Below are 144,179 nucleotides of genomic sequence, written 5' to 3'. Positions count from 1 at the left end.
TCCCAGCACTGGTGTCAGAGAACACCCTTCATGCATGGCCCAAACCAACATGGGCATTGCTGAAAAACTCAAAAAATTTCTTTTTAAGAAGTGACATTAAGGGCTGAAAATCCACTAAGGATTTTGGTGGGCATCACTCTGCAGGCCTGAAGATACAGACTGGAGGCACCAGATCTGGAGTCCCAGGGAACCTGTGTTCTTTCTACAAAAAAATGCCTGATTTTGCACCATTCCACCTGCCTGCAGAGGTTTTTGGTGCTTGCTTTCTTTACAACTCGAATCTAGGTGCTGCAAATCACTTCTGCAATGATGACAACTTGCACAAATCCTTTCAGTGTCTCTATCATCATAGCCACTGCAGAATTCTATTATATAATTTATTGTATCTCCTTTATTTTGTAGTGTTTGCTGTTATCCCAGGAATGAATACCAGACTCTCTGGAGGCAAATGGACTTTCTGTGCTACTAAGATACAGTTCCTTACCAGAATGCTCAGCTGAGTCTCAAAGCCTTTACAGAGCATAATAACTTCACTAGATGGCAGTGGAGAGAAATATTACTTCATATCTCTATATATTTTTTAATAGGAGAGGGATACATCCCAGCAAGTCCTGCAGTTTATGAGTGCTGTGTGTGTTAACACTACATCACAAGACAGCAATTCTCTCGCCCACACAAAATCCAGGGGCTCCTGCCCAGTTAAATCTCCATGTAAATGCTTGGGAAAGCACAGACACTCTTCCAGCACTAATGCAGGTTGCAAGGAGCAACATGCAGTCCTCTTTGAAGGGTTTTTCTTATAAGCTCAGCTGTACCATGGTCTTTCCTTAAATCCTAGGTAAAGACAAGTTCTGAGAAGAAAAGGTTTTCAAAAGAAAACTTTCCTGAGATGTCAGAGACATTGTCCTTCAAAGAATCTTAACACTCATGCCATAAACATGATGAAGAAAATGAGTGAAGAGTAAGAATGAGAAAGCAAATAGTTGAAGGAGCTCTACATTCAATAAAATCCTTTTCATTCATAAGAAATCCTTACAAATACATGTTTCTTGGCAGAACTCTATGGTATCTTACATGTAACTCAAGAACCAAAGCATAATTTTTCAGACTTCTGACACAACTTCAAGATGAAATACCTGAAGCTGCAAGTTCTGTAACTTCTAAGGTTCAAAACCTTCAAAAATCCAATCTTTTGAACACAGAGAACTGATGCCTGCCAGTCTTTGAAAATTGATACACCTGGCACTTTAGTAAAGAACTAAAATAGAGTGGATGATTTCAGCCAAGTGCATTACTTCAATTAAAAGTTTATCAGTAAAGTTCTCTAAAACAATGGAGTTGTCTAGCTTTATTTAGAATGCTCAGAAAATACAAACTATCATTTAGTACAATAAGGAAACAAAAAAAGATTGGTTACTTCTGGTATCAGATGTAAAAAAAAAAAAAAAATCCTAAATCTTATTTCTGGCTGTGGGGGAAATATTTAAAAAAAACAATTCACTGCCTAAATCACACTTCTCTAAGCTATTCTTGCCTTTATCTTAACGATTTCCAAGACTTTTCCCTCAGAGAGCAATACATTGTCCTCTGGCATCTCAGCTGCTCCCTCACCAAACTGTTTGCAATAGCAAGCAGAGATTCAGGATATTGAAAGTGCTGATAAAAAACAAACCCAGTTGTGTTGCAAGTGACTTCTTGACTTATGCCTGCTAAGCACAATTCAAAGGCTTGAACTTTTAAAGGCATAATTCTATCTATTTATTTTTGTGTAAATACAAGCAGATGAGAAACAATTCCTTATGGCATTTCAATCTGCGAGAGTTCTCTTACTTTTCCTCCTCACTGGCCACTGAGAAACAGAAATATCTGGAGGTACAAAGCCCCAGGGTTTTGTTAGTGACACAAGGTATTCTCTGCATCTCTGGTCAAACAAAAACACATAATACACAAGGCTGTCACATAAAAAACAACTTGTTGCCTAAATCATCTTGATAGAATAAAGAAATAAATTACTGCTCTCCAAGCATCAAGAGATGGAGATTTCTAGTAAAAAACCCCATATTTCAGATTCTCCCAGATGTAGATACCGTAAATAAACACTCTATTTTGATGAATATGTGGAACTAAATACATTTGGTAGAAATACAAAAGACCAACCTGACAGAACAGTGATGCCACTTCTGCTCACTCCAACCCCAGTAAAAGGGAAGCAATTTTATTTCATCACTAACATTAGAGAGCCTCATGTTGAATGCCCTGGATGATACCAGTATGCAATAAGACAGTCAGGTACCCTGGAAAAAAGCAAGAAGTCCTCTCTAACAGCCTAGATAATGACAAAACAGCCCTTTTAGTTTATTTATTGCATTCATTCAGCTCCTCTTTTTAAACTCTTTAATTTCACCTTACACAAAAAATCTCAATTGCAGAGTAAAGAGAACTGTTACACTGTGTCCTTCCCACTTTCTCCCCAGCACACTCATAAATCACAGTGATGTGGGTTTGCCTGGAAGCTGTGCCATCCTGTTAGGTTTAATTAAGTAGCTTTAAAGTAAGTGGCCAGTCAATATTGATTCATGTGGGTCTCACTGCAATAAGTCATCACAGTGTCTGAAGGCATTGCTGATGTGAATATAATACCTTGCCTCGGCCTGTCCACATTCATGGCAAATGAAGATTAAGAGTGAAAAGAAAACACTCGCTGAGCTATTTTCTCCTCTATAACATGCATCTGATTGATGCAGAATCTCTTCCTTTTCAAAACTATACAAATATTTCCCAGCCTATTTAGTTTGCACTTAATTCCTCTGCATAGAACTTGAGTTTTGTACTGCCACAAGCCATGTCGTGACCTTCATTTCCTGAAGTTTGGATTTGAAGCTGATAGATACTGATTAAATCTGACCATAACCTGCACAACACAGCTTGCAATGAGGCCTGGAAATTGCTGTATGATAGTTATGATAAAATATCATTACAGGAAGATCTTCCTTATCAACTCCAAAGTATAACTGTGTAGCAATCAATTAAAGGTATTATTAAGTTGACTGGCACTTGCATATCAATATCTAAATTAAATTGATCTAACTCTGAGGAACTTGCTCCGAATTCCTATCACTTCAAGCAAGTTTCTCTCTTCTCTAAAGGGAAGCAAAGCTTTAATTGTCCCATGTCTATAGGTGATTTTTTTTTGCCACAGCCTAACTAGATGACATGGGCCATGAAGACTAATCTATTTTAAAGCCTCTCAGTTATCACCTGATAGGTGCACAATCTATTTTTATTCCCCACCAGGCCACTCCAAAGATTGCTCAAGTCTGAAGCTCTACTTTCAAATTACTGCCTACTTTTACAGCAAATTACACTATACCTTGATGGGGTCCTGCAGCTTCAGTAACAGTGAAACAGAAGACAGAGTGCCAATTTACAAACTAAACTCAAGTTTTATATATCAGTAAACCATGATCAAAGTGGATTATAACAAAAACCCCTGACAAACAAGTATTTACCATGTAAGCAGTGAAATAAGGCATTTTTATTATCAATCCCAGATCAGATCTCTCCTAGAAACACATTTAATCTCACAGCCTCTGATTGTATTTGCATTACCTTTTCTAGCTAATATTTAAAAATAAATATTTGACTTAGGGATATATAGAGCTTATTTAGTTCTGCTTTCTTTCATCAGCAATGAAAATCTGCAGTGCTGTGCTGCTTGCTACAGGTTGTAGATGTGAGTTTTCAGCTTGTACAGTCACACTCATTGTGTTTACTATGCAAAACAGTTGTAACAGTATGTGAGAATGAAAAGCCCTAATTTTTGTGGAATCTAATAATTTGTATAAATTTTACTTCTGAATTGCTCTGGAAACTTGAAATTGTCACATAATTAAGAAAGCCATTCAGCTGTTTTTCCAGTTTTTCATTTTCTGGCTTTGATGCGTTTGCCACTGGGGTTTTCACAGAATATTCAGCTTTCCAGATGGTTTCGTTTACATTTCTAAGTTTGCCATCTTGTGGAGCTTGGGTCTCAATTGCAGGTCACACCTAACAAGGGGACATCTAGAAAATGAAAAATTCCTAGCACCTCTGTGGTTAGCCCTGCTGAATAATTGCTGCAGTAGCTGAATTTTGCTGTACAGATGTTGGTAATTTGCTATTGAAAACCACCAGTATCAAACTGTCAGAGTCAAGAAATGGCTTTAATTATTTCCTCCCTGGAGCAGTAAATAGCCATTGCTTGAGCACTGCCAAAGCTGGAATGTGTTTGTGTGGGTGATTTCTTAGCACATGGAGTGCAGGCAGCTTTACCTGCACTTGCCAGCCCTTTGCTCCCTCCTTGTGGAAGGAGATTGCTTCAATCAGGGCCAGATCATCTGGAGACCACCACGAGCTTTCCTCCTTTTCCCTGGCCACCAAAGACTAACATTGTTTTTATGCTTCATTGAATCCTGAAAATAGAAGATAAATCAGACAGAAAGACCTTGGAACTAAGGGTAAGAGGAAAAATCTTTTCTGGGAGGGAATAATTAAACAAAAATATCAGAAGCTATGGGAAATCTGATGAGAAATTGTACTGAGAAAGAAGGTGAAGTCAGCAGGGCTACTGCAGGAGTCTCCTCCTCACTCTGCATAAGCACAGCCTGGGGTCTCCCTTCTTGCAGCACTGGACACAAATAAAATCAGTCAAAACCACACAGCTTAAAAATATATATTAAAATTCAGGAGCAGGTCAAAATATTTTTACCATATTCCAGCAATTTCAACGTTATTCTCTCCCCTTCATCAAATAGATCCAAACCATAGAAAAATTAAAAACTGATGTTAATGTGAACATTTCCACAGGAGCCTGCAAAGGGCTTTGGCTTGTGCTTCAAAAGAACTAAAACCCCTCCAAAATAACTTTTGGGCTAGGATGTTTTATTCCTCATTCCCATGCTGTATTGGTTTGGGAAGACAATCTAACCTCTGTACCTCCAAAAGCTGTCTTGTCTCTGAAGTGGGATAAGGTTTTTGTCCCTAAATAACTTGAGGACTTTTTGTGCCTCTGACAGAGAAGTGCTGAAGCAAAATTTTCCTGAAGTCTGGAGAAGTTTGTCTCCTAGAAGAGCAGGGAACACCGAGGGTGTTCCTGGAATATCCATGTGCTTGGCCAGCAAGGAGCTGCTGTTCCTTTGAAGTGCTCACTTTGGATATTTGTGGATATTTGTGCATATGGAGACAGGGTGTGTTTTCCCACATGCAGCAACCTTTCCTTCTGCTGACTGAACAGCCCAGCCCAATGTCACAAGTGGGGCATCGATGCTCTCTGGGTTGCTCCAGAAGGGAGAAGCAAACATGGTTTATAAAAAAAGAAGGAACACGATAAGGAAAATCAGTCTAATGAAATATGCTAGAAATAATTGCTAGCTTAAAAGCTTTTAAGTTATTAAGGGCTCACCTTTAAGTTGTGAGCATGTTTGCTATTAATTTATCTAATGTTTTTAAGTACTAGCAAGGAAGAGGTCAAGAATGTTTTAGCTACATACAGATTTTCCTAGAATTTTTTTATTTCCTTCCTTTTTACATTAGCAATAAAATTTAAAAATCTGGGTGGAAGAAAAAGAGAAACAGTCCCTATTTTAAAACAAGCAGCTCAGAAGAAAGGAAAAATGGGGTTTCTTCGCATCCCAGTGAAGTCAAGACTAGCAGGGTTTGCTGAGTTTGAGAGGCATTAAGATATTTTTTCAACCCAACTTGTGCAGTGAATATTTCTCTGAGATGATCACTTGTAATTGCTGCTGCTGGTATCACAGCACAGCACAACCAACACCATCTCTCAGCAACAAAGGCCGACTGACCATCAGTGAAAGGTATTCCAATACTGCTCAATAGAGGCTGATGATCAATAACTATTAAAGTTCTGCTGTTCTCCCTCCATGACAGCAAAGAGCATAAATAATAATGAGTTCTGAAAAGCTCCCTGGTGTCTCTGCATGGGCAGGAGCTGTTCTGAGAGCAACAGGCACTTCTTGTGTGTGGCACATCTCAACCACAAAATTGATACCTACAGACAGTCTGGTGTCATCAACATCCAGCTCACAGCTGAAACTATTTTGGAGTTTTGTTAAGAATGACAAGATTTGATAAATAGAGATTAGTGATTAAAATGCTTCAGCCTAAGTCCTCACACAACATGATGGCAAATAAGTCTTCAAAGAGATTTATTTTTGTTTCTAGCAGCTGGATATCTAGAGCCTGCCGTTGCTGAGGGAGTCCCAGAGACCCACTTGATGATGGGAGTGTTTCACAGCTGTAAGAGACTCAGATTGTTAAACAATGACTCAAGCTGGAACATATTTTAGTGACTAGACTCTGCAAGGCCTCAGGTCCCTAATTGCCTGCAGGCAGCCTGCTTATCACTGCAAACCTGGAGCTCCCATCTTGTAACATGAGGCAATGAAAGTCTGTCTTGAACATGGAATTCAATTGCAAAGAAATTATTCCAGGAAAAAACCCAACAAGAACACACCTTTCCACCCCATTTTTCTGCTGTCAGAGGAACAGGTGGACTGGGGGCCCCTTGACATCAGGAAGATAGATCCTTATTTACACTTCCATAGGAAAGCTGCTGTGAAAATTAATTGTTTTCCTTACCTACAGACAACACTAACTTACTCCATTACAAACACTTCAATTTTGAATTTGAATAGAAATTAAACCTGGACAATGTCAGAGGAACATTTGGGAAGTCACAACGACAGAAGCAAAGCTTTTGTAAAGCACATTATAAGCCACATTTAAAAATCACTTCGAAACACTCATCAAAGATTTAATTATGGACTCTATAGTGATCTGTATTACCAGGCCGTGATTATTTCTGCAAAATAAGCTACATTTACTTGCACATGATGGAAATGTAGATTTAAATAGCTTTAAAGTATTATAATTAAAATTAAATCACCATAAACAAAATTAATGAATAACATTTTCTGGTTCATAGCCCTAGTTTTTAGGGAATTTGTTCACTAGCTGATTAAAATGCCAAAAATGGTCATTTTCTATCATGTAATCGAAATCTAACTATGCAAAAGTCCAGTACAGCCTTGAAATCAAAAAAATCTTACAATCTATTTTGCTTTAATAGAAGATAAATACATAAATAACAATTTTTAGGAGGCAAAAAAGAACCTTTCTAAATCTGGCATCTTTCTAAAATTTCTAAAAATAATTTAAGACTGTTTCCTAGATTTCTTGTTTAATTTGGTTTTAATTCTGTAGCAAGATATTCTGGGGGATATTGTTCACATTAAATGCATTTGCCTTAAAAAAACCCCTAATCTTATTCCTATTTCAGGCAGTGACAAAAGTACAATTAATTAACAAAAGAAATAGCTACAATTCCTCTTGAAAATTAATCTTATTTAGAATGTGACATCTAATTGCCACGTGATAAAACCTGGTGTGACACTTTGGGTCAAGGTGAAACAGCATTTTGTATGACAATAATGAATTATCATTCCTCTGTTTTGACATGTTTTAGTGCTATGCATGTTTTTTGTTAGTTATTTCCAGTGAGCATCATGGTGTCTTGCCTTAGCCCCATACAACAATTTGACACAAAACAATTCAAGTTCTACTTTGACATTTTTGCTTCCCCAGAAATAGAGATTATTTGGGATGTCTGACTATACAAAGAATAATTTGCTTGAACAGTGACCATAATTTCCAAGCACCCATCACATTTTAAAGGCAGAAATATTCAATGCTTTTGAATTAAAAAAATGCCAATAGAGACAACTTTGAAGCCATTAGGTCTGTGTCACTGTGCTAGAAATCAGACTGCTGGTAGCATGGCAGCAGTTCACAGGGCAAGAGCAGCTGAGGGAATATGAAGAAACTTCAGCCCTGAAGGCAGGTGAGGTCAATATGTTAAGAATTACCTGAGCAAAATAATAGAGAATAAAAAAGTTATTCCTATGCAAGAGGGAAGATACTTTAAATGAAATCCACTCATTAAAAATGCTACTGCTCATTTCCATGGAATAAGTGGAACACCTCAAAGCACTCTGTGCCCTTCAAACATATTTACAATAAAGGGATATGCCAGGAGAGAAAATGACTGGTCCCATTTCTCCAGGGACAATGCTGAACCAAGGTTTCTCCCTAAAAATGTCTTAAATTCCTCAGGAAAAAAAAAAAATCCCACTTATGTCATTCTGCAGTAATCTACCACAGTTCCTTCCTGTGTATTTCTTGATAGAACCATCAGGGAACCTCTCTTCCTAGCTGGGAGTAAAGTTGTTACCTTCTCAAGAGGCCGACACACAAGACTGCTCAAATTGATCCTCCCTCCACTGCAAGGCCTTGACTTCCATAAGAATGAAAACCAAGAAAAATCTCACCCATCTGGGGATGGAGAAATGAGGGAGCTTTTTTCCCCCCTATGGGTGACTCATTACTGCAAGTTCCAGCAACTGCTGGCCTTCAGGTGGCTTTTCCCTTCAAGTAGAAATAGATGTAGATAATGATGAATTTAATTACCACCTGAAGCTCTTACAGGATCAGGTCTGGAGAGAAGTAGATTTCAGTGTGTCCTCAGCTGTGGAACGAGAGACAGGTGCAGACTAGAAAAAAAAAAGGCCTGTTCTAATCACTCCTCTTCAATGCAGCTGGTTTAACAAGCACACGGAGGTTTTTTGGGACCATGCTTGGAAAATGGGAATTTTCATCTCTTTGTTCTTAACATACTGTGCAGAAAGGTCACTTGTTCTGGCAGTGGCTAATGTGTGACATCTGAGCAGCTCCTTAGCAGGGTAAATTGCTGTAGTTCAGAGGTATAAATAGCCCCAGCAGCACTCACCAGCTGAGGAGCCGCTCAAAAACACTTCTGATTAATTTCCTGTTACTGGGTTGGTCTTCCAATGCCTCTAGAGAACTTCCTGGCAGTGCAGTGAAACCCCATTTACAGAGTGGCATTTCCACAGTTTTGCCTTTGATTGCCAAGCCAACAATTGATGCTTCTTATTGATCACATTTCCCCACCTCTGCCTGTGGCATTGGCAGGGAGCTGACTCAGGAACCTTCCCAGTGCAATCTGGACTGGCCCCATGCAGATGAGCTGTGGCTTTCATGCCTCCTGTCCACCATCTGCTCATTTCTCCCCCTGTGTCTGTCCATCTGTGGAGTCCATTCCATGTGTGGAAGGACTTTGTGCCCTTCTTCCTCTGGCACCTAGGGCTGGGGGATAGAAACATCCTTCACTTACAAGTGTACATTTGTGACTCTTAACTCTTAAAGAATTTCTTGTTCAGCAGCATTTGAGTGACCAACAAACACTGATTAAAATCCCCTGTTCAAGTGGAGCATTTTCTGATAATTTGGCTTTAAATACCATTGTAGCACATGTGGCATTTACAGTCACAAGATTTATTCACTAAAAGCAGTTGCAGAAAGGGGTATTTGAGCAGCAGAACCCAAAATTCACACCACAAGCCTCAGAGTAGGGTCTTTTTCTACAAGGTTGTAATATCAAGGTTATGAGCTCCATTTTTCTGACACCCATATGAGTTCTGATGAAGTGTAACTAAACTCACTGAAGCTCCTGATGGAGAATTCCTGCTGTCCTCAGGATAGGCCAGTGCCAGCAAGTGATGTAGTTCCTGTATCCATGTATACAGCTGAGATTTGACTTCAAGCTAGGGAAAATGGAAGCAGCTGGAAGGCAGAGGGACAGAAGATTCTTTTAGGGCTTCTCTCCCGAGTCCCAGTGACCAGGCCCAGGCTGGTCAATGGAGATGGGCCAGGGGCAGGACCCTGAGTCAGTGTTTTATGTGCAGTCCTTGCCATCCCTCTGCTTCCTGGATGTTAGTTCAGCATCAGTGCCACAGAAAAGCAAGTAGCAGAGACATGGGTAAGAGGGAAAAAAGAAAAATACAGTATTTATGTCCAGTTTTGGGCCACAGAGTGATAGAGTGGAGATGGAAAAGCGTTCACGTCCCAACCTGCCTGTACTCCATCTGTTTGCAACAAGATACTCAGTCCCTGTGTAAAGCAGAGGGGAAAAGGGATGGGTTTGTTTTTTTATTACACACTCATGTAGATTTTGAAAGGAAGAAACCAAGCAAGCCAAAATTAAATATAATTTTCTCTTTTTCCCCATAGACTCAACCTGGATGAATGCCAAACCACATTTTGGAGGGGTGAGAAAGGCCCAACATCTGCTTCTGGTGTAACTGTTTGTATCTTCACTCTAAGAAAATTAGGTTTGAAATAATCTCAAATTGTCTGACACCTGTATCCTATTAGAAGTGACACATGGAAACACCTTCAGCATACTGAATTTAGCACCATGTCAACAGTTTAAAGTGAACAGGAAAAAAAACGGTAAAACTCATTGCTTCCCAGTTTCTGCTGGAGCAGACCTTGTGTCATTGCACAGGATCCTACTGCAAGCTGGATCCATAAACGTAATGGGGTTTGAAGCAGTAATTATAATATGGTTTGTATCCCTGGCTGTAGCTGGAATTAAATTCAGCAAGGCACCTCAAGGTGACTGGAGGATTTTGAGCTCAGTGCAGGCACACCTGTGGGCTGGGTACCAGCCAGCACGTAGGACACGGATACACAGCAATTTCAGGGACAGTTTTTCCTGCAGCTCAGGTTTAGCATCTTGAAGCTCATAAGACTAGCAAGCAGGGATGGATTTTTAACTCCCTTCCCAAGCCTATGTAACCTCCCACTTGCAAATTCCTCACTTTGAGGAACAGATCTGGTGACCTTTTCCCAGATAAGACGCTGACAATAAGATTCAAGCTATTCTGAGAAGGACATTTGTTAAAATTCATAAAACTTTATGACTACTATAAAATTTATACTACCTAAAAATACACTATCTATTACAAAGACAAATGTCTTCCCATTTATTTTTAAACATGTTCCTTGGAGAACTTTGAATTGATTTGTTTTGAGAGACTGTTCTTCATATTAGTCTGGGAGAAAAGGAAACTGTTTACTTTTTAAATAGTGTTGTTTTTCAGCAAATCTGCATCTTCAAGGAGCAATATCTAGAGTCAAGAACACAGGACACATTGCATTTCAACATGAATTATTGCATGCTAATAGAAAACATGTTAAAAATAGAAAAATGGCAATAATGGAAAGACAGACAAATAACACTGAACTATTTTCTAAGAGAAAAGTGTGCATGCAAGACCCTTTAACAGAAAAAAGTGTCAAGTACAATTTAGGCTCATTTTTTGTCCCAGGACAAGCCAAATACACTTTCTGGATGGTGTGGAACTATGACACTAAACAGAAGATAATATGCAATATTTTACATGCACCCATAGTTGAAAAAGACCAGAGAAAACCTGGAGAGGTTAAATTTATTCTAAGGGCACTTCACAGAAATTTCAAGCCTTCTTAGATTTGTTAATAATAGCAGCTGAGTCACTTCTAATTTATTGCTGTAACATGACATACACTGCTAAGGTCAAAGTCTCCTAAAATGTTTTAAGATCTGCTATTGGCCATTTTCTTACCTCATTCATGAAAGCTGCCTTATAGCTTCCTTCATAGATGGCCCCAACGCATGGCAACACAACCATCAACACTTTCTGATTTATGTAAATGTTATGCAGTTCATCTTCCTAAAAATTTATTGGCCTGGAAAAATTAAAGGGTTGTTCACTTAATATTTTCAGTGGAAAATGTTTATGACAATATGATTATGGAGAAAAATGCAAGCAGACCAAAGTATAATAATATATAAATGGACATTTTCAATGCTATTGGTCTGGTTTTTTTCCTTCTAATTTGCATTCAGGAAGGCTAAAATGAAAGCAACCAATCCTATTCACTAACTGAGTAAACTTGTGGTGTCACTCAGAGCAATATGAGATTGAATTCCAATTTAGCTGGAATTTCAAGAGTGGTTCCTGGAGTTCCTTTGGAGAATAAGCATGTCTGAGTAGGGCTGTGTTCTGCCAGCCAAGCTCGTGCTTGGTTTCCACAGAATAAATTCAGTGTACATTTATCTGGCAGAAGTTACTCAGCCATTGTGAGCAACTCGACCGCAATGTGTTATCACCAGCAGATATTTTTCTCCACTGAACATGCAAATGCAAATTTTTTTTCTGAGAAAATGTGGTTTTGTTGCTCTCAGACACAATTTGAGGAAGGATCACTCATATGCTGACAATATGGCTAAACATTGATGTTGGTGTTATTTGGATAGGAGATCCATAACATACTGCATCGATCAAACAATTACCTTGTCACTAGCTCTTTAAAGTCCAGAAATATGGAAGTGCACAAGCATGATCCATGCCATTCCCCACACCGATAACTTGCAGCTGGAAACCAACAGCTTAATTTCTACCTTGTTGAGCCACAAGACATTCTGAGAATTCACTACACACAGGAAATCCAGACTTCTAAAAATGCTTCTTGGCTGATTCTTTGGGCTTCCAGTAGATTTTTATTACACTCTTAACACAGGGATTGCATCCCTAAACCTATAATGCTGAAGTTTTTCTGAATTTGGTTATTGGTGTCTGCTGAAATAGGACTGAACTGCTGCATATAATTTTCCTGACATAGAATGGCTGGTTTTATACTATGATTACATACAAAGTCTTCATCATTCTCACCACAATAAATTAATTAAAGAAATGAGAAAGAGAAATCCATTGATGACATGAAATTTATTCCTTTACTTCTATTCTTTCCTTTTTTAAATGACATTTGTTTGGTACAAGGATCCTGTTCCTCAGTAACCTAAAAGCAGCCAGCGTTAACTTGTCATTCTAGCAGGAACAGTTATAGCAAACATATTAGGAACCACATAATGTCATTTGCTCTATTATGGTGTGTTTGGATAGGAGCTGTGAAGTTGCCATTTTTCACAGCTTTTCAGGATTTATGAAGAAAAACCCCACAATTTTACTGTTTTCATTACCACGCCATTTTCCTAGTGACTTGCCCAGATTTGCTAATAGAAATAACAACACCCCCTAAGTCTGCCATCTTACTTCTCCAAGAGTGCAAAGGAGCACAGACAGGGGGCTGTGTCAGCCCTAACAACACCAGGAGTTTCAAACATTGCAGTGGTGTCACTAAATTGAATTTAGACATGCTCTCAAATGCCATCAGTTACAAACTGCTCCAGAGCCATCCCTGCCTGCAGCAGCCTGTTGGATTGTACCTGGAGATAAGGGATGGACATTACCAGTGGCCTGGCCAAGTGCTGCTGGTGCAGTGCTCAAGGTCACTCCCAAGCCCACCTCTGCACATGCTGGGTGATGAACAGCTGTGCTCAGCCGTGCTGATGGGCCCATCCTTCTCACAGGCAGTGACCAACACTGAGCAGCTGGCAGCAAGGCTGCTCCATCTTCCCACTGCTCAGGGGAGGAAAAGAAAAAGGCCACTATTAGAAAAAGATTTATCAGCAAACATAGCAGAGCCATGCTTGACCTCCATATCTTCTCTTGTTTCCCAAAGGCAGCACATGTAAGATATTTCCTGTCTTTCATGTTACTGGCTGGAATGCATCATGAAGTCCAAATTTGCAACCTGCTGTCTGTTTTAGTCATTAGGCATGACTTTCTTTGTCTCTTGATATGAACTGCAGCCAACTGTTCACTGTTGTAATAATGCACAATGTCTTCAGTATTCCCCCTTCTCCTGGACAAATAAACAAAAACCCAGCCAGGCTAAAAGCTGCAGTTCAGTCATTGGCCGAAGCTGCTGTGTCTTACAGTATCTTATTCCCACATCAGCACACTACACTCAGCTCTAGCTCACCAAAACACTAGTCACAGTAGCCTCCACCTGTTATTCAGGGGCCAAAATTCAAGGGTTAATAAACAACAATTAAAAGTAGCTATTAGACTTCAAACAAGCTTATTTGATGACATGAAAGATGGAGTTTACTGCCTGCAGCTTGGTTCTACATTCACTCATCTGTCTATAACATCCACGAATTGTGAACTTCGTATTATTTTTTTAAATTATATCCACTCTGCAGAGACATACCCCAGCTTATTAAACTACTGTATTATCTTTGCCAGCTGTGTATCTTGGAATAATGTTCTCAAAACACTTATTCAGTATTTCAACCTCTGACCACCTTCAAAAGCAACTGAAGACAATTCTTAAGGACATTAAAATACACATTGTCTGTAAAAGGCGGGTCTGGTTATGCTTTGATGGCCACAAGTGGGACACAAGTACTGGTTATGTCTTTGCTCCACTAATTTTATATATACACATATTTAGCAAATGTGTTCAAAACGAAAGAAACTCCTAGAATTTGTGACTGTATCTATAACAAGCAGGAGAGAAAAGAGGAACTAAAACCTGATTTGAAAACTGAGAGGGATCTCACCCTCACAAAATTGACTTGTGGGGCTGCTCTGCCACTCCAAAAATAAAAGTTTATTCCATGAGAAGCAAAATCAGTAGAAGTTGACTTCCCACTCATTTTCATCCCCTAAGTCTCCTTCCAGTGCCCTAAGCCATCTGCTCTCCATGGGAATGAGTGGATACCTGCAATGGTCAGTGTGGAGCTGGAGCTATGGGCTGGCCCAGCAGCTGCTGTCACACCCATAAGGTAACTGATGGGTTCTGCTGGTGTGTCAGCATGGGCACCAACAGGAATCCTTTCCTTCCATCCAGCTCCTAGTGCTCCCAGCCATCACAGGCAATTAAGGTGATTAAATCCCATCTCAATTAAAATTGCTGAGCCCTTTCCAAGGTTATGAAGGGGAGACTGCCTGGCAGAGTGAGGTCAGACCACAGCAGGCTGCCCTGGTAGGTTACGAGCAACCCATTCCTCTCATTCAGCACAAATACCTAAACCCTCACAATGAAAAAGAAATAAACCAGCCTTTGACTGTGTCTCACAAACAGTTCTGTACCTGCTTTTTAAATTATAAGACAATTAGGTTTTTTCTGTATAATAATTTCATATCAATAAGCTGCAAGCAAGTTGAAAAGACCTGAAGTCTCATACAGTCATCTCCAAATGCAATCATGTTATTTATCTCTGTCCCTCCTCTGAGTGAAAACTCAGGAACAGGCTTTGTTGTTTTCAATGGCTTGGAATTTCAGGACAGAAAACTGATAGACTCTCTGCCAGTTTTCTCCTTGTTCAGTTAAAAATGTTGGTCTGAAGGAAGGGAAAACACTGAATTCAGTTCTTCTACAACAGCAAATTCACTCTTTCCCTTTTAGGAAAAGCTGCAGGATCCCAGACGTGGGACGTTGGAAGAAAGGAACAGAATATTACAAATATTTTTGCCAAGGGACTTTACCAAGAGGTGGGTAACTCTAATGAAAAGTGTCTGTATGGCCATGCCATGCATCTCCCAGGCACACTATTTCCAACCTTTGCCTGACCATACCCATTTACTTTGGAAGCTGTGAGCTCTGGTGGAGTAGGGATGCTCAGGCAATTTGTACCTTTGTGTTCCCAGATGCAGACCACAGTGTGCAGTTCTCAGTTCTAGACTGTGGGCTGATAGCCTAAATCATGAATTACTTTCCTTATAGCTTGAAGTAATTAGTTGACTCTCATAACCTGTTTTAGTTCTGGATTTTCTCATTAAACAGATCCTAAAAAGATCACTTTGGGTAAGCTTTCATAGAATTACAAACAGCTTTCAAGCAAGAAGATCCTTGCTAGGAGGCATTTTCCTTTAGTTCAGTCCATTAAATATGTCTGAAAGCAGACAGCAGAAGAATAAGATCTGCCTGACTGACAGACAAGGCAGGCTATCTTATTACCAAAAACTATTTACCTACTTAATGGCTCATGGAAACTTGTGTTCCTACCAGTCACAGGAGTTAGTTTTACAGCTTTATGTGTGGTTAATAAAACCCAAAGAACCCCCATATCTTTAGACTATATGACAAATCATTGTCATAGACAGAGATGCAACTACAGACGTGTATTTTGGAGCCAAAGTAATGCCATCTTCCATAAATTGCATAACTCATACCAATTACTCAGTGCCCACAGATTACAGCCAGTTTGATAAAGGAAAAAGCACTTTTATCTTTTTCATCCCTGAGAGAAATACAACTGGGCTGATGGGCAAACCAGACTGGCACACAAGAAATCCCTGTTAGGAAAAGCACTGCTGGCCTGACTGCACCTCCCATGGGATTCAGTCAACTGCCTGTAACCATGAGATTGGCACTGCTTAAATTCACAGCTTTCCAAAAGGATGAAGCTTGCTCCCTATTGATCTTTGCCACCATCTAAAGAATTAAGAGAGTGGCTGGTGATGAAGAGCACATCAATCATGTTTATTGTGACAACCATGACTGTTATAAAACAGACTCTCTTACAGCACATGCTAACCTCCCCCATGCTTTTTCTTTCTTTATTAAAAACTTGTTGAACATTCAGTTCAGGTTTCCTGGGACAGATGCCTAGAAAAGTGCTGACTGTAGGAACAAACCCATTTCAGGAGTTGTCCACAACCCACTATTTGCAGGTATGGGTCTAGGTGTAGTGCTGTTCTCACTGCTGCACTCATGCAGTTATTTCTTAAAGAATGGCTTTGAATAGTCTTCAGGAGCAACCAGCTGTGTAGAAACACAGCTAACAGAAAGATATATCTTTGATTTAACTCAAATATTTGGTTCATCTGAATCTTTATCCTTTATGATGGAATGGCTGAAAAGAGGGAGCAATTGGGAAATTTCTGAACCAAGGTCAGCTCAAAAACAGTCAATATGAAATTATTGTCAAAGCTTACATTCAAAGTTTTCAAATGGCTAAGGAAAGAACACAGAAGAAATGCCTGTGGGCTGAAAAAAAATGAGAAGGCTTCAAACTAGGTAGTTTGAATTGACACTCTAACTCTTGTCCTGAAAACAACTTCTTCCTGGACACTATGAGGTCTTGACAACCTTTGTTCAAGCAGACAACAGTGGAAGAATGGCTGTAGCTGCCCCTTACCTTCCCTGGCTAAAAATGTACCCTGGCTTGATTTGTTCCCTATGCTCAAAAGCCGCACTGGGAAAGAACAGGACAATCTTGCTAAAAAATGCAAGTGAAAATGTGGCTTTCATGAAGTCTTAATGAAAAAAAGTTTTCATGAAACAAGGACTCTTTTAAGAAGTAAACATTTTACATGTACCTTACCACTGAGGAAAGTGGAGAGGACTCTGTTTGACAGACCATGGGGAAGAAACGAAATTTCTAGGCAAGACAACCCAAGAAAAATGAGTCTCTAGACATTACACCCAAGTTATTCTCCCTTGTATAGAGACAGAGAATCAGAGGCCTAAAGTAAATATTTGAGTCATCTGATCCACATGCTATAGCCACAACTCATTAGATATCTGCTAATTACAGCTTTGAAAGATGCCATGGAGTGACACAAGGCAGCCCTAGATGTATTTAGTTAGTTTTACAGCTGAGGAGCATAAGAAACCCTTAGGTTTTTTCCTACAGTCAACAGCTCCAACAAAGCTCTCCATTAATTGCAACCACATCTTGTCTATTTTTATGTATGAGAAACACTACAGTCCTTGTAAAAACCATAAAACAGCCATTGTCATTAAGAGATGCTATTAATCAAGGCCTTCTTGAGTGCTTCCCCTTCTCAGCTCCCTTGCCTAGCTCTCAGCCCTTTGGTTTTTAACTAAAAGCAGTGTAGCCATGTGCAGCCCTTGCGGAAAGCTCAGGATTTTGATTTCAGTGCAGGAAACACTCAGCTGGGATCCCTCTTGCAAAGGGGAGGCCATGAAGTGTTTGCAGGCATTCCCAGCAATGTTAATGACAAAAAGAATCAATCTGACAAAAAGGATTGAAAATACCCACTTTGTTCTGAAAGTACTTTTCATACTTTGCTTACCTCCTCCACTTCTGGAAAATCAGTGCAGCAAGCAGAAGAGAAGAGAATTATTTTGGCACTATCCCAAATAGGTTATTTCTGGGATCCAGGAATATTTAGACTCAAGATTAAGAAAAGCTTTCCAAGAGTTAAGGTTAAGGTTGCCTAATGAAGCTGAAGGGCTGTCATTATGTAAGGACAATTTAGACAAGCCTCTGTTAGGAATATTAGTGTAAAGATTCTTCTTTGGGGCAGAAGCATAGATTAAATGATATCCTAAAATATTCTGGTTGTTTCTGAACACTCAACAACTCAGAAGCACGCCCCTCCCAAGCTGCCACCCTGTATTTTAGCAGCCTTCTGTATACATTTTTAAGTTACTTTACCATTCTCCCAGGGGCTCTGCACAGACATACTTGCAAGCTCTGACAAAGACTGAAAACTCAGTTACTTAGTTATAACTAAAGCAAAAAAAAAAACCCAACCCAAACCCCAAATGGTATTGTTATCTCATCATCATCAAGAAGTAAAAAATGAGGCAGAAGATACACATGATAAAAGAAGATACCAGAGCCCCAGCAGTAAAAATTACGAGTTACAAGAGCGATATAAATCCTGTTAGCAGGTTGGCAGAAACCTGACATTTCCAATTCTCAATAAAGCTGTTATACATATCTACTGAACTACAAAATTAAGACTATTTCTGCCAGTTTGAGTCATGGCCAATTCAGGCAAGCTGCAAAGCTGACCTCTTTTTAAGTCTATGTTAGACACTTTCACATTGCAGCAGCTAATTTAGTGCTGCAATAGATAAGCTTTGAAGAATTACTCTGAAACATTTCTCAAGGTGTCTAAGAAACAGTTAAGCATTGGAGGATAGCTTTGGAGTGCCTTAACTTCTTTTTTTCCCCCTCCTGACAAATAAAATAGGAACTTCTTAGATTCACTGCTTCAGGCTCCTAGTTTGAGATGTGCTTCTGAGAACTGTAAATGGCAGCCCGTAGCCAGGTCACCAGTTAGCAGAAACACAGAGAAGAGATCCACAAGGGACCCTGGCTAGTCCTTTCCCCTGCCCTAAAGCTCCAGCACACAGGAAAAAGATGGCTGAGTAGGGCAAGCCAGCAATAGCACGGTTCATCCATGTGGTTTTATGGGGCAGTTAACTTTTATTACCTGGTAATTACTGTGGAAGGCTTCAGACAAGCTGACTCTACAGCCCACATGGCAGCAGACTTGTGTGGGCAGTCAGCTCACCAAAATCATGCTGCCAGACTAGTGTTTCAGAGGGGAAAGTCAGTCCATTAGGAAATCCAAGTTCAAGAAGACAAGTTTAGACAAATTTCAATAGTACCAGAAAAGAAATATGAATACCAACTCTTAAGTTAAAACAAAAAAAAGAAGGAATTGGAAAAGGCAGCTGAAAGAATAGGAACAAGTTACAAGGTACAACAACAAAAAGTATGAAATATCTTAAAAATAAAAAAGGCTGGAGGGCATGGATCAGATAATAAAAAAGTGTTTGTGAACAGAAAGGCAAAGAGTTTTAAAGTTGAAGTGGGCAGGCTAAGCTCCATGCTGCAGAACAGACATTTGTTTATGGCATCACCCCTGAAGTGGGTACAACAGGGAGGAGTGAAGAAGAGGGAAGAGAAGGCCTTAGGAGACACAAAAAAGAATAAATAGTGAACACGATCATTTTTCAAAGGATAAGCACCACAATCCAGGAGTACAATGGCTATTGCGTTAAAGCAGTGGGTATCATTACCAAAGAAGTCACTTGATATTTCCTCCTCGACTGTTCCCTGCTGTGGTACCATTTCTTCACACACAGTACGTGTGAGCAGAGCACATCAGTACTTGTAAAATCAGTGCATTATTCTCTGTAGATGCACTGAATGTTTGTGAAATGAGCACTTTCGTGAACCTCAGGCTGCTTTCTCTGAGCTAATACCAGTTAACAGGTTTTGATCCTCTGTACCTGTTTTAAACTTTATTTAAATCTTAAACCCAAAAAGATATAAAAAAATCCCAAGCCACGTGATAAACATATGTCAAAGTCATATAATTTCCAATCTCTTCTGTTCATTCTTTGCAATAAAAAGCAAAAATTACAGTTGATTTACTGTGCAGTCAAACATTGTGAGAATACAGGAACATGTGGGATCAGTTTAGGTCAGGATCAAAACCCCATAATTTAGCTGAGAGCAGCTTCCAAACTAAGCTCATATTTTTTCAGACTATATTTATAGTGCAGTTACTATGTGCCAGTACATCATTAAATGTCCTAAGAACTAATCCCACCCTATTCTTTATGGGGAGGGTTTTTCCCCTTAAGTCAGAAATACCCATTCCAGTGGAATTCTGAAGGAACCAGCAGCACTTACAGCATTCTGCCCCCATCCATCTCCAGTCCTGATGGCTGCTAAGCTGTCTGCAGCCTTTTCTTATTGCTGGTAAGAGCTCACAGTCTCCTGTTCTCACTTCCTAACATGCACCTTGGCCTGGTTAGAAGCACTGCTTCCCTGGCCAGTTTGAATCGGGAAGTAGAGCTGGCAAAAAAGCAAAAGAGATTTGGGATGAATACGAGTGTCTGGTTCTACCAGCAGCACATCAGCATCACAGATGCTGTAGAGAAGAGGGAGGGATAAGTTACAGAGGCAGACAAAAATAAAAAAGAAAACCTAAAAACAAAACAAACAAACAAACAAACTCAGAAGCTGAACAATGAACATTCATGCTGCTATGCAGCCCACTGCCCAGAATTCTGGATGGGGAGAGAGAGGACTGACTCCCATTTCCACCACTACATTTGGGATACAGAGCTCTCTGGTGGGCTGCTCTGTCTGCATGGCACAGATAATCATGCAATTGTCAAACATTCTGCTTCCTGCTCTGTGTGTTCAGCCACACAGTCCCGGTTCAAAGCCTGATTATTTCCAACCCTGTTGCATTAAAGTTGCAAACTGAGAGGAACATTGTGCAGGAGACAAACCAGCCATGCATCAGAGATCTCAGTTTAATGCTCTTACTAGAGGAATGGTGTGTTTTGATGAATGTTCAATGCTGAAAACTTAGCCTTATCACACAGAAGTAGCTGTCTGCAGGGAGAGGCATGGGGAGAGTAATGCTGCCTGGAAAAGCAGCCAGCTGACTCCATATCTCTCCCAAACAACACTGGGACATGCTGAGACCAGGAAGCAGTGGGAGAATGAGAAAAATTGTGTCCCAGACTAAATCAAGAGTCACTCCACTTTGCGAGTCCATAGCTGCTGCAACACCCACAAACACAAAACACTAGCTGAAAATGAACTACTCTAAGATTTTATTTTCTTTTTTTCTCCCTTTTTTCTTTCTTTTCTTTTCCCACTTAAATGTGTGCAGAAGATACAGTCTGAGTATTAAATGCTTTTCTAAGAAGAAAATGACAGCCCCAGCAATAAATACCTGGGATTTATAGAGCCAATGCACATACAGTGGCAGGAAATTTTGATGGGTTGCTGTAAGCATTCATGAAATGGTCTCTAACATCTGACTGGAAAGCACTGCAACATTCAGTGGGATGGATTAAAAGGCAGCCAACATGGCAAGCATCTTGGGTGATTCTATGCCAATAATTACCTTTTATCAAACTTTAACTAGTGATGTCAAAATATTTTTGGCTTGCAGTCATGGAATGGGCAACAAAGACACAAGTTTGCTACTTCACACTAATGTATGTTTGGTCTCAAGAGGTTAAGCACTCATCTGTTTCCAAATTGTATTTAATATTTAAAAAAACCCCAAAACTCCAAACCCCAACCCCAAACAACAACAAATAAAATTAAAAAAAATCCCACAACCTTTTCATCCTTGTCCATGCCGTTGAAACATGTCAGCTTGCACACAAATTATGGTTTTCCAGGATTTCTTATCCCTGATATTTCTCATGACATAATGCCTCCATAATGCAAGGTAAAACACAGTTTTAAGCCTGAATATCAAAACTGAGCCTTCCATCAACATGAATTTGTTGACAGGAGAAAGAAGGCTTAGACACACAGCTAATATTTGGGCTGAAAACAAGTTCAGATTGGTGCGACACAGCAAGGGGACAGCAATATTTTGGTTTCACAGAAACAAAAAAGAAAACAGGACTAGATTTTTAGCTTTGCTTTCAAACTCTGACATCAGAGCCAATTAAAAAAATGATTAAAATTATTTTATGAAGACAACCAAACCTGTAGTCAAGCACAATCCTCACTGATTAAAAGGGGTTGTACAGCTCTTCTGATAGCCCAGTCTTAGTGACATTCATGATATCAGCAGGTACTTTTGTGATTGTGGCTTTTCAACCTAAGCGCTGAGAACACCAATAAATTAAATAAACTAAGTTTGCCAGTGATCCTATAGCACCTCTTTTTTCTTTTTATTAAAGCAGTCGGAAAGGTAAAAAAAGTCAAACCCACAAATCTTCTACCATCTCACTACTGAGCTATAATACATTAAATCACATGTATGAGTCAACAACGTCATGCTGCTGGGAAAAATGGAAAACCATTGTGGGAAGAATAACCAAGTGTCATCTGCAGAACACATGGAGCAACGCTCGCGCTCGGCTTGGTGGGAGGAAGAGGACAGCTCAGCTGTGGGCACCACCATCCCAGGAGGATGCGGGCAGAACACAAAGAACCTGGAGAACAGGGACACAGACAATGAGGGGCCTATTAGAGAAGTCTTAGGCTACTTGTGTTGAGGAGCAGAACCCTAACCCAAATCCCCTTTGTGGCAGTCCTGGGACATGTGAGGAGCAGCTGGGAGGAAGGAAGTGTTTCCTTCACATCTCCAGTCCCTGGACAGCATTAAGCTCTCTGAAGAGCAGAAGTGTCAGAGACAAGACTGAGACACGCACCCCTGCTGTGACATTCAGTGTAGCAGGGATTGTAAATTTATGCAATACAACTTGGCTAATTTCTGAGAAGTTCATCATGATCTTGCTGTGTGCGCTTACTCTAAGTTTTCTTACCCCACTGCCAGAGTGAGAGTGCTCAACTCTCTCTCCTGGTGTCCACCTAGGCCTTCCTTCCAAGCTGCTCCACTTTGCTCTTCCTGCTGTTTACTGTTACTGGCTCATCAGTGGTTTGCATTTCTCCTGAGCCATCCCTCCTGGAAGCTGGAAAATGTGCTGGGTTCCCTTTGCTGACTCAGAAACACTTCCCTTGGAGAAGATAAAGAAACAGAATTAACCCAGCAGCTTCTACAGACTGATCAGATTGCACATAAGATGTGCTACAAATTTAAAAAACAATTCAGTTAAAATAAGTGGTAGTATTGAAAGTGTCTGAAAGGACAGAGTGCTATTTCTAAATAATTATTTCTTTAATTTTTTAAATAACAACTTTGTATAGTAACATTCAAATGCAAAGTTAAAATGCTTGCAAGCACCACTATTCATTTGAGGCAGCAGCATTTCCATTTGAAATTTTAGGCAAACAGAGGGAGTGGGTATGGAGAGAAAGACAAAAGTCTTTTTCAGAATTATGTGTTGAAAAATCCAAAAATAGAAACATTTTCCAAACAAATTTTCTATGTGCAAGTATCCCAGTTTCCCAGCAACCCTGTTGGTGACTTAACATTGACCTTGTGGAAAAGCAGCTCTGGACAAGAAGCTAAGAGCTTTTTGGAGTCTATTCATAACTCTGCATTTGCATTTGATAAATCACTTCATTGTTATAACAACTCCCCTTCAACATGATGATTAATTCTTCTTGTTTTACACAAAAAACATTTGGTTTAAAATGCTAATCTTTGAGCATTTTCTCTATCATTACACCAGAACTTCTGTCAAAATGTTTCAAAACTTCCAGAAAGTTAAGGTATTTTCCTCAACTAAAAACCATTTTACATGGGCTAGGTTTCTTTACATGTTATATAAAACTGGCACTAATTTTTATACCATTGTTTTAATAGGTTTAAAACAAAATGCATAATTATCTAGATAATTATTTAAAGCTAAAACAAAGAGTTGTAACACTGTGGTAGCCATAACAAGAAATACAAAATTTTGTCTGATGCTTTCAATTAATATTCCAAATATTTGTCAATTCCCCAACTGCATTCACAATTTCTTGAAAGAATGGCACAGGGTCCAAGTTTCTTCTAATTTATGCAGTCATAATTTTTTTTTACATAAAGGAGTTATTCATAGCAACATGAACAGGACCACACTCTGAGCAAGCTGGATCTCAAAAGTATTTCAACCCAGCTAATGCCAAGGTGAGGGTTTCTTTAGAACTATTGAACAGAAATTCATCCAGGAAATTCCTCTGCCACAGTCTCAGCAGCAGGAAAGAGCTCCCCCAGCGCACTCTGAGCTACCCAGGCAAGCAAGGTGAGCAATCAAGTGCAAATCTGGTTTCTGCCAGCATCCAACAAAGTTTTTATCATGGCACTCCTCATGATGGGCACAACAGAGCCCAGCCCTAGGCTATTTAATGAAGAGTGGCCTCCTGCTCCCTCCTGGGCAGACCCACTCCAGCAGCTCCTTGGGAATGGATACACAGCAAGGACCCTCCACCTGCAGCTTGATACACACCCAGCCCACATGTGCTTCAGATCCTCCACATTCATTTCTACTTAAAATTCAGCTTTTCCCCAAGTAGTCTGTAAAATTTTTCTCCACTTAACCTCAAATTGCCTTTCTCCCCTGCTCATAACTTGAGCTGAAATGAGGGAAAAAAAAAAAAAAAAAAAAAAAAAAAAAAAAAAAAAAAAGCAAGCTTGGTTTGTCTTGGAGCATCGAGAAGTAAAATCAACTTTGAAACAACTGCAAGACAGCAGAAGTGGGTTTCAGTGGGACTTCTAATGTCCTGTGAATTACACTGGTGCTTAATTAAATTACCTTGCTGAGCCTGGGCCTAAATTAATGTGAGACACACTCCTCAGTGTTTATTTGGCTTGAATAATTAAAGGAAGTAACAAAATGAGGGTTTAGAGCTAATGTAAATTAAAGTTTCAGTAATTAAGTATTTCTTCACTCAAGCACCTGGCATAGCCTATTTGGTGTATATAGTGAAACAGGAATAGCTGAACAAAATTCTTCTGCTGCAATCCTCTACTACAGAAACCAAATGGGGCAATTCTTAAGAACCAATCCTACCTCGTCCTCATCCATTTGTAAACTATTGCCTTTCAAGCCATTAAATGACTTTCTATATCTCTTTTGAACTCCCTTGTTCTGGGTTCCATTGGAAACCAGCAAATGGGAGCATGAGCTATTTACTTATTTATTTTAAGCCTGAAAAAATGGATTAGACTTTGAAAAGGCTGATGTCTTCTTGAGAAGAGGATGAAATTTCACACTGGCTCTTATTGAAACCAATTCACATATCCCAGGCCTTTCCTCTCCCTACCCCATCTCTCCCCCACCAACATAATTTGCCCATTTATGCTTTAAATCTGGTATAATAACTCAAACTCCCTAAAGACCCTGAACCCATTTCCACTCTGTAACATGAGGGCAACTCCACCTGGGGCTGTGAAATGGCATTAGAGTAGTGGAGAATATGCTTTGCAGTATTAACATGAATTAAACTGGAATTGAAAATAAAGACCCCTGAACAGAGTTTCTTTTTGCAGCACTAATAAAATCTGCATTCTTGGCAGCAGCACCCAAAATCTGGCTGGTGCACTGAAAACAGAAACCCTTCCTCTGGCTGGTGTCGCCCCTTTTCTTGCCAGGGCTGCCAAGACCCACAGGTTGCTGCTGGAGAGGAACACCCATCAAGGTCTCTCTTAGTTTGGGGTCCCACCAGAATGAATATTAGCTCAGGGGTACCAGTTCATCTGTCGATGTCCTCAGCTGATGGAAGAAATGGATTTGAACAGGAATAAGAAAATGGGGGGGAAAAGCCCTCTTAAAGTTTTGAAGTTGTTTTTATATGGAGTTCAAGGCTCCAATAAACCTTTCTGCAAGTTTAAATGAAACTGAAAATGTTATAAGCTAGACTCTATGCTTTGCTGGAATAACCAAAATCTATGGACCACACTCTTTTACTGAAGGAGACAGTGTCAGTGTAGTAGCTTTCCTACACTGAATTCCTTATTGATGTTTCTTTGTTGTCACCTGCATTTATCATCCACTGTATACATGTAATTCTGAAATCCATCTTTTTGCAATAGCATCTCTTATGTTATTCTAGTGAGACATCTGTGAGGATTCCCATAATGATCAGCTACATACAGCTCTCTGTCTCCCACAGGACACAAAGAGGAACGATAAACCATTCAAAGGGAGTCTTGAAACTCTGCAGCAGCACGTCCTGAGAGAAGAAAAAGTACCTGATGATTTGAAGGGCTTCTCTTAAGTTTCCTGCAACATGGCATCAGCCTTCAGATGATCTTCTGGGAGCTCATCAGGTCCCCATGTGCATCATTACTCACAGTACTACACTGTTATGGTCTTCCTACAGCCAGCACGGGCAATGCCAGTAAATAAACTGTGGAAACCAAATCAGTATTCCTTCAAAGTCTAGCAGAAATATTGCCTCAGAGGGATCGTTGTCTACTGTACCTCACCATTACAAAAGTTTCACTGGAAAAAATACATATGTTGAAAAGAAAGTTAAAAACAAAAAAAAAAAAAAAGGGGACTCCAGGACTGTTTCATCTGAATTGCTGTTTCTGGTATTCAGAAACAAGTCTCCTGTCACTATCTGGAAACTTTCAAATCGTTACAGTGGTCTAATATCTTCTGCTAGACTTGAACTCTCTTCAGCCTGCAAACAACTCTGTATGGCCAGGTCTGCCTTGTTTCTTCCTGTCCTGAGGAAAACTTAATACCTGGCCTTTCAATCTCATGGATATCCCAAGTGTCCAAAGCCCTACCATGCATTATCCCCTAGTCTCCCAAACCAGCAAGTGGATCCACTCAAGAATAAATCCACCCAGCTGAGCAGTCCATTTTTAACTCCTTTGTTCAGGTAACATAACCAGGTTAGCAATCAGCCACCTTTCTAAATGACAAATATCCTGTGCTACAGACAGGAAAAGTGCATCATCTCTTACACCACTGGATTTTAACCCCAGCCTTCTCAATTTCCCTCTTTAGGACATCAGCCTATTAACTGACACAGAACACTTCAGAACAACCTCCTGTCAGAAGAGTGCTTCTTTTGCAAATAATGAATCAGGCTACTTTTTTACCCAGTGCTTTATCAGTGTCTGTCCAGATCCCTCCCAAGTGCTCCAGCTATTGCCATTCTCAACTGCACATTGAGAAATAAGGGCAGGAAATGGACTTAGCTGAGGCCACAAAACATTTATCTTAATACTTGTCTGCTAGATTACCATGTTTATTTAAAGTGGCATAATAGTCTGCAGTTGAAAAAAAAAAAAACAACTGCAGGGATTTCCCAATGCTTTTCAGCTTTCACTGCTTTCCCCTGGTGATTTTGATTTCTTATCAGTAAATAAAAAGATGAAACACTGTTCCATGTGGTACTCTCTTCACTGCCAAAATGTACACATGGTACTGGAGGATTAACTCACATCACCTACTTCCCTTGGAAAATTAGTAGGCTGATCAATAATCCTTACTCTTTGGAGGCTTTAGGAACATATAAATGGCATTATTTGCAAATGTCTTTTTAGCTCATGCTGCTGTTGAGATATTTTTATATTTGTTACCCACTTCAGACATGTGAGTTATTCTCATACTTTAATCAGGAAATAGCTGGTCTGATCAATATATAAGCTTTTGTCCCACACCTACTAGACAAAACATTCTTGTCCAAGAAAATATGCTGTTTGAGGTCAGGATCACAGAACTGCATCCAGGAATCATTACCTGAACCCAAAAACACTAAACTTGACTACTTGCTATGAGACGCTGAGTTTTACAAATTAACGTGGGTCGTGATCTGCCAAAGCCTTAATAAACTCAATTTATATACATTATAAATTTCTTTCAGAGTCTTGTGGAAAAAATTACTTTTCCTGCAAAAAAAAAAAAATAATCTCTAAAATACAAACGTTTAGGGAATCATACTTCCCAACTGCATGGAAGCCCACCACAGAAATCACACTTTTGAAGATCAATACCCTAACAAATCTCACATCAGAAAAATAAATCAATCCACCTAAAAGTTGTGAATTTTGCTTTGAAATCCATTCCCCTAATCTGCCAAGTTCATTTCTCTGAATCAGCTTCAGTGTGAACACAGCTTTTTTGCAAGTCATGGAAAAATGGCAGTCATACAGAAAAACATTCCCTAAAGACTTGCTTGTTGTGTGTAGAAGCATTAATAATGAGTTATCTCTATCGGTGGCATTTCAACATGACACACCCCAGTGTCATTCTTTGGTTTGCTGGGGATTTTTGCTTTGTTTTTATAGCCACTTAACCTCTCTGTATCACCATGACATCGGTCAATCACATGCAGAAATAAAAGAAAAATTTTTTTTTTCTCCAGTGTTACAGCATGCAGCACAGTGGAGGAATAATTAACTCACAACTCTCCCTATTTCCCTTGGAAAATTATTATGCTGGCTAATAAACCTTACAGTTATGAGGCTTTTATGAACTTACAAACCCTGCAGTAATTTCAAGTGCATGTGTGGTTTGTTCAGCTGTTTGAACACTTCTCACCTCAGTCACCCTTTCTCCCTGTGAACTCACACCCCAGAAATGCTTTGCATCAATGAAAAAGAACTGTGTGATTGAAAGTGTATGGAGATTCCTGCACATTCACTCCTTCCATGACTAATTAGAGGGTTTGGGGATATTTTTCCTTTTCTAAGTGGAGCTATGCTGCCAGAGGCTAAGAACTGGGGAGTTTGGTGCTTAACACACTCTGGATTTATTATCTGATCTTCAGGTGAACCACTTAAACCTCTAGTGGTCTAATTTTACCAACTGTAAAACACAAGTGACAGTCATCACTTACCTTTAGGTGCCTTCAGACATTCCAGGGAAAACACCATCCCAAGGCCATGGGGATGTGTCAAACTTGTACTGTGGGATCAACTTCTTCCTCCAACCTTCCACAGAAATTCTTGCCCTTAGGAAAGCAGAGAATGCAGAACATGCAGAAAACCCTACCTTATTTCTTCCCATTAAAAAGGCTTAAAATATAAATAAACTACATACAGTATTTTTCAAAACACTGCAAAAAACCACTGTATCAATTTCAGTAAAGATCATGTAGAACGGTAAAAAATGAATAAGTTTGAATAAATATTTCTAAATAAAGAAAGAACTGTTCCATACAACAGCTTGTGCCAATTTATCCCTCTCCACCTGAAAATAACTGGGAAAACTGGAAATCATGGCCATCCTCAGAACAAGTGAGAGCTGCAAGGCATCATCCTGTGATTTTTCTGAACAGCATTTCCCTCTTGGGCTGCTAATGGGACCCCCTTGGACACACAGTCAATAAATGTCCTAGAAAATATGTTTTCATTTCATGAATGATTTTCTTAACCAGGGTGAATGTGATACTTGGCCCTTTCAGTACTGTGAACAGCTGAGAAAAATGTGTCTTCAACAAAGGAAGAATGACATGAAATTCATTCTCACTGACACAAGGACATTACTGAATGTCAGAACACACACCAGTCACCAGTACATTTGGGGACTTGAAAACTTCTGTCATGCCAGCTGAACAAGTCCAGCTGCATCATTTACCTGGTATTCAATGCAAAGAAACACACTGTGCTATGTCTCTTCCTTGGCATTCACTGCAGGCAAGAGATTTTTGTTCTTTATTTTTCATATCAGAATTAAAAAAAAAAAAAAACAAAAAACAAAACAAAACAAAAAACCCAAACAAAACAAAAAAAACAAACAAAGAAGAACCTTTAAAAACTACCTCTCCAGTAGATACCATCATTATTCCTTTTTGAACAGGGAGATGCGCTTTACTTTGGACACAACATTTTAAGAGATTCTAAATCATTGCAAACACCAATCACAGGAAGGAAATGAAGTTCTGTTCAGCTTTGCACATCTATATTCCAGTGCATATAAAAATCACAGAGCACACCTCAATATATTTTCAGAATACTTGGCAACAATATGCATTGCATATAATCATGGCTGCATGTTGGCTCTTTGTTCCTATACTCAGAGGTGGAAGATTATGAAGTGCTGTCTTTCATCTTCTGAAGTTTGTAGACTTTTCTTCCTTTAAGTATACACATTACAAGGTTTGCAGAGGGTAAAGTCAACAAACTGTGCCCAGCAGCTGGAACCCAGAGCACAGTAACCAGTTCCTGTTGGGGCTGAGTCTCCAGCTCCATCCAGATTAGTCACCAAGAACGCTGAGCCCTCAGACAGAGGTGCTTTGTTCTCATCCCAGAAAATCCCAGCGCACCCAGGGAAGCTCCGCTCGCAGAGGCCTCATTGCAGAGTTTTGCAGTTGTGTTTAGGGCTCAGTTTAAAGCTGGGAAATTCACAATGACCTGAAGTGCTACATGCCAGCATTATGCTCTCAGTGCTCAGCTGGGCTGTCTCTCAATGCTCAGAGCAGTCCAGGCTGCTGAGATTTAGAGGCCTGGGACACAACTTAATTTACAGCGCATATCAGACAAGAACTTGTGTTGATGATCATCCCTATAAAAGCTTTTTATATGCATATAAAATAGATTAACACCCCACACTGTGGGTTGCCTTGAACATTTCCTGATCTATATTTACATTTCTTTGGCCTGGTGAAGAGAAAGCACAACACAGAAAGGTCCTTATTTATACCCCACAAAACATGTACCTATGGGAGAAGGGATACTAAAGTTCATATATCTACTCAAGGAGAGCAGTGTTGGGTGACAAGTTGGTATTGCTGCTACCAGGTCTGCTTTTTAAATGGTTTTCCATTAGAGCAAGATTTTATCACATCAGCTTAAAACGTTATGGTGAAAATCATCCCCTTCACTAGAAGAAAAAAAAGACATCTAAATTAAATTAATTAAGGAGACAAAAGAAAAAATTTATATCAGACTATCTAGAAATTCACACCATGAGAAGCAGTTTAATTTACTGCTCTCAAATGTGAGTAAAACTGGAGGATCTGACCTGAAAAAAAAAAGTTCATGCATTCTTCATGCTGCACAAGTGTGGCTGAATTTGACACTTTATCTGACACTTACAGAAAGGATGGTAACATTCTCTTCTCCACACAGACAGCTGTCATCTTCATAGCAGACTAACTCTGTATCCTCACACCTGAAGATCTCTAGTCCATGACTGGGACTCAGTCCTGATCAAGAAGTTAACTTAAGCAAACGTGTCACCCTTGGAAGGGCCATAGCACAGTGCAGTCCCTTGCACACAAAATGCCTTTTCTCCAGCTCCTTGCCTCATTTGAAGTCCAACCTGAACACCATATGAACGCTGAGCTTTCAGAGTCAGGAGGAAGCAATTACAAGATGTATCGAGCACATGAATGCTTCCAGTGAAAAAATGAATGCTCTGTAGCAATTCCTCACCTCTTTAAGAACAAGAATGTAGGGTTTGCCCAACAATAAAAGTTTAATGTCAGTTATTTTACACGGTGTCAGAGTGAGCCCCACACTGATCATCTGCTGAACTGAAATTCAAGACATTTAGATGCTCACCACTGACCTGGCAAGACACAGGCCAGAGTCATACCTGGAACAACACCTTGCTATTAGGTTTTTATAAGGGCTATGCAGCAGAGTATGCACAGAGTATGCTTTTCAGGGAGGCAGGGAAGCTTTGCAACCCAAAATCTCCTTATGACCCTAAATGGGATCAGCTTACAACACTACAGACCCCACAGTCAGCAGAAGCTGTGCGTGTCCTACAAGAGAGCTCAAGGCGATTTCAGTGCTTGCTACAGACCATCCTCTCTGTACCAGCACAACACAAACACACCAAAGCAGAGCTGGGTGTCCCCAGAATAGCACTTGGGCAAGATCTTATGATGCCAGTGGACATGTTGCTCCTGCAGTCCCAGCAGAAGGGTGTGCCAGGTACAGTGTGTGGGAAGCAATGCCTGCAGCAAAGGGGCTTCCAACCAGAACACCTTGGCTATGCTGCAACAGAATAATTTGGTACTTTCCCACATGGTCAGCCAGCTCTCCTGGCCAGCAGGACAGAGATGCAGCAGAATGATCTTCCTTTCAAAGGATTACTCCTGGCTCTGGAGAGGTTTGTAATTTTTGGCAGTCTCAGGATGTGCTGTGTAAAGGGAAAAGGAACTTCTCTGCTCCCTCTCCCACACTGCAGCCACACAAGGCCCAGCCATCTCTTAATAAAAAGAGCACAGATGCGCCCTGTAGGCACTTAAAAGACTAAAAGAAAAAAAAAAGATACAAAATGTTCCTGTGTGTTTCATAAATCGTTATATAAGCATAATGCAACCTACTATCCTAGATAGAAAATGAAATATCTTAAAAAGTATTGAATCCTTGGTGAATTTTCTCAGTGGATCGGCATGAAGCTATTTAGCCCAGATGTTTCCATAATTCTGATGCATTAGGAGCTGCACAGCACCGTAGCCAAGTGTTAACACAGTGAACTGTAATGTAAAACATGTAAAGATCCTGGCTTCCAGAGTTATTGGAAGTTTTCACTCTAACCACTCTGCTTCCTTAAGCAGCTATATTTTCTTTACAATATGCACTTATATTTCAATGCACATGGAAGAAGAACTAAAGCATTCCCCTCTCTTCCATCAAAACCTAATTCTGTGTGTTCTCTGGAAGAACACAGAGTCCAACGAAGAGATTGACATGGAGTCTTTCAGAAATGGGAATCTCACCTCTGAACAGCAAATCTCACACTCCAGGCAAAAGCAGGGCCAGCAAGGCACAGCTGGGTACCACATGAGCAGGTGAAGAAGTGATGGTGAGATTTCTGATGACAACCTGGTGTCCAAAAGACAGACTGTCTCACAGCGAGGCTCTCATTCGCATCTGTAATGGATTTAGGGATTTGTAGAGGTAGTTTCAAAGATATTCAAGCAGGTGCAATGTGTATGTCGGAATGGCCTGACTGAGTGTAGGAGCAATAATGGGAATATGAAGCAGCTCAAAGAAAGGTAACAGCATGTGCTTAGCAGAATGTGACATAAAGAGTGCAAGAAATAAACTGTCAGTCTCTACAGATGAACAATGCAATGGAATGACTTGCATTGAGAGTTCATTTGGAAAAATCTTTGTCACTATACTTAATTATACAGAAGAGTTTAAAATAGTTCAGATTATTTCTTCATGATCTACCTGCCAGGGTCGGAATTGAGAGTTTTGCAATTCTTCAAGTCCTTGTTATCTTAAAAGCACAAAACATAATCCTAAATTAATGAAAATTAGCTCCTGCTACAGCCCCAAGCCTGCAGTCACAACTCTTTTCTTTTGAGTACTTGCTGGAATAGACCTCACACTCAGACAGAAAACCAGGTGTGAGGGGTGGATTAACTTCCATTTCTTGGAACAAAAAATTCCAAAATTTAGTTTGGAACAATTAAAATTCCAAAATAAAAATAAAAATTCCAAAATTCCAAAACTTAATTTAACTTTAACTTTTTAAGGCAAACAAATGTTACTTGGGTTTAGGCTCCACAGAGGACTCTGGAGCAATCCACCATGGAATATCACCCTGACCACTCACACACGAATTATCCTCCAGAGCAAAGTAGGTCATGGAGACCTTTTGTCTCACTCCTACACAGTAAAAGTTTAGTAACCAAATTTTCTGTGTGCTACTGTCAGCTATTCTGCCTTTTCTCCCCCACCCCATGGCTGTACAGCAACTTGTCCTTCAACTGTATTTCCCAGTATAACCACTTCAAGTCACATTACTGGCTGCTATGTTTATTTAAAAATATTATAAGACTTCCAATTAGTGAGAAGAGAAACCTGTATTTCAAAAACAGAGTTTGTAAAGCCATGGCAGGTGGCAGAATTTGTCCTCCTATGTAACAGAGCTTAATCTCAAACCATCTCTTATTCCTGCCTGATTTAGACCATTTCGTTCTTTTCAGTTGGATACAGTCCTTGGTAGCTGTTGGACAAAAGCTGATGACATCCATAACTGCCAGATAGCTCTTCTCTCTTTAAATAGACACAGAATTATCATCTAGGCATAGAAAAAGTCAAACATCAGCTTGTACGAGATCGTTCTACATTGTTTCTCAATTAGTGCTCTGCAATTTAAAAGCTAATTCTCCTATCATCTATTTCATCCTTTTTTGTTTGCCAGCTCTGAGGTTAAATGAAGCAAATATAATGCTGCATTCCTTTAAATTTGGAAAAGGAAATGGGGTAGTGAAAAAAAGAGATGTAGTCCTTAGGTATGTTAAACTATGAAAATACTGTAAAATAACCATTATTGTCATGTTAAAATAAATATTTGAACACAAAACTCCCAGATAACTAATGCCCAGAATATTGTAACAATTATTTCTTTTCCAAAACATTTTTTGAGAACTGTGACAAATAGTTCAGCCTAAAGAAAGTACTAATAATCATTTGCACATTTGCCTTGGGTTTAACTCACTTCCTTCTGTATCACTCTTCCTGTCTGAGCTTTAAGATAGAAAAGCATTTTTTTTTTCTCCATTTCAAGTATAATCCTGAATAGTGAAGTAACAGCTTAGACTGCAAATATTACTCACTGAAATTCTGCAAATGCTGGTATCTCAATTCTCTTTTCCATGGAATTACTAACAAGACCATTACTTGTCTCCAAATAACAGACAATAAGGACCCCAAAAAAATGATCACTTGGATTACCCAGTTTTGACACTTCATTTTGTAGAATTACTCCCTTCCTGTATAATTTTCAGAGATGTTTAACTAGCTCCCAAACGGCTCACAGTGTCCACTTCACTTAACTAGCTTCAATTTTTTCCCAAAATCTAATTGTTCCAGCAAAATTTTCCTGACATACAACTCGAACTTCTCTTTTTCTGGGTGTTTCTATGTGAAATGGGAGGCCAGCAGAAATACTGCATTTCTGAGTAAATACAGTGACAAAAACACAGCAAAACACCTGCAGAGGAGAGACAGGAGCTCCAACAGCTGAGCTGAGAGATGCTATTTCATTAGTATTTAATAGAATGTGTCACTCAAAAGCACTGGGAAAGAAATAAGTAATTACAACTCCTATACTCAGTCCATAATCAGGACCAAAACCTTCAATATTCTTTCATAAAAATGAACAAAAGTTAGTGTGACTGAAACATATCTACATTATCTGTAGGCTTTAAAGCTCCTGTTTAGTTGATCATCAAGCCTGTAGATTGGCTAGTCTATAAATTCTTATATTTATTTTTACTCTTTAAACACAGCATATACCTGGGTTTAGTGCTTTCAGAAAGAAATTTTCTCTTTACTTGGTTGTAAGAGCAGAAATGTTCTACTGAGTTGTTGTCCATTTTTGTCTATGGCATTTCTTGCTCTGTTCATGAAAAATAAAGTAAGGAGTAATTTTTTTATGAAGACTCCCCAGGCATGGGAATGTAATTTATTACTGTAAAAACACAGGGAACAAGAACAACTACAGGTCCCCAGTTTCAGTGCCTGTGCAGTTAGGTACAGTTGGTCCTGTCTCAAGTGGGATCAGCTCTGGTTCTATTTTAATAATTCCATTATACTTCTTTAACAACATTTACCTTTTGGCTCTGTTTGCCAGGGTTTGGCATGGGGGAGTGTAGCACTGATATCCAGAGATGAAGACTGGTGCCAATCAGATGTTGCTGGGGATATCTTTCCACAAATGTATCGATCTGTTTTTGCCACTATGAGAACTTAGAGTATAATTTCCTATTTCGCAAGACAACACTAGCATTCATTATATCCATTGACACTAGCAACAGCCATTTTTGAGAGACTTCAGGATCAGTTTTTGATGGATTAGCTGTAATATTAGATCAGATGCAGACTGTTTTAAGTTTAAAAGCATTATTCCAATTTGGTCTTGCAATACATTGTTAAGTATACACTGTTAAGAATACATTGTTGTAATAATTCCTCCTAAGTTCCATTAGGGCTGTGGGTTATAAAATATTTGTAATTAGAAGTGGGGCTGTATGTCAGGGGTGCTCTCTTTCTCTCAGACAGAGCAGCAGAGAAGGCTGATTCCATACACCTGGCTCTACTCCTGACAAATCCATGCCTGTCACAAAGGTTTTGTACAGTGATGGACGGACTCACACAACGATGCAGCCAAACACCAAGTTATGATTCTTCATATTTGACATGTCTTCATTTCCTCCTCCTTAGCCCTGCACCCTCAGGGATTCTGCAGATCCACCAGGAGATTTCTCACCTGGAATACAAAACCCAGGGCCTCCACCTAAGAACTATTTATTGGCTGCACTTCTGTAAAACTTCTGGGGGTGGCTGCTTGCATTCCATCCCATGCCTAATCTCTTCTTCATACCCTTACTCAGTCCTAGCTACCGTGTCACTGCTTTTCCCAGCTTTCCAAACTGCCTTTCTTGCCATCCCACAAAAATATGTAAGATGTAACAAGAACAAGCTGCTCTCCTTGCTCAGCATTTGAATGTCCCTTCCCCATTCAAATTGACCTGCCAGATGCTCATCTGCTACCACATAAAATTTGTCCCGTGTCAAAACTTCTTTCCCCTGCCATTTAGCTCAACTGTCAAGCTTTGCACTGGCCTATCCCTCCCAATCCATCACCCTGTCCATCTGTTTGTCACAACACTCTACAACCACCCCATGTGTCTTTCCCCACACAGAGCTCATGCCAGACACACACACACAAGTGCTTTTTAAAGACACTTTCAAAGCCCTTTGACAAGCAATGACTAAAATGGGCTTGTACCCCTCCTAGAAGGCTCTTTTTATTAATTAAGAGACAGAATATACTTCAAGATGTGCAACTGCTCTCCATGTGGAAGCCATTCCTTTAGATACCACCCTCCTGACAGGAAAGCACTGAAACCCAGACGCTTTGCAACTTTTCCAGGCAGCACTTAAGGCACTGAAAGGATGCACAAGGCAGAGGGAAAGCTCCAGAACAGACACAAACCAGCTCATTTCCCATTCAATAAATGCCAATATTATACTTCTTAAATAGGAGCAGCCTCTCATACCTTCTGAAAAGAAAATCTAAACCAAACAAAACCCCAAACACTGCACTTACTAATATGAAAATATCTGCTATAAAGCACTCCTTTGTTCTTGATTAGGGATTCTTGAGATACAAACTGTGCTACCCCTCCAAAGCCCCTCCTCATGCTGTTTGTTCATTGTGTGCTCTAAAAAGTGACCACACTTAGTTCCTCATGCAAAATAAAGCAACAAGACAATTATGACCTCGCATACCCCAGGACATAAAATGTGAAGACTGGAGTATGGGCTTTCTATCTCTCTGGCCTCCAAGACTTGAAAAATTTTACTCTGTGACCTCCAGGTTTTCACCCTATCAAAGCATGTGCTTGAATTCCCTAGAACACAGCAGATCTGAAACAACAATAAAACATTTTTTCTCCTTGTTGCAAACATGCCTGAAGTAATAAGCAGCGAAAGTCAACTATCCCTACTGAATCATTTTTGAATGCACATACCTCAAAAGTAGCCTTTAGCACACTGAGAATTACACAACTGAAAATTCTAAGTCAGCTTTTAAATGAATAAATGATGTGGAATTAGTAACAGTCAGCAAACAAAACAGAAAATACAGAACACACTACTGTACGGAAGCTGTTGCTTTCATAGTACATAAAAGAACATTTTTTTTCTAATGTAAACACTACCAGTACAAAACATCTCTGCTGTAGTGCCAGAGGAAAACAAAACTCAGCAGCCTATCTACGAAACCAACCTTGTCATTAAAGTTGTCCTTAACTGTGGGGTCAAACAAAGAAGTAGTTCTTCAGTTCATTGTGAGGACCAAGGCAGCAAAGGTGGAAAAAGTTCCTTTGTATTATGCAAGAAGTGCTGCCTGTGGTTAAGGAGGCGAGACTGAGCCAGATGAATAGCTGCTACAGGCTGAGACCAAGACTGCAAATCCCAGAAACCAGTGGAGGTTGCACGTGTGCAGCATCATGAACAAAAACTGTGTTTTTCAAGCCATCAAGTACAAGGAAGTTTCCAAAGCATCCCAATAGTTCCAAGTACATAAAAGCAACCATGTTTTACTCTGCAGGAAAACTTGTATTTGAAACAATGGACTCTTGGGGATCCCTTGTAAGAGCTTTCCAAGGGGAGATCCACAGTCTGCTACATGACTAAAACCAACACAATCAACTGTTCCCAAGGTTTGTATAGCACTGGTCATCTCTTTTCACTCAAGTGCTCGTATCTTACAAATATATGCAGATTATGATCATATATAACTGTATGGGAAACAGTTTGTAATAACAAACTGTTTTCATAAATCAGTTTTCTAAGTCTCTACATGATTTTGTTTTGTCCCCAAAATTGCAGAACTGCAGAAAATTTCAAACCAATTCTGAAAAATGTGACATGCTTAAGAAATAGACATTATCTTTCATCTAGAGGAAGCCAATACACAGAGTAGTTATCCTTTTGTGGCATAAAACATCACTTGCAGCTCCTCTACAGCAATTACACCTGAAAAGCGCAACACGGGATGTGGAACAGCTATAATCAAAAGGGTTAATTCCATCTGCAAGTCATTAGGTACTTTGGTTTTCAAACAAAATGAACTTTATCAAGAAACTAGCCATTACATTGCAAGAGCCACCAAACACCCATTATTAATTGCACACAATTATATTATCAAGGCCTTGTTTAAAGCTGACCCCAGTCCAGTCAGTGCAATGTTCTGCTTTGCCTACACCATGTCTGCAAATCTGCTCTAAGCCTCATCTCACAAGCTCCATGAGTCTGTGCCCAAAGCAAACAATAAATTTTGTATCTGTTCATAAAGCATAATAAAGAATCCAGAAAAGCATTTGCTAATTACTCCTTAATAAACAATAACTCTTTCTGTCCTTAGCATGCTGATACAACTTTATAAACACCCCTTTTTCTTTTTGAGGGTGACCAAAACCAATGCCCTGACAGCTCAGAGGTAATGCCAAAGAAAAGAGGTGGATAAGGGGAAAACTTTTTTCTTTACAATTTCTACCACATTATTTGTGAGGCTTTTTGGAATTAATGAGATTCGTTTGACTAGAGTAACAAGATATTAACTAAGCTAATGATAAGTCCTTAGTTCAACTCATTTGATATGTTTCTTTTTGCCCATAAGAAGATTTTAATGTAACACCATTCAGGTTAATTTCTAAGATACCTCTTTTCTTGCTTCATTCAGTATCTTCTGGCAGAACAATTTCTGATCATATCATAGTAGGGGTAAGAAAGTTCATTTGGCATAATTTTTCACCTGAAAACATGAAAATAGGTCACATCAACAAGAAAGTGAGATCCTTAGCATGTGTTCTGTGAAGCCCTATAAGCACAACATGAGTACAGACAGCCAAAGAAGCATGGGCAGTATAAGTGTAGCTATCAATTATTTAAGGAAAATCTGCCTGGAGACAGCCATGCCAAGCACCTGAATCCACTTTAATGGTGGAAGTGAACACATATGCTTGGGGACTTCACATCCTTTCTGAGTAACACTCACTTATGAACAGGAACAGAGAGCAAACTCTGAGCAAGACTGCAGTAAGTTCTGGGGTGTGGGAGAGCTCAGCCTGCTGTGGGTTAGCATTGCACAAGTCCTATATTCACTCATATTCTGTATTTATTGATGTACATATGAAAAGGCAGGAGGTTCAAGTGATCTGGCATAAATGAAGGTTTCCATATCACAGCTGCTTGCTTTGGTAGTACTTACATGAAAAGGCTTAATGAAAAGTTAAGTGAATAATGTTGCACACTGGAAAAAGGACTCCTTTTGACAAAGTGATTAACTAGAGAGCCTCCACCAGCACTCTTTGGATGCATTCCCAGGAAAGCCTCTCGTGTTCCTGCTATTCCTCATCCTAGATAAATAAATGAATAGAAAACATTACTCAAACATGGAGAAAGTTGTTTTCAGCAATTAATAGGATGCATTTTGATAATAGTGTACTCGATTTTAAAAACACACATATCAGCATTTACAGAGAGAGCACTATTTCTCATGCTGTATTTACTCTCAGCTTAACAGAGCATTTAAAAGTCATTCAGTTGTGAAAAGCAGATGAATATATGATACGGCAGAAAACCTTACTTTTAAAGTACTTTTTTTTCCTCTATCCAATATTCTTTCATAATAACTTGTGAGGTTTAGGAAAAATAATTTAATTATAAGCAACCATAGTTTGAAAATATTCAAATCAACTCACACTTCAGTGCTTTTATAGGATATAAACCCTTCTTTTCCATGAGGTATTACATGTGTTACCTGGAAGCACAAGCTGTGTCAACATTTGATCCAAAAGGCAATCAACATCAGTCAAAAGAAAAGGAAACCACACAGCACCCCCACCTCAAGAAATTGCAATTACAAAAACTTGTAGGCTGTAAAAGCTGCACAAGATGAAAGTGGGGGATTGAGTGAAACACAGAAAATGATTCAATGGGAAAAGAAGGAGAAAATATTATAGAAAAGAAGAAGAAAGGAGTAAACACTTAGAAGAAAGGAGAGCTCTGGCAGTTTACAAGTAGAATAACTTCCAGGAGAGATATAGAAAATTTGGCACCAGAACTTGAAACAAAAGCCCCAGTGGGACTGAGACTGGGAGGAAAGGCAAAAAGAGAGGGAGAGATGAGCTGTAGTGTTGGCTGGAAACAAAACAAAGACCTTCCCAGCCACATGTGTTATCATGGCTAGCAGGCAATGCAGATAAATACAGCTCCCAGTTTGTGTTGTGAAAGCATCTGCAGTTCTTAGAGAAGAACCTAAATTAAGTTAGGAGGTTTTAATTCTGATCACATCTCTAATTTTAGAGTTGGAACAATGGTCTAATTTTTTTGATGCTCTTATTGTGGTGCAATTGTTGTGCTGTCTCACCACTTCTTGCTCCTGTGTGCATCACTGGCATGGCCAGGCAGATGCAGATTCTCCACTTGCGCCATTAACACGTTTGGCACACTGGAACTGAAGATGCCTGCCTACACTGAATGAACTAGTGGGTACCCTGGCATGCCAAAATGCTCAACAAATTAGTATGCAATGGGTTCTCAGAAGTGGCAAGGGAAAAGGTGGACAGAGCTGGGATTTGGTTCCTTTACCTGAAAATTCAAACATTCGAACCCCAAGAGCTCGTAAAGTTCCTAAGAGTGATGAAGCTGAATGGCCAAGGATAAATCTGTGGGGTTGTGGTACTAGCTAGCTTCATATGGTCCTGCACAGGTATGCTGAGCTATCTAAGTTGTACAGAGCTGCAGGCAGCCAGTCTTCCCTAAACACAGATGCCAGATTTGCTCCTGTTACCCCTCCTCCTCTCACTGGCATTTCTGTTCTGCTGCTGACAGTGTGCTCAAAGCAACATCACTGAAATGGGCTTTTCCTGCACAGTTTTATGGGCTGTGCTGAGGGTGTTTCTGATGAGCATTTTGCTCTGTGGCTCAGACAATGATGCCACATGTGGATGCCTTGGAGGATTTGACTCTCGTGTAGTTCAGAAGTCTTTCCCTTCCATGATCTCAGGACACACTGTTTCTCCCTGCCACAGCAAAATGGTGGCAATTACATTTTCCCCTTGTGTTTAGGTTGCTGAAGCTCATAAAACCATGGCTGTGTTAGGAATAGAACATTCCTGTAACTTCACCAGAAAGAATTGTTTTCTTCCTGGCTCCTCTTCAGAGCTCAGTGGTTAACAGGGCCAGGCTGCCTCTTCTGAACACAGGAGATATTACCAGAGCTCTTGGCCACGCAGCACAAGAACTTCTGCCCAATCTGAATCAAGAAACATACTGTCTTTTGCAAAGGAGAGGGAAAGAAACATAATGGTAAAGTCTTATTTGGCTCTTTTCAGTTGAGCTGAATGACTGTAGGCTGAACAAGTTGGCAGGAAAGGAACAGTGTTTTCCAACCTGGACTGTGTAGCCAGGGCTGATGGGTAGCATAACAGACTGTATAGCCTCCAGGCAGAATAAAATCCATAAAATGAAAAAAACCACAACAAACCACAGCATGCAGTCATCAAATCTATTCATATGTTGAGGACTGGCTGTATAATCAAAGGAAAATTACTTCATTGGGCTCACAGCCCAATAACAAGCTGGAAAGGGTGAGACTTTATTTCTTGGATTTAATTGAAGGCAATCGGGATGACATCTCTAACGCCATAAAATTGATATTCCTTGAACAGTTCATGATGACTTTTTTGTTTACTGTAATCCTGAAAATGTCACAACACAAAGGAAATCCAGAAAACAAATGATGCTGCCATCATATAGAACCTACACATTTAAACAGGAAAAGTTTCCCTAACTTCAAACATAGCCAACACTTTTTTTTGGTGTAATTATTTTCCAGTCCACAATGTTTATCCTGTTCAACGGGCATCTGTGTTTTAAACTACATAACCCTTTCATCTCATGACTGTTATTTAAGTTTTAATGAATTTGGATGTTTAGACCACACTTTTGACTCCTTGGCTGAGGCAATACCATTAAGCAAGTGCACTCCTTATGAATGCCTACTGCCTTTCTCCATACTTGGCTCACCCTTGGAAGAACAAAGGCATAAAGGCAGAGAGAAGATGTCAAGTAGTTTCTCCAGGAAGTACATTCCACCACTCCACAAAGAGGAGTCTGTCTGCCTTGTTCTTGAGAACAAGAATCTTGAGAAGGAAGGCATGCCACTTTGAACAGCTGGCTGTTTTGGGAGATCAGCTCTTTCTAACATCCAAATGTCTTCTTCCTGCAAATTAGTTCTTGCCCTATCCCTGTGTGCAGATTCCCTATGGAGAATCAATCTGCACCATCCTTCTGACATCCAGCTTTATCAAAAGAGAAATGTCAGACCAGCCTTTATAAAACAACTCAAAAGCCTCCAGTTTTTCTAAACCTCTTACTGCCCTGACCATACTTCTTTGAGAATGTCTCTTTGTTTGCCTCAAATCTTCCAAAATGGTATCAGACCTGACTCAGTTGTTGGATACAATCATTAGCTGACTGCTTCAGCTCCTCTTTCAAGTGTTACACATGTCATCAAACTCTGATGTATGCCTAAATTAGCTATCTATTCTTAAAGCTCTTTTTCAGTATTTAGTTAGAAGCCTAAATTATTGGTTGTCAAATGAAGTTTAAGGATTTCATTATTTGCATGGTGCCAGATCAAATGTATTAAAATTAATGTTCACAACATGTAAAAGTTCTTAACATTTGATGCTGGGACCAAAACCAAACTGCACAACAGCACAAAAAATCTTGTTATTATCTCTTAATGAGAACCACTGATTATTTTTTACATTTCATTTGACAGTCTTCATCCTAATTAATTCTACATGGCAAAGTGAAATTACTCTGGTTAATGAGGATCATTCTGGCTCTGAAATACACTTATTAAGTGAAATTAAAGCATGGTGCTAATCAGGAGAACGAGCATGTGTTGCCAACCAAACATACAAACCCCAACAATGAGATAATGACAGGTACAGTGACAGACACAAAGCACTGCTATTTAAAGACAGCAAAAGGCTTTGAGCTTCTCTAAGAGAAAGAGCAAGCTAGATGTCAATCTCTGCAATCTTCAGGAAGAACATATTTTGCTTTTTAAATTGTGCTTGGTTTCTATCTCAAAAATAAAGCAACACCTGTATTGCAAAGGGACTAAAGATGGGTAAAGTAGTGAACTGCCAAGCTGTACCAGAGTAAGACAGTGAAAGCATTTTTCCAGTAATGCCCACTAATGTTTCCCAAGTTCTGGCACATTCACCCAGCAAGTTATTTCAAAACAAGTAAAAAAAGTCTGGATTCAACATCGCCTTCCAAGTGACTTTCACTACATCAGGATGTATTTGTCAGATCTTGAGTCAAGGCAGTCCTGTGTATGTGTATTATGGGAATAACCTGGCACAGGTAAGTGGAGCCAGCAAAGCTTGCTTGTTGATGTGATGATAATTTCTGAATTAGCTTCAAAAGCTTTGTTTTGCTCAATGACAAGTGAGATGATTAACAGCAGAACTATTTGCTTTCATTTGCATAGAACACATGGTTCCCTGGCTGAAACGATAATTTTTCCTGGCAAAAGTTCCTCTGACACAAGAAAGGGCTGAAGACAAGACCTGGCAGTGTGAATGTGTATAAGGATGCAGGCTGACAGAGGAACTTTGCTCTGAGCAACAGAGACTTCTGGCCATGGCAGAGATCTCTTCTGTGGGTCTGAGGACAGGGGAAGATTTAGTGCTGTGTTTGCCTGTCCTGGGTGGCTTGGAGCTGAGCCATTTCTGGGGTCATTATGCAGCCTGTCTGCAGTCACTGTCCTCTGTCATTTTGGAAAACACATTTTTAGATACAGGGATGATACAGGGAGAGATACAGGGATGTTCAAGAACTCTAATGGCTTCAATTAATTTCTCACACAGCTTTTCAAAGATGAGACAGCAGCACAAGTAAAGTGCCATGAAATGCTGTGGATTAAACTCCTGAATATATTATTTACTACTTCTGCATAGCAATTACTCCCAGGTTTTCCAGGGAGAGGAAGAAAAGTCTGCTTATGTTTCAGAGAAATTAAGTCCTATGCTTCTCCAAATATACAAGAGGAAGTTCACCCAAATGTTTTACTCCCTGAAGTATCCCCATTCCTGACACTTCTTTTGTTGGGCTGTCCCAGGGCATAATTAAGCCCAGATCTTATCTTCCAGGGACAATCACAGGCTATATGTTAGAAAATAAAGTAGCTGAGGAACTAGATTAGTTGTTTGCAACATATTATTGTCTAGATTCTTGAAGCTTTACTACTGGTCTTTTGAGAAATGCACTGAAGTATGGAATAATAAAGTGTATTAATTTGTTTTTATTTTAGACTCCCATCTATTCCTACTCTGAAAAGATGGGAGTCTAAAATAAGCCGCATACAAGAAGAAAAAAGATGGAGGCAAACTCTTCTATTATTTAAATTTGTATTCAGCTCAGCAGTTTCTTTTGCAGAATAAGTTACACCTGTATTTTGCACCACTGTGAGCCAGCACTCGTGAAATTCAGAGAGGAGGTGTAAATACAGACACATGAACTACTTGTTTATGATGTTCAGATACTTGACTAATAGCGCTGGTATCTACACTAGCGGGTCTGCACAGGAATAAATCACGTCTTGTAATTCTACGAGTGTATTTTTATTTGTAGGAGCCACTTGGCTGTAAAAGTATAAATTTAATTACCTTTTTTTCTTTTTGTACCATGGTATATAACCTAAAAAGAATATATTCTAACATAGGTATAAATTTCAATTAGTTTTCAATTAGTTTTACCCTATCTCTTGAACAATGAACACTGAATTGCATTTGCCATTTCCCAGAATGGAATCACTTTATACAGATAAGCACTGAAAAACTTGATATTTTAAATAGATGATTTTTGGTGTATGACTGACTTGACTCAAATTAAAGAGGCATTTTAATTACTTTTTCCACATTTATTTTCAAAACTAAAATTTTAGCATCCAGTTTTTAGAAAGCTCATCTGTTTTCATCTAAGAGTGGTGCAGGCACATTTTGTCACACTGTGATGTACATTTCAGGAGCTCACACCCATCCTGTTATCATTCAATGATAAGAATGATTCATTCTGCCATTTCTGAATACAATTAATGCATTTGGAACCGAGGGAGCACCAACATAGCTTAAGAGCAGACTTCTCTGACTTCTTATCTGTACATACATTGATTTTAATGGCTGTCTCAACTCTCCGTTCCCCTCCAGTTTCTAAATACAACAACTAAGAGAGATGATTGTAACATTCAAGATAAAAAGAGGGTGTAGAGATGCAACATATCATCTTGGTATTTAGTGCAACATGTACTTTACAAGAGTTGCATTTTTACCCAGCACTGATTTACTCTGCCACTCTGCTAAGTTGTTCAATAAATAGTGTTCCACACAACCAGCACTCTCTAGAGACATATTATTGGGGCATATTCTTTTCTAGTGCCTTACAAAACTAAATATAGATGCCTAAAATGAAACCTAGTCATGAAGTGAAAGTGTAACACAAACCAGCATTAAAGCCAGTGAGAGTTCTGGGCAATCAAGAATGAAGGATACTTTATATAAACCATCACAGACAAGAATCAAATTATTAATTAGCAACTTACCAAAATAAACAGGCATCAAGGATATTGTGGAGTTAAAATAAGAATCCCTACTCAAAATGCATGCCTAACTTTTTCCTGAATTCTTCAAGTCCAGGTGACCAATAATTTCTATGCTCATTTTGATTTCCGTTTCTTGCAGGATTAGTAAATGTGAGGTATTTTCCAAGCTTCTAGGTAAATGGGTCTGCTTGTCTTTTTCAGAGAAAGAGAGAGAGAAGAGTTGTATATCAGCTGGGAGAAGGTCTGCAGTGACTTTGCATGGTGGCCTGTCCCAAAACTCCCCTAAGCTGCCTTCCTCTACCACTTCCACTTGCAGATCAGCGAGACAACCTGCCAGAAGGACTTCTGTTCAACAGCAGGATTAACTTTCATTTCACAAGGTCCCAACAGTAATTTTTTTATTACTTTTTTTTTCAATGTCACCTCTTCTATATTCACCTCTGCCTTGTATTCTTAAGGGCAGAAGACCCTTGCCTATCAAAAAAGGGAGGCTGAAATTGCAAATTCTTAATTCACGGCTATGTTAAACCTTAAGACCTCTCCAACAGTTTACTTCCACCTTTTCACGATGCTTTTCACACCATTCCTTGAAACACAAATCCATGATTCTCTTGACTTCACTTATCCCTGGGAATCTTTCAGGAGATGGAGTAGGTGCCAAAACATTGCAACCCACATGCCTTTCTCTCAGGAGCAGGGAAACAATGATGCTCTGGAGTTAGGGCTAAACATGCAAGGACACAAAGACAGGACTCCTGCACTGCTGTCACTGGTGGGGGCAGCTCTGGCAGCACAGTCTGGATGAGCTGCAATGCCAAGAAGCCTCTTTTATACCTTTTAAAGGCCATTATGAGACTGCCTAAGGTGCAGGAGACCAGCAAAAGACCCGGAGTACCTTTCACATGCAAATGCAAGAATAGGAAAAGCTACAGCTGGAGGCAAAGAGTCAGACTGAAATGTAAGTGCCAAACCCTGGCAAACAGAGCCAAAAGCAGTGTGTGCCTGGCTCCAAGCACCCAAACTGAAGCTTTCTTGGCCCAAGAGATAATCCGTCCTGGGAAGACAACATGGAACTGTTTCAATGTCAGAAAAAAAGTCCTTTTTGCAACATTGCTATCTTGTCAAGAAAACTGCTGTGGTATGGAAATGGATCATATGATAGATGTGCAACAGTGTATGGACTTCCAAGATTTCACCGTAACACACTGGTCATTGCCAAGTGGAGGAGGAAACATGCCAGCAAAAATCGTTTTTCCTCTCAAGATGAGACCAATTACACTCACTTTGTTCCAGGCCAAAAGCTCCTGGTTTTCCCTAGGTTCTGACTCAAGGCTGGGGAGGTCACGATCTCTTACAGACACTTTTCCTCAGAGTCTGCTCATCCAAGTTTCTGGCCAGAAGAGCACTGTGGCAGATTATTCCAGGTCTGACCCTGAGTGGGTTTTAGCATGCAATCCATTAATCCAGCGATGCTTTTGTCCTGGTAAGCAAACCCTATAAAGCTGTGGGCCTTCACTTCTGGCAGTTTGCATCTTCTTTTGCACCAGTGCCACGGTCAGATTCAGTGTCACAGCCTTGATTTCAACCCACTTGTTTATTATACACATCCTGTCGTTTCTCCAGATAAGGCACATGTAATCCTTCCTCAAAACAGGAGCTGCACTAAACATTATAGTATTTAGAACATAATTATGAAGGAAGTATGTCTTAGGATTACTGTTTATACAGTATATGGCTCAATGAGACACATACATTCTTTTAAACTCCTAATATTTTTTTAAAATTTATTTTCAGGATATTTCAGTTACCTAAACAAGCTAGCTAAAGAACTGACTTGAAAACATTTGGATCTGGACATCTACTACACACATTACATTGCACTCTCTTCTAGTTAAGAATATGCAACAGCTGATATAAATCTACAAAGCTTCCTTGATTTCAGTGCAGCGGTGCCAATTCATAATGTACAAGGATTTAGCTGTACTGTTCCAGCTCAAAACCAAAATTTTATTCAAGCTGTCCAAATACACTTTTGACTCACATTTAAGAAAGAAGAGACAGACATGCTTTGGTGAGATTAATCAAAAAGAGGTGCCTCCTCCTTTCCCACAAATGCACATTTCTACAGCACTGACAACCCTCCAAGTCCTACCTTTGTCTCAAAGGAGTAACATGGAATAACCTCATCTGTACTTGCAGAACAGTCCTGCCTTTCTTCAGCTCATTCTCTCACCTCAAATATTTCCTTTTGATGACTCAGGACACACAAGAACATCAGCTTAGGAAAGGGGTCTGTCACCTGTGACCTTTAAAATGAACTTACTCAGAAAGATGGAAAAAAAACCAGCTGGCAGAAAAAACCTTGTAGGGAATTTGGTGTAGGAAGCAAAACAGGTACTTACCAGTGTTCAGTGTCCTTGCTTCACAGGCAGAGCTGTGTGCAGGTGCAATGAATTCTGCTTCCAAGTCATATGGGAGGTCTCAGTCTTCCCTGCCTGGTGGGATCCTGTAACAAAAACTTCTGTCACCCTGAAACACATTTCTGACTGCTGCCTTCTCTTACAATACTGTAAGAGCTGGACTGCTGAGGATGGAGAAGACAAGCTCCTTCTAAAACACAGTATTTGTGCATTTGACACATACATACAATTTTTTTTTTTCTGAATAAGGTGCTACTTCTGTCATTTTGTCAACACAAAAACCAAAAACGTGATTCAGTCTGTGCTCAGTTGTAATCTCAACACAAGTCTTAGCGCTGGGTTGAGCACCTGTTAATGTTTTCTCTGGGCTACCAAGCAGAGAAATCAGAGATCACATATCTAAGAGCTATTTACTGGTTTCTTTCTTTAAAGAAAGAAGCATGGAAGAAAATGAACTTGCAAAACAATACTTATTTTCTCTTGCTTCACTTTAATTAGATTACACTATTTGGGTTTAAAGTACTTAGCTAAACTATAATCTGTATCCACCAGCTACAGATTTTTGCTATAGAATGTAAATGGCACATTTAAATGTTATTAGCATACAAACGAAACTACTTTTAGAAAGAAGTGACTCTACAGATGTTGTGTTTTCATTTTAATATATAGATACCAATACACACAATTTTTCTTGTAGCTAGTAAACAACTTTCTGATGTTTCTTTTCCTTCATCTTGTTGGGAGAAAAACAAAAAAGCTCAACAACACAAACCATCAAACATTCCAAACTGTTATGTTACTTCCACACTTCAAGCCCAGGCTATTAAATTAACAATAATTATTATCTAATTACCACTGCCATTAATGGGAATCTTACCACTGGTTTCAATGAACTATGAATTGGGCAATGAAGCCAGTTTCCACATTTGTTATGAAGTTTGAATTAATAAAAAGTTGATTAATGCTGCATAGAAAGATGTTCAAACCAGATCCTAATACTTACACTGAACACAAAAGATGGGAAATATGATACACACACTAGTTTAACTTTTAATTTGCCAACTGAATCCTGTATTATGAAAAAATATTATTATTCAACATCTAAAACAACTGAAGTGAGATCAGAGTCAAATCCAGAATTTGCTGGGGAAAATGGAGAAGACTTGAGGGAAAACCCCAGAGTCTTTAGACTTGTTTTCCCTCGAAAACACTGTCAGACAAGACCGTCTCATCAATCCTGCAACACAGCCTGACATGTGAATTAACAATTATGAGGACAAGAAGTATTAATTTATTGTCCCTGCACTTTCAGTGCTAACAGAAAAATTTTATCTGTAATTTCCCTAGAAACTGAGAGCCTGCTTTCCATATGTGCTCTGGAACAAGTGAAAAGGATATTAGCAAGAAAACAACGCACTAAATACAAAAAATATACTCCATTCAAGTGACTTGAGCAATTTCACTGTCTACAGTCATTTGAAGATTGAATCCTGAGCTGCACTGGAAGGGAGGAAAAAGAAAGATCTTGAAAAGTAACATAGCCTTACCAAATTCTGCCTCAAGATCTGTAAACACACAGCTGTCCCTGACTTCAAGTCAATGCTGTACATAAACTCGCCACCGTTCTCTGCCCCGAACCACAAAAATAGGAATTCCTCCAAAGACAAAGATGACTTACTTCGCAAAAAAGCTATTTCAACAGCACACATACACTTAACTCACCTGCTGAATCATGCCAATCCTTAATCTGAAGAAAACCAACATGACCTGATTTCTGTTCTCATTCAGAAGCAAGATTTAAAAAAACATCACTTTGTTGGCTTATCAGGGCTCTTTGCACTGACTACACTTCTTTTTAGCTAACTTCAAACCATATGAGCAAAAGAGAAAACAATGGCTGACAACCAAAGCACAGAAAGGCTTTTTTTAATTTTATGAATAAACTTATATTTGGAGTTTCGGGCAGATCATTTTGCCAGAGATTCCGTTTTCCATGATATTTTCAGTCAATTTCTCCAGCTTCCCACCACATATACATAAATCATACACACACTTTCTTAATTATTGCAGGGAGTGGTATTATAAATCTCTGCTTTTCTCAAGATCTACAACCTCATAAAACTAGAATAATGTGCATCATCTCTCTTGCATAGCTTCTGGCATATCATTTTCACCCTCCTTCCAACATAATTGAATACTCCGTGGGATATTTGTAGTAATAGTCATCAGTCTCTCTAATGAAAGAAGTCTGGAAAAAATATGGCAGTTTAACTATCAGATGCCATTTCATAAAAATAAATGTTAATGTTTTCCAAGTACATATGATGTTCTTAATATTATTAAACTTGGGATCTGTTGGTGAAAGCATTTGTATATGGAGCCATCAGGACTAGAGCTAAAACTATTTGGAGAAAATAGGAGTAATTTACAGTGAATTTTGTGACATGTCCCTTTCACCAACATACCCACAGAAGGAACAGCATGGACAAGGGCTGCTCTCAAGTGAGTTACCCCTGCCCCTTTTTATTGCCTAATAAACCTACACTGTAACTCTGTAAGCATAACCTCTGAATACCAGGTGGTATTTAATTACACAAGCAACCCCACTGATTTTACTCATATTTAACAAGGGTAAGAGTATTTCTCACAGACAAAATTTAGAAATCTGGAAGTTAACTCGCCTTCCTGTTTTAGTTCCTGGTTACCAAACATTTTACTATTTGTTAAGTGCCTTCCCACAACAAATGCAGATGGCATTCTGTTCAAATTTCTATCTTAGAGCTGCTATCAGCTGAGTTTAAGTTACTATTTGAGTACAAGCTACAATTTATATAGAGTTGCTTCTATTACAGAAACCATAGAAAAAAGGCTGCTTACCAAATGTGGTAATAAGCACTGAAGATAAACCTTGGGCCTTAAGATAAACACAGTGTAGTATAAGTTTGATTGAAATTGATTGGAGATGCTACCACTCAGAATTACTCTAAATTCAGCAGAGTAATTCAATCTTACCAAAAGAACAAAGAAACAAAAGAAACTCTTTGCATAGTAGTTACTGACTTCTGTGGGGTTAGTTCTAATGAATGTGCTCCCTGGGAGATTAAAGCACCACAACATACACAGCTCTGAAATTTCCAAAACCCAGATTCAAGCCATGATTTAGAAATACACTGCCAGCAAAACTGTTCCTTTGAAGAACTCAGCTTTGATTTTCACCAAAATTCTTATTACTCTAGAAGCCTCTCTTTTAACCTCCCTGCATTGAGTTCTATGTTCACTTCCCAGTGTATTTATCAGCAAATTGCCAAGCTCAGCAGAGATGCAGTACAAATTAAGGTAAGAGGGCACTAATTTTTCAAAGAGCTTCACCATGAAAAATATGATATTTAATAAAATTATTCGACTGCCCAGCCTGGAATTTTATGCTCCCTCTGAGCATGACATATCTTGCACCTATGAAGTCAATCAAATGCCAATGTTATTTTTGCTTTTATTACCCAGGGCCAGTAGAGCACTTTCAGTAAAAATAATTTATACCAACTGTTTCCAGTTAATGGAAATTCAAAGTCTTCAGACAGTGTTTTTTATTTCTGGTGCTTGAATTCTCAAAGAAATACTGAAGTATAATTGATACCATATGCTTTTTATTGTTTTCCACATGAAAGAATCACGATTTCCAGTGGATCATCGAATTCTGCTGGGGCACTGTGCCAAATCATCAAACACCAAGGTCACATGTGATGAAGGTACAGTGTTCAAAGCAGGAATAGCATGTATCATATCTTGGAATTGAAGGTTTATTTTAGTTTGTCTGAGTATACCCAGGAAAGAAATTTTCTGGTATTTTCTGCAGTCTACAAAGCATCTCCTTGTAAATTATGGGCACAAGCCCAAGAAAATGTGCAAATATTCTTCACCAAACAACAGGATTACAAAACACTATCCGTTCAAAAAGTACATGACAGTAGAGTCAAGCCTGTGTTTCAGACACTTTAGAAATATTAATAACCATCAAATCTGAAATTAACTGCACTCACCATATTTCAGGAATATCACTGACACAGAAAAATAGTTTCTTTGTCCCACAGTTGTGCCCACAAGAAGCATCATGTTTGCTGATTGTTTTGAGTATTAATTTAATCTGCTTTACTAGTCTGCTTCAAAAATCACAGTTAAAGGGCTATTTTTAGAAAATCCTACAAATCTTTCTGCTTTGGGAAAAAAAAAAACCACTTTTCACTTTGCCTGCAAGTCCACAGCAGCCTGAGTAACTGGATCTTTTTATAATTTTCAACTGACTTTGTGATACTACTTCCCACCTTTACTTCTGCTGTATCATTTCAAGCTGAGAACTTCTGGAAGGAGAAGATCACTTTCATGATATGTGTCTTACACAAGGGAGAAATTAGACACACATCCAGGAACTACAATTCCAGCAGCACAGGACAATCAAAAACCAAGGTGTGAGACCACCCACAAAGTCATAGCAGTCACTTTTAACTTGGATAAGGCTTCAAAAAAGAGGACAGCTTCTTTTCTCTCAAAGTTTGTTCTTCACATCATTAAAGGAACGACGTAATTCAGGGAATGACCAAGCATCAGGAAAAATATCTGGAATTATAAAGTCTGAACTGCTTACAGGGGTATTGCACATGCACTCGCCATCAGCACAGCAAACTCCCTTTTTTGTGTCATACACAAAATAATTTCTAAAATAATGGACACATCACCAAAAGAATTCACCAAAGGCTGAAGAACCAGAAGTTCCACGTAACAATTCATGATGCCAATAATACCAAAAGAAGTTAAATTGGCATATTTTATCCAATGGTAGTACTTTTGTAGAGAAACAGGAACCCAGACAGATTTTATCTCTCTACTTCTCAGGCAGGAAATTTAATTTTTTATGTTCTGGAAAGATTTCAGTTGCAAAGACTTTTGAAGGAACATAATGACAGTACAACCTAAATTGATGGTTTTAAAGAGAGGAAATACTAAATTTATGGCAAGGACTATGCTATAATCCAGTATCGTGGCCTTTGTTAGAGGCAGAACAAACATCACCCCAGGGCTTGAATGACTCTGGGGACAATCTGAGAATTTGTCACCATGGCTCCTTCAGGTCACAGATGAATTGATGGAAAAAGCAACTCTCCCTACAAACATGAGCAGGCAAAGAACTCTGAGATAGAGTTGCCTTAGTTCTTTCTGCAAAAAAACACAAAGTGGCAATCTTGCTGTTTTAAAATTTTCCTTATTTTTTGCCTTTCTGCACACTCTCTTGTTCATATATAACTTAGCCATGAAGTTAATTTCTGAGAACATCGCAGAGAGTTTCTGGAATCTGCTGGCAGAATAGAGGTAGCTCAGGATAGAACAAGGCCCCCAACAGTACTGACAACAAAATGAAAACTTAAACACCTTAGAAACATTACTTTTTCCTTTCCCATGATCATCAAGGCAGAAATGAGGATGCTTCATTTTTTCTTGAAGGAGGAGAAAAACTTCCAGACACTTTTCATTCTGATGAAAGACTCGGAGATTTATCCACCTGTCATCTCTATAGAGCGGTACCTGTTGTAAGATGCGATGCAAAAAATAGCAGTAGTATGCATATGAGATGCAAATCAAATTTTTACCTATCAAATATGCATGAATATAAATCGAGTGCTAATACCTACCTGCTAAGGTTTTACACTCAAGAGGACATTTTGTACTTGTCTATTTATTTAATTGGTTATGAGTGCAGTATTACCCTTGCAGCTATTGTATTTTTCTTCTCGTTTATTTCCTTTTTTTGTTATTGTTTTTAAATTACACATTCCTGGGTGTCTGCCTAAGGGAATTTGGACATTCTCAAAGAATGGGGGATGCTTAGGTCTGTCTAAAAAAGGGGAAAAAAAGACATGGTTTTGCTGGAAATTGCTTTAGAGAAAATAAAAGGATTGGGGAGGAATTTGGAGTATTAAAACCCCATGTAAGTCCAGCTCCCTGTTGTGAACTCAGCAGCAGTTTAAAGGCAGTTTTGGTCTGTGTCTTGCCCTCATTTTCTAAAATAATTTGTATTTATGTTAAACACATACCAACTTCACACTGTAAAAATAATTAAACCTCTCACAAATGAGCATCTGTGTAAATACTGTCGCATAAACAATAATCAAAGAAGTCGAGACACTGTAACAAATAATTTGAGTTGATGGCTGCAGCCATGAAATGCTTTTGCCAGGGGCTAATAAATTAATAACCTTGCTGTTGTACTGTACCATCTCTAATGCAAAATGCTTGTCTTTACTATTTATTTAGACATGTGAAATGAGACATGAAGCTATGGTTTCTGTAAAATCCCCTGGAGGAAGCTTATAGAGCCAACACGTCAGGGTTTGGAGTTTGGTTCTGATATTTGTGTTCCTGCATGCATTTCCAGCTCTACATATGTAACATAAGAAGTAAAACAGCTCAATTCTCCAGCAGAAATTTTGTTACTTGGCTTGAGAGATAGCAAGGCATTCATTAGTTTATTGTCACTCTTATATCCTGCCTCCTGGAAAATTTTATTTGAGGGAGGCACTAGCAGCAAAATGTGCTGATGATGAGAGCATTCCACTCCTTCAGGTGTACTCTGATGATTCACTATGCTAAATGTACTCTCAAGCCATAGGTGTATAGCCTTTGTTTCCATATATTCTTATGTATGTCCCACAGATTGTATTCCCTCTTGTAGCACAGAACCCATCTGGAAATGCTTCCAGTTGTACACAGTTCCTATTTCTTTGTTGAATATATTCAACAGAATGGCCAAGACAAATGGGAGGAAGCACAAACTTAAAAATAAACAAATGGAGTACAAGACATTTCTCAGCTTTGCACCACTTTTTCAACCCCAGCTACATAACTGAATTAACAACATTTTTGCCAGACATCTGAGGAATCTCTGCCTCTTCCTTCACTCCTGTTTACAGCAGAATATTTAACAGGCTATCAGTTCTGTGGAAAGAGCAACGCAATTTCACCTCGTTATTGCTGCATGTCCATCATCCAACTATTTTCTTTGAGCTCCTTCACAGCCTGTAACAGCTCTGGACTTCAGGGCCAACAGCACGAATGCAATTATCCAATCTCTCCAGTTACTTCACAATCTCCTGTGAGAATATTCTGAGCCATCTGCTGTCAGCACCAGCAGGCCTGCAGTCCCTGGAAGCATGTAAATTAGCCCAGGGTCAAAGAACACAAAAATCCCTTTTCCTAAATGTTGGTCACAACATGGCCTTGCAAGTCACAGCTCACAGTCCCATCCCAAACCCAGTCCATGTGTGGATGGCAATCCACAAAGAGATAAAAATCTCTTTTCCCAAATGTTGTTCACAATGTGGCCTTGCAAGTCACAGCTCTTGCAGTTCCATCCCAAACACATTCCACGTCCACACCTCCTCATGAGAGCCAGGAGCTGCACGGTTCTAATATTTTTTACTTTAACTTATTTTCACCATGGATCAGTGCAGATAATGAGTGAATTTGCTGTCCATTTTTAAAAGGTGTGTGTGTTTCCCTGCTGAACTCTGCTTTAGTACTTGAACACAATTAAGCAGAGGGAAGAGACAGCCTGTATGAGCATGAAGGACTGATTCCCTGAGAGTGTCACCATTGTTAACAGATGGAGCAGAGCTGTCACCAAAGCAAGTGAGACTTAAATCCCAGCTGGGAGCCCAGGAATTCCTCAAACTCCCTCATCCAGGAGACAGATGATGAACTAGTTGCCCACTTGCCATCTTAGCCACACTGTGGGGAAGATAATCCTGACAGTTTTTGGATTAAACAGCTCCAAGCTTCAGATACATACAACTGGCTTAGTAAGTCTCATCAAGGACCTATAGCTGGGACTAGAGGTGGTCAGAGGTGGATTTAGGATTTATTTCATTTATTTGTTCCTGAAAAAGGTAGTATTTCACTGCCATAGAGGCTAATGAAAAAAGACCCAGGTGCCAGAGCATGCCTTGTTCACTTTAGTAAGCAGAGCACCCGTTTGGGACTTTGGAACACTGACCTGTGACAAGGGTCTTACGTTCTTCTCCAGAAACCCCCTGCTTAGCTTAGGGCAATGTAGATTTTAGAGGAAAAATAAATCAAAATGCCACAGCTCTCTCTGGAATAAGAAAGGATTAGAAAATTACACTAGAATACCAACAGAGATGATCAAATTCAATTTTGGCATCCAGAACCAAACTCTGCAACACTAGCAGAGTTTTTGGCTCTCTTTCAGCTTATTTAGACAGTAGCACTGACTCTGTAATTATTTTTTTCAGCATGGAAAAGTAGTTATTATCTCTCTCTCTTTTATTCACATTTGTCACAGCAACTTCCAATCAAGCACAGACACATTATACAAGATAGATGTGACTGAGCAAATCTGAAATTCAGTATCACTTTTTCTTCTCTTTCAAAACAGAAGATAAAGACAAAAAATGTTCCTGGAAGATTAACTTGATTAATAAAAACATCTGCAGGCTCAATGCTGAAAAAAGCAAAAAGCAAAACTCCTCCTTTGATCCTTTTACTAGGAACTGTATCACTATAGACTGATAAATGTCCAATTTTTCTAACAAAGTAACATGAAGGAAACAGATCAGATGTGCATTGTTATGTATGCAGAGAACCTAGTAAAAAACTCAGATAATCTAGAAATGTAATATTGTGTTAATGAGGAACTATGGTTGATAAGTATTGATGATACTGGAAAGCTGTAGGAGAAATAGTTCAACAGCAGCACTATCCAAGCCAGTTAGAAAACTCATCTGATTGCACTAATAGGAAACCATATCAAGGATATCCAGCTAATAGCTTTCCTAACTGAAACTGAAAAGGCTGTCAGACTGCACCATGGATTTCCACCCAAGTATAGGAAGGTCAAATGGGTTTTGTAAGTTTGGTGCTAAAAGCATTGTTCAAGGAATAATGCAGTTAATGCCTAAGCTCTGATCATCTGAGTACTCTTCATAATCCTCTCACAGGTTTGTACAAAAGCACTGAACAGTCCTTGTAACATCACAGTAGTTCTCCAACAAATACTGCCTGGCACTGACAGCATCCATAACGCTTGAAATACAGTGCCCTGTAGAAGAAGGGACATAAATCCTGTCCCTTTGAGCAAAACTACAAGTGCCTCAAGGATGTCTGCTTCTTCTTCTTTTAACTTCTCCATGGAGAAGGCACTACTTATGCATATTAAGTCCATATTATATTTTATGCTACAGATAAAATATTGCTAGTATACTTTTCAGGTAAGCAGAACAGCTACAACCAATGTCATAGTCAACATGACACGATTGAGAAGAATCATAAATATGCTTTCAGGGCTTTTCTGTACTTTATCTGTTCTAGTTAACTTTGGTAAACATTCTTCATTCATATATTGTATAAACTATACCAATATTTTTCAATCAAGCACGATGCCGATTAAGCATCCTGTGGACTAAATCATAGCAAAAGATGTGGGGTTATAATAGGATAATGATAAGAGAGTACTGACATCAAGAATACCTGCAGACAGGTAACAAAACAGTAACTTTCATCTGTTTTTTAAAGATCAGGATCTATGTGCTCACCATATATTTTACATTTTACCCTTATTTTCTCTTTTTCCTCCATTCTTGCAAAACTAATTGTCAAGCAATGCTTTTGGTCAGCACACATCAGTAACTACATTTCTTCATGTGGAATTCCTGCACACACATTTCTTTAGCAGTTCCTGACAGGCTGCCTGTGTACCAAGTATTTAATTTCAACTGTTCCACCTGCTGTCTACAAAATCACCACCAACAAAAATTTCTAAAAAAACCCATTATTATTATTATTGCCCAATCTCAACCTCCATGACACCGAGGAGAGTCTCCCTGATGTCTTTCATATGAACAGGCTCTGGCCAACAGAGCACTTTAGAAAATCCCCTCCTCAGCAACAGGAGGGAAGCACAAGCCACCATAATCAAATTAAGAAAGATCAGAAACATATAAGCAGTCTGTTAGCTAGGTCTTTTCCAAATTAAGACCCCCACCCAGGAGAAATCATAGAGAGACCAACTTCTGCCCCATATGGAGATGATTACAGGAATGAGGGCAGCATCTCTAAATAAATCCTTACGCACCCTCCACAAAGACTGCACAAGGCAGTGCACAGAACAGAAAGGAACTACAATACCACTTTGTTTCATATTCTTCCAGGAATATATTCTCTTTGGTTTGAAAACATTCAAGTCTTCTTTACCATTTCATTACTTGCTCTCAGATAACCAAGCAAGACAATTATTACATCTACAGATTTCATATTATAAGAATTTAGTGTTATGACAGAAAGACAAACATTCCTGCTATTGCCTGTTTTTCTGCTAATTGTTCTTATTTTCATTTTTTTTTCTGGCAAAAAAACCACTCACACAAACAGTATGAGTAAGGGATTGTAAAAAAAAAAGGATTCACACAAACAGTGGAAACGATCCTCCAAACAGCACAATATTCCATTAGAAAAGTAAGGCTTCCTAAGTGGTGATAATGTACAACAGAGCAGGGGAGTCACTGGTGTAAGCTGCTGCTGTGGAATTGCTTGGAAAACATTTCTTTCCCCTCTGGCAGGCTGCAGTCATGCTGTGAGCTGAACAACCAAGTTTGAATTGGGAATTGTGCCGGCAGCAAAGGCACGTATCACACAAAGGAAAAATAAAACCTCAATTTTCTGTCCAAAACCAAACCTCATCAGGAAACTTTCTCTCAACCTTTGCACAGAGTGCAAGGGCTCACTGTGGGCAGCACTCAGTTGTGTAAACAGAGGGGTGCAGTGACATTTTGGCTGCCCTGGGCCGTGTCTCTTGTTTCCATGAGGCTGACAAATGAGCCAGGATCTCGTGCCCTTCTGGGCAAATGCAGGCCCAAGTGAGTTGTCCTGGGGCATCTTCCAGAGCACAGCAGGGATAAATGCTCAGGAAACCAAATCCCACCCACAGTGCACGAATCAGCAGTATCAAGGCCTGCAGTATCGGGTCTCTCACAAGCAATTCATCTTATTTGCTGGCTGTTTTTTGTTATGGGAGCAACCTGACCAGAGCAGGTACAAAAAGATGAAGGAGGAAAACAGACAGAAAATACAGACTGAAGTGTAGAGTCCTGAAATATCCAGACAGGGATCCCGAGGCAAAAGCAATCCTGCTGGCAAAGCTCTCCTTCCCAGGCATGTGCTCCTCCTATTGTCATTCACATTTGCATTTAGTTTCTGTCTCACCTTGCAGCATGGAGCAGTATCTGAGTGCTGCACAGTGGTAACAGGTGGTGATAATCCCACAGATTTCCTTCAAGATATTATGGGAAATGAAGTTTTCACTGCCTGGTCCATGCTACTCATGGAAGAATGTGCAAGAGTAAGGAGGACAGCTGGGTGGGGAAGATCTGCTTCTAATTAAGACGAGAAGAATATTGTGCACTTTGCATGAAGGCTCCAAGACCAGAAATCATCCTATGCCAATGCTGGCATCTGCCTCTGAATTTTAATCTTACTGACTCCACAGCCACCTAATTCCAGCTGATGTACTTAGGGGAGACTGATGCTCTGCTCTCCTAACACACGTTCTATTCCAGCAATGCTCAGCCACTTTGGAGGCACTGTGCTCTCCCTGCACTTGGAAAAAAGTCATTCCAGTGAACACAAAAAACTTCTCTCTTTGCTCTTTCCAAGAACAGAAAGCAACACTAACGTCTTGAAGCTAACAAAAGACACAGCTCCTGAGTTCATGAATGATTTTCTAAGAGCTCACCATGGCTGATAGTCAAAATAAATCAAACTGCAAACAATCCTGTATAAAGGTCCTCAGTGAAACTACCAGTTGCATCTAAGAAAACAGGTATTACACATCTATATGCCATAAATGTCCCGAAGTTTTCCATTGCTGCTTTGCAGTGGAAGCTCCACTAAACTCAGGAACCTAGACAGGGTCATAAATACAGCAGTGAGGTGCAATTAAACACCTCCCAGTGTAAGCCATGAGTTTTACACTCATTTTGCAGCAGTATAAAACAGTTACATCCAGCACAGGCAAGCAATGAATCAGTCGTTCCGTGCTGCACTGGCGCTCAGACAACAGGAGCTATCCAACAGTCAATGGAATCTCATTTCATTTTGAGGAGAGGATAATGTTTTGTCCCCCCTCCAAGGATTTATGTTCCAGAATGGACTCCAAAGCATACACCCAAAGTGATGATGCACTGAATTACCTTCAAACCTGAAAACCACAGCAGTTTAAACTGCACAGCCCGTTCCCAGTTTAAGGTCTGAGCAGTGGGATTGCTAATTAAGGCCAAGAGGGGCTTTGATGCTCCAGGGATCAGTGCTAGTTTACACAGTACTGAGTTGCACATTATGGCTGTTCCAAGCCAGAGCAAACTCAAAGGTCTTTGCACTCTTTTTCCACTTAGTTTTGTCCTAACTTTTGAGTGCAGGCCTATAAAGAAATCAAAGCAGCAAATGTAGAGGGGCAAATGTCATCAAGCAGCAAGGCTCAATGGGTAGGCAGTCTGCTTTCTTCAAACTCAGAGCATGCTGATTTCTAGTAGTTTTACTTAATGTAGAATGACTTTGCACATTTTAATATAACTGCAAATGGCATCAGAATTTTTGTATGCAACCCCTGATACTGTTCAGAAGGTAAAAACCAGAAAAAAATTCTGAATGGCATTCCAAACATGATTTCATTAAATGTCTACCACCACATGCACAAATGTAACAAATTTGATAAAGGAAGTAAACCAGAAAGTGCCAATTAATGCTAAATCTCCTCAAGTTTGGACCCACTTTCAGAGGCTCAAGTTGAGTACGTTGATTCCAAGAGCCTGATGTTTGAGGCTACAGATAGAAAAAAAGAGACATTACCAGTGCCACGTCCTTGTCTGGGCAGAAGGCATGTGAGAGCTTTGATGTGGATACAGACTACACGCTGCTCTATCTCATGTCAGGGTTCCAGCTCTCTTTGCTTCTGGCTTTACATGCAACACATGTTCAGTTGTTAGAGGTTTTCTGTGTATTACCTCACTGTTACAAATGACCTCATGAACTTGCACCACTAATTCAAAAGGATTAGCGACATTTGCTCAACATTTCTTTGAACTTGCTTCTGCTAAAGGATGGGCTTTTGAACAGAAGTACATCCTCCTGTAAAAATAATAGAAAATAGGCTTTGGTATCTGTTAAAAACATGTGTATCAGCAGGAAGCCTCCTGCTACAAGAGGGAATTACTTCTGATAGCACACAGAACTTTGATCAAACCCTTTTTCTCTGTTGAAATACATTGACCCCTATTGTCTTATGCAGTTCCAGTGGCTGAGCAGCTTCAGCTTCAATTACTGCAGCGTGGCTTTGACAGATCACAGAATCAAGTAGCCACAGTAAATTATTCAGAGTTCTAGATCATAACTGCTTCTAAAGTATTCCCACTGAACTTCAGGATTTAGGGTATTTAGCAGTCTACAAACAAGATTTTTTTGTATTTTAAAGAAAAATCTACCTTTAATTAGAGGATAAACAAACCGTGCTGCCTTTTTTGTTTTAGATTTCTGATGTGTTACTTGCCACTGTAGCAATCATTTACTATTTTGTTTTATTGTCCAGATTTAGAAACAGAAAACTAAGGAGAATGAACTGAAGAACAGATAAAAACCAAACAAAACAGAAGGTGCACCACAAACCAATGTCTCTTTTTAACCCAAAAATTCTCCTTTTTGTTAAGACAGTCTTTGCTGTAATGTCAAAAACAAAGGTTCATAAAGAAACCCAGGGGTTCTTCCTTTTCCACTTTGGGATTCAGAGCCTTGGCTTATAAAATCAGCTTTTCAAGGGATAGATAACCACAAAACACACTTCAGAGGAAGTGATGCACCTGCCTCCCTTTTTGTCTCTCCTAAGAGAGGCACATCTCAAACTATAACCAACCTTCTTATTCCAGGCCATTGCTCTGCCAAATAGGACAACCAGAAGGCAAAGCTCAGTCCATATAATGTGTATGCTATAAAAGTTTAAAAAAACCACTAGAAAATGTATCTTCACCAAGCACATGCTGTGCTTTATACAATTGTTCTTGGTTTCCAGCTCTTGCTTCTCTCTTCTTGAACTGCAGAGAAGGACACTTGTTTTATTATGCGTGTACAGCCCTTAGCTCAGCTGCCAGAGACCTCCAGGCTTTACTTAAATGCAGAAGACAAATAAGATAATGGAACACACACACTCAGGGTCAATCTCAGCAAATCTCTAGATCAAGTATCTTCCCTGAAACAATCAGGCCTTTAAAAGAAGCATGCAGCTTTCACCTATTCACTGAGTTTTGTAACATTTGTTTTATATATAGAAAGATGGGTGGTGGTGGTGTGAAAATTAACTAAGTGTCATGTCACTCCAAGAATCTGACAGAAAACAATACAATATACTGTTATCCTATAAATCTAATCCAGGCTGGAAACTGGCCAGTGCTGCACCATTTGAAATACAGTTTGCATATTGTCACATATTTTAAATCTAAGGGTAACAATATATATCAAAAACAGATTATTCTCATATGGGGAAAATAAAATAAAGGAAAAAATAATTACAAAAACATCACCAGAGCCTAAGTTAAACCAAATCCAAATAATAACCTCCAGGCAACCATTAATTATGTGGTGTCCTCAGTCAATTGAAAAGCCACTGCTTCATCTGTGGCTTGGGGAACAGGGATAGAAGACATGGGAGAGCTCTACTGATCTAATAAGCCACAATACTTGCTGCAAATTTAATACTACATAGTTTATTTGAGCAGATAGTACAGGCTGAGAGCGTTACTTTAGCCTTGTGGTATACAACAGTTCTATCCATAGTCAAGTGCTTTCTCACCATCTACCCTGAGGTTCTGCTGACACAAAATACCCCAAGGCCAAGCTGTGTCTGAAAGGATTCAGATCCTCTGGAGCTCTCACTCACTGAAGGGTCACAAAGAACATCTCCACTGAAGATGATAGGGCCATTAATTTTAATGATAACACAAAAAACTGTAATGAGTCTGTGCCCTGCAATTCTGTTCAGTTCATAAGAAATTTAAAGTTTCCATCTGCACAGTATTTACTAAAACAAGCCAGCACAGCACCCTCCCTTCCTCTTCAGCTAATAACAAAAAATACAAATTATAGTTTGGCTGTTCCATCCATAAATAATTCACATGTAAGGCAATATCAATCTGATGGGTGATGCTGAGCAATGTTTTTTGGGTCGGCAATGTCTGTGCCCCTTTTGCTGGGTCACAGAAACAGATCTCCTGCTAACAAAAAGTTAATATAAGTCTCTTGAATCCATGCATATGTTAGTTTGCACACTATCCATAGCAAGAGCTGAGAGTTTCATTTTTCAGTTTAGTTTTCTAAATTCAATTTTTACCTGGATGCAATTTCAAAAACTTTCTAACAAGATAAACTTCAAGAAATCTCAGTTTTAAGAGAGCAGAGGAGGACTTTTAAAACAGTTAACAAACATTTCAGACTTTGATCAAATCACTCACAATCCTCAGGGTAATTTAACACTTGAAAATGGCAGAACTTACAAGAAAAAGCTGCAGAGTTTCCTGACTGGCTGCATGATCCTGATATCTTGCCGAGTTTTGCAACTTTTGCCTTTCTACAGTGAGATAAAAACTGAACTATACAACCAAAGGGAAAGAAGTTTTTCATGAATGTATTGGCACTGAAACTATAGTTTGATAAAAAATAACAAGTAAGTTCTGCAAATGATTATGTTCCCATTTGTTTACTGGAATATGAGTTTGCGTATCACAATTTGTGACCTACTGCTTTGATCTTTCCAGATACCAACTGGTAAGCAAATTTCCAACTTCCATGCCTGTCTGCACAGGGAAGATGGATTTTGAATCACCCACAAACCCCAGAGCAGAGCACTCATCCCCTTCTCCACTCAGAAACACAAATGGTGCCATATGACTTATGTGGAACTCAGTGTTTGGATTTCTAACATCAGATTAACACACTGAGAAATGCAACCACAAATACCAGCCCTGAACAGAATACATTCAGCCTCACAGATACTCATTCAGAGGACACAGAAGTCAAATGACTCAAAAAGCTACTTACTCAGTGTAGACTTTTCACTGGGATCTAGTTAAAATATAAACAACCATTGGAAATTTAGTTTGTTTTTCCTCTTCTTGTATTATGCAATGTATTCAAGTTACACAAGGCTATTTTTTCAGCTGGATCACAACATGGTAGCACATTTGCAGACTAGTGCTGATGTTTCATTAATGATGTCCGTAACAAGAAGATCATTGTTATTTTTTATGTAAATCTGGCTAAGTTACAATCACATTAAAATTTACTACATTCTTTTGGATGGCCCAGTATCAGAGAACAGGTCATGCTTCCTACCACTATGGACATTCTAACAATGTACAGGCTATTTTGGGTGAGTGCCTGGTGATTAAAAAGCCACATAGTTAACAAAGTCTGCCAGCAAAAGAGGAAATCTCAGTTGCTCATGTCAAAACAAGAAGAGAACTTGGTTTGTTAGGTAACATTCAAACTACTCCATATAAAAAAATCCCATTTTATGCAGCTGAAACTCTTCCCAAAAAGTCCGATCTAACAGCTGACTCAGAAGAGTTTCAAATTCTAACTTTGCCACAGACTTCAGAGCATGGCCAGGACAATTCATTATTTCATTCATCATTTATCAACCATGAACCAGAAATAGTATTTGCCTTCATTTCTCTTAACTATTTATTTAAACTGTAAGCTTGCTAGTTAGGAATAACTAACTAGTTACACTAGAAAGTGACATAGCATCTCAGGGTGTGAGAAACAACAAGCAGAAGACCACAGTTCACACATAAAATAAAACTGCAATTCTTACAGTAACATTTTCAATTGGCTAGTGAGATTTCATTTCTCAAATCTCTCAGCAATTGTGTTTTCTCAAAAGAAAATCTTTTAGCATAGTAAAAAAACTATTACTGCATTAAGAAAAAAAAAATTCACATCTTATGCAGAGTCACAGTTTTAGGTACAAACTGGCAAGAAAATGCTGACAACACATGTAATACCCAAACACTCTTCCAAGCTGAAAACAGGGTTTTAAGACCAATTTTTTTATTACAGCTTATGTACTAACTTTACTAAATCTAAAAATCCACTCCATGCCCCCTGTCACATGCAGACTCTGACACTCAGACACCATTTATGCAAACTGGAGATGCTTTAAGGGAAAATCCAGCACAAGACACAATCAATAAAGTAACAGTAATAAGCAATTAAGTTTGGGTGGCTTTTGGGGTTTTTTTGGTTTTTTGTTTGTTTTTTTGAGGAAAACAACTACAAAGAAACCACAACCTTACTAACCTCCAATAAATTTTCTGTGTGCTCCTCTTGGCTGGGTAAAGTGGCCAGCAGGGAAGCAATTCCAGAGGGATATGACACCTTCTCATTCAACACAATGCCTGCTTCTCTCACCAACACTTGTGGGTCTCATTTGCCTCCTTCTTTTGGAAATACTGAAATACTGGATAACTACAAGTGTGGTAAGGAACCAAGTATCCTGGTATTGAACTTCCCAGTTCCTGCTTGGACACATAATCACAAGCAGACACTCTCAAGTGCTCTTCTGAAAGAACCTATGGCTGTCCTCTATTCAGGCAGCTCTGAAAAGGTTAGAAAAACGTGACTGAAACACCTCCTAATTGAGCAGCTCAGTCAAATAGGTATATTTTACTGCAGGTGATAGGAACAGATACATTGCATCAAAGTTAAAAACACATTGCAGGTTGTGTCAAACATACCAGTACACAGTTTTTCTAGGCATCTTGAACTCTGCATAATTACTTATGTTAGAAAAAAAAATCCATTCTTGCTTCTGCCACTTGCAGATGAATTTTACGAGGTCCCATTTTATCCTAGAAATCCACAGCAGTGCATAGCCACTGCAGTGAGAGTTTGAGCAGGGATCAAGATCTGGCAGGTGCCTATGGACAAATGCTGAGGAAACACTAGGAATAGTATTGGTTCAAGTTGTGAAATCAGCAGGGTATACACCATTAATTTTGCACATTTGCTGTTCTGCAAGAAGATGCACGCATCTTTCCAGATTTCTTGGAAAAAGATCTAAACACACAGGAAGATGAACAGGAAAGGAAGGGTGGAGAAGGTGACATGGAACAGCAACAATAACCTGCAGGGAAAAGGCAAAGAAGGAAAAAAAGCTACGAGGGAAATCAGATATTGTATCAGACCTAATGTACTCCAAGAATTCTACTAAAATAAAAGATTCAGTGGAATTCAGAATACAATTGAAAAATATTCCAAGGAAACACTTCTGACATTTGCCAGGACTTTTGCAATGGCTAAAATTCCATTTTTCTCTATTTCACATGAAAAAACACCTCAACTTAGATGAAAGTATAGCTCATTCTGCATTTCATTTGCCATAGACTTAGACTCTGAGATACTCTCTCCTCAGTTTACACACCCTACCTGGCAAAGCCCCACATTTTACCTATTTCCACTAGAAAACAATAACATTCTTGCAGTCTGCTGCTAGCACACTCTCACCAGTTATTCCAGCAACACCACAGCAACAAGAGTGCTGTGAGGAAACAATTCAGCCTCCTCAAAAGAGGAAAATTTGTGTTGAGAAAACAAATATGGCTAAACAGAAGTAGGAAAAAAAATCTGCCATTTGTGGCCACAGAGGAAGTGCAGTTCTTGGCTAGGAAGATCTAAATTGTCAGAGCCACTGCAAGGGATTCTCATGAAAGGAAACACATGATCAATTAGCAGCTCTTCTCTTTTCCCCTCCTCACTTAGTTATCTATTCTGTTCTGACACTGAATCACGACAGAGGTTTGGTCAAATCAGATATAACCAGCTTGGCTCACGGAGACCCTAAGTTTTTGCAGCTCCTGTTTCACTCAGTGCAAGATGCCAGTTTGGATTATTGGGCAATTAACTGCCTTGTGCTTTAGTTCCCCAGTCCAGGAAGTGGGAGCAATTTACCTCCTCCTTTTTTCAGATGGAGACACCAGTTCTTCTGCAGTAGTGGAGAGGTGAGAAAGCACAACAAGAATACAGTCAGAGGACTTCTTCAGGAGTAACAGGGATGTCAAACTATCTGAGCCAGCCTGATAATTACAAGGAAATGGCAGCAGATCTAAATCACAACTGGGTGGGAAGTGGCCCTACCCACAAATGTGACAGTCCTAGCAGGTTCTGCTCAGCAGATCTTTTTGCTATAACGATATTATTGCACCAAAATGAAATATTTTGGCCTCACTCCAGTATTAACCAAGGCAGGCAATTGTTCTGGAAGAAAAGTTTGCTCAATGTGATGGAAGCAGCCACTGCCTACTGGAGAGAAAATTAAGTAGAAATCTCTCTTTGTGATGTTATTCTGGACTGAGCCTGGACTTCCTGCCCTGCTGTCAAGAAAAGGAATACTCTGTGAGCAGGACCTTAGCAGCAGACAGTGGTTTGAATATATGTTGCCTTGGTCTGGCACATGGCCTGTTAAAACAGTTACACATTTTCTTACAGCTGTAAGACTTTCTGGCTTTCCTCTAAGTCAGATAAATTCACCTAAAACGAAACACAGAGGGCAAATTAGATCTAGTCAGAGTGCACAGATTTTATTACTGGAATCTATTGGGCATCTTAGAAATCCTGACACTCCAGCCTAGGAGTGTTAACATAAATAATGAAAACATTTTAACAGCGAGACTGTCAAGCAGAAAATCTAACAGAACACCTCTAAGTACTCAAATGCACTTTAGGTTTATGTGCATAAGCCCTTTGGCAGCCAATACAGTGAAAAGAAAACATCAATAGTTGCAGAAGCAGAACACAGACAAGAGTTAGCCAGATAATGCTCCAATGAGACTCTGACTTCCTGGCTTGTCATTGACACTGTCACCCTATAAAGCAAAGCTGGGCAGCAATTAAGGAAGGGCAGTTATTCACCACTAACTCAGGAAAGGAAAAGAAATGAATGAGCTTTCCCAGGCTGCAGTAGTTCCAGATTGTCTCTCAAAGGGCTGCATCAATTACTGTCACTTATTTGTCAGCAGCATGCAGTGATTAATTGGTGAGATCCACATTTTTGTGTGCCTTACGTCAGACACGGCTCTGCTCCCCCATCTGTTCTTACGGGTGCTAGAGACCAAAACGTTCCACACCACGGACCTTGTCAAGGCTGTATTAATGTCTCACAATGGACCCAAGCTAAAACAACTTAAAACCCTACAGATTACCTAAATGTGCTGAAAACAGAGATGTAAAGAGAAGTGACTGAAAGATTTAATAGAACTGAAAGCTGAGATGCAAAAAACAGCAACAGGCTATGCTTCTTCAGCAAAATGAGAATGTCATGTTGGCAGAATAAAGGAATTTGTTGTCAGTATTAAAATATGTGGAACAGTTTTTATCACTAATATGGAATAAATAGCACTTTACAAAAAACCCCAAGATATTTACAAAGTAAGTTGTTACTTTGGAAGGACATCAAAAACAGCCTTAAACTCCTCACATCCTTGCTTTCCTATTTATCAAGGCATTTGAATGCTTGTGCCTTGTTTTCTAAAAAACATGCACATTCTGTGGACTTCCACAGAAGTCTAATATGCATTTAAATGTTTCCTTGGAGTCTGAGCAAACACAAACACACACACATGTGCTAGGTAGGGAATAAATAATTCCATACACATACTAGAGCACAGAACAGCAGGACAGTATTGGGTAACACACAAACTTATGGTTATAACTATAACAAAGGATTAATTATCAAAATACCATTTACCATTTATGTGATCATTTTCATGTGTAGAGATGGATGTGCTTTGAAATTTTATTTCAATACATGTCACAGTATGACAACAGCATCTTCCTGGGTCCAGGAGCTGTGGTCTATGTGATCTCTACCAAAGCAACTGCATAAATTTACTTCAATACCTTTATCTCTCTCAGCTTCTATCTGTTGTTGCACCATTTGTAACAGCACCACCTTCACCAAAGTGACCTCTAAAGCCTCTACTGCAATTCTGCAACACCAAAGTAAACACAGAGAAAACAACAAAATCACAGATTACAAACCAGATCTACATGAAGTAGCATATGGCACATTAAAGCTCAGTAACCATCCAGAAATAAATTTTCAAACACTTTGAATATTTTTATTACTTTCTCAAAATTAAATGGGAAAAGAAATATGGAAATATCATGCAAAATATTCAAATGTAAGCACAGAGGACTAATGTTAATACAAGGGCACATTCATGCCAAAATGCAGCTGGCCATGCTTCTGTGATGGCTCTAACTATGACTCCATGGTGGCTATCACAGTATCAGCACTGTCAGTAGGACAGGCTCTGACAGCTCCTCATCCCATGCATTGTGCAGAACAGAACAAAACCTGCCTGTAAGATCTGCCCTTGATCTGGGATTTACAGGTCCCAGAAGACAGATCCTCACCTTTGTGGTGCAGAGCCTGTCTCTCAGGTGCCATCAGCACCTTGGACAGTGAGAAAACAGCAAATATTTCCAATTTCTGCTCAAGAACTCATTTTTCATACGTATTTTTCAACTCCTGACTTTGACCCCATAGTGTACATTTCTCCTTTCTTGTCCTTTGGCTGTTATCCTTTATAAGATATCATCTAAGAGCCTCTCTAAGTAATTTTGTGTTGATACAATAATACTGCCTGATAGGTCATTCATTTTACATTAGCTGATTTTTTCTGTTGCACATTGTGAACATCAAACACTGCTTCCTTCTATTTCTGTAGCAAAATTCAAAGCGGCATTGGTTTAAAAACATTAACAACATGATGCATTATTTATTATATTCTACCTTGCAGGTAGAATACACTAATCCTCTCAGATGCATTCAGCACAGAAGTGATCCCTGGCCTCAAACTTTAAAGCAATTTACTACTACTGCACACACAGCAATATTTTTGACAGAAATTATAGGTGGGATTGGAGAAGTGTTATGCTGTAGAAGGCTCTTGCCTGTCTACCTTTTGACACTAAAGGAAGTTCCCAAAGCTTTGACAGTATCAGTGGTATTTTGTATGCCTTGTCATTACCTTTCAATTCATGGTTCCCTGAGACAGATTTGAAGAGCAATTGTGTGACAGTAGGGGGTGAGAAATGACAATTAATGCTTGATAAATATGGTTCAAAAACAGAGCAAAAGAACTTCCCAAACCAGAGAGTAGGCAGAACAATTCTTTTAGTCAAATAATGCATTCAGAAGAAATGCAGAAGAATCTTAGAACCACACCCCTTTCTATTCTAGATAATGCAAATTAGTCACCAGATCACCACAAAGACCTGTTGCCTTAAAACCTGGATAATTTACATCTACAGTACCTACTGCATATAAATCCACAAGAGGGCAGACACAGAGGTAAACTGAAGACACATAAAGACAGCAGATCAAAAGAAGCCTCAAAACCCTGCATGGTGTTCTGAAGTACGTGTCATTGGGTTGGTCTTGGTTCTGTGGTTTAAGAAGAATTTGACCACTTGATAGGGGGAATTTTATTAATAATGCATTTAGACTCCTGATTGCCTTTACTTAAAAACGTAACCTTGCCATATGCTGAAAATGTGAATCCTATTAACCAGTTTCTTTTTTTCTTCATTTGTTCTGAAACTGGCTTGGGTTACACAGATAATTATAATGACCACATAATTTGTCTTGTTCAGTCATTATTAAAAATTAATTCACATTCCCTAGAGTGTACCTGGTTTGATCTGTGTATGTGCATGCATGCTACATATATAAACTTTTTAACTTTAAGACACTGCTTGTGTTTACTGTAAACAGTGAACTCCATAACCATACTCTGGCACATGTACTTTCTGTAATAATTTCTTCTTCTTACATGAACATAAATCAACTTCCCAAAGAAAAGTTAAGCAAGTACAAGATGAGAACAAGAAAACATTCTTCATTTTCTCAGAGGATGTATTTCCAAAATTTACAGCAGCTGTGGATTCACCTAAGGTAAGTCTGAAGTGAAACACAGACCCAAGGATTCATCTGTGACCTATTTTGCTTGGTTTCTAGAAAATATTGTTCTTTATGTCTGGGGCTTCTCAAAACATGGCCTAAGAAACACCAAGCAGAAAAAGAGATGGTGAAAGCAGTTTATCCATCCAGAATCTGCTTTCAGAAAAAGCAAATGCAAATGCCACAGCCACTTTGAATGCACAGCAAATATGCAGCTCCAGATTCTTTCAGACTAAGCACATTTAGAAGTTGTTTTTATATTTCTCAAAATACCTTTTGAAGCAAAACATTTACATGTTTATCTTCTACTGACAGAGAGGTGAACTGTGGCTAACATAGACAACATGACAGTCGCCCATATCCTGAGCAGACCTTGCCAGACTCTAATTTAGGAAACAGCACAGCTAATCATAGGAAATTTGTAATTACAGGATTAGCTACTGACTGGGTTTTTATATTCACAAGGGAAGTTACCAGCTATTATGAAATAAGTCTGCTAGGGAACACACATATGGTTGGGTTTTCTTAGGTTCAATAAATTTATTCACCTGACTAAAAACTTGATACTAGATCAGTAGTATGCTCAAGAGTAGCAATTTACAATCACAACTAAGGGCTCCAAAACTGACTATTCATTTCCTGTTTCTGGAAAAAAACTTGCCTTGTAACATTTAATACAACCCAGAAAATATAACTTCCACACTGAGCAATCACATGGCTGGTAGCTGTTATTCTGAAATCTAAGTAGGATGATTCTTTGTAAGACTTGTCAATTCAAAAAAAGATTAATTAGACAACTGGAGCTGAAGGGATAAATAATTCGTAGTGCCAATGAAATATACAGCAGGAAGGTACCATTCTGGTACAAAGCAAGTGTACTAATTTATACCAGGGAAAACCATTTTTTTTTTTCCCTTTACTTCTAATAGGCTATTAATTGCCTAAGTTTAAAAAGGAATTTAACTTGCATACCAATCAGCAATTTGTCTCTCTGACTGAGAACAGCTAAATTTTAACCCCTTTGCCACCCCTACAGTGATTGGCTGAGTCATGTCCAGTTTTGTAGTGGCTTTCTACACACTGATGTTTAGAACAGGAAAAACAAACAAACAAGCAAGCAAAGTTCAAATCATTGATTTCACAGCTTTTTCTACTCCAATTCTCATCTGAATTCTATGGCCACATTTAACCCTTCCCATAATTGCTAGGCTAAGGACAAGTATCAAAGCAAGGAGAAGAATCACTGCTTCCAGCCCCCTTTGCTGCACTGTAAAGGTATGGGCAGAAGAATTTACAGGTTTGGTTTGAAGGTTTAGTATACGTGGCCTCATTTGTAGCTCCAACAGAACTGATATCAGAGTCTTTTTCTACATTGAAGAGCTAAGCCCAGCCCTGTCATCCCACACAAGTATTTTGGACATGGCTGAGGAAATGGTTTAGAAAGGGATAAAATCTCACCTGCTTGGCTTACCAACAACTGCCCTTAATGCAGAGGAAATTCTCCACAAATTGCATACAGCTGTAGAAGGTAATGCAGTGACCAAACCCACAGGGTTTTAGCACAGTATATAGGTCACCTGTGTTAAAAAGCCAGAACATGCCAGACCAAAGGACTCTAACACTTCAAAACTTTTAGAACAAAATGTCATTTTGTGAAACAACTTTGATGATTCTTGTCCTGCTAAGTGGATTTATGACCTACCTTGTATTTGGCAGATCAAGTTAGTTAAATAATATTTTCAAGTCTGATGCATGACACAGAGAATGATCACAACATTAGTACCAAAGAGTAAGCCTGGCTAATGCTGTAGTGGAGTTTTGTCCTCCAGCAGCAACCTTACCTGTTGTAGCACTTTCTCCCAGTTATGTTTCAACAGCTGGTAAATTGGAAATGAACTTGTGGGTTTAAGGGCTTATAGTCTTTTCCCTGTAGGAGGATAGCCAAAACAACCCAAATCCACAAACCCAAAACAACTTTTATTATTGGTTCCTTTTTGCTGAATGCCCTTCTCAGAGAAAAACAGAAATGAAAACAACTTCTCTTCAATTATTGCTCACCCAAGAACATGTTGCTTCACCATGCAACAAATGGCATTAGAAAATTGACAACTAGTTATTCCCAGTTCGCTACGTGCTACATCTACCTGATGCTGCTACTGTACAAACATGCTGAGACACTTCCCATTGCTACAGAGATTTGAAAGATAAAAGCTATGAACCCATGACCAATGATCTTTGAAGTACAGCTGATCGTATCTGTTTGTGATGCAAGATGTTTTATGGGAAATTTATATACAAGAAGCATAATAACAAAAGGTTGCAATTTTGTCTCATTGATGCTCTAAATTTTTTTGAGCAAAATATCAAATTTAAACTGGGACATTTTCTGGTTGTATTTATATAGAACCAAGTTCTTGTTTATCAGGACACCCTGCTAGTGAAAACCTAGACAATGGAGTCAAATGCCAAAACTTAGTTAGACTACTAATTTCCAGGAGCACACACACAGTCAAGACTTCCAGAGCCCTATGAAACTGTGATCTCGCCTTCCCATTCTAGCCTTTTATATATCTGACCTATATAACACTTCTGGTGAAAGCCTTGTGGGATCACACCATTTCAAAAACCTAGGTGGCAACTCTTAATATTTTTCTCTTTCTTAAATTGAACAATAATTCTTAAATCCAAGTTTCCTTGGGATAGTTGTTGGAAAGACCTCATGGCTTTACACAGTAACACCAGGAGTCAAACACTAAGTGGCTTTGTTTTAGTTTCTCTATCTCACTTACCTAGATTTTTCTGATGTACCAAGCCTAGGACGTGTGCAGTGATGGAGATCCAGGAAAATTTTCCTGCTGCCTACCTCAGCTGGAGTCCATGGAGACAAATGGACCATCAAGTCTCTCCTAAACTTGTGGCACGGGTGGGTGTTTCCCCCTCATTTCCCTTGTCACTGGAGGGTGATGACAGCTTGGGTGTCATGGCCAGCTCTGATCCCTCTGCTGCTGTAATATGAGAGGCAGCTATGTTAGCAAACTAACTTGCTGCAGACATTGCTGCTACTTGAGCATAACAAATGGGGCTCAGGGCAAGTGTGCAGCAAACACTTTGCAAACACTGAGCTCTGCCAGTTCACTGTCTGCCCCTGCCCACAGCACTGCACAGTCAGGAACAGCTTACAAAGAGAAGGGGACAGACGATAAAAGGGACTAAAGAGGCAATAACTAAAAGACTGGCTATCCCACGTTGAAATGTTCAATTAATAATTTTCCAAGTCAAGGAAACTTGATCTATGACAACTCTTCACCTGAGACTTAAATTACTTAAATTTCTCCCATTTTTTTGATGTACCACAGAATGTACAGCTGTCAGAATGTATGTTGAAGAACACAACATTACAGCTGTAACTGCTCTTGTATTCTGAGCTTATTCCTTGCCTAAAAAATTCAAATAAACATATTTTGAATCTCACTGTGAAGAAAATCCCAACACTTCAGTGTACTAAGTATGTAACTGAACTGAAAACATTTTACTGTACCCTGACCACACCCTGAGCTCCTCCGCTTAGAGTGGTGCTTTAGAAGGACTGTTATGCTACCTTTTAAACCGAAAAATTAAAAGAGTCAGATGTCTTGGAAGAATAGAAGCAGTGCTACTTATTGACACAAATGCAGAGCACTAAAGGCTGCAACCTAAAGCAACATAAAATGCCCAGCAGATTTTAACTTATACTATCCCCTCCTTTATCTGATTTCTACTTAGGACTTGATAGTTTAAAGAACATGTGAAATCCTTCACAGTCATACAGACAGATCAGAAATTTAACATTAGGAAATAAAAGGATATTTAATGATTTGTATCACCTTTCAGCCATACAGATGATCAGAATAAAAAGCAAAAGGAACTAGTGAGAGTGCTACTGTTCCTAACATCAGATATTGAGCTTTTTCCAAGAGGGGCCAATGGTAATGGAAAAATTAGGAGAATAAATGGAATGGAATCTGCAGAAAATTGCAGAACAAGGGGGAAAAAGTCACAACTTTCTAAAATTGAAGTGACTACATACTCTTACGGAAATACCTCAGGATTTTCATATTACTCTAAAAGGCACTACTTACTGTGAAAAAGTCAGTATTTTAACAATTATGATTAAAGAACAAATATACAAACACGACACTAAAAAATTTACAATTACCTTTAGAGCAACAGATTTCACTTCATCACTTCTCAAAATCAAGTGAAGGAAACCTTATTTATTTTTTCCAGGTAATACCAAGTGGGACACTGTCAATGGAAATTTCTACTCAAAGGAGAAGTATTTGCTCATTTGCTTTCTTTTCCTTTCTCTTTGTTTTGGTTTTCTCTTTTTTTTTTTTTCCTTTAGGAAAGCTATAATCAAATAAAAATATGTAGCATACTGGTAAGTCTGTCTTGTATATAAAATCAATTACACAGTTCATGAATCCAGTAATGGGAAACATATTACCTCTGACTTGGAGAAATTCAGGCCCCCATGGAAACAACAGGGCAGCTCTTGCTGTGGCAAGACCTGGTGCTGCCAAGCCAGGCACTGGCTCTGCAGCAGCTCAGGTCTACAGCCATTTTAACCCAAAGGGAAAGTTCCTAGAGGACAAGATAGAAAAGATGCTCACCTGGAGATGGGCTTCAACGTCCTGCACCTGATTCTTGTCTTTGCCAGGAAGGTTTGAATTCCCTCACTGATCCTGTCAATCCCTTCTCTGTTGACACCATTAACAAGATCAAAGCTTCAGCTGCTTAACTGCTGTTGCTGATTACATACAGCAAGATTAATCCTTATATATTGTATCTTACCTAGAAATAATTTTACAAAAACAGGACATTCTCCTCTCTTTGTGACTTTCACAACTAGGTAGTCTTCTCAAAAGCAGGTATTAACCCTTAACATGTAGCAACTTTGCAGTACAGATTTCTTGCAAAAATCGTATGCAAAACATGAAAATATGTTAAATTAGCCCCCTTTTTTTCCCCCAAAAAGGATTTTCTTCTTTGTATTTTAACAGACTTGTTCCTCAAGAATTCCTTAGAAAACCTTCACTTTTGTTTTTTTGTTTTGGTTTTTTTTAAGTTTTTATTTTCCTTCTATTCTTTTTGCCTGAGTTTGTACTGACCAAATTGAAGAAGGAAAAGGCTGAAAAAGAAAATCTTGGTTTTCCTATGACTTAATTCTTTTTACTTATGTCAAAAAGGCAAACAACAGCAACAAAAAGTAACCCATCTCACACATGCTAAAAAGTGACCAATCTAATTCTTCTTGGAGATACTTAAGAACATCTTGCTAAAGAACCATCACACAACTCAGTATATGATACTAATTGTTTTTGCAATCTAACACTTAAAATTATAATATTTTTATAGTAGCTACCAGCAAATTAAAGTTCTTTGGACCTAGAAATAAACTGTTTCAATAAATTGTAACAAAATCTCTACAAATGAGGAGAGGAAATATTCTTTACTCAGCTTTACAATGCTTATTTCAACAACATTTGTCTTAGAATATACTTGATTTGTATGAAAAAATGATTTGTGGAATGCAACTGGCAAAGTCTCCAAGTTTCTCCTACCTCTCAGGAAGCAAAGAGTGCATGAAGGCTTAGGATGCTTTTACACATAGCAGATTGCCACAAACAAGAGAATTATTCAGAATTATTCATAATTACACTTCTCCAAAATCTGCAGGAACTCTATAAAGATGTCCCAGTTCATTTTACAAAACACTGACAGGTCCAAAATGAATCTGAAGAGATTGCTAATGCCAGAGCCTTAATATTAACTGCTGATAACCCAGGAATTCCACATGCATTCAGCCTCTGAAGTTACAGTTCTACTGTCCTTGTAGATAAGAATTTCTTGGTTATCTGGCTGTACAAGAGGGCCTGTGGGAACTCTTTTGAAGAGTCTTCTGCAGCAAACAACTCACTCTGCTAACATGAAGAATTTGTTACTTGGTTTTAAAGCACTATTTTTCCCAGTACTTGTGAACAGTATTAAGAAAAAAAAAAAAAAAAAAAAAAAAAAAAAAAAAAAAAAAGGTATTCAAGTGATACGAAGAAACCCAGGGCATCTGATTCAGCAGGAAGACAGAAGACACACTGTGGGAACCAGCTATTCACCAGGAAATCAAACACATGTAAATTCAACAATTCTAGCTGCTCAAGCCACCCTGTTCAGATGTCTTTCCACTTGCCTTGCCAGCCACAGTGATGAGTATGGATACAGTACTTAAAACTAAATTGCTCAAAATTTTCGCTTCAGCGTTGTTTCGTGCAACCAGATGAAATAAATCCTCCTCAGTCTCATACAGGAATACTGAGTGCTGACAGATTTCCACAGTTCTCTACCCACACACTTTGGCATCTCAAGAATCAATTCAAGTTAATGAGTTTCATACAGTAATGAAAAAGCTGCAAATAAAATGAGACAAAATTGTGTTACAACAAAATGCGGAATTACGATACGAATGAAGCAAGCCTGGATACAATCAGCAGTCAATTAGAATGACAAATTCTGTGCGGTTTCAAATTAAATAATTTTAATGGAGCCTTGTAGGTTAGATACAGAAATACAGTTGCAGACAGCCAAGAGTTTGATTGCAAGTGTCCAGGACTTCCAGCCACTGCTACTAATATCTAAGGATGTCATTAACAAAGAAAAGTTTGCTTAAAGCTTCTTTGTTTAAATGAGGTTAAAATTTTTCCAAAGTTCTTGTGTCTTCATTTTTTTTTTATTTTCAAGCTGTTTTACATCAGAATGTCTTTGAGATTTTTTTTTTTCCTACTAACATATTTTCAACAAAATTGGGAAAACAACACATGAAGACATTAAAGTTGTTTTTCCTGATTTTGCTTACTGGCCAGGTGCAAAGTCTGGAGTTTGTACACGTACAAACTCAGCACTTTGGATCCACCCTTCTCACTGAGGCCCTATTTAGCTGTCAGTTTCTCCATGGACATTTTCCATGTGGACTTTGAGGTAGTCATTCCTTGTAAACTTCTTGTGGCAGAGCTGGCACTCTGCCATGGGGCGGTTGGGGTTGTGAGTCAGCTTGTGTCGGATCAGCATCTTCTTCAGGCTGAAGGACAGGTCACAAACCTGAGGCAGTGAAGACAAGACAAAGTCAAACCAAGTATTAAAATCTCAAGCATGTATAACACTCCTAAGGTTACATCACTGAGGCCACAGCCACACATACCTGCAGTACTTAATAAATGAGCCGGTCTTTGGAAGAAAAATTCCTTCAGAGAGTACCTGAAAGATTTTTACTCTGCCTGGCATCTTTTTATATTGTATATTAGGAGTGGTACCACATGCACAAGGATGCTGTCTGTCTAAAAAATACTTAATCTTCAAAATACCCACACACTGAAGTGTCCTGGTAACATTGTGGTGCTTTGTTCAGGTTTTTTTAAAGCTATTGTTCCATCTGGGATGCAGCAAAAATTGTGACAAAACATCATGAGCATCCATCAGTTCAAATGAAGTATTTCCTTCCTGACCTCCAGAATGACAACTGCAGCTTCCAAAATAATCAGTTCCAATTGCTCAGTTACAAAGAGGGAGAAGTGAGAATGAAGGGGTTCTGAAGACTGCAAGAAAGGTTAATTACTAATGTAAATGAAACCTCGTTGTTCCAGCCTTTCTCTGCCTGGCCAAGAAAACGGCAGACATCTGGTAAATGAAGGTGGAATTCCTTTGCATTATTATCTGCTGTGCTGCTTTCCTCCATTGTACTCCAAGCAGTCCAATTCATTCTGCCACGGGAATAGATGGATAGAGGCACAAGGGACTCTTGCCCATACTAAAGCCACTCCTTTATAAAAACCCCTGTACTGAAGTTAAAAATGAAAAACACAGAAGGTTAAAAGAACAAGTTCAGAAAAGAAAAGTTAGAATTAAAAGTTAAGGCAAGACACCAACTCAACTGAAACTGTGCCATTATACTGTCACACTCACCTACCATGCAAGGAAACATTGTAACGTGAATTTGACAGGGAAGTAAAGAAAAAAAAAAGGAAGCAGCTACTGATTTGACAAATGAAATAGATAAGAGTCATATAATTAAACAAGAATGAACATCTATGGGCTTGCACTCTTAAAATTCCATGTTCATTCCAGACAATATCTATTTCATGCAGAAAAAAACTCAAAGGACAATCCCTCTGGAGAAAAACAAAGCTTTAAATTTATATTGGCACCAAACTACTGCAAATGCTGAATGATGACTTGTTCCTTTTGAAACCACAAGAGCTCACTATACAAGTAGATCATCTTGAACACCAGATGGATTTTATGCCAATCAAGGCTAAACCATTAAATGACCATAAAATGGCAATGGCCAGAGGCAGGTTTTGTACCCAAAATAATTTCTCCCCACACTGTGTGTGCTGCTGCACGAAAACATTTTGTGACTTTACGACATGACGTAATGCTGAAGACCTCCATACAGCAACTGCAGCTCTCCAGCTTTTCCCCCAGCGAATAATCTCTGAATAAACCTCTTTGAGGCCCAAGCAACAGCCACCCTCTTTGTTACTGACAGTGAACCTCAATTCCAGCACCCACTGGTCAGCTCTGAGCACTGCCTTTGTCAAACCCAGGTTTCTGCTTCCCCTCCACAGAGCACACAAAGGGAACCCATAACATTTATCTAATCACAGCCACAAATCCCAGTGTGTCAAAAGTGTCACACACTCGTAAATACTCCATGTTTCTTGAGAGTCAGGAAGCCAATCGGGGATATACACATATGCAAGATGTGTGTGTGTTCTGTGTATCTTACACACATCTCCTCATTTCTAAAATAAACAGCTTATAACACAGCCTCAAGGTACATTTTTTCATTTATTCTGATCATGTGACCAATGAAATGTTTCTTTCTGTCCCTCTAAGGCTCTAAGACATTGTGCTACCTTCCTTCTTAAAAAAAACACATGGAATGCACAGGATTATTAAAAGTATGGCACATCCTGTGCTGTTCTCATGCAGAAAAGTTTGCGGGATTTTTTTTTAAGAGTTTGCTTCGTATATCAATTTCATAAGCAAGACTGCTATTTTACAGATTTACAACCATTCTTGCTTGTGTGCACTTGAGCTCTTATCAATCTCTTCAAAATTATCAAAGTTTAGGCCAGGTAGGGAGGATGGAAAGACTGACATTTGAAAGAAAGTATAAGGTCAACTAGAGGCAGAGTGGAAGGAAATACTGTACTGGAAAGAAACCAGGACCAGCAGTACTTGACCTTTCTGCCCCCCAAAAATAATCTATTGTCTCTGAGAAACTGAAGTTCAATTGGCCTTCCAGTAGAAAAACCAGGCTGGTCTGAAGAGGACAGACATCTAATTTTCTATGAAGAACTGCATTTCTATTTCCATATTTCAGTTATTTTCACTTTCCTAGGTGACATATATTAGAATTGTCATCTTAAAATGGGACTATTCAATTTCCACTATGATCTGTGGGATGTGAGAGCTTTGAGATATTAAGGTCTGAAAATGCTTTTGCTGACTGATAAGACACAGGAATAGACACATATATAAACTGTAGCACCTTCTTCAAACAGAGTACAAGGATTAGTTTCACATGTAACTCAATACTGCAATGTAATGACTGTTCCATCTGCCTGAGAAAGAGGAGAGTGAGACAGGAAGAGAAGATATGATTTTTATTTCTGACTTTGGAAAAAAAAAAAATCTATTTAAAGCAAAAATATAGACTAAAAGAATTCGTATGCGGTATTCCAGAGATAAGAACTCGTGGAAGTCGTGGTCATTGTAGGTGAAAATTTTGTTGTCGGTGAACTTACTCAAATGTAAAAAGGAAATTTAGTATTGGGTAGCCCACAACAGATGTCCCCCATAGGGACATTTTCCTGTAATTGTCCACTACTGGCTTTCCTGCAAATTCTACATAAACATCTGGAATCATGCAATGTGCAAGACAGCTCTGGAGGAATGGGCTGCCCTGGGTGACATTTACTGTGTCCCCAGCATGTGCAGAACAGAAGCCCAGGTAAAATAAGGAGAAATTACTGAAAACATCAATTTTAACCCTCTTGAAGTGTGCATTAAGCAACAGACCATGGTGGGCACCTGGGTGAGTGGAACATGCAGGAATGAACAGTGAAGGCAAATGTTGTTATGTCCAAACCCCAACAGATCAGCAGCCTCTGGCAGTGTGTAGTCAGCAAAAGGCTCCTTCTGAAGAGTGATTTTGGTGTAACAAGGCAGAAACTTGAAGTACAAAAAAATATGACCAGTAAGTGAAAGCACACTTGGAAAAATTCTCAAGCAGTTCTCAATTCTCAAGAACTAGGACTAGACACAGATTACAGCTGTTTAAGTACAGCTCTAATTGATTCATGAGGAAAATTGAAGGAAAAGCTGAAACGGGGAAGTATGCTTTCATACTGCTCCTATTTCTAATTAAAGCAAGGAAAAAGAATAAAATAGAACCACCATACCAAGTTAGTCTGCAAAAGCACACTCTGAATCCAAGATCAGCAAATCTTGGATCCACAGTGTGGGAAAAACAGCATTTACACTGCAAGCTGGCCAAGAGCTGATAAACAGTATAACAATCTGAAAGCTGAAAAAGTTATTGACAATATTTGGAGTTAGAGAAATCCTCAAGGTACTATCCAGAGCCAGGCTGAGATTATCCCAAAAGAATACAGCAAATCTCCTAACTTGTAGTCATCAGCAAAATATCTTGGTTGACCTTCTTAATGAAATTAATATATTTTATTCTCAATGAAATTACATCAGATCATTCATTAAAAACCACAACAGTTAACAGACCCCTGAAACTTTCCTGCCAAGATGTTATTCTAATTTTGCATCTAAATATATAAATTTCTGAGCAAATTTACAGCTGCTCAGAATGAGCCATAATTGAGAGCTGGCATTTCCCTGTGACTGCCTCATGAAGAGTCAGTATCACAAAACAAAACACCTACACTAATTCTACATCCATTCTGATGCCTTCCTTTGGATCATTGAGCAACAATTTTGACATTTGATAGCTCTAAAAGACATTATTCCTCAATAGTTTCTGCACATTCAGCCTTCCCACCTAGCTCCCAAAAGCTAAGAGATGTTGCACATACAAGAGGGGCAGGCTGCATGAAGGGTACCTGACAGTGATCTATGAACTGTCACAGGATATGCTGCATTTTAGCCTTGCAAGCATGCACAGCATCCCAGACTTCCTCACTGAGCAACAAGAGGCTGTAAGCAGATGTTGAAAATATCAGACCAGATTTCACCAGAAACAGTCAATTCTGAATTCATATTCATGTCATTCAACATCAAAAGCATTAAGATTCCATGTAATAAATGAAATCCCTTTTCCCACACAAGCTAATCTCTGACTATTAACCTGTCATACAATTCATACAGGAACCCAACCAGTATGAATTTGTAAAAAGCAACATCCAAATTGCATTATTAATGGTGCAAATAACTCTTATGGGGTCCAAAACCATAAAATGAATGGGTGTGCTTGGCTCTTGGCAAGCAAAGAGGGTACATGAAATTCCCTCAACAGTGTTTCATTCCCTGGGCAATCTAAGCCCATCTGAAGTGTAACTATGCCACAAGCAGGAAGTGTAAGGCCACAGTATCCCTGCAATTAAATCCTGCTGCTGCACTGAGGCTGAGAAGACAAAGGGAAAGGAGAGGAACTCACATCACATTGGAAGGGCTTCTCCCCGGTGTGGGTCCTCATGTGCTCATCCAGGCCTCTCTTCTGACTGAAAGCCTTGTTGCACTCCGAGCACTGGTACGGCTTTTCCTGCATGCAGTGACAACAGAGAGTGAAAGTGAGTCAACACAGAGCCCAGGTCATTAAAGGAGTGGAATTCCATGCTGGATGGTGCAAGTTTTATATTCTCTCTAAGGTATTACAGTCAGTGAAAACAACAGAAAATGACTTTCAAATGATTAAGTGAAAGCTGGGAAAGCTGCGGCCTGACAGTTTCCACTTCAGCACCCACTTATGAATTAATTATCTGTTCCAGTCTTTCAAACCCAGCCATTTGGGGAGTCTGCTTTTTGTCACCTGAAAGGTACAGAAACATAAAATTCCAATGTTCTTTCCTTTATCCTCCACAAATGCTTAAAACATACAGACAAGTAAGATTATCCACAAAAACTTCGAGTTTGTTTGGAGTTTTCCAAGCAGGGGTAGAGATATAGGGAGGAAGAGGAGGTACAAGAAAAGCTTGTGGTAGCAGAAAAACTTACTTTGAAAAGTGGTGACAGAAGGTTAATCACATATTCATTGCAGAATCTCAAAAGAAGTACAGATGGCAACCAAACCATCTGTATTTTTATTAGAACTATTGGTTAGCAGCTACTGTAAAACATGATGTTAGAAAAGTTGCAATCTCACTGACCTGAAACAAGTAATTAGAGATAAATAAGGAAACCCACTTATGTAAAGATCCTTTCTCTGATGTTTTTCCTTCATATAGAAATTTATAGAGGTGGAATTCTGCCTTAATTCCACTGAAGTTACAAAAGAACTGTATAGAAATCAATTAAAATGCAAGACCAAAAAAAAACAATAAAAACAACCAATCAATTAAATGCAAGAATTAGCATTATGGCACTACACATGGCCTCATTAAAATTTTCACCTTCTAGAGGCACCCTTATTTTTGCACCAATAGACTTTCTTCACTCTCATTCTACTTTTTACTGTGGTCTCTAATTCTGTACTGCTTAAGTTCTGAAGAAAAGTATTTTAAGAAAAGTAAATACTTTTTACTAAATTAAATTGAAAGCAATGACTATAAATCAATAGGCAAAAAAAAAAAAGGCAGCTAGATCTATGAATTAACAAATAATAGGCAGTAATTAAGTTCTTTGGAGAGATGATGTAGGATCCAAGGATAAGCGAGATGGAACAGCCCAGGCATTGAAGCAACAAAGAGAATAAACTGTCTGGTTATTGAATCCCTACTCTCAGCTGCTGAAAACCACCAGGTCTCCATATATTGCTGAATCCTGCCAGGATTCACCAGCATTCACCATATACCTAACACAGTGCACTATCAATTAGTGCTGGGTATGTCCCAGTCTCTCTCCTTAGGGCATGTCCAGAGACCTCAGTGGGGCAAAGACGGGTTCTTTCATTTTGCAGACTCCTCCCATCAAGATTCCTAGAAAAGGCACTGTTATTTCCATGATTCTTCAGTAGACAGGAAAACTTAACAAATTGCCTAAAAGAGATCTTAATATATCTGTGAAAGAAAAAAACCAATTAACATCTATAAGTTCATGTCACAGGGAGTTTTGCTGACCTGACTAAAGGCTTCATGGAGCAAAGTCTGCATTTTTAAGGGAAAAGTACAAATAAGCCATGTGAAAAGCAGGTTTCTGCAACAACCCCTTAATTGGTTTTGCATTGTGGTTAACACAAACCACATTTCTGTGAGTTCTCCAAAAGCAGCCTTTCTCTGTGGAGATCCCCAGAAAGTGCAAAGTGAACTATACGATGTGCACATCTTAAACACCTACAAAAGCATTCACTACTGCAAACTGCACCAGGTGGTCTCACTCCCTTTTTATTATCTTGGTCTTCAGCTATCTGAAGAATTGACTTGATAATGACCAGGTCAATCATTCCAGTGCTAAATGGATTTCAGGATTCCATTTTGAACAAAGAACCATTTTAAACTCTGAGAAGCTGGAGTCAAAAACCTGGGCTGTATTATCTTCCCCCAGGTTAAGTTTGGCTGTTCTATATTTTATATTTGTATTATTCTCTGTGGCAAAAATGGTGAATCTAACATCCCCTTGGCATTTGTATTGCAATTCACATCTGTAGTGCATGAAACACATCCAAAGCTGTCTTTGATCTAATTTTAGATCCCTTCCATCTGTATATTCCAGTGACTTCAGCAGACATGACTGATTCACACCAGCTTCCTCTCTCCTGTGTGAAGCTGCCCTCCATTCACTGCTGAAAAGCTGCCCTGTTTCAGGAAAACCAGTAGTGCTGCCCAGAGCAAAACCTGGCCCTCAGTTAATCTCCAGAGAAAAAAACTTTTTTTGTTGTTGATTTTGTGGAAGACATCATCATCACAGATCAATTTCTTCAAAACAAAACATTCTGCGCTTTTCCTTTTCTCTCTGCTTCTTCTCCCCCTTGTGTCAAATTTCCATTGCACAATGCTTGGAGAAAGCAACACTTGTAACATGGAAAATGTGATGTTTGCTTGGCATAATCATCACTGCATTAAATGTGAGCAGAGTGAAAAAAAAAAAAAAAAAAAGGATAAAAACCATGCTAAGAGGCCTGAAAAAGTTAATGCCACCACAAAAAGACAAAGGGGGCCAAGGCTGAGATGGGAATAAAGCTGGACAAATTTAAAAGATCAAAAAAAGGAGAAAACCTGCTAACTATCAGCAAAACAGGAGCTCATTGGGAAGAGGATCCAAACCTGACTTCAGTGGAGTTAGCAAGTGCTGATACTATAAATTTGCCCTCTGTTGAAGAAGCATCTGCCAGGCCATGGCTATGGTGGTAGCCAAACTGACGGATTCCATGCGTTTTCTTTTATTGACCATCTAAATGAGGAAGGGAGCAGGTAGAGTGAGAGAGACAGGACGTGGCTGATACTCCAGTGATTTAATATCACAGTTTTAAGCATGCCAGGTATGAATAGAAATATGTAGATCAGGATTTACAACCTTCCTGCCTCTGAACAAGGAAAGGCCAAGCAGAGCCCAATGGTACTCTGGAAGGTGCTTTGCTGTAAGACCGACACACGCTGACCTAAAAGCTCCCATCTCTGGTGGGTTTCACCATTAAAACTGAGAGAAATTAAACATTAAAAAAAAAAAAAAATCAAATAAAGCAGTGCCTGCAGTATACACTCCTGTGTCTGTGGATGGCTGAATCACAAATCCCACCGTGAATTCTAAGCAAGTTGTGCTTTGCACTAGAAAGACCTCACTCAGAACATGACAAATCTCAAGGACACTTGATGCACCTTCAACAGCTTGATACAAAATGTGCACAGAGTGTCCAGCAAGCACAGCAGATGAAAATACCCAAATACAGAATATTTGAACTGCTAGCTGCTGCTGCAGTTGCCTGTATGTCCCTTAAGAAATATAAACGCATTATGTACATTAAGTCAGCACTTATGCACTACAAACCTGGTAATACTGGCTGTTTCTGTAAACCTGGTAATATTGGTTACACAGGTGAAACACGAATGACTTTGGTAGGAGTCTCTCCAACTTACTTTCTAAATATGAATTTAGAACTATTCCATCAGCTCAACTGTTACAGCAAGACGAACATAATTTAAACACTATTATTACCAAATAAACGTATCTCAAGATTGAAATAAGAGTTAAAAACAAAACTACCAACTCTATTTTCAACATGCTGAAAACTGAAGCTTGAGAGAAGTTCAGAGAAAAAAGGAAAAGCTTATCAGGTTTTGTATTACATGTAAATATTTACACTTGTGACATGAACGTGAAAACTGACAGCCAGGAATAATGGTGATACTACAGAACACCAAAAAAATTAAAATAAAGCCTCCTTTTCTTTCCATTATTCTAAAACAAAGTCTTCCTTTGCTCACAGAAAAATCTTAAAATGTCTTTTCATGAGATACTGATACAGTAACACTATATGCTTTCAAAAGGAGTTTTATGTGAAAATCTTGGAAATATCAGTATTACTGTTACTAAATATGATTGATATGCCTGCATTATCACCTGGACAGAGGGTTAATAAAAAGAATGTTTTGAAAAAAATCAGGCAAATGGAAAAATGTGGCCTAGAATTAACAAACATGACCAGGCAGATAACATTAAAATACACCAGTCGTGTCTGCAGCAACCAGGAGTTCACTACTCTCAAAGAGAAACCTGGAAACCCTTCAGCTGTGCCAACCTGAAAATGAAGGAAATCCGCTTACACTTATAAATCACAGATAGCCCAAGTTAACAGACTCCAATTTTGTATCTAAATCTGAAAAAAATTCAAGAACTAACAAGACGCTCTCTTAGAACCTGAAGGTTTCTGCTGGTTACAGCAAATGGCTGACCCAGAGACAGAGGCCTACTTAAATTACAAATATAACATTGACATTGGAAGACAAAGGGTGATGAGAATTTACAACTCTACAGAAATAGTAGGGATTTGCAACTTATAATATTAAGCCTCAATTAAAAATCACTTTACAAGAACACGTTGAAAAGTAAAATCCTTTAAAAAAATATTTCCAACATTTATAGCAGGCCAAAAAATTCTCCTGTTAAAACAACTGTGAAATAATTCTGGCAGATTTAAACAAAATGTGACTTTTACTCTAAATGACTAATGTTTTTTTTAGAACGGGTCTCAATTACTTCAGTTTTAGGAGTAATTAAAAAAAAATCTTTTTTGCAATAAAATTTATAATTAAAACAAAAGCATGCATCTTCTCTGAAATGTCTGCCAGAAAAAAAAAGTGCATGTCTTAAAAAGATCCAGTATATGCAATTCATTGGGCCTTACCATATCATTAACTTCCCATTTTTCATGACAGTCCTGCCTATCTGCTGCCCATAAACTGAAAAGTTCTCAATTCTTTGCAATTTTTTGAACTGCTGAGGTAATTTCTGGCCCTAAAATTTAGTGAAGGAGCGTTTATTTAATCAGCATTGATGAAAATTCAATAAATGTTCACCTACTCCTGGAAAATAACAGTATCAATACAGAAAAAGTACATTTTCACTTTACAAGGAAAGGATGATCATCAGTCAACATCACATAAAAAAGTGTGAAAATATAGGTGCAGTGGGATTCAAACCTTCCACATTATGTGTAAACACATATTCCAGAAGCAAGGAAAAACATCATCCTCAGGCAGATGTTTGGGAACTCACCCCTATCTTACCAACAGGGAAATATAGATAAAATCCAAGCTGGAAAACCCCTTCCAAATTCAATCATCACATCATATTATTTCATTACTCACTGTCATGTGCACGGAAATCTATATTTAGTACACAAAGAAATCATTTTTTGACAGTAGCATTCTGTGGTGCTTCTAAAACACATAACACTCTCTCAAACTTTAAGCTCAAATATTTCCTGAGAAACACAGGAGAAGTGAAATTATGTCAATATTGTCCTTGCATTATTTCTCATTTACTACTATTTTAATACTCCTCTGAATTAAAAAAGAGGGGGCAGTGTAAAGTTCCAAATGAGTGCCTTGGAAAGCCTGTTTAAGTCAGGACCTCTTCTTGTTCTGAGAACAAAGACACTGTATGCAAGAGTCCTCTACAGGAGACTGCCTCACTTCCATACTCACCATGATTTATCCCTATTCCCATGAAATTCATAAATAAAACTTAAAATTATTTCAAGGTAGGTTAGCTTCCATACATATTGTGGTTTAAAATTATTTAAATATTAATGTGATTTAAAATAGTAGGCATTTATGCATGAAGCAAAAATTATACACTGAAATGTCTCTAATTTTTAAATTACCTCAGAAATGTACCTTATTTAAGCACAGGCTGGCAGCTTCCACCCACTGGAACTCAGATTCTTAAAGAAGTTATAAAAATTAAATATAGCTGTTATATGTAAATATGAAATATTCAAATCAAGTGATGAAAAGTCATTTTCAAATAGCTTCGACTCTGTTTTCCATCACTGAATCCAACTGTAATAAAATCACCATTCTCAGAAGTAACGAAAACATCAATTCAACATGACAACAACTCTGGGCACCTATCAATGGCCATATTTCCAAGTACTATCAATTCTATTGCTGCAACAAAGAATAATTTTTCAACACGTTTAAGCTTAAACATTGCAATGTTAGGCACTGAATAAAGCCTTAGGAAAGAGCTGAAGCTTCCTGCAGTGTGAGGGTTTGAAATGTGCATGGAACTCCATCAAAGCTGATATGCTCTGTAAACTCATTTCATCAACAACTTCAATAAGTTCCTCATTTATGTTTTCCTAGGCTGTTATATTTCTCCTTAAGGAAAAAAACCCAAACCCATCAAACCATAAAGCAAACACATTTACTTTCATAGAAACAAATCAGTACTCAGGTGACATTTTAATATCAGGTGGGTGGTGTTTTCTCCCCTGCCCTGGCCAGCAGGGGTTTGGCCTTACTTTCTCTGTTTACTCCAGAGCTGGAGCTAACACCTGTGGCCACCCAGGCTGTGCTCACTTTAGCAGCTGCCAGACCTTAATCAACTTTCTACAATGATTTTTCCAGCAGCCTTTCCTGATCCCCAGCATCAAGTCCAGCATTTAAGCCCACTGGTAAAATACACTGACATTTAATCTCCACTGTCTTTGGTGAATGCCATGGTATTACTTTTAAGCTACTTCACAAACTTTCTGGTCAAAAGACCAGATTATTTTTTGCAAGATATTTATGAATAAAAAAGCTTTTATCACTGCAGAAGCATAATATAGTTGTGTTAATTTCCACATTGCTAGGCTCAGCTGACACAAAAATACCTCCAGGATTTATAAATATTGGTCTTTATTCTTTCAATAACAATGTTGTATGCAAGAATAAATTTCAAGTAAAATGTATGCGTAGGAAAGAGTGAAAAAGGAAAAGCCTATAACCTTACACCATTTTGAAAAGTCAAACCAGGGGATGACTGACAAGAGAAATTTCAAGTGTAACTTCCTGGTTTTTCTTATTCTCAGAACTGACAGAAGGACCCAAACCTTTGACAAACACAGTGCATTTTTTGTTTCCTAATCTTTAGTTCATCTTTGTTTAAACAGCCTAGGAACACAGAACAAGTCTTAGTACATTAGCATTGTGCTCAGGAGTCTCAAACTCTTTCTGCACAGGTTTCTCCCATGGAGAAGTCTTTATATAGAGCAGTTCAAACACATCTTCAGAGTCAGGATTCAGATCATGAGCCCTCACCTCAAGAAAGACACATTTGAACAGCTCAGCAGCTGCTTTCTCTGCTGAAGAAGAGTTGGTTTGGTTCCTGTACCCTGCTACTAAGATTAAATATATCTGCACATTTTTGCCAAGACACAAATAGTGTCTTTCCCATGTACCTCTCAGTATTGTTGCTCTCCCACTTCCCTTTCCCTTCCTTTCCAATTCCCTTCACCATGCTGTTCTTCCTCATCAGCTAAAATACATATTTATTCCTTAGTACCTGTACTAATATTTACTCACCTGAAAAATAAAATAACAATAGCTTATTATCCTGTAGTACTTCAAGGATCAGTACTTCTGTTCTGCAGAACAGATTCAGGCATAATTCCTTCCTCTGGCTTGAAAATCCATTGGAGTCAGTAATAAACTGTGTTTTCTTTTCTCTTTTTTTTATTAATAATTTCAACTCATTATTTTCCTCCTCCTCCTAAGATGACCGTTGATTTTTTAGCTGTCCAGTTCTACCTAAATATTAAATAAGGTGAACTGTGAAGAAGAGGGGAAGTTGGGACATGCAAAATTATAGCAACAATTATAGGCTTCAATTTAGAAATTACTATTAATGTAAATTAATAGTACTGATTCTTGTAACTTCAAAGTTAAAAAAATATTTACCTGAAGATAAATGAACATGTAATGGCAATCAAATATGAATGAGCCTCACTGTCAAGTTTTGCGATGGGAGCAGCATCACCACAAAAAGCACATCTAAAAAAACATGTTTGGCCTGCACATTTTAATCCTACAGCATAGCTGTGGGGATGGCCAGCAGTCTTCTTAACACCCCCACACACCAAAATAAAAAAATCTGAAATGTGACCTTTCAAATGTAGATGATCAACACATCTCAAGTGTTAGAAGCACTTGGATCACATTTGGTGTGAACTGAGATCTTTGTATCTCTATGGATGGTATTTGGCCTCCATGGTACAGTAGAGACATTTTAAAACAAATTTTATTGTGTTCTTAGTGCAACACAAAGCTTGTCTAATTACAGTGTCCACATATATTAAAAAGAAATATCCACTCCTTAAAATTTATCTTCCTAAATCCTCCCCTTCCTAGCAGCTAAAAAGTGCTTAGAAGAAAACATCACTTGGTGTAAATCACTGTAGGCTTTAAAAGCCTAGTATTATTTTTTTTCCTCTATTTTTCTTCTACAGAGGCTGGGGAGTGTTTGTTGTTTTTACTCAAACTGTATGAAAAATCAGGGAAAAAAATTGAATTTGGCACTGTTTCAGAGCTTGTTTACCCCTCACAGTCATGCAGAACTTAGATGGGTCATGAAATTTCTCCAAGTGCAAACACAGTTAAGAGGAGACAGTAACAGCAGAAAAGAATTTATAGCACTTCTTAAAGTGATTTAACAGCTGCAAAAAAGAGGGAGAAACAACTAACAACATGGGACTAGCCTGCTCCCAATGAACTACCAAAAGTATTGCATAAACTACTCATTACTTGTATAGTCTGGGGTACAAAAGCAACAACATTATCTAGGACCTCCTAGTTAATATGCTCAAGACCCACACAAAACAGTAGAAATTTAAACAGTTTATAATTTTACTTATATAGAAAGCAATTCTGTGTGCTTATTTGCATATGGAGACTACTAAGTTAAATGTCACCTTCCCTATTTCCCAGTAGATGCAGAATTTTCTTGGTTTGGCCTTAAGGCTGCACTGATCTCTGTGAGCTGCAACAGGACCCAGTTAAAGTTATATAAAAAATTGTCACCTGTTAATAAAGTACTAGAAAAGCTCACAGTAACTGGACTGTATAGGCACAGTAAGAATCAAAGCACTGGATATTGAAGTTTCACTCTCAGTGAAGCCTTTACAGAACTGTTTACTCAGTAAACAACATTAATTTATATCTATAAACCATGGGTTAAATGAAGAGGTTAGTACAGCTATTATTTCAACATAAAAGAACTCAAACACATAAAAAATAGAAGGTAGTGGAGTTCTAATTAGAATTTGTAAGTTAATGACTTTAATCTTTGCTTCGTATTTTGATAGGCATAAAATACCTCGGTTGGCAGAGCCTAATCTCTACACAAACAGGAATTAATTACTTTTCACCACATAAGTCACAGACAATCCTCAAGCAACCATAAAAACTCCTCCTTGTGTGGGACTTACCCTGGTGTGGGTGCGAATGTGCATCTTCAAGCCATCGTTCTTGCTGAAAGCTTTGTCACAGTAAGGACACTGGTAAGGACGCTCACCTGAGAACAAGAGAAGCATCAGGACGAAGCAATGTGCCCTCAGAGGATGAAAGCCTTGCAGCACAGCTCTTTTTCAAACTGAACCACTTTTCTCTTCAAAGAACAGATTTAAACTTTAGAAATATTACAAATAATCCTGCCTGAGTGGTATGGAGTGCTGGATCAAAATATTTCTCTTTGCTGACTGATTTTGTACTACAATATATGAATACACACAGACAGCCTTGGGGGAAATAAAACCAAAAGGAAAACACCTAATGCCCTTGCTCAAACCACATTCTACAGTGATTTACACATGGTCACTTTTATGGTTAGGCATTAACTGCTCCCAAATATTTTTTCTATTTCACATCTGGTCGTTATTAGAGGCCTCTGGGTGTCAGAATCCAAATGGAATATAAAATCCACTCTTTTATAATGCTGGATCTGTGTTAGAAGCTGGTTAATCAAAAGTTTCTGCAATATTTGTGTCCCAATTCATGACTGAAGTAGAAGCAGAACAATCTTAGCATCACCCTTGCAGCATCCCATATCTGAAAGGTATTTGTTTAATGCTCCATTACACCGGTGTCATTTGGCATCGATTTTCCCAAACTCACATTAGTGTAATGTGGATACTGAGCTGTTCAGAGACAAACAGTAAAGAGTTTCTGAGCACCATCATTAGGAAGAAATGTACTTGAATTTTTAACTCTTTCAGCAATGCACCAGAATCTGAGTGTACTGCCTCCTGTTCCTGTACACAACACTTTAAAAGCAAAGATCAGGCTGTTTCCATTACAAAACACAGTAGAAAAAATTATGATAGAAAATTTTCTGTTAGCGAAATGGATTTTGTTCTACACAACCATAACGCTGAAGGTGTCTTCTCAAATAAAGGTTTGTCACAAGTTAAGCAAAGCCTGTTTTATAAAGTCAATGCAAAGCTTTCTGCTCACAACAGGTATTTCTGCACATATAGATTTAATAAAGACCAAATATCAAACACTTTATTAACACTCATACTCAATCTTCTAAAATAGGCAAGCAAGATTAACTACATTTCACAGTTAAAAAAAAAAAAAAAAAACCAGACTGATATTCCAAATATATTGACAAAGAGGCACTGCTGAACATGAAATCTCCATTGCCACATGTTGTGTAGAGACTCAGGGGCACCTGAGGTGAGATGATTATTTAGGGAAGAGGATGGCCACCCTCCCCTACTTTGTAGACAGATTATTTTGTTCTTTTGTCTTTTATTTCTGTATAGGTAACTGTGAATGATAGAAGCACAAGACTGGCCAGCAAGGCACTTGTAAACACAAATATTTTTCTCTCTTGTGTTGTCATCTCTCAGAAAGCTCAACTGTGTGAACTGGGGTTTTGGGACTCTTTTTAGGATGATGACAACAACCTCTGTGTTAGAGTTGAGTTTTCACTGAGCAGTTTGATATATGATCCTCTCTCCCCTGACCCTTGATGCCTTTAATTCATGCCCCCAAAATTCAAACACTCCAACAGTTGTCACTACTCAAAATATTGAATTAATTCAGCTGACATTTTTATGTCTGGGGGCTTTTGAATAGGGAATTTAAAGCTTTCAACAGTTTGTAAGCAGATGAAAGATGACAGGTAGGAGTTCTACCCTCCTCCCTCTCTCCCCCACCCTCATGTCTCTTTAAAGAGAAAGACTTTTGCCTTCAAAGGATGAGCTTGAATGTGTCTGAAACATATTAACAGTGTCCCTCTGAAATCAACCACGGACACCGCGGTGCTTGATGAGGAAAGCCTTAGGAGCTTTCAGCAGATGCCAGCAGAGGGCAACAATGACTCCACATCAACGTGTCACACCTGAAAAAGTCGGGCTTGCGGCTGCCTTTATAAACTGTCCAGTGTCAGTAATCTTCACTGCTCCAAAAATTAAGTTTACTATCTCACACATTCTCCCAGCTCAGACTTGACATTCAAACTAAGAACTATCTTGTTTTTCTAAATTATATAAATTTCTCATGCACTTATGTCAATAATTTTCAGTAAAACTACTTAAAAGATGTGCCTAAGAAATTTTATTGTTGCTCTTATTTTTTGTTATTTTCTTTGGCCTTTGGAGCCTGCATGCTTAGAATTTTTTCAAGTGTCCTGGTTCTTACACAAGCATTTACCCTGTGCATACACAACATTTAAACTTGTAACTTATCTTCTACCTCAAAATGTTTTATGATTTTACAAAAATAACAATGGGCCACTTATAATACATCTGTGCTAGCAACAACCAAGTTTCTTAGTATAAACTTCTGACTAATTCCTCTCTGGAAAGGACCTCTCTTGTCTGTCTCAGAAGTGAATAAACTGCCCTCTGACAATGCCTTTTTTGCTATTTACTGTCTCAGGAGCCCAGGTAAATAACTCAGATTAACTATCTGATCTTGTGGACAGCAGATCTGACAAGATCATTACAACTCTACGTATTACCTTCTCTATCTCTAGTAAAAATTAACTTACTTCCTTGCTTCTGAGCCAGCCTGGGCAAACATTATTCATGCTACCAGTCAGTTTCTCATCAGAACGATTCCACATTCAAGGAGACTATTGGGAAGCAGATGTTCCCCAAGAGAAGTCTTACACACTCTGTCCCACTCTACGTCCTGTAAGATAAACTGGAACAGTTTAAATTTCTCTCATCCTGTGATAAGCAAATGGAATAAGATGACAACAAAGGAAAAGACAGATTTGAAAGAATGAATGCTAGAAATATTCCTCCCACATGTGAAGGCTTACTGAAGTGCAACATTTCATAGAAAACTACTGCCAGTGTCCACAAAGGAGAGGAGTTTGTGCTTGCACAAAGTTTAGAATTGTCACTGAGACAAACTGGAGAGCAAGGGCCATGTGATACAAGCTCCTGGGAAAGTGACATTATCCAGCAGGGCTCCCTTATCCATCTACAGCCAGACAAGGACTACGAAAACCCTATTATAAACACTGCAGTAATAAACTTCAGGTTGTTCAGAAGAAGTTGTGGAGATTTCCAGATGCAAAACTCCTCTGATCAGAAAATGAATGCATCCCTAACAAGTTACTAAGAAAAGAAATTAAATACCTGGGAAGTCATGAACCTCCATTTCTCTTGTCTGTACAAGAACAAGTTACTAAGAATCAAAGTGAAAGAAAGTGGTTTCCCCTAGATAAACTACAATTTCTTCTTGGATTTGCTGCTAGAAGAACATTCATGAGATGGTGTCAATTTGTGGTAACACCATAGTAAGAGGGGGTGCACTTTAGGTAAAGTAAATGTCAATTAACAACTATGCCATTTGCACCCTACATTTTTATATAAACACATTTTTATATAAACACATTTTTATGTATATTTATATAAAATATAGAAGCATTTTTATGGTTGAGTGTTTCTAAAATCTGTTTTCTAAATAAAACTATTGTTTTTATTAAAATAACAGAACAGTCAAGCGAGTCAAAGGTAACAATTGTTAAGTTCACCCCAAAGTTACAGCTGACTGTCATGTCCCTGCTGTTCCAGAACAAACTGCTCAACACATTAATGGCACTTCTGTACAAATAACCCCAAATAAATAATCCTGGGATAAATTGCAGTGGATTTAGCATAATTCAAAGTCTAGACATTCTACTTCCAGATTTTGCATGAACAAAAAATCAGAGCTTTTAACATAATAAAAATAAATTTAACCTTAATACAAGGATTATGAAAAACAATTCCATGATTAAAAAACATATGAGATTTTGATCTGAAACCACATCATGACAGAAATGACATATTTTTTTCTCCCCTCCATCTCTAGCTTGAGATCACAATACCTAATGGACCTTAATGTGGCTTAAAAAGTTAAATACCAGAGTCTTCCATTCCAGTTTTGAAGATTTCAAGATTTCAGCGGCTACAGCTAGACTTTTAATAAGGACTTTGAGACAGTTAAGCAAACTGGTCATATGCATTGCTATTTTCACACTGTATTTTGCATTCCCTGGAGTCAGCTGAGCCACAAAAATGAACCTGTTTCTCAAGTTAGGTGGAAACCTGATTAGAACAACCAATGTTAGTGATTACTTCAGAACAATGACCTCAAAAAAGATTAAGCAAACATGTATTTTACAGGTGAGAAATGCATTCCCATCCAAAGAAAAAAACAAAAAAGGAAACATCCAGCTGAGATATAGTCCTAATCTGAAGAGCCCAGCAAACCAAAGAAACAGTCTCACTGTTCTTTCAAGCCATACCCAGGCATTAATTCTATTTCATCTGTGAAATTTCCAGTCCTGTTTACTGTCCCTGTTCTCTGCAGCTTGCTTAGACATCCAAATACAATTCTCAGATAATCATGTTAGCAGGATTCCCTGGCTTGCTGTCTTTACTGGAACTCAACTGCTCAGTTAAGTAATGAAGAATTTGAATTATGCAGTGAAATTATCAAGGTGGGGTTTTTTTAATACACTTTTTAATATATCTCTGCTAAGTTGGGGTATTCAGCATCAATGGTTTTGGTCAACACCCAGAACATCAGAAAAAAGACCTATAACAAACTGCAGTGAAGATCAGATCAGATGTAGCATATGCAGCCTCAAGGAATTTCTCTCTTCAGTTTTCTTTATTAAAATGAACAAATATAATTATGGCAATGTGGTCCCGCAGACTCTTCCACAGACCATTTCCCATATCTCCCTTTCAGATGCTGAACTATTAATTATTGGGATTAAAATATTGTTTCTTAAATAAAAATTATTATGTTTTTCTGCATAAACATGTATATATGTGCATTATTTCAAAATATCAGCTTTCAGAACAGTTTCAGCAAACTATAATCCTTTTTAAAGTCCTAACTCAAGCCTGGGGTAGGGGAGAAGGTTAGAAGGGAGCCTCCACTATTGCCCAACTGCAGTGGAATGAGCACAGTTCACCTGGGGAGGAATTTGGAGGCCATCTGGATCACACATTTAACACTCCTTACCAGATGATCCACAGGTCAGCCCAGAATGGGAATTGCAAGGGGGCTTTTTTAGTCAGAGATAATCTGGGGTGATGACAGCATTCAACAGCAAGTAAGGATGGGCAAAAGGTTAACGGATGTAACAAAATTATAATCTGTGACATCTGCTTTAGAACACTGCTCAGAGAGGGCATCTGACAGCTTCACACATTTATCCTCAGCTGCTCTTGCCCTTAAACAGTGTTCCCATTCAATTGAAAATTTTGTGTCCTTAACTGAACATTATTCAGTTAATGCACTATGCAAATATGTACACACAAACATATATAAACCTAAAATGCACAGATCTGAATTTCTCCCACATGGAAGGGGACTTCATTAGGAATCAAAATTAAATTAAACAGGAATTCAGTGAACCTAGTGATTCCAACAGAACTTCAATTAGAAAATGCCAGGAAACCAATCACTGAGGAAAGATTAAAAATTCACAGGTCAAGAAAATATTCAGTACATTTCACCACTTTGGTGTTGCAGTCCTGTGAGAAAACTAGCACCTCTTTAAAATAATGAACTTCCTCTCATGTAGAGGTGGCAATTTTCTACATCCTGAGGAGCATCTTCAAAAGCATTTAACACCCTGCATCTCTCAGGCATTTCTGTAATTTTGACCAGGGATTCCAGGGAAGGAAAAGAACGGAAGAGTAATCAAGAAATTTGGGCAACTGCAGCAGTGAGTTGATTTCCATATGACATCTGGACTAGTCTTAATCCGGACTAGACAATAAAAAGTGATCTGGCCTGTGCAACATCCTGGCCTGCCTCCTTTTTAGCCACTAAACACTCAAAATTTAGCACTTGAGAAGGTACAGAAGTCCCCACACAGAAACAGTTCTCTCATGCCAAGAGCTAAGTAACTTTGTGATCTGAAAGATAAAATACTTGAGGACATCAACTGAGACAAGACCCAGAAACGCCAAAAACACAAGTAATTTTATACTCATTGTGGGCCAGATAAGGAAAGGGATAGGTCTGACTGCTCTGAGAAGAATCCTGTGCTCTGAGAAACACTCCTCAGATACAGGGCAATTAAAGACATTTTTTACTTCATTTTAACCAACATTCAAATCTGGCAGACTCTGAAGATAAGAGATTAAATGTCTCTGTTTTTTCAGGTGGTTTGTTTCTCCACTGATGATTATTAACTCTAAGTTTGTGTATTTGTGAATAACCAAACTCCAACACTCATTTTCCAGGCACTAGGGAGAACTAGAATTGGTTTCATGTAAATCAACAATGTGCATTTCCCATCCACTAAAAACAGTCAAATCCTATTCTTTCAAAATAGGGATGCAGTCAAATCCTTTTCTTTCAAAAGGGGAAAACCAGAAGGCTTGAAACATGCTTTTTTCTATTACTTATCTTTTTCTAAGTACTTAGCCATGCTTTAATTTTTGATGTATAGAAGTGGTATTTTCATGGCTGAGGTGGTTTGTTTTCTGCAAAGTTTAGGGTTTATTCAACGAATTCAGAATATTTCTAGTTAAGACCAATAAAATGTTTGCCCTATCTGGTCCATCAAAATTATGATAATATAATTGAGATATTGGCTATTTGCCACTAAAATGAATCATAAAGACTAGTAAAAAACCCTACAAAATAAGAAGACTATCTGAATCCATGCAGTTGAGCATGAACCACCATTTTTACTTACAGGCTCTTATCAGTTCTACAGTGATATCAAGATTTAAGTAATTTTAAGGAATAAATAAAAAACAGACACAACTTTAAAGAACAAACCAGTTCTATTCTTTGCAACTATCAGTGGAATTAAACAATCTGATTTCTCCATGAATGGAAAATGTAACATTCGGTGAACCCAGTGGTCAACCAAGTCTTTTAGAGAACATTTATTAATCCATCAGTAACTCATTTGATCTAAAGATGTCTCATTCAAATAATCTACCCCTCAAAAGAACATTTCCTCATTCATGGGCACAGACAACAAGAAGCTGACAGCTGCATGAAACTTTACAGGTTATTTTTAAAGATTTAGCTGTTGTCTAGAGACGAACAAGACAATGATGTATAAACTGAAAGGTTTAAAAATGCAGAATCCTTACCTTTGAGGCCTTCTGCAAGCTCTTTTTTAAACTGGGTAGATAAAAGGGGGATCACTTATAAGTTATTAATAGAAAGAACCTATCTGTAGACATTTGCAAGCTGTTCACTGACTAGACACAGATACATTCTTTCACATATTTCATTGGCATATGAGAGGAAGTTCCTTCAAGCTTGCCTTTTATCCTTTTTCCTATGTAAGAAAATATCAATTACTTGTAAGGTAATTTAGCAGAAGATCTGCTGGAATGAGGATCCTGGCTGTACATTATTATGTACATGAACAAACAGTTGCTCATTTAGCTATTAAACCTTTGGTGATATATTTTACACCATAATAAATAAAAGTTATCCTGTACTTGAACTCGTTACTTCCTTCAACTACTTTGAAGTCTTGTGTGTTCAGAGATGACTGAACTACTGTTAAAAACCAAAGATCTTTATTATTAGAACTCCACCACTAATATTTTGCTTGCCCAGGAATTTTGTCTTAGAAGTGCAAAATTTGAACTTAGACATTTATCTAGTTGGGACTTAGGTAGGATTGTAAATATGCTCAAAAGCTTAGTTAAGTTGTAGAAATGGGACCACAATGGCAAAATTAGGCACATAACGTCAGGTTCTCAGTGCAGGAGGCATTTCAAGAAGGCAATCAACAGCTGAAGTTAAGTATTTCTGAAAGCTTATAAAGCAATCTCTTCTTACATAAATTGAAAATTATCGTGTTAGCACAAAGGATATAAAAGTCTGTGGTCCAAATGCTTTTTGCTATTTTAATGTAATTTCTTGGTATTATCTTTTACTCATCCACATGAAAGTAAATTTGCAAAGAACCTTCTCAATTCATGCTTAAAAAACAAACCTGCTTTTTGCACCTAGCAGAGCATGTAACATGTAAGAAAGATACAATAACTCATGGCTTTCAAATGACATAAAATTGAAAAACTCATCTTTTCAGAGAACATTTAGGACAGATATAAGTTATCTTACCGGCTTATTATCAGGACTTGGACTAACTGTGATGGTAAAAGCAAAATAAGGTTATATTTCAATCAATATTTGCACATAATTTTCTGGAAGACGTTTGTAGTCATTCATTGGTCCTCATCAGTCTTTAAGTATCAGTAGGGAAAGGACAGAGTAGAAAGGACAGAATTACAGTTAAATCCCTTAATTCTCCTAACTCTAAAACAAATTTACCTGCAAATATGAACCACTTCAGAACAACTTTCACTGTTGCACAGCTTGATGTGCTACATCCCAAGGATAGAAGGGATTAGGACACAACTAATTAGGAAGGTGACAGTATAAACAGCAGACAAATATGTGTGTGTTTATACCCAGATCACACAGGCACACACAAATCCATACACACACCCTACAGCAATTAACACTTTTAAACAGATATGCATAAGGTAACTGAGAAGCTGCACAAACTGGAGCCAGAAACTGCTAACATTGAAAGTTGCTTAAAACTTCAGGGAAGCAATTAACCTCCCAGCCCCCGGATTTCAAGCCCATGGAGCAGACCATAGGATCTTTTACAATTTATGAACAAGCCAAGGAATTTATATCACAGTCAAAAGATTCTTTTGCTGAATTAACCCCAGCTCCCTGTGACCCTAAGAAGTCATAAACCAACAGGATACAGGAGAGGGAGAATGTGCTCTAGTGTTTCAGCTGACCTGCAGAGTGCTGTCTGTGTCATGCCAAGGCTGAAACCCAGATGATGAATTACAGAGCAACACCCCAGGTTCAGAGGCAAAGATCACCCCCTTCGCTCTGTACATGCACATGCAGACATGTTCACTCACCCCAAAAGGCCAAGTACTGTTTGGGCTCATTTACAGAGTCTTATTCTAACACAGAAGAGGGAAGAAAATTGCTTATCCAGAAAGCATGCATGACTGTGTGGAACAACATTCAAGAGCACATGCTGCATATTAAATAAAAGACAAAACCCCACTGAGGTTCTCTTTCTGTATATGGATTATTAAGCATATCAAAAATACAAATTCAATTCAGAACCAGACATGTACCCTAGAACTGCAGCTTTTGTAAAGAATAACTTCATAAATATAAGGAGGACAAAAAGTGAAGTACAACTCTCTTTAAAATAACCTCTACCTGAATCTGTCTTGTAAATACAGAACAAAACCTCTCACACAAAGTAGATAATAAAACAAAGTCTAGCTGACCACAAAAAGAAAATGGCATAATGCAAATGTCTGGACACAGACCTCAAACCTCATCACTTGTAATCACTAAGACAAGAAGTCTTTTCAATATTTACACTTGTAGTGTACTGCTGAGTTGCACCAAAAGCTCAAAGCTTATTCAGAAGGATGAATCATCTACTGAAAACAGACAGTGGCTGCTTGTTTCACTTCTAGCTCAGAATGAAAAGCGATACTTTGAAGTCTGACTGAAGAGAAAACGGATAGCATAGTTTTGAAATGATTAATTCAAATCCAAAGAATTTAACAGACACCAATACCATGAAGTATTAATCACTGCAACATTTAGAAACCAAACATTCATCTCTGAATAAAGCAAGCTCATGGCTCCACTATTTGATGAACTGAAAATTTCTTACTGGTCAGAAATTCCCTGAAAAGTTGTCAAGGATTTTCACATAGTAGGGAACTTAAGAGTGCTCAACTTTTTTTTTTACCCTGTTTGCAGATGACCTGGATTTCCTTCAGCAGCTCCTATTACGTTCTTTGGGAATGATGCAAGCTATTCCTCAGAAAGTCATGTTTCCTGAGGCTCACTGAACACTGGACAACAACTTCCTCTCGTGATCAGCAGGCTTGTGTTATGTCCAAGAACAACATGGCTGAAGCCTTCAGGTACAGCACCAAACAAAACCACCTCTCCAGATTTGCAACAAGAATCCAACTATGGCAATTTCTCACTCAGCCCTACATTATGCATTTTGCCATATAATACAAATATTCCTTTTAAACCCAAAGTCACAACTTAGAAGCAATCTCCCCCATTACTCATCAGGATCATCAAAAATTGGTCAGGAATCATAACAGAGTGACAAAAGTAACCATAAACATCTATTTTGGTTAATTCTCATAGTAACGGATGCAAACCAACAAAAATGTAGTTGACACTGGACTAGCAGCAAGACTGGAAGAGGAAAGAATCAGTTTATTTATCGCAGGTCATTATAAATTAATTTAACAAGGCATTTTTCCTGAATTAGTCACTGTACAATGACTGGTTATAGCTTCTTAGGTAAGAAAGAGACCTTGAGACTTTCCTTCCTGCAGCATTATTTGTTCATAAATTGTTTCCACAGTCCATATTGCTGTAATTCCAACCTGTATCATCTCCTGGCAAGGCAGTTTCTCCTCCGGCATTTAATTTACAAAGGTACTAGAAATCTTCCGTGCCTTTCTGCTTCAAGTAAGTTCAAAACATCACAGCCTCCGATAATAGAGGCTACAAATTTTGCAGGGCTCTATACTCAGGGTATGTCCCTGGTGTCTGGATTCACAAAACTCATGTAAGTCCAACTCCTAAATTTAGGAAAGCCTGCTTGAGAGAGTTGAAATTTAACTGGTAGCAGCACACATGTGAAAAGCATTTTTACTTGGACACCTCCAGAGCATCTTCCCAGGAGCCATCTACAGTATGAGCTTGAAAAATTGGGGCTCTCTGCTCCATGCAAACTGATGGGTAATATCAGCAATCAGCACACAGAAATTACTGACATCTCCCTGCAAGCTAAACTTGGTTATGCAGAGGGAAGAAAATGCCATGCCAAAGGCAAATTGACACCATTTTATGTTGTAAACAAATCATCACAAAGAAACCTCTTTCAGCCATCTGACACTACTTATTTGAATCAAAGTGTAAACTTGCAAAATGAAACCCGACAACAGCTTTTACACATTAAGCAGGTAAAATGTCTGACAAAGCTGCTGTGTTAAGCCTACCTGTAGATTTGCCTGTTTGTAGATAGATAAACTGTGGACATAGAGATACCCTGTTACAAATTCAGAAAGTCTTCTCTGTTCATCATAATAAATACCTGTATGGCTTCGGATATGAACTCTCAGTGTTCCGTTGCTTGCAAACTTCTGTCCACAATATGGGCAAATTTTCTCTTTTTCTCCTGTGTGAGTCTACATAGGGAGTGGAAAGTCAAGAATGACTGTTCAGCATTACATAAAGAAGTGAACTATGGAATATTTAATTGTATTTGCATTGACTGCTATTACCTCTATTACGTATTTTACCATCACACCAGGCAAAGATTCTAATTAGCTCTAGGTGTTAAAGAATTGATCACAAAAAGAACATTGTAACTATCACCAGCACTAAATCACTGAGTTTGTCTTTTGAAATCAAGCTTTTTGGGCTGGAGACCTCACCGCTATAAGAATTATTTCAAAACAGAAAAAAAAGTATTACAAACTCTCCCAGCCAACCTGTGTGTCAACAGTAAGATCACCCTGGTTATCAATTACACATAAGGTCACCATCATTTTTCACACTGTACTTTCAAAACACAAGTCTGAACTAAAGATTTATCAGTCTATCAAATTATTTTTCCTTATCACTGTGGCTGTTCTATTAGTGGAGAACTACTGACGACTTCATTTAGAAGTGTTAATTTAAATGAGATAGGAAAGATAACACATTCAATTATATGAGCAGCTGATTATTTCAGTTTCCAGTTTCCTCTTCAGATAGTGAAATGAATTCTTATGTTGATGAAAACACACAGTAATGACAAAAACTCTTCATTACATCATAACAAAACATTTCTCACATAGTACATTTTATGCTGCAGCTGAAGCAAGAGTAAATGAGATCTCATTTCAATACTGGATGGACTTGCACTGTTTTCATTCCCTGACATGAAAGATATAAATGCTAAACTCCTCTTGATTAGGATACAGTCATTTGGAGATCATTTGTATCTCTAGCAGCAACATTGGGATATACCAGACAGACAGCTACTAATTCATTCCAAACTCCCAAATACCAAAAGGATTTCTGGGAACAATACAGTAAAACTACAACATGGCCAGTCCTAGTCTGACAGGAACACAAAGCAAAAGCAACTCCCATTTTACATGTATGTATGAAGCACACACTATATGGCAAGCAATACATGCAGGATGTTTTAAAATAAATTCTCACAATCAGAATTAGGTGGCAGCACCTAAACTGACCTTTCCTAGCTGATTTTTCTTGATTCAATTATTTTCTTTGCATTTCTACTCTGTAACATCAATCTTACCTCAGGCCAAAATAGTGAGCAAGCCTCCTCCTCAGGTTTACCCCAAACCCATGGCAGAGTTCGGTGCAAAGGAGGGCAGTCAGGTGCATCCTGCCATACACCTGAAGCTGGAGCACCTCCACTGAATTTATACACAAGCACCAACTGTAATTCAGCTGGGCACCAATAACCCTACCACTGCAATCAGCATTTTAGGGTAAGGAAAATCTACTGAAAAGCCAGAAAGGCAGAAGTAGCTTTGGGGATTCTACACTTAAGACAACCTTAAGGACACACAAGAAATTATCAGTTGATTCTACTTACTTTCTTATGGCTCTTCAGAACTGAGGGAGTCACAAAAGCTTTGTCACACAGGTCACACTTGTATTTCTTATGTCCATCATGTACAACTTGAATATGAACATTTAATGTGTCCTTTCTTTTGAAAGTGGCATCACAGTGATCACACTTGAAGGTCCTCTCACCTAACAAAGAGAAAAATAGGTTTTCCTGAGCTACCACCCTCTTAAAAAAGGTCACAGTGTGTGTTTTTAGAGAGCTCTTCACAAAAACCTACAATTCTATACACTGTGAATTATATATTTTGAATATTCTGCAAATGCTTGTTCATTAGAAGACACATTACTGAATGGGTTTTTAACATTTTCCCCATCGTTTTTAACACTAGGAAAAAAACTTTATGACATCTAATGCTTTAAAAAATTGCAGAAGCTTTGGAAGTTGATTGTAAAAGAAGAAACTGAACACGCCAACCCAATAATTCATCTAACAGAAACACTGTTATGCAGGATTAAAAAAGGAAAAACTTGTGGTTTTCTTAGTTATGTCAGTGTGAATATTCCCCAAAACCAAGTACTGTCTTCTAAGTTAAGGATTTTAGATCATGAGCATTTTCTAAAATTTAAACTGCTGATTTTCAAGGGGTTGAATGATAGTCTAGGGCTCTGCAAGTATTAAAGATGGAGAAAATTCCACCAAAAATAAATCATAATACAGTCAACAAAAAAAAAAGGACAGAATGCCAAGGGAAGTTACTCATGAGCAAAAATGGCCACAGCATTTCTCTGAGCTGCTCCAGTTCTGTGCCAGAAGCAGTAAACATGAGCCTGAGCTGGCACAGAAGAGACAATCTCAGTGTCAAGCTCTAAACCTGATTATCTACAAAAGCAGAGCAAGTCACCAACTTATCTCTGTTTCCATTTGTCCATTCTTAAAATGAGGGTAACACTATCACACTTAATGAAGAAATAAATTTCTTGCCATCAGACCTCAAACCATTGCTGGATTTTCTATAGCATACTTGGATTTGCATTTAAGTGCATCTGAAGGCAGAGTTTGAATTTGGCTCTGAATTTTTAACACCCTGGATACGGAGTTGAGTCCTAGTACCAATTTAACACAGCAAGTTGTATATTGGAGCAAGGTGCCACATGTTTGCTTTTGTTAGTCACATATGAGAATGGAGAAAGCTGTTTTTCCTCTGACTTTGCACTTACTGTTATGGATTAACAGATGTCTTTGTAGAGAGAAGGGGGTTCGGAACAAGGCTTTGCATTCCTCACACTGGAACGGCCTCTCTTCAGAATGGGTCTGTGGATGAAAGACAAAATGTCAGAGGAAAGGCTCATGGAAATCCATCAGTTGTCATTGCAGTAACTACAGTTCATTTTCTAGATGTGACTCAGGAGAGGATATCACAACTGGAAGCATCAGGGGACGATGATTAAAATAATCATCCTGCCATTATTCAGGATCCTGAAAGTCAGCACAGCAGTTACTCAGTAATTGCACTGTCCCCATCCTCACAAATGTCACATGAGGTGTGCACATAAACAGAAACAAAAATACAGAATAACCAGAGAAAAAAACTACGAGCTCAGCTGCATTGCTTCAGCTGCACTAACACTGGCCTGGAATACTTATTAATATGAATAAATACTTTCAAGTTGAATGCACACAAACCCATTTCTTTTCATTAAAATTTTAAGGTAAAATCAATCTGATTTGCACAATAGCACCTAAAATGTAGCAAAGAAAATTCCTCAAATCCTGAGACTACTTTTATATATAGCTTCTTTTATTTTAAAATATACCAAACAACAAAAAACACCAGAAAAAAAAACCAAGCCATGGAAGCAACAGTATCGAGTTTTTTGTTGGCTGTAGAAAAAATCATTGTAGCTGAAAAACAGCCTCAAAGCTGTGAATAAAATAAAGGTTAAGCTTGGATGAATCTCCCACACCACAGAGTTGAAGCAATTTCTTTTCTGAAGCTTGAGAAACATCCAGCTTTATTTTACTTTTATATATTACAAAGCACTTTCCCTGCTTCCTAGTGTTTTTAACAGCTGTCCCACTGTAGATAATAAGTTGTACTGATTAATTTACTATCTACCCAATTTCCTCCTATTTTTGCAAAGGAAATCAGGTTTTTAAAGCATCAGCATCCAAATACTTTATTAGCTCACAAGGACCTTATTACAAGCTGGAGTGCCCAGAGGAAAAGCGGATGAACGGTAAGTGTTTTATAGTATGCAGGAAGTTAGGTAAATGAGTTAATCTGGTAGACTGAGGGCAAATATTAGCATAGTACATATTTATATAATCTATTTCTGCTATCCAGAATCCACACAACTGTTATTCTACCCCTTCATCTGGGGGGAAAAAGAGGGCTTTGGGGAGACAGTGAAATTCTTGAGAGGTTGGCTGAGGGCCTTGAAACCAACTTTGATTTTAACATCAATGATCTCTCACATACACACAGCACCAAAACCTGAATGTCCTGCAGTGGGCTCAAAATCAATTATTTGACCTCAGCTTAAGTCACTGAAAGCAAAAAGGTTGCTGGAAGACCCTCACAGGCATGGATATATCTCATGTTCCTTGAAATCTGCTGTGCGTTCTGGTCCAGACTCTACAAATTCCCAGTGCAGCTGGCATTAGCTGACACCCTGCTCAGCCCCCCTGGCAGTGAGGCCAAGGATTGACAGGACATGAAGAGACTGAACTGCCTTCTCACCTCAACAGGGGGTTCCTCCAGAACAGGCTTGGGACACATGGACGAGACACTGTGGGGAAGCTCGCAGTGCTGCTGCCTGTGCTGTACCTGTTCTGTAGATAAATAGAAGGGTTCAGTCTCCAGAGCTGTCAATCTGGCACCTTTCACGAGCGCAAAAGTCATGCTGCTTTTTAAAAAAAATGCCCTGGTTTGGAACAATCACCACGTGAGTGACAGTTCTGAAGAGCAAAGTGATTTGTACAGAACTCCTCCTTAGCATCTCCTTTATACTCTCCTCACCTTTTGATCAAAATACACAGATGGATCTGCACGTCTTAACTTCCCTACAAAGAAAATCACCTAACTAGGTATACCCACATGCAAGGGTACTCAGATCATCCCAGCAGCTGAGGATGGGCTCTTATGCAGCATTTCATGGCAGCCTTTCCTACCACAGCATCTGTGGAGGCTTAAGCCCAGCCCAAGGCTACTTATTCCCAACAGATAAACTGATGAAATACAGTTGTTTCAAATCATTATGCTCCCCAGGACCAAACAACCCTGGATTAGCCATAAACCCTTTAAAATCCTGCGTCTGATGACCTATTTCTGCTGACTGTCATGTCTTCACATTTTGTTATCTGAACTCATCCTCTTGTACACAGCAACAAAGGAGCAGATGGAGCAAAAACATCTGCATGGAAGTAATCTGCATTACATGGCTCAGAACATGAACCCTCTTCCAGTCTAACCTGCATGAAAGGTGACTACTTCTGTCTGCAGCACAATCCCTTTTTGCTTCCTCATTTCAGCTACTGCTCTCTTGCCTTGTCACAAAAATGGAAATGTATTTAAGTCACACCATTTAAGATGATTCAAGTCATAGCCCAAGCTCTCACAGAGGTTCCATATCCCAGAACACTTCCAAGCCTTGACATCTCAAAGCAAGTGGCAAAGCCAGCTTGCACATGCACCTATGCAGAGCAGTGCAGCACCTGTTTGCAGGAGCAGCAGATCACAGAGGTACCACAGTTCCTGCCTCAGATGTGCAGCTCTAAGAGCATAACAAGTGCTAAGTTAAGGTTCACATCCCAGTGCTCCACTGAACAGAGCAGACATCTTGGCAACTCCACTGTATCTCCCAATGAAATCCTGTGAAATCTGAGGAACTAATCTCCTTCTGCACTTTTGAAATGACCCAACAGACACCCACATCTGAAAGACGTTTAAAAACACATGCTGTGGGAGCCATTTTTATTCTGAGACTTCCAACATGAAATCAGGTTAAAAAAAAAAAACCCACACAGGAATTACAGAAACAAAAGCAAAAAGTTTCCATCTAAAACACAAGTCAAGAATTCAAAGGCAGAAAACGTATTTGTTCTGTCTTACATATAAAAAGAATGTAAGCCTGCTGTAAAATCCAGAGGTTCTTTAAGCATGTTGCTATTAAACTTAAACGTATGTTTTCTGTTAAATGCTGTTGATTTAAGTAGTTTTCACTCCTATGCCCATCATTCCTACTGCAGGTATCTATGCTTCCCGCTACTAGCCCAGTAATCTAATCCTGGAACTCAGAAAAGTACCCTGAAATTATTTACAGTTCAACTCTCTTCCTGGGAAGACATCTCACAGGAAACACACATCTAAAAAAACCATAAGCTGAAGAAATACACAGAAGTATAATACACAATTTTCCTGTAGGATCAGCATTCCTGTGAACAAGCAAGAGAACCACTGTCCTCTTTCTCTAGGCATAGCCTTCCCAAAATTATGGCACTCAAAACCATTTTGGCCTCCCAAACCACCAGATCCTTGAGTTGTATGGTACAACTGGCTTTTGTGCACACACATCCAGACTCCGCGGTGCTGCCTTCTCCCTTTCCTCCTGTTGTTTCCTCAGTGGAGAGAGGTGTCTAAAAAAGCAACTCAAGTTATCCATGTCAGTCTCCTGTCTCTCCTGTTCGCCTCCTCACTCAGTAAGTGAATTTAGAGACCTACATGTGGATGGGTGAACAGTCACAGCTGTTTGGGTAATCTTTATGCAAACACAGGAACAAGTTTCTCTCAATATAGAGCAGTGCTGATTTACAGCCAGTATTAGGTGCAAACAGGTCCAGGAAACTAGCATTCCAGCATGCTTTAAGGAATTCCATCAAAATTTGGTACCCACTAAAGCTGTCTAAATTTTAATATTTTTCCCATTAAGTGGAACCTCTAATCCTTGTTTATGCTGGTGGTACTGCTGCTTTAAACACAGAATTGGGTCAAAGTGCTTACTCCTTCATACTTAATCCTGAAGTACATTTTCAACCCAAACTCCCTACCAGTCATCAATGGCTAGCTAACATCAGCAAACAAGTAAAAAGTATTCATTAAAAAAATGGAGATATCTTTCCAGATAATATTTTATACATTTTTCTTAGAATATATCCAATCTGCAAAGTTCTGTCCAATTTTCTTAAAGTCTAGACCATAAAACATAATGTATGGGAGATAATCTTGTCATTCAGCAGGCTGCTGCATGCTTTCTTGTTTTAGACAGTCATCACCACTTCATCCAGTGAGAGGCATTATTATTGCTCTTACATGATTTATGGCTTCAAGTGCAAGAGATGGTGCAAAGATCCTGTGCCAAATTCCCAGATGGAATATAACATGAGCCACACTGTGAAAGACTTGGAGGTATGGCTATATCAGGGTTACGTTTTTTTTGATTGGTTTTTTGTTTTGTTTTTTTTTGGGGTTTTTTTGTTTGTTTTTTTTACAGTCTTGTAATTCTGAAACGGCAGTCCTGGATACAGCCTTACCATTAGAAATGTAAGCCCAGGTTAAAACTAATGACAGGCATTACAGAAATTAGGCCAAACATATTTGAGCTTCAACACAGGCAGAACATCCTTTTGTGAGTCTAGTTTTCAGGTAAATGTTTCTTCTGATGTTGTTTTAATATGTGAACACTGCACCAAGTTCAAATTTAGTGTAGTTTGAAAGCATCTGCTGCTAAGTCCAACAAGGACTGAAAGAGGACTACACACAGTTTTATACAATTACACTATAAAAAAAAGTATTTGAAGGTATCTTTAAATTAGTGACATTAACTTGATAACCTAATACTTAAAAAAACCAAAAAACACAACCAAAACAAAGCAAAAAAAATAAAAACAAAACAAAAAAGTCAAAATGGGATTTATTTGATGCTTTTAACCAAGAAACTGTGCTTTACTTCTTATTTAACTTTTTTGTTTACTAGAATTGGCTCAGCCTTCTGAAATTTTGGATATAACAAAGAACACTAAAACTACATTCTCCAATACTTTAATCCCATGTTTATAAGCACGGCAGAGCTTAACAATGAACCACTTAAAAAAATCTGCAAATCTGAGGCTGGCAGACCTGTAAACAACAACAGCAGAGTGCTTTACCTTCTTGTGATTCTTGTAAACATTTCTGTGGGCAAATCCCTTTCCACAAAGCTTGCATTTATAAGGTTTATCTTCACTGTGTATTATTTTGTGTGCAGTCACTTGATCAAGTCGTTTGAAGGACTTATTGCAAACCTCGCAGGTGTAGGGGCGTTTTTCTGCAGAAAATGAGTGGGGGACATTTAATCTCCTGTTTATACAGGGGGAGAAGATGAAAGGCAGAGACAGTCATCTCCTCAGAGAGATTTCTGCAATTAAGTCAACCCAATTAAGATTAAACCAATTAGAAAGACACCTAATGCCCTTTATGTTAGACAGTTAAGTCACTTCACAAAAGATGAGCCATGGTGTATCTCAAGAAATTGGCACATTCTTTGCAATACTCATTGCTAAAACTAAACTCTGATTAATTAGCTTAAATCAAAAAAGAATTACTTCAAAGAGGAAAACCGTGTTTCCAGATTACAAATGTGAAAGAGGCCATGACAGTTGAAATATTTTAAAACTTAATTAACAATATACATATTAGCTTCCAAACCCAAAAGTTCCTATGTAAAAAGCCTTTATGCTTCAACTGGTGATTGCAACTTAACTGTGCTAATGCTCATCCAAAAGCGTCAAAAGAAAGCCAGGAGCCTCTGAGATACAGATTACGTTACAAGAAATGAGCTTTTGCTGTGGACTGATACCAAGAAAACAGTTCAACTCTAAGCCTCTGCAGCTGTAAAAATCTGCATTTGTTTAAATGCTAATGCATTTGACAGAACAATGTTTGTGTTTCCATTGTGTTGCTTGATGTTTCTAATCACTGGTGAGGGACACAGAAAATGCTGGATTTGCAGTGACCAGAAATCCTGGCAGAGCCACCTGGTGCCACACTGCCAAACCCAAGGATGGGACACCGTGCTCACAGTGGACTTGTGCTGGCACAAAGTGGTGCTCTTGTGGATGGCATGGCCCATGAGCTGCTCTCCTCTGTCCAGAAGCTATGAGCCCACTAACACAAACACAGATAAATAGGAAAACGCAGTGTGTAGCACAGATCACTGACAGCACACCCTGCTCACAGCCTCTTCTCCTCAGCAGAAAGCCTCAGGCACTGGTTTTTCACCTCCTCTCTAAGCCATAGAGCAACCTTTTGGCCCATCCCAGCTCGCTGACCTCATCTAGCCCAGCTAGCACAACAAAACAGTTTGACAAAGCAGCAGTAGGAAGAAGACTACACCACTTCACTTGGAATTTTGGAAGGCTGCCTTAGACAATTTCCTTGGAACTTGAGTCTGGCTTGCTCAACTCAGTACAATACAGGTTTCGTTAAGAAACTAATCCAGGTAAAACTCCACATACATGAAATACATATGCACACACAGAGAGCTCTGTGTCATTTCTGTACATTACCTGAATGAGTTATCATATGGCGCTTCAGCTGGTTTGCCGAAATGAATTTCTTATCACATTCTTGACATTCAAAAATCTCATGGACCTGCAAAATATTTGATGATAATTAAATGTATGTCTAAAACAAGACAGTATCTCTTATACAGACAAAAATTCTCTAACGGAATGTAGCTACTTATTAGCCAGTAGTTATACTAATACTCCAGAATATTCTGTGATTTCACCCTTGCTTGTCCCTTGCTGAAAAACATCGTCTCCCAAAAAGTAAAACTCATAACTGCCAACAAAAAAACATCAATACAACTATACAGCAAGTTTGTATAGCCTGTGCTTCTATCTACCAGATCCATTTAAAATATCATTATTAGGAAAGCATTAAAAAACCAAATGCAGACTAACTTGTAAGGACATTTTCTTCTAGTCAAGACACATGTAAAAATAACACAGAAACCACTTCATAGCTTCTGTCCGAATTTTAAAAAAACAAGTACTATCACACTCTTGCAGGATTGTTTATCTTAAAAGCTTTTAGAGGCCAGACAGGGGAGGGGCAGCATTGTTTCAAACTACAAATACAGCTTATTCAAGATTACAGCATTTAGAACTAAATGCTGGAAAAACAGGAGGCAGCTGAGAGCAACTTATGGTAAATAAAAAACAATGCTTGCCCAATAGAATAAAACATTGTTCAGTATTAAACAAAAAGGGCAGAAATTAACCCAAAAGAGATGCTTCAAACTGACAGGTGAAAAAAAGAGGGTCAGGGATTGGGAAGCTAAGAAGATTTTTAAGTGTGACTCTACTCACGCCAATTTTGCAGGAAGTCCAGCTCTATAAAGTTTAAAAAGTTCAGAAGGACTCAAGGGCTCTTCATACACACCCTCAAACTCTGATCAAAGCAGGATCTTGATGGTGGGGGTACAACTGACACCAAAGAAAGCTTCAACAATCAGCACCTTACTGTTCTTCAGTACAACCTTTTATACCCTGATGTTGATGCATTGCACCTGTGTGCTCTCTGTTCCCTTTGGTGACTGGTCAGTGCACCTGAGCACTCCATGGCTCTTTATCTTCAATACTGGTCACCTGTCACACACAGCTGTAGTCCATTAGGAATGAGGCTGGGCTCCAGCCCCATTTCCAATCACCACAAACTTTGTACCTACAGGATCTACTTTGGTTCGGTCCCTTGGCAGACATCACTACAGCTGAAAGGAACTGTACAGGTCCATGTAAGAAATCTGCTGAGAAATCCAGAAAGGCACCAGCACAAACCAGTCCTACCAGTAACACACAAAACCTGCATTTCCAAAGCCAAAAAGGCCCAACTGTCCTACACTTTAAAGGATCCTTAATCTTCTTTCTCAAAATAAGAATGAGCTGCTTTACCATGGAAACTTGTGCTTACAGTAAGAGTCAGAAGCTCAGTCCACAGCTATACAGCCAGGAGGAGAGAGACTTCCCCAGCCCACCGACCAACACTGGAAGTGCAGCACTATCAGCTCTAACTGGGAAAAGAAACCAGCAAAAAACCCTGGGATTTGTTGGAATGTTTCTTCCCTTTCCATTACAAAACAGTGGAGCATCAGTGAAGAGGCCTGGCAGCCTGTGCTACTCCCACCGTACCTGCTCACTTTGAAATTTGAGTTCCTGCAAACAATTCAAATCCAAAACATGAGATCCTTATATTGAAAGGAATCATTTAGCAGGAATCTGCATCAATGAAGATGAACAGTCCCCTCACTTTCCTCCTCATTATCACTGTTGATTAACTGAACTTTGCATTTTACTTGAACTTCAGAACTCAGTATCAGAATATGCTTAAGGCACAAGACATAAGCTAAAAATGAGTTTAAATGTGACATGAAAGCTCAGATATGAATGAACATGTCTTCAGAAAGTAAACATCTATCAGCCCCCTACAGCCACCCTCTTTACCTCCTTTCTCTGTATTTGTCCAACTTTTTCTGTTGTTTGGGCTTCTTTTCTGTTATATTTTACCTTTTTATTCTCCACTTTTATTTCTTTACATTGAAATGGGTGGGGGAAAAAAAAATCTGCCTTTTTTTACTGGTTTTGCCTATTATTTTCATACTGGTTTTATTGCCTGTATAAATGTTTTTGCCAATGCTGATGATCCTGCCCCACTTCCTACAAAATGAAATTAATTCAAGCAAACAAACAGCATGAGTACTACTATGTGCAATCTCCTTCACTATCTGATATAAGTGTATAAGTCTGGAATACCCATTTTCTGGATGTTTTAAAATAAAATCCTATCAGGAAGAGCAAAGAAAGTTTTATGCACAAAGTCATCATGGTGATTCTTAAGGTAAGTGCTCAACTGACATGATAAATCATATTTGAGAAACTTGTGTGTCACAATGTCTGCCCAGAATTACAACTACTGAAACAGAATAATCATTTAATAAAATGGACACACTAATCAGAACATTTTGCATTTTAAAGTCATGATGTGCAAGACCTGTGCCAATGTGTAAAACTTGTAACAACATGTGGCAAGGAACACCATGATAACAAAATAAAGCCCTGTTAGACAAAAGTGCAGGGCATACTAACACAAACAAGGAGAAAAATAAAAAGCAGGGAGGGGCCCCACGATTTTCTTTGCAACAACATATTTTAATTTATATCATTTATATCCTCAATAGATTCAGGTTATAACCAGGGTATTATTAAAGACTTACAGTTAATCTGATAAACAGTACAATGCAGCTTTTTGCAAAAACAGATTCTCTCGGGTTTTAGTGATTTATCAAATTAATCTTGCAGGGACTTCCTTTGGGTATAATGGATTTAGAATCTCATATTTGTGGTCCATCTGTATTTCTATTGAACACCCTTATTTCCAATAGATGCTTTTCCAACTGTTAACCCCTCCAATTCTGGATATAAAAGATTATGTGCATTAAAAAAAGGACATTAAAATTTGGGTTTGAGGAAGAATTTTTTTTTACTAATGCATAACTACAATAGAAGTAACTCCCCTAAGTGGTATTTCAAAAAGCAGTAAGAAAATTACTGTGTTTTGTACAAAACCTGAATGCTCGTGAACCTATTTTATGGTCTGTGTATATGCTACAATTACATAACACAGTGTTTAAGAATGCTGAAGAACAGCAGGCAACTCTGACTTAATGCTGGAGTGCAAAAACACATTTGCATTTGTTAAGAAATACGTGAAAACTTTAGAGAGATATCTGGCTTGAGCAAGCGTGACTACAGAATACCCACACTAAACCACGTTAGCTTTGTAACCATGAAAGAGATCACCCGAAGGCTGGCGTTACAGCAGCTTTCAAGTGACGTGAGCAGCACAGCCTCACATCTCAGGGAAGCCAGTGCCTGCTGTGAGTCAGCCTTCATCTCACTGACCTTTCGATGCTCCTGGAGATTTGCTGCTGAGGAACATTTCTTATTGCACACTGAACACATCAGCTTCTTCCTAGAATTTCCTGAAACAGAAACAAAATACCACCAACATCTTAAAGAGGAAGTGCTAAGAAAGAATCTAAATATTTCCACTGAGCCTGTGACATTTCACAGGTCATTTGACTGACATAAGATTTTTACATTTGTACCCCATCTTCAAAGTGTTCCAAATCAGGAGCTCACTGTGGGTGTCCAACCAACCAGACAGTGGTGGAATGTAAATTAAGAAAACCAGAACAATAAAGAAAAAAACCTTTCAAATAGATGTTATCATACACTACCAATCCCACATGAAGAGCACAGTTCACAACTGAGAACAGCTCACTTGGCAACTGAACAGTTCATTTAATCCAGAAATCAATACAGGAGTTAGTGCAGCAGTGACAAAAAAATCTCAAATTTAAGTGAAAACCATTTCCCATTTTTGTTTATTTGGAAAGCATTAAACATCCTACTATATAAAATATCAATAATGGTCTTTAACTGAATGAAACAGGAAAATCATATTAGCACCAGATCGTGAATTGAAATCTTGTCTAAAATGCAAATTACAAAGCAAGCTATAGGTCAGCTATCCGACATTTTCCTTCACTTTCCACTGCTGCTTTAAAAAGTCACACCACTTAACTGAGTTTATCTATTACTTACCTTTAGAGACTCTTTTTAGTACACCACAAAGCCACCATAAACCTAATTCTTTGTTTATAATTTAAGATGCCCATGTAATGTAGTTCCTAGCTTAGGTAAAACACATCCATGCTACACTGAACAGCAGAAACATTATAAAAGTAAAAACGTACAAAATTTATGACAAGTATTTATATTAGATAGAAATAGATATATAATACAGGAATACACTTAGTCCTTCAATGTGGAATTCATCTACCACTACATAACTAACAAAAACTAAGCCTAAACGTAACAGTGCTCATAGATGAAAAAAATTATTACTGATACCAAAAAAATGAGATAATTTTTATAAGAAATATTACAGAAAAGTTATTTCTCTACACTGCAAGAGTTTGGCAGCAGAATAAGATTGAAAATCTTTAAAAGCATCTCAGTGCTGTCACCATCAACTGAAGACGGTTTTCTGCACATTCTGGAATTCTGCTGCCCCCACACAATGATATTCCTTTGACACTGAGAGGGGACACACAGAAAGAATGTAGAATGCCAGAACTGAGATCTGTGTTGTGGACCTGAGAGCAAAGTTTGAGTGAAAACTACTCACAGCACACAGATATGAAAACATTAGGGCTTAAGAGTACCAGAAGATGGTTTGGTCTGGCTTCCGGCACAACAGATGCTACAGGATTTTATGCAACCCTCATCAAGCTTAATTGTTTGATTAGGAAAAGAAAAAATATCCCATTGTCTCCTGAAAATACCAAAAAATCAAGAACTCGCCATTTCTTGTAGCAGTTTGTGCCAGTGGTTGATTTTCCTCACTTCTGAAACATTTTGCTTCATCTACTCTTTGCCTAGTTTAAACTTCTCAAGATTCCTATTACATTTTATGCAAGAGACTAATGATTCATGTGGCCTACAGTAATTTCTCCTGGGGGGGAGGAGGAATAGTAACTCTTGCAATTAAGTTACTTCTTAATTTTCTATTTGATACAAATGAACCCATTAAAAAAGAAATCAAAGTCTGATTTGGAAATTTAAGCCCAGGAACATGTCAGAGGGGATTTTTTCTGAAGGAACATTAAACTCTTTCTTACCACTGTGAACATTTTCTTTGTGTTTTTTCAGGGCATCCTTGCTCTTGAACCTCTTCCCACAGCTATCTGCCTTGCATATAAACCTGGCATCCCCTCTGCACGCCTCCTTGTGCTGCTCATAACTACGTGGGATAACAAAGAGAGGGAAAAAAAACACATCAGGCAGTGTCTCCAGAAGCCAGAGCTGTAGCAAGTACTCAGAGCTGAACACATGCTGCACTGCAGAGCTCCAAGGCCACCTCATGCATTACTTACAGCAGAGAGGAATGAAAGCATTTGAGTCCTTGCCCTGTTAGGATTCCCAAACACTACCAAGCTTTTGGAAAGCTAACATGCAAAGGAAGGCCAGCAAGGACATGACAGCAGTCCTGTAACTCGGACACAAAACCTCGATTCTGAGCTGAAGGCAGTATTGCAAAGAGAGCACTGGAAACTTCTTGAGGAGTCTCCTGGAATGATATTCTCTGTGCACTGAAGGACACTAAGAGACAAAAAAAGGAAAAAAAACGAAGTAAGGGCAACATTCTATAACTCACACAGGCTTGCAGTAGCTATAAACTATATATAGCTTTGCAAAAAGTATGTTAACAATCTGTAATTAAATGTATAATAAAAAGCAATATATCTAATTGTAAGAAAATACATATATAAACAACAAAAGAAAACCAGTTATGTTTCTGTGCAGAACCATAATTCTAAGATATATGACTTTTAGTATCAAAACTTCATATTTATACTCTCAAGGACAATAAAGCCATGTTCTTAAATTCACATTTTTCATGTTTCTATTTTGCTTTTCCACCACCCAAATATTTAATTAAGCGAACATAAAGCACTGGTTTTCCTTTTTTTTTTTCCTTAAATCTTATTTTACTTCTGTACCAGCATCCACAGCTTGAAAATTACACCTCCTAAACTACTGGAGACCTGTAATGATGCACCAAACTGCTACTCTGGTCTGGTCTCCAGTGTATGATTTTAACACATAAAAAATTGTCAATATTTTTCCAAATCCCATTGAATTCTACAACAAATATGAGAAAATAAGACATTAAAAGATTAAAGCAGAGAGTAAGGGTATAAATACAGATGCATAAAAATTAAAACTTAGCTTGTGATTAGGCCAAGAGAAAAAAAGGATTGAATGAAATTGATTTAAATGATCCCTGAAAAACACTCCTGTTTCTACTCACTGTCTTTGTAGAGCTTGTTTAACAGGGAATTTCTTTCCACAATTTCGGCACTTAAATTCCTTTTCCTCACTGGGTTTTTGGTGCAAAGTCTGCAGATGCTCAGCTAGGATCTCCTGGCTGGCAAAACTGGATTCACAGTTTGGGCATGCATGGTCCTGTTTACAGGTGAGGGGATCTGCATGATTGGAAGCAAAACCAGTGTCAAGGAGTAGCTTTCAGTTACATTAAGGAAGACACTCTGCCAGAAACAGACTATGCAAAATGGTGGCATGAAACTCAAAAAAACAATGCCTCTGAAGGGATTACAGGCAGCCTATCTTAAGTGGATTACTATCAGCATTACTGAAAATGGATGGAAAGTATTAAGATGGGTGTGACTTAGACTGTTGGCCCAAATTAGTCATTGAACTCAATTAGAACCTCAATGCAATTGGTTGTTCATAAATTCATCTTCACCTTTGATAGAGATGCTGAGAATTCCCCACACAGCTCAGCTCACCTTCCTTCTCCTACACACCTTACCTTAGGATTGGCTGAATAGCTTTATGGGAAAGTTTATTTCTCTCCCACATAAGTAAGAAGGACATTACCCCTCTTAGAGCAAAAGCTCAGTGTTCATAAGCTTGTGTTTCAGGTGAAACAAATTCTGTCTTTAATTCAAAAATGAATGGTTACTACTTAAGAAACCCAGGCTCACTCATTCACTCAGTAATTCACAAGACTTGCTGCTCCTTATAAGGCAAAGAAGCTCAACTGAAACCCCAAAAAGAGATAAAAATAATGCAAGAACTCAGAGTCAACCCCTGGGACCTTCCAGTTCCCCAGTCCTATACTGTTAGTGTTTTCTTTTTCATCGCCTCTTTTAAGCTCTCAAGTTACCCTATATTTTAGATATTGCTCACCTGCAATTTTTTCACCAGATGGCTGCACTTCTTTATTGCTGCCACTGTCTACATCTTCCTGGATAACAGTTACTTCTTCCTCCTCCTCCTCCTCTTCTTCCATGTCACTGTCCAAGTACCCAATCAGAAGCTCTGTGTCTGTTTCAATATCTTCTACAGCCAGATAGAAAATATTTTCCCCCTCCTGTTGCAAACAGGAAGTAGAAGCAATAAATAATTACATCAGAAAGACAAGAATCTAGCCAAGTATGAGACCCTAAACTAATATTATCCCTCAACCATAGAAGGGTTGGGCTCCATTCCTCAGGAAGCACAATGCTACAACAGCCTTACTAAAGACTTCTTTTCCAGTGTGGCTGCATGGATAGAGTGCATTTGTGTTCTGCTATTTTGGGAATACTCCCCTGCCTCACCTGTGAGGCTTTTCCACTATTCCCTGCAGCTTAGACCAAGGTGGAGATGGCATTGAAGTCCTCTCCTGCCACACTCTACTTGACAAGAACATCAGGGTTTGAAAAGAAAATATTTGAGGATTAGAAAAACTGCAAAATTTAGATAACCAACACAGCTTTATCTCTCTCCCCAGCTGACTTCAGGAATTCTAACACAGCTTCCAACAGAATGTTTACACAGCGTAATTTTCTCTTTCTCTCTCTCTCCTTAAGATTCCCGGTCTTCTCCAACAGGCTTTCACCCCTGGTCAGTTATCTTTACTATCAGATTGGCAGGCACATCTCGAAAACTTTAAACCCTGTGCTTAAATCAGTGATTTAAACTCTGTGATTTAAATCAGTGTAGATCCACAAAAGGCCAAAGGATGCAGCCCCGATTCTGCAGGACAGCACAAACTACATCACAATGAGTTGCAAAAGCTTCTTGATATTGCCTGGACAAGCTTCCAAATAGCTAAATCAGCTAAAAACTTTGGGCCTTGACAATACTTAATAAAGTTACCAAGGCCAGCACTATGCGTGTGTGGGGAGCAATCTGTACATCTGTTCCCTAAACTGATATTCTGTAACACAGAGATACCTTTTTTCTTTCTATATATGAACCAACTGCTTTAGGTACTGCCCAAAGCACTGAAGGAGACTAATTTCTATGCAATGAAGACTCCCAGCTCTATCATAAATCTTAAAGCTTATCTGATTAACACCCAGAAAAGTTAACCGAAGCTTCTTTGCCCTGCATCTAGTGATACATTTTGCAATAAGCTTCCTTGAGCAAGGACAAGATAATGATTTTTAATTTCCGTAATACACTAAGATTAATTTAAACTGTCAACAGGAATGCAGCATTCCCTGAGCTGCAGAAGGTCTGTTATATTTTACACAAGATACTGTCACACAGGAGTGAAACCTACTTAATTCAGTAGACTTGATAGAGTTGCTACCTTCAAGGATGCACCACTTTTCCGTCCTTATCTCAACAGCAGCATTGGAAAACAAAACTTTTTTTTTTTCTCAAGATCTATTCTGCAATCCAGATATATCTATCAGCGCACCAACCTAACCTCTGTACACATCTACAAGTTACTGGGTTTCATATGACTCTGTCAAGTTGCAGAAACCTTTAATTTAGTACAGTCTAAAGTCAAAACAAATCCTCTTGACATGAAGAAAAGTAGAAGGTCTTTCTACACTCAGTCTCCACACAGACCGGATAAAACCACTGGGGGAAAATCTCTAATACATCACTGTTTAGGACAACCTTATTCTAAAAGCAAGATAAGCTCATGAAGGGAAGCATATCTCTATTACTAGATTACCAAAAGTAATAATTGAAAGAATTGAAAAATTAAAGATTTTGAAAATTTGGAAATAAAAAGAAAAAAGATAAAGTCATGTATCCCAGGCAAAAATAAAGCCCCAGGTACTAGGAGCTGTCAATGTTTGAGTGCTCTGGGTTACATTTGCATTAGAAAGAAATTAGCTTTGGTGCCAGCCCAATGTAAACTCATTTCTCCTCCAAGGTTAATTTGTTTGGCTTTTCCATCCAAACAAATGCTAATAGCCAGGTATTCAGAGCACTAATTAATCAAGATATACCCACTAGCTGTAGTAGCTCCTCAAGGCAGCATTTTGAGGGAAAGCAATGGAAGCTCTCCAGAAACCACAAAACAATTAACATCTCTCCCCGCACCAGCAGCACCTGTATGAATCACATTAATCTACATGCATGCAGACACAGTAAACAGTCTTTTAAATTATTTTAACAACCCCTCTGTTTCTAAGAACACATCTGCAGCCATTCCATCTGCTCACGTGCTTAGACCATGCTGGCTGTTTTCCTAACACTCATCTGCAGCAGATCACAATGGTCCTTGGGAGAAGATTCAAAGCGCAAGTTCATCATGGTGGCACCACAACCTTCCTTCATGTTATTCCAGGTTTATTATTCAATTATGTTTTTCTCACCTCTGCCTTCACTGTCACCCTTTACACTATAGGCCACACAGACATGCTCAGCAAATACAGTTTTCCAGTTCCAACAGCCCTGCTATCTCCTTTTTGGTCCACTACAGGTACCTCTTCCATGAAGATTCTTGGCTTTTCCATACAGTTACACACCTTCATATCTGCTTTGTAAGGGGGAACATAGGACCACTGACAGCCCATCACACTTTCATGCAAAAGCATAGAACACTACTGTCATCACTCCTGAAAGTTTAAAACACAGGAGGAGGAAGCAGCAGAGTCTTGTGTTACCTGAGGTAGTGTAGGGCTTTTCCACCCTTCAGAGCCTGAACAGCTGGCTCCAACCCAGCCTTCCTAATCCTTACCCACTTTGTGCCCACAGTGTTACCGGATTACCCTCTGTATCTGATTCCCTGGCAGAAAACCATCTCTTCAGCCTACCTGCTCTGCCAGTTCTCCCTGGCTACCTCTCTAAACAAGCACACTGCCTTCCCCAGTCTTTCCCTGCAGCTCCAGGATGTCAAGTTTGGCAGAGGTAAAACCAACACAGGCAGTGTCTGAGGGAAGAAACTGCAGTCCAGGAAATGCATGGAGATGATTTCACACACCCCCACACACAGCCCAGAATTCAGACTCTACCTCATCTAACATACAGCACCTGAACCACACACACACAAGATCCAGAAGCCTAAGCTCTCTCTCCTGATCTATTCCTATGGTGCTACATTGAATGGCAAGGCAGCAAACCTCTGAGACACAAATGTGAGACTAAACAGAACACAAGGCTAAACTACTACAGCAATTCTGGCATTTCTCCATACTCCAGTTTTCAGTAATAGCTCCCAATGAAGGCTAAAATATTTTTCCATCTGAATACTGTGTGAGGATACGCTCTAAGGTCTTAAAAAACCCTTTGAGATAATTTAGCAAATTTTTATTTGTTTCTATCATTTTCCTTATAAAGAAACCCACTGGTATGCACTGGATATTCCATTAAAACTTCTATTCAGAAGTTCAGGTCGTTTACTGGAAAGATAATGAACATTAATTGTTCCCACTGCTCTCTCTTGTGAGCTTTACTTTGCCTTTGCTAACAATGACTGTGCACTGATGAGGTGCTAATCAAACTTCCTGTATGAGAGCCGTTCACAACTACTACCATAAGGAGGACGACAAATTTCATCAGAAATAAACATTTGTTCTCCTGGCACAGAAAAAGCAAATTTTTTTTCTTCTAGTCTCAAAATAAACTATAATTCTTTTGTCAGGGACACACAGACTAATCCTTGGGAAAGAAAGTCATCTCATGATGAAAAAACAGAACAGTCATTTTAAGAAATGCTGATATATTATTCTCCTCTTCCTGATTGTTTTCCAATTTGGATTACATCAGCAAATACCTTAAGTTAGCCTGAAACAACATTTTGTAAAGTATACATTTAGAGGAAAAAAAATTCAGAGTCATGTAATACTTATTTATGTGGGAGTGGAAATTAATTTACTGTGAAACTGAGCTGTTAAAAAAAAAAAAAAAAAAAAAAAAAAAGCAGATAGCTAATTTCTTTAATAACCTCCAAAAGAGCAACAGCTGGAACTGGAAAAGTATCCCTGTCTCTGTTGTATCCTGTAAAGTCACAGAACACTTCCAAAAATGAGCAATTAAACAGAATAAGACTCTTCAGCTTGAGAGAAGAGCTGTCAAATAAGAGTGAATGGATAGAACAGAATTCCATAAAATCCAAGACGGCATAGCAAAATAAAGTAACTATGCACTGTTATACTAGAAGTAGAAAATCAAGTGAAATTAAGGAGTGTCTAGAAGAAAAACAGAAGCATATTTCAACATAATTAAAGCAGTGGAAATCATTACTGCAGAGTGCTGCAAATGACAACTATAAAAATGAAAAAATAAGCTGGATAAATTCAGATCAACAGCAAATACAGAAAATTATCTTTTTTTATTAATTTATCCTCAGGCACTATTATCAGATAATTAGATTGTTCAATTTTCTGTTTTCTACTTAAATATTTTCAGCACCATGTCTCTTTTCATGCTTGTCACACTTTCATAATTAATTATATGTTATTTATATTATATGATATTATTAATTTTATTGAACAATAATGTAAATGCATGCTTTTCATACAAGTAAGCCCATACCCAAGTTTGGCATGAAACACACAAAGGTCTCTAAATAATTAGTCCTTAAACCTTCCAAATAGCATCAGATTCCAAGGACTTTCCTAGTCTTTCAACGTACCACTCTTATTATTTGTGGTATCACCTTAAGCAGAAGAGTTCTCTTCTAAAAAGAAAGGCAGAAAAAGAAAAGCAGTTTGCTTCTTTCCTCAGATCTTGCAATTTTGTTACAAGACAGGAAGGCCAAAAAGGAAATCAAATTAAAAAATCAGTAACAGGAAGCAAATGGTAAGAATCCACCAAATCTACCTGGATGGCTGCCAGGTTCTTCTGTTCCTGGGATGGAGCCTCATGGACAAAGCGCAGCCAGTTAGAATGGCGTGGGTTGCTGGCATCCAGGATATAAAGGACTTCACCTTTGCTCCCACGAACCTGAAACATTCAAAAAAATCCCCAAGCAAAATATAAATTACAAAACCAACTATGTCCAGGTTTTGTCCACTCAGTGGAAAAAAAAAACACCTTTAAAAAAGCATTGTGCACACAAGATACATCCATCTCCATATCTAGACCTCTACCATACAGACCCATATAATTAATATTTCTACAATTTGGATAGAATTCCAGCTTACTTTGACAAAAGGAAGATAATAGAAATAAAAACTTAATATTAAATATGTCATTCTTCCCTCTCAAAACTGAAAGACATACTGCTGTAAAAATACATCTGTCACTGCTAAAAAAAACTCTGTTTGTTTCATTTTAAACAATAGATCACTTGAATCTCCACTGATCCAGACAACACAGAGCCATGCAAAAAGGTCATACAGCCACAGTATTATTCCACTTGATTTATTTATATAATGAATGGATTTTATTTTCCATCTGTCAACAAGAAGTATCCAGGGCAGGTATTTCCTAAGAGCTTGGGAATTTGGCTATGTAAGATCAAAACTGGATTGTCTTCATGGCTTTGTATATAAATTGCTCACATTCTTGCTATATTTGTTTCTAATAGAATGCAATATCATATTTCTTCAGTATGACTGCTTCAATTACCTAAACATTTAGGGTATCATTAAAAAGACAAAAACTGTATTCCATTACAATAATAGCTGGTGACAGCATGTTGTTCTCAGATAAAGCAAAAAAATAATTACTGTAGTTCTGCAAACAAATAAGGATCTTCAAAACTCATTACCATTCTTCTGAAGGAAAAAAGACACATGAAAAGGTGCCAACATTCAAACTTTAAAAGCTCTTACTTTCCAACCCATGGATTAACCACAGTGAAAAGTGTCAAACCTACACACTGAAATGCATCTGGAAACAATATTATCTGACGCTAAGCACTAATGGCTTCCCAGTGAGGCCCTGGATGTCCCAACCCTGAGAGTGTTCAAGGCCAGATGGGATGGGGCCCTGAGCAACCTGATCTAATGAGTGGCATCCCTGTCCCTGGCAGGGGGGCTGGAACTGGATGGTCTTTATGGTGCTTTCCAACCCAAACTATTCTGTGATACTGTGATAATCACCCAGTTCTACAGAGGCTTTGTACTTTACCTACCAAAGCACAAGTTACAGGAGCCCACCATGTAGATCCTATAAAGGCTTCCATCAGGTCTTGAGTTGGAATGACAAGCAATCCAGGTTCTATTATAAAAACTATACATTACACTAACTTTTCACCAATTTTTCTTTACTGGCTTTCTTAAATTCTGTAATTTATATTTGCTTCAGTGATACAGTCATCTCAGTTATGCTTTCAGAGTCTCTGCCAATCCACAGAGAGATGCCAAACACGAAGCAGAGCTTTAACACATAAGGAAGCTATCGATAAAGGAATACGATAAATCCCTTCAAAACATTCTGTATTTTCCACTGCTTTTTTCACCTCATAAAGAAATAATGCTGCATTGAATATACAGATGTGAGCATGAAAAGTCAAGAAAAACTGCAAAAACACCACACTGTGCATGGACTAGACTGGTGATATGAACCAGTCCTTCCCTGGTTGCATGAATAGGAAGGTTCCTAAATGAACTGATGGCAGGGGATCCTAAACCTAGCACTTTAAACCAACACCTAAAACGCATACACATATCCACATTATGTACATCAAACTGTGGAACTATCTTCCTGAGAATCCACACAAAAGGTGTCACTGAACTAATTCAGTCAAGTGCCTTCAGCGTAAGATGAAACACGTGACATTCACTGTCACCACACAGGGTGAGGTTCCACCTCAAAGCCAATCAGGACAATCTGACATGATTACCAAGCACCAGAAGAATTCAGGAACAGAAGAGTTCAGGACAAGATGTGTCTCTGGTTAACATATAAGCTCCCCATATGAAACCCTACACAACCCTAAATAACACCTAAGCTGCTTTCTGGAAATAATTTCCTAAAACATTTCTAAATCAAAAAATCTACGTTCATCAAACAATCCTGTAGAGAAAAGTACTGGTTTCTCCACTGCTTCTTTTTTGATTAGGTGAAAATATGATCTTTATTGCTGTAGCATAAAACAGCTAGATGCAATACTTCTGCATCCTGAGTTCAGACCATCACAGAGCTCACTGCAGAGTAGAAATTCACTTTTTAACATTGCCGGAGATATTTAAAATAACTCCAGCAAAAGAAACCTGAGGCAGCAACTGCTGATTTGCTTGCTCAGTAAGAAGTCTGGGACAGAGACAGCATGTGACATTTTCCTTCAGCCAAAACACACAGCAAGTTTTCCATGGTAATAAAGCTCCTTCTGGTGCATGACGTTACCTGACCCTGCCAGGGATAGAAGGGTACAGGAAGCTCACTCCTAGACTCCTGCAAACATTCTGTGGAGCTTTCAGGAGCAGGGCTGCACTTCCCTTTCTCTGGAATGATACCCAAATCTCCCTAAGCAAACTGTGTGTGATCTTCTACAGTAAGTTCAGACTGGAGTACCTCAGCCTAGTAGCATGTGCTTTCCAGCATCTTAAATATATCCCGTAACTGAAGATGGGAGTTTAACACTCTCAGCTACATTCAGGAGTAGTTCCTTCTCACCACCAAAACCAAAATATCATAAATGGGCCTGCTCCAAAAGTTACTAAAATGAATACAAAGTCATACATTTAACATGGAAAAAGATGACTGAAACAAGTTTTAACAGATTTGATTATAACAACATTAGTAACTACTCTGGACACCTATCTATCCCATTTGAGAACAATTTACTAAAATTGAAATTTTGGGACATGGACTTGCAGATGAGATAGTGCAACAACTTCTGATTTGTGTAAAAGCCTGGATCATTTAGGAAATTAGAAAAACAAAAGCATTTTGTTATTTAATTAAACAAAGATTCACGCAGAAACATTTAAAAGCAAACAGTTTTCAATGTAGACAGTATTTGAGGGACAATACTGGAAAGGCAGTCTTCATACAGAAAAAATAAAGCCTATATTGTTCAGAATTAGATTTATAGTATTACATTACCTTGACAGAAAAAACAGAATTCATCCAATTAAGATTTATTTTATCATGAATCTGTGGACATAATTTGACTTAATGTCTTGTGTGTAAGAGTCTTCCCATGCCAGAAGCACATTTTATAGGCAAGATAAAAGAAAGAAGGAAAAAAAAAGCCACCAAAACACAGCAAGCTTAATGTGCTTGACTTCTTATACCTCAATCCTAAACACCACAGCTCTGATCTGAAGCTGGCTGCAGCCAATAGCAGATTTTCTGTTGCCTTCACTAGTTCTCAGGCAGGCTTATTTAACTGAAAACAACTGTCACAGCAAAAGTGATGCAAGTTAAGCAGTAGAAATGTAAGTTCATTTTATTTTCTTATATAAATAAACACAAGCATTGGCTTCCATTGAAAGACTGTTTTCCAATCTCTTTGGTTTTAATGCAACAATGAAGAAAACATGATCCTGGCAGATTGACAGAAACCCAACCTGAAATATGTAACATTCAGCATTACATGGCGTATTATGTTCCATCCAACCCTGACCAACATTTCTTCATGGTATGTCAGAGTATTTGAAGAAGGACGAAATCTTTCCAGCCCTCCCTGTTTCAACATTTGCCAAAGTCATCACCAGAAGTATATGCCTGCCACAACCCAATAGGAGTGAAATAAATTCCCCTTTCTTGGTTAAGGAAAAGGAAGAAAAGGAACTGAACGTACATAAACGAAATGTTATCTTCCCTTCACAAAGGCCCATCTGAGCCTCCAGAGCAAAAATGTCTGTGAACTTTTAATACCTGAAGATTATTTCCTGCTTGCCTTTAAGCATTTGCTTCTCCAGCAAATACAAAGAGTTCAAAGCTGCTATGCCAAGTTTACTAATACACACAAAGAAGTATTTAATCAAGGTGTAAGAACAAAACTTTCAATTCATCACCAGCAACAAGCTGTGTCCTTCACCAACACAACATTTAGAGAGCTGGAGAATAACACAGAGGTGTTTTCTTAACAGAAAGAAAGAGAAAGCACAAAGCCATTTGGACATTTTCTTGGCTTTTTATCATCACTCTTAGCTAAATGGTTACCATAGGTTTGTTTGAGGGTTTTTTCCCTTTCACACCACTCATAAATAAAACATTTTGGCCTGTAGCTCTTTACAAAGATAACAGCAAGATCAAGGATGCTTCCCACCCACTGGAATCTTCCACTTCCCAGGAATCTGTTGAATGAGCAAGTATAAACCTTTGATTTCTTCACAACTGTGCATGTCACAAGCAGAGTCATGGCATTCTGCTATATTTAATTTAAATAGAAACTCTAATATCTTCAGAATTTTAGTGAACAAAATCACTGGGCTCAATAAATGTTCTGGGTGCCACGTTTTACCTGAGACCAAAAGAAAATATAATGCGTGCAATTCTGCCTCAATGTGATGCCTTAAAGATGCCAACTCACAGTGCTGGTCTTGGAGAAAAAGGAATGGCTTGATCAAAACAGACCACATCACAGAGCACTACTCTGCACAAGTAGAAATGCATGTGGCAAACTTCCTCACAGAAAAAATATTCCATAAAATTTAAGCCTGGATCCCAGGCATCACATGCCAAGGAAAGAAATGCTGCACTAATGCCCATTTTTTTCATTGACTTACAAGAAGCCTCTACTGCTTCAGACTTCTTTCTGAAGGTGTCCTCTCCTGTTTTTTGACTGCTATCAGACTGTGAAGTCAGGCTTTAATGTGCCTCCCACCAACAGCCTTCAAATTAATTATTTTTAATATCTTTGGTACAGGTGGCTACACACAAACTTGGCCAGTTTCTGCGCGTGCTTACTACAGACTCTGGAATAACCATCTACTTGGGCTGTTCAGGTCTAACTTTCTGCATTCCTGGTCTCAATTTTCAACTTCAGACTACTCCCAGCATGATTTAAACTATATTAGAAAGCTCATGTTCAGATCAACTTCAGTAAACATGAACAACTTGGGTTAAAACATTCAGGAAGTCATAAAATTTGGTATGCAGGAATCTTTTCAAGACTCTCAAAACTAGGTTACAGTAAGATATTATGAAATTATTTTAAAACAGCTCATAAAAACCTCATTTTCTGATTTGCTGTCAACGGGGTCACATTAGTGTCACCAATAAATAAATGTATTTGCCTTTTCTTTCCTGTCGTGCAGAAACAGATAAATCTATTTAAGTATGAGCAATGAGGAATCTGGAAAATCATAAAGCTTTCCAATAAACCTTCTCATTGCTGTAATCCACCCACTGTCTTTCCTGAAAACCTTGTTCTAGCACAAGCATTTTACTGATTTAAAACAACCTGCAGAAACATCAGGAAGAGCCAAGTGAGCCAGGGCACATTAACTGTACTCAGCAAACATCTGTAATAAAAGCACAGTATATTGCTCTGGTTTCAGCTGGGAACAAAGAGAATGAAACTGGCTGCTCTGAGTACATAACCCAAAAGCAAAAGCCAACAATTGTCCACACCTCTTCTCTGGGAAAGGGCATTTGGGGCACACCCCTAGATTAAAATAGACAAAAGAAAGGGAAGGGGAGAAAACAGATCTTCACAGACTGGAGTTAGCACTTTCCTAAGAATATTTCACCACTCACGATATTTATATTGAGTTTGGGTAAAAAAATATGGGCTTTTAACATTCTCTCAGTCATCATTCTAGTGTATAGACTCTATCTGTAGCTCTACTAAGGCTGCATCAAAACTCTGCTCTCTTCATAAACTGCTCAGTGATGTTAATGCCAGAGATTTTTCAAATAAACATGTATTTTGTGGTAAATGCACTGACAGTGCTTTAAGCCAGATGTCAAACGTAAGTTTCTTTCGTGCCATGCAGTAACAGTCCTTCCACCTCAAGCCACAGAAAGGTAAAAAAGTAAGAAAGTAGTCCTCTTGTCAGTGTAAAAGAGGATTAAATGTGCATTCAATAGAAACTGCTTGGCTGAGGGGAAAAAAAAGAAAAAATAAATTCTGCTCAAAGAACTACAGCAGTAAATAAAGATTACAAAGACAGAAAAGAGGCAGCAGAAAGAAGGCATTTTTAACAAGTTGGAAATGGTTTTTCTGCCAGTATCTTTCAGCCAGTGTAATCTCTTCAACTGGTAAATTCAGATTTTACTTCAGGCACACACAGGTACAGCAGGATCTAGGGTGGGTTTATGTACCTAATTACAAGAACTAGTGCATAAACTGCTGCTCCTGGCTAATGTATATAAAAAATAAAAAGTTGCCCACAGGCTTCTATTTTGCTGAAAACCTCACACCTACTCATTGCATTAAAGACTGCTAAAATTTTAAAACTTCACTTATATATTTTGCCAAATCCCAACACAAGTGTCACACCAGGAAATGTTTCATATTACAGCAGAAGGAAGCCATAAGCTCGTACCTGTTGATGAGCATAAATCAGTATCTCTGTAACTTACAATCTGCTTCCCCAATTCAAAGTGTTTTAATTTTTCTAATTATTTTCACATGTTTTAATGATTTTTCACAGTGTTATTATATTTGTATTTGGCTTGACTTGATGTTTTTTCCACACTTCATTAATTAGAAACCATCATTTGCTTTTTCTTTAGTTTAAAAGAAGTCAATCCTCCTCTACCCAGGCAGTGTAATTTAAAAGTACTAAATCTCTCTAGAGGATCTTTAATCTATGAAACAAAACAGGAAGGATTTGTTACAGTAAAACTTAATAGTGAGAACAGTTTGTGCGAGGTGCAATGACATCACTTTACTCACTTCCCACATGAGCCTGCAGTCTGTGCTCTCGTCCAGCTCCTGCGGCATTCGCTTCTCCCCTGCAAAGGGCCCAAACTTTTCACCCTAAGGCACAATTACAAAAGAAAAAGAATCAGTAGGGGGGTAAAAAGAAGAAGGCAAGTCAGTCATCAAACTCTAGCAGAGGAGTAATTTTTAGCCTCAAACAGGAAAGGAGAGTTTTCCTTTATTGTCCTACTATATGCCAAGAAGGTGCACATCCCTGAGGGTTCAACTTGAAGCTTATTCCCATTCTTCTCATACTCTGAAGAATCTAATAAAGCCATACCTTCCCTCTGCATGCTTATTTCTCCTTTGGGAAGCAGGATTTTTCTTTATCTTAAATAAGGCTGAAATATACAAGTCAAATTTCTTAAATTTCTTACAAAATTTTCAGGAAGCACCTTGCAACAGGCATCCAACTAAAACAAAGAACCTGGCATGCACCAAGTTGACATTAGATTTATTTGCAAGGTTATTTGCAACGCTACTTTTTGAAGTGCCACAAATCAAAAGACTGAATAACTAAGGGCTTGATCATACAGAGAGATTTGTTTAAAATGGTAAGAAAGTATGCACGTGCTTATGAATTAATTTGAGCCTCCATAAACAAAATTAAAATGTTCTACCACCTGCTAGTCATAACACCCGCCGTGAAAGCATCCATTGATATGTTCTTCCAAAAGTATTTGGCGTCAGGGTTTTTTTCCTGCACAGATGTCACAGGAGCAGCGGGGCAAATTTAATAGGACTTTCTTCTTCCACAGGCCCAACTTCCCCCCACACACACTGCCTTGTCCCTATTTGTAGGGACAGGCCCTAACACCTGGAATGTAGGATGCTGTGTTCTTTCAGGCAGCATTAAGATCCAAAAGCACTTATACTTTCAAGAATTAGAGATTTTAAGTGTATATTGAAAAGCAAGTTTGGTGTTTCTTTTAAAAACAACAGTATTTTGGTTAAAAAAAAGAATTGATCTTGTCCCTTCCTCCAGGCAAATTCCATATTCCCAGCAATAGCCTGCTACTTGCTTTTCTTCTTGCTTAGTTTTTACAGATTGCCTACAGGTAGAGTAGAGAAAAAGTGGAATGGAAAACATCCAGGACTGTTCCTCTTTGAAACAGGAAATCAAATTTTTTTTAGAAAAACAACCAACTTGTATTAAACCTGAAGAGGTAATAAACAAAGGAAAAGGAAATTGACATAAGGCAACAGAACTGGGGGACAATTTTTTAAATGTGCACAAAGAACATTTCACTACAAGGAACAGCAAAGCAGAAGGTTAAAACACAAGAACAGCAGAATTCAGTAACTGGAGCCCAGAGCAGCAAAGGAGCCAGACAGGGGCAGTGACAGTAAAAACTGGCACTCCAGAGCTTCATATCCTTAGTTCTCACTGATTTCCATACCACTATCCATCATTTTGCTGGTCAATAATGCCAGAGCTCCTCCCCTGCCAGTTCTTCAAATCCTGGGATTCAATACTCATGCTGAAACTTCCTCCTTCTCTTACCTCATCGGCAAGGAAGGTGGAAATAGTTAAATACAGCCGTATGTGTACAGCACCTACAGTGTTCATTTCACCCATCGCTGAAGCACAGGAACAGCTCAGAACAACACCACACACCATTCCCAGCTCAGTACTCCAAACCAGGAAATCTCTACTGCAGTATTCAAGACCTTCTGGAAGCTTGGAACAACAGCAAAAGCAACCTGTCCACCTCTCAACACAGAGTAAACATAACATAAGCTGTAGGTGATGCAGATTTCTAAGCACTTTTTACGGCTTCTCAAATTTGGGGGGTAAGCAAAACCTGATGTCTTGGTCCATGGGGATAAGTTCAATTATTGTTTAGCCTTTCATGTTTAGCCTTTCAGATAATTTTCTTCATATATATATATATATATATATATATATATATATATGAACACACATATTATTTCTGGTTAATAACCATGTTGTTAGATGCCAACAGACATTAATCAAAAACACACTCAAGACTTCAGCTTCCCCTCTGCTCAATAAAAGCAAGGCGTACAACACAGTCTGAAGGCAGAGAAATTATTCAGGATATAAACACACATTTTTCCACCGCTGAAAAAACTATTTTCAACAGTTGCTTTCAAAAAAGCAGCTGTGGCTAATCTTCCAGTTGCAGCAAAACCCTGAGAAATGCAATGGCTCTCTGATGATTACACCGAGAGCCTCAGGATGTGAGCGCTCTGCAGCCTGAGGCCAGCTCATGGAAAACAGAAGGTACACGGGAATCACAGCTTTGTTAAGGCAACAAAACAAAAAGTTTGCACCTTTTATGATTACAAACAAAATTTTGAAAGCCCTGGATGCCTGAAGGTGCACAAGCAGATGACAGGCAGCAGCAGTTCAGAATGTATTATTACCAAAACTTTGCTAACAGCAGAATTTTCAGAGGCCTCCACAACACTTGGAGAGCTGGTACTGCAATTTCTGATTATAAGATCATCCAATTTTTTTTTTTTTTTTTTTTTTTTTTTTTACTTTCAGTTCAACAACTGCAATTGTGTGACAGCAACAGGGAGAAAACAGTGCAGTATTTCCTACTCAGCAACTTAGGTCTTACTTCACAATAAAGTGTCACATTCAACACCTCCTCCCAGTCCCAAAACTCCATGGAAATTATTTAACAGCTATAAGCTACTCTTTATCACAGCCACAAAGTCTGACACTTCTGCCTCATTACTAGGCAGGCGAACAGGTCAAGAGCACTTCAGGTGTGAATCTTCTTTCCATGGAAAAGACTAACATGGAGTCTGGCTGTGTCCAGTGTACCACCTGTTTTATTTACACATCCACCCTTCTCCCAGCAGAGAACACAGGACTTAGGTCTCCAACGTATTTTAGGAGTATATTGTAATACACCACAGAGCAACTCAAGAGTTGGTTCCTCTGCCTGTTCTTCTGACCAGGGCTCCGCACACCACAGCTGGCTGTGCTGCCAGCACAGAGGACTCAGTGCCAAAGGACAGGTCTGTAACAAACACTGTCACCAGACACTCCTAATACAAACAGATCCTACTGCAGCTGCCTCTGCCTTCTGCAGTCCACATGAAGTACACAGCACACTTCCAACACTTTTTCTAGGTGATTGCACAGCTCCGACCTCATACGCTTTGCCTGTGTGAAGGTCCTAAGTAAGGTGGAATAATTTAGGCAGGAAGAGCTGTATTCGTTTCAGCATGCAGCTCTAATGGCTCAATTGGCAATAGTGTAACGCAGGGAAGCTCAGATCCCCGGCTCTGAACTGGGGACGCTGATTCCCACGAGTTTCACTCTATTTCAGAGTCCAGAGATTAACAAATGTAAATCGTGTACAACCTTCCTTGCTGTGTGAACCCAGAAAGTTTTGAAATGGAACTTCAGAACCTCAGTAGAAAAGTTTTAAAGAATGAAACCAAACGAAATAAAATAGTTCCCTTCCGGTCCCCTTAACACTCAGGGGCACCTTAAAAACGTGAGACCTCCACCCCATCTAGTATAAGTCCTGTTGATGAAACCAGTGAAAAATTACGAAAAAAAAAAAAAAAAAATCAGAGCCAAAACGAGGACAAAGATGGACGGCAAAACATACAAAACACAGAAAAGTGTATGTATACTAATGATGGGTTCATAGTTTTAGTATGCCTTTATGTGTCCTAACAAGCCACCTGGAAAGTCTCAGCTGGAATTTCACATGGTCAAGATACTTTCAATTCCGAAGTGTGAAGAGGGGGCATCACCTGGTTGGAGTACGAGACTCGGTTCAGCCGAATGACATCGTTCAAGGGCCCGGCTTTTTTACGCCGAAAAAAGGAAGGAAACCACGGTCGTGCCGAGCCCGGAGAGCCGTGAGGGAGGCGACGGGAGAGCTCCGGGCTCCCCCTGCCCTCAGGGAGGCGGTCCCGCCCGGGGGAGCTCTGCCCTCAAAACTGTGCCAGACTTAACACAAACCGAGTTTAAAAATAAATAAATAAATAAATAAATCACAAAACGGAGAAAATAAAATTCCTCACAGCAAACCCTCCGCGCCCCTTCCCGCCTGAGGCGGCGGCGCCCCGGGAGGCTCCTCGCGCCGGGAGGGGGCAGCGGGCGGGCGGCGCCTCCGTGAGCTCCGGGAGCCAGGGGGAGCCCGGGCGGGCACAGCGCGGCTCAGGCGAACTTGGAGCGGGGCAGAGGGGCGGGAGAGCCGCCCAACTCCCCGGTGATACGTGGCAGCCGCTCCCCGCCGGGCCGGGCCAGGCCGTTCCCCCGCCATCACCCACCTTCTTCACTCTGCGGGCCGTGTAGAGCCCCATCCCGTCCTGCACCCGGGACGACTTCAGGGCGAACCTATCCGGCACGTACATGCCCAGCATTTTTGCACCGAACTCGGGGCCCGCCGCCTGCTACCGGGGGAGAAGGAAGAGGCTTACGGGGGGACTTCCATCCCACCGGGAGCGGCGAGCGGGAGTCCGGGGGAGGGGGCAGGAAGAGGGGCTGGATGCGGGGGCTCCCCCGGCTCCTGAGGGGAGGGGCCAGCGCGCGCGGCGGGGCGGGGCGGGGCGGCCGCAGGGGGCGCGCGCGCCCGGCGGGGCAGCGGCGCCGTGAGGGGACGGCGCCGTGAGGGGACGGCGGCCGCCCGCCCGGGCTTCGGTCCCGCTCGGGTTTGTGTCCCGCTCGGGTTTGTGTCCCGCCCGGGTTTGTGTCCCGCCCGGGCTTCGGTCCCGTCCGGGCTTGTGTCCCGCCCGGGCTTGTGTCCCGCCCGGGCTTGTGTCCCGCCCGGGCTTGTCCCCGCCTCGGATTTGTGTCCCGCCTCGGGCTTGTCACCCGCCCGGGTTTGTCGCCCCTCATTTGTCGTGTTCCACCAACGCGTGAGGGCAGCTCCGCTTGGAAACCAAGTAATCCTTCGCTTTCGGGGGTTGGTTCTGAGGGAGCGCGGATCTGAAGGCAGAAATCGGGCATCCTTGAGAACATGCAAACATGAGGCTTTTTGTCAAAAAAAAAAAAAAAAAATAAACGAGCATTCTGTATATTCTTACGACATTCCCAGCAAAGGCATGCTTTTCTGACTAAAACTACACACAATGTAGTCAAACAGGGAGAAGTTCAACTTCAACAGGTTGGTAACATCACACCAGTACTCTTTCACAAAACTACAATATACATAATAAATATGCATTTTATATATGCACAATACACATTGACCTGCTAGAAAGCTGAATAGCTTTCTTGGGGATTTCTGGGATTTTCACTGAGGCCATACTCATTGTTGCTCCCTGAACTGAAGTGGTGGTGTAGCTAGAAAAGGGATTTGTAATCGTATCTGATTAAGGAATTAAAAATAAGTATGAAGGCATGTGAGGCAAGCAGAAGGAAAAGGAAGAAAAGGGGAAAAAAACCTATTTATAGACATATTGTAAAATTGTGATGCTAATGATAATAATTAAACCACTGGAGAATAACAACCTCTTTTCTCTCTACCTCATTTTGTGTTAACAGATGTATAAACAGTAGAAGTTAAATATTAAAAGCTCGTAGTTATCCACAAAGTATTAGAAAAATTCCATGTTGGTGTCGTTTGGAAGGAGCGAAACAAATGTCATGAATTTTAGCTACCATATGCCAGGGAACAAATCATCATGAAAGTGCTTTGGATAAATTGGATTCCTGCCCATCCATAGATGGACATTTAGGGAAAAATTAAATTTAAAAAATCAGGTCTAGCTGAACACAAAACTCCCTCTGACTATCCCTTATCTATTTCCACACAATGGCTTTTTGTTCTTAGCATCTGCAGTTTCATAGTTTAGCTATCATAAAGTTTTACAAGACAAAAATCTTATAAAGACAAAAGGTGATGTATATTTCCACCAACATGCATGTTTATACAGAGAAATTTATATAATACTGCATGATGTTCAATATATGAACAAATGCTCTGGTAAATTTCATTAGGCCCTTAATTTGACAAGAAAAAAGGATGAAAGACTCCAACAACATGGTTGAAAGAATAATTCTGGAAATGAAAAGGCACCAGACCCACAGATTTCACACCCTGACTGATAGCCTGGACGCTGGCTACTAATTTAGTAATAAAAATGGAGCATCTAAATCTGTATAAGTAATAATTCTGCCATCTCAAAAACAAATAAATTGAACTGAGAGGAAATAAGTTGCCTGGGACAATTGCTTCAGTTTTATGATGAAGAGCAAAATTTAACTATTCTTTTAATTAAGATCTAGGTGTAAAGCTTCCCCATACATGATTGAACGTACTTAATATTTTTGGAGACCAGAACACTTCCTTGATTGGATGCCAGTCTTTCTTAATATATATCAGATTAAAATGCCAGCATAATTTTCCTGTCTCTGACCTTTTCCAAAGGTCATGAATAGTCTAAAAATCATTTTACACTATATGAAGACTTCAGTATTTTTCTTTGCAGAAGAGAGGAAAAAAAAATTCCACTGGGGAGTCTTCATTTTGAACCTTGAAATATTTCTTCTGTGGGAAGTTAAAGGTAATATTACAGTTTGGATGCATTTGTGTCTTGGTTTTAAGCTCTTTCAGTACACAAGAACAACTGTTTTACTTTGTAAATTTCGGCCATTATTACTCCAATGTGGAATGCTGTTATCTGTGTCTTATTCTGTTTAAGCAGATCAGAAAAAAATGCTGGAGCACCGGATAAAACTGTCACCAGTCTTCCCTTTCATGGTGCATTGGTGGTGTGACACTGATCACAAATTCACACTTGCCTGTCCACCTGTAGCAAAATACCCTTTTTTTCCATTTAATCGGCCATTAACCTTCCAGCTGTGACTCACTTGCAGTGCAGCACAAAGAAACCGAACATGTTGACCCTCTGCTTCTGGGTTGCTCTTTACAGAACGCCGAGGAGAAACGCAAGGGAATCCAGCAGCCTTCAGATTTGAAACCTTACACTGTCAAAATTCATTTACGTAACTTCCTTGGAAAAAGAACAAGGTATTTTCAGATAGAGGCTGTTACTTGGTCATGAAAGCTGCTGTGGCCCACATAAAATTCCATGGCAGGAATCCACCTGTGGTGAGAAACAGAATAATTGCAAGAGCTTTTTCTGGAGTTACAGTACTTGTTGCAACACCATACCAGAGGCATGGTATGTTAGGCCCTCCACTCGAGGAACAGCTAATTAAATGTGTCATACTTAATATGTCACATTCTAACAAACAAAAGTATCTAAGACCAAAATGCTCTTCGAGATGCCAGAAGTAAACATGCCAGCTCCTGAAGTGTCCAGCAGCTTACAAGGAAAATATATTCTCTGAGAAAAAAAAAGGTGACTTTTCACTGCTAATCCCTTGTTTGGATAGTGTGATATCATCTCTAAAATTTTTCAGGGACCTGACATTTCTATCCTCCCTCCTCCTGCTCTGCAGGCAGTTGGACTGAAATCTGAGGCTAATGGCTTTTTAATCCTTTCAAGAGTTCCTTGCATCGAGCCAGTATTAAAATGTTAACTTTTGCAGCATCCCTAGCAATGCCAGAATTAGATTCTGGCAGCTGACATACCTGAGACAGCGTGTTATTCATGATAATTACTCCTCCTTCCCAATTTGTACTGGTCCACAAAACATTTCTGCGCTGCAGTTTAACCAAGCTTGCAGGCATGTTTTGAAAACTTCCTTCCTGAATCTATGGATCTGCTCTCCAACCCCATTCACTTCATCTTAACCTGATGTGATCAGGAGCAGCTCTTTCAAAGCAAATCTTTGTCTTATCTGGATTGTACCTCACGTGCAGGACATGTACAGTATTGTCAGACTGTTCCTTCTCAATTCATGTGTACCTGCACGTTTCAGGTGTGCAAATAATGTTTAGCTTTGACCAGGAATGCAAAGGTTTCAGTCAGGTATTTCCCTGGAATTTGCCAAGCCCCTTTCTCTGCCTAGGTACAAAGTCCTGAACTTCATTTGGGACTATTATTCTTTTTTCACAGCAACTTCCCAGACCTTCCCCACTGCAGTGCCTGGACCAGGATGGAAACTGGGTTTGCACTGACTCATTTTGCACTGAAAGTTTTCAGGAGGGAAAGGTTCCAGCTCGCCTCATGGCAGAGTCTGAGTAAAAGATGGGAAGAGGAATAATAGCATAAAGACCTCTCAGGGTTGGGTTCTTTCCTTTCCTCAGTTGTACAGTTCCACTTCAAAAAAACCCAAAATAATAAAACAAAAAATACTATCCGAGCCTGGTAAGAGCTGTTTACACCTTTAGAGCCTGCCCTGCTTTGGGGACAATGGCACCCTTGGCACCAGTAATCACCAGGCACAGGGACTCTTAAGTACCTGGAACAAACCATATGTCAAACTACCCACTCAAAACTCAATCTCTTTCATGTAAAACCATCTACTTTCTGAAACAATTAAATGTGCCTGTTTAAAATATGACTAAAAAAAATATGCCCATTTACTCAGTGTCTCAGGGTCTTTTCCAGCTCTAACAGTGTTTGTTTTGTCTGTGTTTTTTGGTGCTTTGAAAAGCTTAAATTGTTCTTTCCCAATTGCACTTTGATTTGCTGAGCAAAATTCATTTCAGACTTATTTTTAAAGATTGTTTTTTGGTTTTGTTTTGGTTTTTTTGTGTGTGTGTGTTTTTTTTTCCCTACATTGATTCTTTTGAAGCTTTTTGAATTCAGCAAACATCGCAACAAAAAAATTATTTCCCTACCAAAATCTCTCTTCTAATTAATGCACAGTTGGCTGTTTGGGTTTTCTGTAAACTAATACAGAATCCTTGCGTTGTGATATTCAAGGTCAGAAAAAGCTGTAAATTTTAAACTTGTATCATTCTTTGTTTACAGGCACAAAGTAGTTGCTGTCAAAATATCTCTTTCAGATATTTGAACTGTAAGGAGTTGCTGCCCGGATTTCAGAATTAAAATTTTTCTCTCTCCCCTTTGAATGTACTAAAATTCAGACATGCATTTGTACTTACAGTTCCCAGCTGATGGCATATGAAGTGTTCACTTGGGTTGTTTGAGAGGATTCAAAACTAGGGGTTAAAAAAAAAAAAAAAGACAAAATTTTGAGTAAGTAGAAGATTAAGTTAGTAATTCAAGTTTCATAGTGATGGACCTAAAAGGAGCACAATATAATGGGACAGTAGAATTTTTTTTTTTTTTTTTTTTTGCTGTCTCACATGAAAACTTCACTTAAGTGATATAGGAAAGAAGTCTAAAAAGCAAGTAGAGAATGGTTAAAAATACTTTAAACATTCAGTGTAAACCGTTTCCATTAATTTCCTCAGAGACAGCAAGTGACAGAAATACTCTATGTACATGAACTGGGCCACATCCTTACACATCCCAGAAGTGGCTTCTTCAGCTCAGGAATTTCAGCTTGAGAGTGACTTCCCTAATTGGTGTCACCCGCCCTGTTTTTCTTGACAGCCCCTTCAGGATCGATTCAGCCTTTCCTTCTTTAATGGAAAGTGACTTCCCAGATCCAGCCTCCCCCTGGTGAGCTGCTTCCTTCAGTCCTAACCATTCCCATACATGCCCTGGTGCATAAAGGTTATACCTTCCCAATTCCCATTACAGCCTGCTCTGGAGCTAATCCTGTGCTCCTTCTGGAAGCAATAAGCCTTAAACTTGCCTTCTTCCTCTTCTACTTGCTACCTAATCATGAGAGGGATCTTCATGGAACACGAGGTTCATCACCAAGCTAATTCCCACACTGTGCTCTCTATTTTTATTTGCTGAAAAAACATGGAAATTAGGCTCCCTTTCACTACCTGTTCTGTGCCAGTCATTTAACTCATCGTGTTTGGCAGTCCAACCATCCAAAAAATTCTTTCTAAAACCTTAAAAGAGATTTGATGCCTGTGAAGTATTTTTCCACCGTTCCTCAAGACATGAAGCTGGAACATCACATTGGGTTTCCTGTAGCAGGAAGACAGCTGACTAGTATGAACTCTTGGTGGTTTGCTGATATTATTTTAGCAGATGGATAACAACTCTCATGACTGACCTCTGCCTTTCATGTCTGCCAGGTGCTGTTGGATAGTCCTATTTTCACTTCTCCATGAATCTCCACAACATGGAGTTTCATTAAGCTGCTTGACAGAATGTTTTTAAATCCTTGGGGAATGGCTACATACACACAGAAGGTATTTATCAGAACTGCCAGCTATGGAAAATTAATTTTGCCATTCTGAGCACACATTTTCACAATCTCTGCTGTCCTTTGCTCAGAGACTTGTCTCAGGTCATCTTTCACATAATTTTTATGCACTTTTGCCTCACTATTTTCTTCCCATTCTCAGAAAAACAGCATTTGAGTTACCCTCTTTTCAACAGGATGAGTGTCCACTACCTTCTGATCTTTCAGTATTCAGCTGTGCCTGACCCACCAGTGAAGGGCTTAAATCCCCTAGTTCTCTACACTATGGATGTGCTCATTTCTTCCTGCACTGTGAGCTGGAGCAACTTAATTCCCCTGCTCAGGAAACCTGGTCCCAGAAGAGAACACTTTGCTTGAAGGCCTACAAAAGCCCAAACCATTAGGGCTAGACACAGTGGATTTGAAATGCAAGGGGAATTTCCACTGACACCAGAGATTTGCAAACTGGGATATGGTTTGTAATGCTGCTGGATTTATTTTTCTTTGAAGGGTTTTAGTTATTTTTAGAACAGCTAAAATCAACAGACCATGTAATTGGACATCCATATCCTAAGAGGGAATAGCATGCACCAAAGTGAGAGCTACTGACTTAAGAATGGGCAACAGCTATGCTGAACATGCCTTAATGCTTCCCTTGGTTCTCACTCTCCTGCCTACCTGCCCTCCACTGAAGTCACTTTCTCAGTTAACAACATTTTCCCCAAGGAAGCACTTCCTTCCCAGTGTTGTAAGAAATTCCTCTGGAAGAATAGGAAATTCTAACTGCTTTAACACAGGCATAGAGGACAGACACTTAAATTGCTCTGTGGGTCTTTGCTCCACTCCATCCAAAGACACGTTTTGTTCTGAGAAAGAGAAATATTAATACAAATACATATTCTGTTCTGAATGTGAAAATTTTAAACAAATCTGGGAGTTTTCCACCTAGAGACCTCTGCAGAACCAGCTTCAATAATACTTTTCGGTATGAGTTGCTTTATAAAGCTTAAGGGCTTGCATAACCAGGGACATCACATGCACATTTAGAATGAACTGAGCCTAACAAAAACTAAAAAAAAAAAAAACAACAAAAAGAAATTAAAACCACCAACATTTGTCAGGAATTAAGTTCTCATTAAACCATGCAGGATGAGTGTTTAAAAAAGGCTTTTCTGTTGAATACTTCAATTTAAAAACTCTCATCCTCATTATATTCCATCTGACACCAGGGGTACTCAACAGCTCTGTACCAAACATCAATATATCAGACTAGACTCTAAAAAAAAAAAAAAATAAGAATCATCAAGTATGATGACTCTGGCTCAAATGATTTTTGGATATTATTGCCAAGGTCTGCAAGGATCAACTGTAAATTTATTTATACAGTACTTAGAAAAACAAACAATAAAGGAAAAATGAAGAAAACCAATAGCTATTTCAAAGATTGTGTTCTTACAAATACTTCATAGTCAAATTACTCTGTTTTGAAAGCAATAGGAAGATTAAAGGCAGGAATATGATTTTTTTCTTTATTCCCTTCATTATTATGTTTTTGAAATAAAGACAGAAATTAGAAATGTGTCTTTGCTTACAAGCAACAATAGCATGATTCAAATAAGTTCCCTCTTTCAAACAGAGCCTTCTGTTTAAACTTTACAGGTCTACTCAGCTTCACAAAGCAGAGATGCATGGAGACTGAAGTAATTGGGGAGAGGATCTCACATGTCCCCCCCGTCAGCAGCTACCTTCACTGTTCACTAAGAGCAGCAGCTGAATCAAACCCTTGAAACACCTGCACTTCAGGACAAAAGTTGGTTTTGAGAGCAGATTGAAGTCACAGGGAGTTCTGTAAGTATCTGAAATTAGAGTAGGACCAATGGAAGAATGTTTGTGTCTATATGTACAGAGCAATCATTAGATTAATAAGAGTGTAAGTGTATTCTGAAATGCAGGCTCTTTGAAGCACAGCAATAGCTATAAAAGACATCTGTAAGATGTCTGGTGCTTCCTTTCTGAAGTATTCACCCTTGGTTAACAAAACCCACCCTCGGACTGAAGCTGCAGCTGGTTCTGCTTTTCCCT

General features: G+C 38.9%; 1 protein-coding gene across 2 annotated transcripts; it reads right to left on the bottom strand.

The window, feature by feature from the left end:
• Positions 1-78,318: 78,318 nt before the first annotated feature.
• PRDM5 (PR/SET domain 5) lies at positions 78,319-136,402 on the bottom strand. 2 transcript variants are annotated; one of them, XM_021554929.2, is made up of 15 exons: positions 136,238-136,402; positions 131,942-132,025; positions 125,020-125,142; positions 120,154-120,337; positions 119,252-119,426; positions 118,059-118,180; positions 116,275-116,354; positions 112,879-112,963; positions 111,481-111,638; positions 106,554-106,647; positions 105,361-105,521; positions 103,840-103,933; positions 92,645-92,730; positions 83,237-83,341; positions 78,319-78,642 (listed from the first exon to the last, which is right to left on the bottom strand). In XM_021554929.2, exons 1-15 carry the CDS (start codon positions 136,328-136,330, stop codon positions 78,478-78,480), a joined length of 1,809 nt encoding a protein of 602 aa, XP_021410604.1. In that variant the 5' UTR covers positions 136,331-136,402; the 3' UTR covers positions 78,319-78,477. The 2 variants fall into 2 exon arrangements, with proteins under 2 accessions (XP_021410604.1, XP_077638719.1); XM_077782593.1 differs by lacking the exon at positions 83,237-83,341.
• Between the last annotated feature and the right edge of the window lie 7,777 nt (positions 136,403-144,179).

This window comes from Lonchura striata, chromosome 4 (genome assembly GCF_046129695.1).
Source record: "Lonchura striata isolate bLonStr1 chromosome 4, bLonStr1.mat, whole genome shotgun sequence".
Classification (NCBI taxonomy): Eukaryota; Metazoa; Chordata; class Aves; order Passeriformes; family Estrildidae; genus Lonchura; species Lonchura striata.
The sequence above is the reverse complement of the archived record's forward strand: the minus strand, read 5'-3'. Positions and strand labels throughout refer to the sequence as shown.

Excerpts from the sequence above, each read along its gene's own strand:
- PRDM5 (XM_021554929.2), bottom strand. The coding sequence starts at position 136,330 with ATGCTGGGCATGTACGTGCCGGATAGGTTCGCCCTGAAGTCGTCCCGG. Across the intron at positions 132,026-136,237 it reads CGGCCCGCAGAGTGAAGAAG|GGTGAAAAGTTTGGGCCCTT; the intron begins GTGGGTGATGGC and ends ATTGTGCCTTAG. Across the intron at positions 116,355-118,058 it reads CAAAGAAAATGTTCACAGTG|GAAATTCTAGGAAGAAGCTG; the intron begins GTAAGAAAGAGT and ends TTTCTGTTTCAG.